The 143,820-nt window shown below is 40.1% G+C and overlaps 6 protein-coding genes, 2 non-coding genes and 1 pseudogene across 12 annotated transcripts; 2 read left to right on the top strand and 7 right to left on the bottom strand.

Annotated features, from left to right (window-relative positions):
* The first annotated feature begins 20,746 nt into the window (after positions 1–20,746).
* Positions 20,747–27,690, top strand: LOC102238131 (short coiled-coil protein B). Of its 2 annotated transcripts, none has more exons than XM_023333952.1 (4): positions 20,747–21,018; positions 25,006–25,077; positions 25,160–25,240; positions 25,720–27,690. In XM_023333952.1, the coding sequence occupies exons 1-4, from the start codon at positions 20,973–20,975 to the stop codon at positions 25,860–25,862; spliced, it is 342 nt and encodes a 113-aa protein (XP_023189720.1). In that variant the 5' UTR covers positions 20,747–20,972; the 3' UTR covers positions 25,863–27,690. The 2 variants fall into 2 exon arrangements, with proteins under 2 accessions (XP_023189720.1, XP_005803076.1); XM_005803019.2 differs by lacking the exon at positions 20,747–21,018 and adding an exon at positions 23,118–23,219.
* Positions 27,691–27,704: 14 nt separating this feature from the next.
* On the bottom strand, positions 27,705–37,630 carry LOC102238396 (calnexin-like). Of its 2 annotated transcripts, none has more exons than XM_023333951.1 (15): positions 37,429–37,630; positions 34,389–34,649; positions 34,230–34,303; positions 34,063–34,121; positions 33,779–33,920; positions 33,597–33,678; positions 32,650–32,842; positions 32,366–32,555; positions 31,357–31,470; positions 31,118–31,274; positions 30,828–31,043; positions 30,627–30,743; positions 30,416–30,548; positions 30,186–30,331; positions 27,705–28,911 (listed from the first exon to the last, which is right to left on the bottom strand). In XM_023333951.1, the coding sequence occupies exons 2-15, from the start codon at positions 34,647–34,649 to the stop codon at positions 28,840–28,842; spliced, it is 1,956 nt and encodes a 651-aa protein (XP_023189719.1). In that variant the 5' UTR covers positions 37,429–37,630; the 3' UTR covers positions 27,705–28,839. The 2 variants fall into 2 exon arrangements, with proteins under 2 accessions (XP_023189719.1, XP_005803077.1); XM_005803020.3 differs by having other exon boundaries at positions 27,705–28,914; positions 37,429–37,629.
* A 513-nt stretch (positions 37,631–38,143) lies between these two features.
* exosc9 (exosome component 9) lies at positions 38,144–44,194 on the top strand. The gene is made up of 12 exons (XM_005803066.3): positions 38,144–38,369; positions 39,163–39,257; positions 39,838–39,957; positions 40,120–40,222; positions 41,183–41,320; positions 41,403–41,485; positions 42,006–42,138; positions 42,463–42,551; positions 43,316–43,462; positions 43,559–43,737; positions 43,846–43,927; positions 44,024–44,194. Exons 1-12 carry the CDS (start codon positions 38,304–38,306, stop codon positions 44,085–44,087), a joined length of 1,299 nt encoding a protein of 432 aa, XP_005803123.2. The 5' UTR covers positions 38,144–38,303; the 3' UTR covers positions 44,088–44,194.
* Positions 44,195–44,381: 187 nt separating this feature from the next.
* On the bottom strand, positions 44,382–44,453 carry trnaq-cug. Its single transcript has one exon. It is a non-coding gene; the product is annotated as a tRNA-Gln (tRNA).
* Positions 44,454–44,743: 290 nt separating this feature from the next.
* trnai-aau lies at positions 44,744–44,817 on the bottom strand. Its single transcript has one exon. It is a non-coding gene; the product is annotated as a tRNA-Ile (tRNA).
* A 2,033-nt stretch (positions 44,818–46,850) lies between these two features.
* On the bottom strand, positions 46,851–61,062 carry LOC102228116 (high-affinity choline transporter 1-like). 3 transcript variants are annotated; one of them, XM_023333054.1, is made up of 10 exons: positions 60,944–61,062; positions 59,816–59,904; positions 56,725–56,952; positions 55,911–56,024; positions 55,594–55,749; positions 54,564–54,712; positions 54,073–54,216; positions 51,373–51,526; positions 49,183–49,400; positions 46,851–49,051 (listed from the first exon to the last, which is right to left on the bottom strand). In XM_023333054.1, exons 3-10 carry the CDS (start codon positions 56,906–56,908, stop codon positions 48,488–48,490), a joined length of 1,683 nt encoding a protein of 560 aa, XP_023188822.1. In that variant the 5' UTR covers positions 56,909–56,952; positions 59,816–59,904; positions 60,944–61,062; the 3' UTR covers positions 46,851–48,487. The 3 variants fall into 3 exon arrangements, with proteins under 3 accessions (XP_023188822.1, XP_014325733.1, XP_023188821.1); XM_014470247.2 differs by lacking the exon at positions 59,816–59,904 and having other exon boundaries at positions 56,725–56,932; XM_023333053.1 differs by lacking the exon at positions 59,816–59,904 and having other exon boundaries at positions 60,944–61,061.
* A 3,204-nt stretch (positions 61,063–64,266) lies between these two features.
* LOC102228369 (multidrug and toxin extrusion protein 1-like) lies at positions 64,267–76,936 on the bottom strand. The gene is made up of 16 exons (XM_005803068.2): positions 76,678–76,936; positions 74,281–74,382; positions 73,509–73,577; positions 72,774–72,922; positions 71,601–71,643; positions 71,364–71,408; positions 71,171–71,268; positions 70,984–71,081; positions 70,216–70,397; positions 69,978–70,086; positions 69,779–69,854; positions 69,350–69,419; positions 69,125–69,257; positions 68,943–69,037; positions 67,221–67,284; positions 64,267–65,744 (listed from the first exon to the last, which is right to left on the bottom strand). The coding sequence occupies exons 1-16, from the start codon at positions 76,852–76,854 to the stop codon at positions 65,521–65,523; spliced, it is 1,734 nt and encodes a 577-aa protein (XP_005803125.1). The 5' UTR covers positions 76,855–76,936; the 3' UTR covers positions 64,267–65,520.
* A 4,788-nt stretch (positions 76,937–81,724) lies between these two features.
* On the bottom strand, positions 81,725–86,481 carry LOC102228629 (annotated as a pseudogene).
* Positions 86,482–87,354: 873 nt separating this feature from the next.
* LOC102228893 (FERM and PDZ domain-containing protein 1-like) lies at positions 87,355–125,515 on the bottom strand. The gene is made up of 16 exons (XM_023333057.1): positions 125,223–125,515; positions 115,151–115,264; positions 108,430–108,552; positions 107,191–107,354; positions 102,309–102,411; positions 102,146–102,191; positions 100,817–100,921; positions 98,833–98,928; positions 98,506–98,631; positions 98,299–98,418; positions 97,601–97,737; positions 96,230–96,449; positions 95,902–96,084; positions 95,356–95,497; positions 93,230–94,495; positions 87,355–92,653 (listed from the first exon to the last, which is right to left on the bottom strand). Exons 3-16 carry the CDS (start codon positions 108,546–108,548, stop codon positions 89,286–89,288), a joined length of 6,195 nt encoding a protein of 2,064 aa, XP_023188825.1. The 5' UTR covers positions 108,549–108,552; positions 115,151–115,264; positions 125,223–125,515; the 3' UTR covers positions 87,355–89,285.
* Positions 125,516–143,820: the final 18,305 nt, after the last annotated feature.

Here is a 143,820-nt window from a genome sequence, read left to right as displayed (position 1 = left end):
TGTACATGTAAATTTTATTACACTGTTTTTGAATTATTTACGATTGATTATTGATTTGTATGTCGCATATCCCTGCTTAAGCTTGCTTAATAAATTTATACTATAAAATTCTAAAGAGGTTGGTGGACATTGGAATTAATAGAGTCATTTAATCTTCGTTCAGTTCTTTTAATTAAGGTAAAACTAATGTACATGATTCCAGTAAATAGGAGGCTTCATAATTTCCTTTGGTGAGAATAAATAATGACCCTGGGACTTACATCTAAGTCACTAAACATAATCTAGCCGGTTCCAAGTGCAAGTTATGATTTAGAAAGTGGGCTACCGTTAACAGAAGTGGTTATTGGAATTATGCAGCTGTGAGGGCTACTCAGCTGATTGTTTCTTAACTGTAAAGGGTCATAACTTCTGGATTGGAGGTAGTTAGAGCTAGACGAATCACTTTCGCCACCAGTTTAAATAGATTATCTCTTATAGAGTACTTTTAGGGTAATACCCAGGTCTCAGAGATTTTCCGGACCTGTTAGACAGAGAACTGGTCAGTAGGCAGCCCTGGGTAGTAGTGAGGAGTGGGCGGGGCTGACTATTGCAGGATAACCTTCATGGCGCCCAACGTGGGGCGGCGCACAACTGAGTAGGCGGGCCCCAAAGATACCAAGTCAGTAAAAACAGATGTGAGACTCTGAATAGCTCACTTGGGTTACTAACTCTTGGGGAAAAGAGTTAGTGGTGACTGATAAGGCCATCAGTCACAACCCTCGCAGTAACTGTATAGCATACAGGTGAGGGAAAGCTTCTACTGAGGATAGAATGACCAGATCCAGACAGTGAAGCCAGTAGCCAACACAGCCTGGACCCATCCCTACTCGAAAGCGCAAAGAGAGGCTTTGGGGGATAGGCGACTCGAAGACAAAGACAACTATGAGCGAAGAAGAAGGAGGGGAACTGGATCCCCTGCAAAAGCCAGCAATGGGACAAGGGGCAAGCGACACCAGCCGGGACTGGAGGAGTCATCAATCCCGTCTTTCCCAATCCACTATAACACGACTTCCTACAAAGTTAATATTACTCGGTGATGGATTGGAATCCTGGACTGAAATAAATAAGAAGATGTTCTTTGGATCTCACTACGCCACCGGTAAAGACATGGCTCAGGAATTAATGGAGATCCTAGTGAGGAATCACATATACTACTGCACCCAGCTCAACCATGGCCACCGCCTGGGGGTCGTCAGATGCCCGGTGAAGGTTGCTAAGAAGGCGGAGGTTGGGGAGTGGCTGGAATGGTTCGCTAGACTCCTTGAAAGATGGACAGATGGTAAGCTGCGGACTGTCTACAGCCCCTCCGAAAAGTATGACAGCATAGTAAAAACAGCTACACTGGCAGCGGGCATCGACGGAATCCTGGTGAACCCTCTCGTTAGAGGAGTGCGCCAATATAAAGAGTATACTGAGGTCATGCAGAGACTTTCAACCTACAAAGAAGGCAAGGAAAAGGAGCAAGCCCTCGAAGAGGCAGAGTCGGAGGTGGCTGAGGCCCCATCCCGACTGCCCAGCAGAACCACGACACCGACTCGCCAGCAGAAGCAACCTCCGAGGGATCTGATAGACCTGACGGGCGGTAGCGACGACAACGGCGGCGGTGACAGCAGCGACGACAACGATGGAGGTCCCTCAGCTCCACCGGGTCCATCGCGGAACGAGGACATCCCACCTGCACCGGCCAATGAGGAAGACCCCGAGGGACCACTCGTCGGCGGTTTCACCGAGGAGCAACTGGAGCAAGAGGCCAGGGACTGGTCCCCTCGACAAAGTCAGGGGCCCGGGTTTCATCCCCGAGTCCACAGCACGGAGAGGAGGCATCTACTACCACCTTCGAAGACCCCAGCGGCCAGCAGTTCCGACGAGGACGAGGAGGAATCGGACGAGGAGCAGCGGGGCCCCGGTCGCCCTAAGAAGAAGACTCAGAAATCGGACACCTGGAGGATGGCCCGAGAATTAGCCGAACTACCACCGGGGGCCAGCAACGTTAGGCTGCAGACCGGCCTCCGGGTTTATCAGGTTATTGGAAGAATATGGGATCTTGAAGGTGACGGACTGATTGTGTTCACCAATGACAAATACAAGATCCACAATCGAAAGTTCAGACACAGCCTTGAGGACCAAGCAGGGCAAAATTACAAAATGGATTCAAAATTGCTAGAAGCCACCTGTAGCCCAAAAACAAGGGGAGAAGTAGTCTTGATGAACGGCTATAGTCTCCCTTATGGGGCTGTAGTCCTAGTCCCGATTGACGTCTACCGAAAAGGAGAGAGTTTGGAGGAATATCGGAAGAAGATGTGGCATGGACTCGAGCGGGGCCTGACGGCGGCCAGCAACGAATGCATGAGAAGAGTGATAGTGAGTGTACAGGGACTGAGATCGCCAGATCTGCCAAGGGACACCGCCAGATCAATCGCGGAGAACGGAGTGGTGAATATAGCCAAGACCAACAGTCATTTCTTTGTGTTCAAAGAAGTGGTGGTGGTGGTTGACCCCCGTCTACATCGACTCCGCACTGAGCAAGGGGTGAAATTGGCAGCTGAGATGGAGGAGCAATGCCGCATTAGCCATCCATCGCAAGAAATCAAGAGATATCCCTTAAAAATTCCCCAAAGTGAGGTTTCAAACACCACCCAGATAGGTAAAGCCAAAGCCGTGCAGCCACCCAGGATAAAGATAAAGGAGGCACCTGTTGAACCAGGGTTCTCCGCAGCAAAGTACGTTAAGGAGTTCTCGTTTGAAGAGAGCCGCAGTGAACTGAAAAAACCCAAAGCGGGAAGAGTCAAGAATGAGCAGCCGACGGTCCCGGAAGAACAAGGACCGATGAAACCAGCCAAGATTCGACCGCTGAACTCCCCCAGGAGAGAACCTCTTCGACAACAGCAGTATGAGGACATCAGCGACTCGGAGGACGAAGAGGAGCAACCGGAGATCGAACATCCTGGAGAAGAAGAAGAGGAGAGCGATCACGGCAGCGTCTTCTCCGACCCAAGGCAACTACCGGCCGAGCATAAGACACTCCGAACAGGACAGCACCGGGGTAAGAAGAAAGAAATAGAGACCTTTGACATCGAAGGATCTTCTGAGAGACTGGCAAGAGACGTGACCTGGGGTCCCGTGCAGGCTAAGGACGGACGGTGTACGTATGTACCAGAGGTCGGCCAAACCGAGTACCAGATCCCGGCAGGATGGGCCAGCAGATTGGGAGACCGGGTGCGGCTCGAGGTGGAAGCGACAATCGGAGAATGGGCTAACATCCTGATGACACCATCCTGCTCCACTCTGACAGCACACTATTCCCTGACTACCAACTTCAGGAATGCATACATTGGAATTATGTATGATGTGATGCTGCGACGACTGAAGAAAGCCGCCTTCAAATACTCCAGGGAGGCTCGACAGAAGCTGGACGAAGTGTCGGCTGATGAAGAGGAACCTCAGGCGACGTCTTCGGAGCCAGGACCACAGATCCCAGTGAGACCACCAGGGGCGTTGGCTCAGCTACCTGCCGCTAATACGGGACAGGACGCTTACGCCGAGCTGAAGAATCTAAGGCTGGTGATTAGGAGTAAAAACGCAGACGAAAACAATGAGGAGTATCTAAAAGATGTTTGGCCAACTGTGTTGTCTACCACCAACCACGAGGGAGCCAAAAAGTTGTGGCTGACCAGCGTGACCTCGGACCCGATGGTTGGAACAGATTCAGCACAGAGCAACTATGAAAGGCTGGTGTTGGAGGACATGGATGATGAAGAGTCCCAGGTGAAGAGAGCCAGAGGACGGCTGGACAAGGGAAGCCGGTTGGAACCGCTTTGGCACACACTTAAGCAGACCGTTTCCCCTGCGAGATATGTGAAAGTACTGCGTGAGGTGACAAAAGGACGCAGAGGGGAGATCGTGTTCGTGAAGTTGCCAGTGAGAAGCACGACGGTCGCTCAGATGGATGTAGCGGTGCAGGGATTCGACCTGGAACAACAGTACTACGAGGACAAAAGGAAGAAGGAGGCTAGCCAACCGGCAAAGCCACCTGGAAGGGTTAACATCAGACAACCAGCCAACTTCCAGGGTAGACCGTTCCAGCAAGGAGCACCGCCATCCAACTTCCAGAGCAGACCGTTTCAACAAGGAGCACCGCCATCCAACTTCCGGAACCGGCCGTTCCAGCAGAAACCACCAGGACCACAAGGGAAACCGACCAGCCCTCCGGCTACATCAAACCAGCCAGGAAAAGGTCAGTTCCTGACGGATGAGGAGTATAGGAAATTGAGCCCAGAAGAGAGGACGGCCCTCCGTGAGTCCCGTAAAGCCGGGGCCGGAGGGTCACCAAAGTAATGGCGTCCAGGTCGCGGGTCGTTTTAGAAAATGCCTACTGGGAAGGGGACGAAATCTATGCTAAAGTGGAAGGAGTGCCCTACCTAGTGGACACCGGAGCGGAGGTGTCGATGACCCGCAAAGACCTAAAAACAGCAGGACACCTGAAGGTTCAGTTTGCCAATGGAAAAATAGAAGAAATGCCATATGGGACCTGGAAAGGAGTAGTGTGGGTGAAAGGTCCCTACAATCTCCTCACAGTAAAAGACTTAGACGAACTCAGTAAAAAGAAAGGCACACATCGCCGACTGGAGCGAAGGCTGACAAGCTTGAAAGCAAGATTGGTGAAAGTCGGCCCAACACAAACAGGATCAGAGAAGCAAGACTGGTACAAACCGGTCGACATACCAACGGTGACAGAACAGAAACTTGAAGAGAGTGACTTCTCCCCGGCTGGGAAAGAGGAGCTACGTGAAATCATCGCTACAGCACAGGTAGCACGGTTCAAAAATGATTGTGGAGATTTGGGCCCAAAGTTTGTTCATCACATCGAAGGTGGGGTTCATCCACCTGTTCGGCAGTACCCGCTGAACCCAGGAGCAGTCGAGGAGATGGACAAAATCGTGAAGGAACTGGGCGCCCTAGAGATCATCAGAGAGGAGCTCAACCCGATCACCAACAGCCCCATCCAGGCGGTGAAGAAACCTGAATCGGCTGGAGGGGGTTGGAGGCCAGTTATCAACTTCAAGGCCCTGAATCGAAGAACAATAGCAAACCGAGCCAGTTTGATCAATCCACAAGGAGCGTTGAAAACTCTTCGAGTCAAAAAGTTCAAGTCCTGCATCGACCTAGCCAATGGATTTTTCTCTCTACGCCTCGCTAGACAGTCGCAAGGTAAAACTGCATTCACTCACAAAGGCAAAAGCTATGTGTGGCAAAGGTTACCCCAGGGGTACAAGAACTCCCCAAATGTGTTCCAGTCAGCAGTGATGGAAGTACTGGGGGACGTAGGTGCTACTGTGTACATTGATGATGTTTTTATTGCTGATGACACAGAGGAAGAACACCTAGAGAGACTACGAAAAGTGGTTGAAAATCTCACCAAGGCAGGTTTGAAGCTAAACCTCAAGAAATGTCAATTTGGACAGTTCCAAGTGAATTATCTGGGTTTCCAAGTCACTTCGGACTTGGGACTCTCGGATGGGTACAGAGAAAAGCTGACGAACATTCAACCACCACAGTCAGAAAATGACTTGCAGAAAATATTGGGACTGTGCAACTATGTCAGAGACCATGTACCCAACTATCAGAAATATGCCAAACCTTTGTACCACTGCCTGAGGAAAAGTGAGGATGACGAGAAAGACGGAAAAAGACCCTGGGTTTGGACAGCAGCAAATCAACAGAACCTAGAGGAACTGAGAAGGGCCGTTCAAGCAGCTGTGAGATTGGAACCAAGGAGTTTGTCAGAAAGACTGGTGGCAGAGATCAGCTGCGAGAATGACGATGCCATGATCAAAGTGAGTAACGAAAATGGAGGCTTAGTTACCCTGTGGAGTTACACCCTAACTTCTGTTGAAAAGAAATACCCGCAGGAAGAGAAAGAGCTAGCGGTGTTAGCCCGCTATTGGGGTGTGCTGAAAGATTTAGCACAAGGACAACCAGTCAAAGTCATCACACAAAGCCAAGTTCACAAGTACCTAAGAAAAGGAACTGTGGAAAGTACTAAAGCAACCAATACTCGGTGGGGAAGATGGGAGGACATCTTGCTGGACCCGGAGCTTGAAATTGGGCCAGCACAACCTACCAGTAAGAAAAAACCACAAGAAACACTTGAGAAGCCAGGACAACCGGAATGGACAATCTACACCGATGGATCCAGAAAGGGGTCCGACCAGTCGGCATACTGGGGATTTATTCTGAAGCAGGACGGCAAAGAGAAATGCCGCCAGAAAGGAAAGGCCCCGGGTAGTGCTCAAGCCGGAGAAGTGACGGCAGTACTGGAAGGATTGCTGGAGCTGGTGAAAAGGAAAATCAAAAGTGCCAGGTTAGTAACCGACAGTTACTACTGCGCTCAGGCTCTCAGAGAGGACTTGGCCATTTGGGAAGAAAATGGTTTCGAGACAGCAAAGGGCAAGCCAGTGGCACACAAAGATTTGTGGAAAAAGATTGCTGAGCTGAAGCTGCAGTTGGAAATAGAAGTGCAGCACCAAAGAGCACACACGCATGAGGGAGCTCATTGGCGTGGGAATGATGAAGTGGACTGTTATGTCCAACAAAGGAAGATCGTCTTTGTCGGTACCGAGAAGTGGGACAGAACTCCCAAAGGACGGGAGGTCCCAGAAGAATACGTGGTTGAGGTCGTGCGGAGCGTGCATGAGGCCCTTGGACATGCAGGCGTGCGACCTACCCGTAAGGAACTGGAGGAGCAAGACCTTTGGATCCCAGTGAAACAAGTCCAACGCGTGCTAAGGGACTGTGAAGTGTGTGGTCAATACAACGCAGGTCGCCGAGGGCAGCGGATGGATGGGTTGTCCATCAAAAGCACGGTCCCCTGGGGCTCAGTCTGCATGGATGTTGCAGGACCCATGGGGATAACAGGAAGGAGAGGTGAGAAGTACCTCTTAGTGCTGGTGGATTCCATGTCGGGGTTTGTAACTACAAAAGCAGCCAGGAAAGCAAACGGCAATAGCGTTGTCGGCATGCTGGAACAAGTATGCAGTGCCCTGGGAATCCCGAAAGAGCTGCGCACGGACAATGGGACTCATTTCCGTAATTCGCAGGTTGACCAGTGGTGTCAGAAGTATGGAGTAATGCGAGTTTACTCGCCACCCTACACCCCACAAGCTAACGGAGTGGTGGAACGAGCCATAGGGTTAGTGAAGAGCTGGATAGCTAAAAATGCTAACACCAACAGTTGGAGCACCCAAGCGGTGGAAATAGGGCAGGCCCTGAACGACAGAAGCAGAGCCGAAAGACCCGCCCCTGCGATGGAACTCAACCAACGGCCGTTCACCACGAAGGAAGTGGGGCGGGGCTCCAGCGACAAAAAGGAGAAGCTGACGCCCAGAGTGCCATTCCGAGAGGGACAGCGCGTGTGGGTCAAAGCAAGAGAACAACCTGTACATGCAGCAGTAAAACCCAAGTTTGAGACAACTGACATCGTCAAGAGAGTACTGGATAGGAACACAGTATTGCTGGAAAGAAAAGGGATCCAAGGAGTCGAGCAGCTCAAGCCGGTTCCTGACTAAAGCGAAACAGAAGCCGGTGAAATGGCCAGTGAATCATGTACCATTCCACCCTATCTCGGACTGGCCACCGTGAAAGGGGTGGTTGTAATTAGAAGAACCCCTTCAGGGATTTGGGCAGGACGAGCCCTGAAGAAATTGGATTGGGCCAAAAATGGAGTCCTGTCGGAGGACAGAGAGATGCTGGTTTGGAGGAAAGCTAAAAGCGGCTGCCCGGTTTGTTTAGCCGACCACCATCTTCCCATTATCTGGGAAGGACCGGGCCGTGAGAAGCCAAGACACCAGGAGGCTACCGCAGAGATGCTACAACACCTTCGCGTCTCCCCAGTCACGGTATTGAACAACACAGTCTGTGGGAACTGCCGAGTGGGTTACCTGCCCCGACTTAAGTTGGAAACCCAATGGGGGTGGCTCCAGGAAAAACCAAGAACTTGTTATTGCACGTGGGACGGAGATGAGCTACACCACTGCCCTGTGTGCGAGGAACAGCTGAAGAGTGGAGAGGTAACACTGACAGGCGAAGCTGAAGGGTGGCAAGTGACAAGATTTTACAGCTCGCTGCGATATTACAGAACCTATGGGCAAGTGCAGCCGAACTATGGGAGCTCCATACCGATAATATTACCAGGACCTTCCGCCCCTCCGAACACTCCAGAGGAACTGGACCCATGGGTGTGGAAGAGGGAAGAAGGGCCCCATGATGTCCTGTGGGATTCTGTTCAAGCCGCCTGGCCATATGACGCTGCTAGAGCATCCCTGTCATTTCCACCATTGACTGCCAACCACTCTCCTGTGGTCTTCCGGGTACATCGGCCTCATGCATACCAACCATCAGCTGAGGAGCTAAGTGCACTCCCGGATGACGCCCGAGAGCAAGCTGTTAACGGTGGGTGGACCGGCCCCTGGGAACTAACCACCTGGGCACATCTAATTTTGGAGGTCATCAATGACTGCACGATACCCATAGTGGATCTGCCGGATGTACCAAGAGAAGATGGGGTGCGCAGCTCGGATATGTATTACTACACCACAGAGGTGGAAGGATGGGGCAGCAATGCGGTGAGACCAAAAGAGAAGTCTTGCCTGTACTGGGTGACAGCGGAATCCCAGTTTCGGGATGGAGTTTTGCAACACCCGGGAGGCGTGGCTCACAGGGCGAGTACGCCCTCTGATCCTAGCACCTCCTGTCATGTCCAGCTGTCAGTGCGCATGATCACCGTCCCCTATAAAGGGATCTACTCAGTCGGAGCAGCCATCAAAGTGGTACCAGACGAGCAGACTCACGCCACCGTGTCCAGTACGGAGCCGGAGCCTCCCAAGAAGAAATCCAAAACTCACGCCTGGCAGAAGCTCGCCTCAGCATTTCCATGGAGAAAGACAAACCAAGACTGATGGACGCACCGGAAGGAGGAAAACGAGTCGTCGAGTCTGCAGGTCAGCAAAAAACCAAAAAACGAAAGGGGAGACAGTGTTTTGTGACTAGATTGTTCAAAGTGGGGGTTGGAGTCTCATCGGGACTATCAGACAGAGGCCCGTTTTTAAAACTCCCTACCACCTCCATTCTACTAGATATGCCAAGAGAAGATTTCACTGTTTCCAATCCGCTCACTGAGGCCTATTTTCTTAAGTATCTCATATATCTCCGACCCACCAATTTCCAAAACGTAAAAGAGGTGGGGGAAAGTGAAGAATACACGACGCCCCCTGCCATGAAGCCACATTTATTTATCCCTACCGCACCGCCCGCTTGGAAAGGAAGAGGATCCGACAACACGGTTAATGTTGCATCAATCTCCCCTATGTGCCCAAGATCTCTACCATGGACTTTTAATACAGTGTACCTCAGGGTACAGGGGATCGAACTACGGATTAGGTGGGGTCCCCATTATCTTGAACCACTGCAAGGACTGTATTGTGAAATTTCACTTAATGACATGATGATTTGGACCACTTCACCAAGTATGGCGAAAACCATAGTAAGGAGGGAAATAAATCCTGAATGTTATATATTTAATAACACCAAGCTTCCATTAAAATTGGAAATAGACAGGGTCTACCCCAATCCACCACACCAGAGGATTTTTACTCCGTCAACCTGGGGGTACCGCACTAGACTAACTCTGCATGGACAATCATTGTACACCTACGTCTCAGTACCTGCCCCAATAGGGTACAAACACGAATCCTGGCAAGACCAGGCGCTGAAAAATGGAACCGCCCCAGGCCCATTCCCTAGGCCGGACTACTGGAGGGTGTTCCACTGGAAGTGGGTGTGGAGGGGGTTGGAGCCTGATTTACCCTACCCCTCTCCCATATATACAGCCCTACAGCAGAGAAGGGCCACCAGACGGGTTGGAAAGAACCCTGCCAACCAAGGCCACCTCAACTCTTTGAGAAAAATCTGTACAGCGCCTGATACAGCGGATCCCAGAGAAGCACTAATCTGGCCAGGATGGATGCTATCGGCATGAGGCGCCGACCTACAGACCCGGAGTTGCTGGATGTTACATCGGAATCAGACAGCTCTACTGACACCGACGACGACTCGGAAATCTCTAACGAACCCTTGCTACGGAAAACGACTACGATAACCAGAAAAACCCTATGCCTGAAAGGGCTGCTAACGCTTCTTGCCCTGCTGTTTGCTGCTGCTGTTCTTGCTACTATCTTCTACTTCATCGGAGTTGGACCGTGGTATCTTACGCATACAAGGGTCACCTATGGACATTCTAAGTACGCTAACTTCAATTGTTGGAATACAAGCACTACGGCTATTTTTGTACCATGGAACAACGACACATCTGTCCAGAACCGAACCGGGCTGTTCGCCAAAGACAACGGGAAAAAGTACGTGGAGCGCCGAGCCTTCGGATTGAACGACTCCACTCTGGACGACCTTCTGAATCGCACCTGGGAGATCTACAACTATGACTTCCTCGAAACTGGAGTGCTCTGCTGGATACGGGTTCTGCGACACAAAGAACGACGGACCGTCAGATGCAACTGGATTCACCCGGACCGAGGTATGCCAGAATGGCATTGCAACATGGCTTGTCGATCGCTGCTATTGATGCCAAGTCAAGGGTACTGGGATACCGAAGTAGTATACCCAGCCCCACACAGGTCCTCAGGCTGTCGGGCCTGGCTTCCACGAGGGGAGTTTTGGGGAGACATCCACCTGAACTGCAGAAAGGATGACATCATCCCAACAGCACCAACGGGCAACTGGACCTATCGAAATGCCTCCCGAGGTAATCTTCCAGTCAATACAACGATGCTGCCTACATCAGCCAATTTGACCAACATGACGGCTTTCCTGATCAGACAAGGACCTAGACGGTTTATGTATGATGAGGAGCAAAAGCACTGTTATAGACACCACTTTAGTTGGTTAAATCCTTGCCTCTGGAATAAGTTTGTGCAATGTGCAGGACGGAATTATATAGTTACAGCCATAGAAGAATACTGGGCTGATTTGTGGCACTCTACACGCACAATCCGTACAGAAGTTGAAACCTGGCTGAATAACTCATTCCCATGGACATACATAGCCAAAGACCAGACGTTCTTTATGGGAGACTTCCCGGAGGGAACGGTTCGCTCTCATACTGGTTTGGAGGAGCTACACATTGCCAATTTGCGTACACAACCCCTTCCAACTCCTGATGACCTTCTGAAAGCTCCTAAAAACGACTTTGCAAAAATTGACAAATGTGTCGCCAAAAGAATTTTTGAGAGCCTTAATGACACCTGTTGGAGGAAAACCCACTCATCGCCACGTTGTGACCTCTGGCAAACTGGGAACGCTATTCACTCCACCTGGAGGTACAACTGCCCTGACCCTGAAAAAGCACCTACTGCCAAATGGGCTTTGCGAGCCTGGTACGAGGATTACACTCGAAATTGGGACTACGAGTGGTGGGGACTCCAACAAGATGAGTTTGAAGCTTGGGTAACACCATGCCTCACGGAATCAACAAACTACTGGGTCAAGTACCAGTACATCGCCACGACTTATTCAAAAGATCGCATGATTTGGCCTGGAGTTTTTTGGAGACCTGACAGTTATGTCAACCCGAGACCTTGGCGCATGACCTGTAGAAACACAACAAGACGGGTCCTCGAATGCACAATCAGTTTGGCCAGAAGACCCTGCCAAACCGTCCGAGGTTGGGAAAGCTACTGCAAGGAACATTATGCAGATGAGTATGACACTCACTCTTCTGAGGTTACTTGGCGGAAAATCAATGGCACATGGCGGAGGGCCATAGTAAGTGGACGGACATGCACCGATGCAATCCTAGGATATCATCTCCAGAAGCGCAAGAGCATTCTTGGACTACCCGTTCCGTTCATTCCAAATCCCCTTATAGCCATCGCCGAAGGACATGCTTTTCGGAAAAGTCTGTGTGAAGGGAACATCGACTCAGGGTTTGACTGGGTAGGACCCAACCTGTTGTATTCCAATCTCACCTGCTCCACCACTATGGAGCATTGGCAGCAATGTGGAGAAGGCTCTAATAAACATGACTGTTTCTGGTATGAGACTATGGGGGCAACTTTGGTGGCCGTCGCCACCGAGGTTGTGGAAGAAATTGCTCATGTGGTGGAAGAAGGCCTCAACATTGTTGAACAGTGGCTGCTAGACGCTTTGAGCGTGCTATGGCCATATCTTTTAGGTCTCCTGGGCGTCGCCGTAGCCATACTCATCGGCAAAATCGTCTTGGAGGCGTGGCTGAAAGCACTTTGTCGTTGCAAAAAGAGGAACTACCAGCCCCTCCCCCCTAAGGAGGAGCCTACTTCTGCATAAGAGAGAGCTGCCGTGTGCCTGCGAGCCATTCAACCTTCATCGCAGCTGCCGACAGGACCTGATCCAGAGCGACCATCATCTCACATCATGGAAAACAACTCTTCGACCAACTCATCAAATCCCAACTCACTTTTTGCACCGATTCAAGTGAGTACCATTGAGCACTTAGGGATTACCCTGGCCTGGTTCGTCTTCTGCCACACCGGTCCTTGGCCCAAGGGACATCCTATGAGGATCTTCGTCGCGCTACAAGGATATGCCAAGCTTATCCTCCGTCCAATCATTCTCCACAGATGGGGGTTGGCTTCGTCCCTCTTCGCCTGTTACCTGATGGGCCGTACTCGCATCAATTGGCGCAGGGGCGTTGTGGTCTGCCTGTGGCTCATCACCGATACCGCAGCCCTGATACTGGAATTGGTCCTGGGGGGCGCACAAGCTACACGAACCGCCCCATTTAAGATTCTCACAGCCACTCTAGAAGGGCTTTTCGCAGTATCTATCCTCATCTACTTAGCGCGCCAGGCCTTGGCTATCAAGGGTCGAGGACGGCGAATTTGGATGCAAAAGTGGGTAATTCTGGCTCTTTGGGCAACGGTTTGGGGGATCCTGGTGGTCCTCTACTGGCTTCATGAGACCTCGGACCTCGCCATTGTTGTCTGGCTGATGACCTACGCGGCAATATTCCATGATTCAGCTCATGTCTATGATCGAGGTGAACCAGCACCAGATCATGACATTTCGGCTCCTGTGATTAATTCACCTTGGCTCGCAAAACAAGCTGGCACACGGGCTTAAAACCAGCCTACTCTCTCAGCTTTCGCTTTAGCATTTTCGTCATTGTAAGTACATGTAGTTAATCAATAACCACTGATCATGAAGTTACCTGGGTTACTGTTTCTCCTCAGGCATCAACCTGCTGTGTGGGATGTGGGATCACCGCAGAATCCTACGGATTCATTTGGGTGGCATCGTCCGCCCGCTGGTGTCACAAATGCGTGAGCAGCCATTTTAATGATGTAACGGCAATCCTCTGCGCCACAGGGCTGGAGGATTTGCCCTACATAGCGGATTCCACATCTAGATCCCTGGAACGGGTGCACAAAATCGTGTGGACCTCTGCATTTGGCCTAGCCGACGACGACTTCCCAGCATCTCCATTGTATACGGGGCTACGGCTGCCCGTAATTCATAAGTTGTGGGAACACCAACTTACTCGGCAATGCCTCCCAACTTTACATCTGTTGGATGGCCGAATTGTGGCGGTGGGCGACTATCTTCCACCTACACGTCCCGTGTCTCCAGATTTGTTTATCGACGTCGGATGCCAAGCCCGCAGTGCGACTAACGAGAGAGGTACCCAAACTGAGAACCTCAGCTCATCTCCCCAAGCATGCCAGACTGAGGACATCCTTTCCCCTTCATCTCCATCACCAAGTGATATGGATTTCCAGGATCTGCTGGCAGAGTTGGACGGCTACTGCAACCATCCATCAACGATGCCAGACTTCGGCATGGATTTGCCTTCGCCTCTGCCGCCTCCGCTGGAACGTTCCACCCTTTCCGTCTCAGGTGACTCTACACTTAACAACGATTTGGGTGCAGAACTCTGGCTTTCTCCGCCATCCAATCTGTCGGAGTATGCGGTTGTGGATTCCTGGACACCTTCATTGTCTCCGGTTACCTGCTATGAGCGGGACATCCTCACTATCACTTGTGATGATGGACTTGATCTCTTTTGACTTTGGACTCTGTGTTTTCTGCGACGCACCGTCCGATCTCATGGAGGGGGTGTCAAGAAAACTGGCATAGGGTGTGAGATCTTTCCGGGTGCATGCAGAAAAGGTGCATAGAGGCCTGAGAGAAAATAAGTAACCTTGTAGTTTGATTAAAAGCTAATTAAATTGAATATGAAGGAATAGTAAAATGAATACAAGTAATCACATAATAACCTTCTGAAATGTATTATCTGAAATGTGATCTGTAATGATTTCTGTAATGAATTAACTGTGGAAAGATTATGGTTGATGAATTATAATAAGTAAGAGATGTGACTGATTGTTAACTAAGGATCAAACTTGTGATAATGTGAAGTTGTAATCATTTGAAATTAATTCAAACAGGTTTAACAACAGATTTAATGTGTTTAATGAGCTATAATATATAATAGTGGGTTATAGAAAAAGAGAGGAATACAGCACAGTCCTGAAACAGGAAATGTCGCAAGCAGTTCTGAACAGATGGTCAGAGCGCACAGGATGGTTGGAGTGTTGAGTTTGGCTGAAGCAACGGAGAAAGGGGAAGTACGGGACTTTCCACTATGGTCAGCAGAAATAGATTGGGCAATGTGAGGACTTTTTCATGAGATACAGCAGATGTGGAGAAAGTCACGTAGGCCAAACCTCCCCATACACACACATGGTGGAGAGATGCATAAAAAGGGGCTGAAAAGAGGAACCAGCCGTTCCCAGTCCGACGGCGCAGAAGGAGAGACAACTTGCTGAAGCAGATTGAGCCACGGACCGCACTTCAGAACCACGGGGGAGCTCGGACTTCACACCGCCAAGAAAGGACTGGGTTCCATCGCCCCATCCCTGGTTCTTCATTCGATCGTCGGTCTCGTCTCAGCCCAGCAATTACAAACTCTGCAACAAGACTTGGAGGAAGGACAAAGCCCCCTCAGGGATGAGGAACTGGGTTTTGCAAAAGGATTCGGACCCGTTCTGCTTTGTTTCTTTTCTAAAGAGGGTTTTTTCCACACAAGGCAAAGACCTCAACCAAGGATGCTAGAAATTCCTGTTGCCAAAGATCCACCATCGTCTGGGTATGAGCTGAATCTGCTCATTGAAATTCCATCTCAGAACTTGCGACTTTAGTCAGGGAAAAGAGGACAGGGTAGTATGATTGTACATGTAAATTTTATTACACTGTTTTTGAATTATTTACGATTGATTATTGATTTGTATGTCGCATATCCCTGCTTAAGCTTGCTTAATAAATTTATACTATAAAATTCTAAAGAGGTTGGTGGACATTGGAATTAATAGAGTCATTTAATCTTCGTTCAGTTCTTTTAATTAAGGTAAAACTAATGTACATGATTCCAGTAAATAGGAGGCTTCATAATTTCCTTTGGTGAGAATAAATAATGACCCTGGGACTTACATCTAAGTCACTAAACATAATCTAGCCGGTTCCAAGTGCAAGTTATGATTTAGAAAGTGGGCTACCGTTAACAGAAGTGGTTATTGGAATTATGCAGCTGTGAGGGCTACTCAGCTGATTGTTTCTTAACTGTAAAGGGTCATAACTTCTGGATTGGAGGTAGTTAGAGCTAGACGAATCACTTTCGCCACCAGTTTAAATAGATTATCTCTTATAGAGTACTTTTAGGGTAATACCCAGGTCTCAGAGATTTTCCGGACCTGTTAGACAGAGAACTGGTCAGTAGGCAGCCCTGGGTAGTAGTGAGGAGTGGGCGGGGCTGACTATTGCAGGATAACCTTCAATATCCATGTGTCCAAATGTGTTAGCAAAACATACTATATGTAAAGGTCTCCTTTTTGCATATATGAAGCCAGTAGCAGACGCCAGCTTACAATGGCTTTACACTTGTTAAGAAATAACAACAAGAAAATACCTAAGTAAAGGAGCTTTTTGTCATGAACTGATAAAGAATGACTGCAGATAAATTTAAACTGATTTGACCCCTAAAAAGAGAAAGAGTCTTGACTTTGGTTCTGAAATGAAAACCATTCCCAGCTGTAAAACACAGAAAAGGTTATTTCAGGATTAACCGCCTGCTCTAATAAAGACTGAACTAAATTCCCCCTAAGGTTTCCACATTTAAATAATTGGGGTTTCAGACATAAGTGCTGATGTGCAACAATGTGACAGACTAACTTCTGAATTTAGAATTTAATATATGTTTTTGACTTCTTGACAGCAGCAAGACGTGTCCTCGCAGGTCAGCTGGAGAAACAGACTGACTGATGTCAACAATACGACCACACACTGACTCACTCATCAGTCACAGAAAATCCTTTAATAGCTGTTATTCCACGTTTTCTTGTCATGTCATTATTACACAAGGCAAAGAGAACAATTAAGTAGGGCTGTTGTTTCTGCAAAAACAGAAAAACAAAAAGTGGCTCTTTCATTATCAAGACCTCTTTACTTGAGAGGGAATCTTAGTTGCAGCGGCTGTGATTACGATGCGTGAGAAAGGTTTCTTACAGTTCCTCTCGATATTAATGAAAATCCTGTTGCCGTGTTATAAGACAATGATGGAAACATTCTTATGTGGATTTAGCTCAATGTGGAGAAAAAGCAAAATGAAGAAGACTGAAAACATCCCCACAAAGTTTGAATGGAGGGGCAAAAGTTTGTAACGTTGACATATACACAGTACATACACTCACATTAGAACCAGATATTTATATTCACTCAATAAGGTGAGTCATGGCCCCTTTTTTTCCCCCATTTGACATGAAATAAATTTTTCCTATTTTCCTATCCCACAAAGGATATCCTACAAAAAACGTACTTAACATGTTGATTCAACATTCTCATGCATTTCTGTATTTTAATTTATTAAACAGATGAATGTAGCGCCTTCAGGCATTAAAATCATTGAAGAACCAGACTTAAAGAGGTCCACATTTCTGTGATATTTTGGCTGACTTCGTCTGAAAGACTCTTTCAATCATCAAAAACCTTTTCTTAGACGGATTTGTTTTTAGGAACAAAACTTTATTAGAGCAGATTGACAACTGCATTTAAACTCAGACAGGCTATCCATCGACTGATTAAAAGCTTTAGATGGAAGCTCCTAAAAAATATGCCCATTTCTTGGCACCTCCCACCCAGTCATGACTTGTTGATGGCAAAGAGGCTTTCCATCCAGTAAGAGAGTCATCTCTTAAAAAATCTAGAGGGCTATAGGTCAAAAAGGAAGGAGATCCAAATAAATACAATTTATGCAGAGTCATATAATCAGTTGGGCTGTTTATGAAGACACTGGTAGATCCACAACCCAAATTAAAACCCTTACTGGATGTAGCCCCAAACCATAGAGTATCTGTAAGAAAGAAATCATCTTTAACGGCCACAAACATCCTCATTTCAACTTTGCAAGGGAACACCAAAGATGGGACACTTTCGTGCCAGAAAGAAAAACATTTATGAAAGATTGTGCCCTCGTTTTTAAACCACTGCTGGCTATGTTGAGATGTTGCAACTTGCAACTACCGAGAGATGCTGCTGTTTACTGAAAATATTTATGGAAGAACAGCAAGGCAGATTTCCAAAAAAGCCAGTTTAGACTATGGAAGCCCTCCATGAAGCCATCTTCACCTCACGAAGCACCAACCTACAGGAAACACCTCTGGCATGTCAACAAGCATTTTTGAAGTGATCAGAAAGATCAGCGGAGCTTCGTCACTACATTATCTATGTTTTTTACATGTTTCACTTATTAATGCATATATATATATATATATATATATATATATATATATATATATATATATATATATATATATATATATATATATATATATAATTTTTTTTTTTTTTTTACTTATTGCCATCAACATTCAGTCAGCTGATGAACAGTCTGTCTGAGTTTAAATGCTGTTTTCAGTACATTACCCACACTGTTTGTTTTGGCTGCTGCTCCTGTTTCTTCTGTTTGCATTTTAAAGCTCAGCTTGAGATCTGCTTACAAGCCAAAGACATGCAACGTCTTTTTTTACCTAATGATTGTGACCAGAAGTATCTTGTATTCAGATTAAATCTAGCTGAGGTTCTGGGGTAAGCCTTAAAAATAAGACAACTGTAATTCACTTAGAAGATGGCCAAAGGTGCTGTAGATGAAACAATAATCTATGTTTACAACATGTTGATTGCCCTTTCATAATGGCCTGGAAATCTGCATTTTGTGTGTGTTGTTCTCTTCAAAATTACAATAATTGTTAGGATTAACTTGATTACTTCCACCACCTCTGTTTCAGCCATTTCTTAACCTACCAGGAATGAACTGGCTGCCCTGTTTAGATGCTCCAGGTCAAAGGTTAAACTGCATGAACTGAACACACTTACAGTATGATACAGTAAACAAGATAAGCAGGAACTAGACTGCAGCAGTCGTTGCACTAAACCAAACAATGTGTGATATACAGTATATTTGCCTTTTTCCTCACTATTACAGTGCACTGGATATGTGAGGTGGGATTAATTGACAACTTGACCAACTTTTAAGCCATAAATAAAACACATTAATTGTTAAACATTAATAGAATACTTTTACTTCCAAACAGTTTACGACTTTTATTCTTCTCTTCCAGTTGACATTGCACAATATTGGAACAAGTATGAAGAAGTTAACTTGACCTGCCCATCTAGATGGGTTGGTCAAAGTTCTCTCCTCTGTTTGGAGAGCTTAGTTTGATGCTGTGGTGGACAGTCGGTGGAACAGGTGAGACTGGCGAGTCGGAAGCACTGCTCTGTGATTTCAGAAAGCGGGAAGAGACTGTGTGTTTTCAGGAGCCAGTTTGTGTGTGTTTTACCTGAGAGTAAATGAGAGTGAGCTAAGTCTGAAGCAGGAACAGAGGAAAGAGTCAGGAAGAGGAGGGGGAAAATGGAGGGTAAATACACTCTGCCGTGTTTACTGGCAGCCTGCAAACCCTGAAGTGGGTGGATGGATGCGATGGATGGATGGATGGATGGATGGATGGATGGATGGATGGATGGATGGATGGATGGATGGATGGATGGATGGATGGATGGATGGATGGATGGATGGATGGATAGACATACAGACAGACAGACAGACAAACAGACAAATAGACAGATAGATAGACTGACCTGTGACAAGACGCCAGGACAGAAGAAATCTATAACTGACCAAAGACTTTTTCATAAATTGCATTTGGTCTTTCCGGTTTGTCCCACAGGTTGCTTTTTGTTTTTGTTTTTCTCTTGTTTTTCAACTGGCTTGTTGGTTGGATGGTGCAGCCAGTGTGTTCTTCTCCTTGTGTGTCTGTTTTGTCTGATTATTGATGGGTGGCATCATCCAGATCTTTGTGAAGAGGGAGCCAAGGAGAAGAGATTGTTCGTTCCCTTTCTGTCTCCACTCCCCTGTGATAGTCCACAGACCAGATGCCCACTTTGGCATCGACTCGCTGCCAGCGTTATGTTAGGCGCGGGGGGGCGTACAAACACACATGCACGTGCAGACACATTAGCGCACTGAGAGCAGAAGAGGCTGTAAAAGAGCACTCGTCCATCTGCCCGTCTCCGCTGCAGAGAGAGCACATCAGCATGTTTGTGTCTCCTGCAGGATGCTCAGTGTTGAGCGTGAGTTTGTGTCTGGAAATCTGTTTGCTGTGATGAAGCCTTGCTGAAATGCAAATAAAAGGCTTCCTCTGGTTTTTAGCACATCAACTCTGATGATGTTTAGACATCTTGGTTGCAACTCTTCCCTCAGTATTGAGTTAAAAACCCAAAAGGCATAATAGACGAATAAAAAAATCTCACTTAAGACGTACTCACGTAAGGTTAACAAGGAACTATTTCTAAGAAAAGAAACAACAATAAACATTCCCAGTTCTGATTTTGGAAACATGTGTTTGTTTGCTTCGTTAGATATAAAAACCTGAGCAAACCAAAGCATGAACTTGTTGGATCCGCCCATGAAGGACCAAACATCTTTTTTTTCCCCATTTTGTTGCTCTTAAATGTTTCAGACTATCAAATAAATTGTAGCACCAGAGAAAGATAGTCTGACTAAAATCAAAACACAGTTTTAAATGACAAAAAAACCCCAGCTATCTGGGTGATCTGGATCATGTTTGTCCTTAACTGACTTTTTAAAATTTTATTTTAAATAGTTACTTTTCAAATTAATCAGCCTGCGTCTGGTACAGATGTTTGTACATGAGGGATTGTTGTGAATCCTCTCTCCAGATTGATCTCAGCTGAAACACGATGGAGTTTGTCTCTCTCCTGCAATATTCAGAGTTAACCAGCAGGGCAGATGTTGCTCCCACAGACCAACTGCAGCCATCTACTGCTCTACTCCTTAGTGTTCAGCTTAAATAAGCTTAAACAAAGCTAAACACCGGTAGGTAACCCTTCCCACCCCATCCTGTGAGCTGCAGACTGTTTACAAGTCAGTCACTAAAAGCACTCTTAATGTCAAGTTTAAGTGCACGTTTATGAGTGTGTTTCACATGAGCCTTCTGGAGTTTAATCTTTGACCCTTGGTATTTTTCCTGTAGATCGTCTCTTGTAGTGCTTCAGGTGTTGCCATGACAGCAGTGTAACCTGAGCTGCCAGTCAGGTAGGACAGGTAACCAAGCTCGTGCGGACGATTCGAGTAGCAGGTGCGTGAGCAGGCAGGACAAAAGTGAAAGAAAACAGGAGGAAAGAGGGAGCTAGAAACCTGGAAATACTGGCGGTAATGAAGGATTGTGACATAAAAAAACAAAACTACAAAAAAAAAACAACTATCCAAGCTGGAGGACGACAAAGAGACTCAGGCCCTCGAGGCCAACGTGGACATGGATGATGGGACGTTTACGACCATCTCTCTGGCAGACGACTCAGGTACAGAAGTTGTTTTTAACCTTTAAAGATCTCTTAAAGAGACCAGATCCTTCCTCTGGAACCGGTTTCAAATTCAGCTAGAATTTGTTTGTTTTTTGCATAGGAAATTCACAGTGAGTGATTCACGAGTGTGACATAACTGTCCACATTTGAATAAACTAACAATTGTCCTACAGTCAGCTCACTACACACCTGATAGACGGGACAAAGGGCCATGAGGCAGATGGTGTGGCTGTGTGGGTGTGCTCTGACAGGAACAGGACGAATGCGTAGCTCTTAACAATACTTCATCCAGTTAAACTTTCTCATCTAAAAACTCTCTCCACTTCTAAATATCAGATCACACCACAAATTTGAGCTGAAAATTAATAAATGTGACTGTGTTAAAAATAGGCACTTTGACCCATATAGGCATTTGTCTTACTATTGGACACCTAATGAGACTAAAACTTGCCAGAATCATTTTTTAAGAGTTGCTTTGTACGGTTCTGCTTGATTCACAACATTTGACTTAAATGAGAAAATATCAGAGGAAGCACTTGAGGACGACACGTGAAACACTCATTAATATTAATCACTCATTAGTAATGAGGCAAACAGTGTTGACGTAAAGAAACATATTTTCAGTTCTGATTTAAATGAGAGCAGTTTCTGCATAACTCTGGTTTTCAGGGAGTTTGTTCTAGAGCTAAAGAGGATTAACAACTAAAAACGTCTTCAATTTGTTTCGTTCTGGTCCTGGGAACACTGGGTACACAGGTCTCTGTGACCTGAGGGGTCACCAATTGTTTGAATTTGACCTGCAACTTAAAAATGGATTTTAACCCCAAACCACTTAGTGCTTCATAGATCAAACCAAGAATTGTCACATATATGATGATGATGATAATTTATTTCAGACAGACATATCACCAACAAACATAATAATAATAAAGACTTTCATGTTTCTAAGTGTAAATACAATACCTTACTATCAAATTTACATAGTCAAATACATGTAAACAGACCACTTATTCGGTGACTGCAAGTCTGAAAAGGAGTATGATGAAGTTCAACTTATATAATCATATCTACAGTACGTCATAAGATATATAAGTTCAACTTATATATCTTTTGACAAACAAGGTTCCAGTGCGAAATGAGATTTAGAAATGCTGTAATGTTATCCATTTTGCTACAGTTGGTCAGGACTCCTATGGCAGCAAGAGCAGAATTAGTTTCATAAATCTGGTTAATAATTTGTGTTACCATTATAATGAACTTTACTGCTCAACACACAAATCCACATATCTTACAATGTATAACTGTATACAATTAGTATGCCATTTAGACTAAAATAAATAGGTTTTCTGACCATATGAAATGTATTACTAAGCAGTACTGTTCAATGGCAGTCTGCACAATATTCATATCTCAAATGACAGATTGGAGAGCAGTTATTGTTGGACAACAATCCAAGTGTTATGAACTTAATTGAACAATGTCTCATGACAGCAGAAGCTCACATTGGGTGTAATGATATTACCCAAAATGGTAAAGAAGGCCACCTTATGGAAGCACTTTGAGAAAGAGAGGAAAGAAGAAAAAAATGCATATACTACAACTGATTTTGTCATTGCTATTGTTTACCATTATATCGCCCTCCCCAGATGTTCTAATATTGTACAGCCCTAATTGTATACCACGTCTTTATTAGGCTACTAACTAATTTGATCAAAGATGGTAAAGTTCTCTTTGATTTTTATTTTCTTAAGAGAGGATAAAAAATGTTTTAATCAACAATTTTTGACAAAAAAAAAAACATACAAGTGAAATGTTTCTTTCAGTAACGCAGAGAGAGAACGAGCGAGCCAACAGAAGAAATAATACTTCTGGAATAAAAGGCATCAGATAAATGCCTCAATCGTCCTGCCATACAACTGTTGCCTCACTTATTCCAGTAGCTCTACCTACAGGCCGCAGCCAGGGGCTGCTCTACTCATTGCTTGAGATTTGATGGTTTACCTACAGTATTTCTGTGAGCTGCTAGTATTGCGCCCCCTTTCGGTAGATGTTGTTACACACATGGTTCAGTTTTTTTTTTTTTGTTTTTTTTAAAGATATCAGCTGTCGTCATCTTCCTCATCATCAACTGGGTACAGTAACATCATAGAGTAATTCGGCTAAGCGTAAAGGTGGTTCTTTTTTTTGTTTTACTGTAGGTAAGTAAATGTCATTTCTGTTTCCTACAGCGATGAGGAGAGAACTCTTACCTGGCTGTTTAAATTGGATTATATGAAGCTAAAAGTAGTCACCAGCAGTAAATAACTCAAAACCAGTTCGGAGGCTTGCTTCTAACACCCAATGTTCAAATTATTGATCAGAGAGTCTCTTCCAAATGCGAGTCTGGAAACGCGGTTTATGTTCCGCGGCTCTCGCGTCACATTTTTACTCTGCATTTGATGCTGGATGTGGTTAGCATGGCTAGTCGCTAAGCTAATTAGCTTAAAAGCTAACTTACAGAACCCCATGATCGGACAGGCTCTTTAGCTGTGGCTCGGTTAGCCTAAAATTATGACGCTTTTAGGTTTCGTGGTGTCTAGTTGCTGTTCTTAAATGTAGCTATTTGTCACAAATGATCAACTGTACATACACAATCCTGGTTCATTAAATCGTGACTTCAGTGGTGAAATGAATCGTGCTCGCAGAAAGCAGACAGGGATTCACCATTGACATCCAGGGCGCGGTGTCTTCACCCATCACCACTCGCCCAGAGCCACCTGAACTCTGGTTTTCTGAGCTCTCATAGCAGTTTTAGTACCTATTATAATTTCGAATTTAATCCTTTCCTTGTTATTATCCAACTTTTCTAATACAAAATGTCCGGTCGCAATCTCTTTATTCATTTACATTCATTGGAAAAAAATGTGTTTACTACCTTTTTCATATGTTTTGTTTCTGGAGAGACATTTTTCAAAGCAGTCTGAATCTTAAATTTCTTAACTTTTTGAAGGTCTTTAAGTGAACTTCTTTGCTACATCTTTATTCCAGTCTCTGTATCCAATCATATGAATTATTATTAATTATTACAGTTCAGATTACTATTTGGTGGAATCGTCCTTTAGCCATTTCCCGAATCAGAAACCAACTTCAGCTTCGTATATTATAATCAGGTTTTTATTGAAATACCTGAATGCACAGATTCCGCCATGGCAAAACTTAATAAACAAAGGCAATAACAAAATGATGGGTTGCATAAAACCCAGGAATTTAAGGTAGTTTTTTTTTCCAGTATGACTGTATGTGGACACACAAAGCCATTGAAATACTAATTTGGAATCAGGTTGTTGTACAGATGTGAGACAAATCGTTCCAGATTCTGTGATTTTTAAATTGATACCAAACATGGGGGGGAAATGTTCCTCCCAGACAAATATTATCCATATTTTCCTTCTTCAGCTAACCTTCAACCGACAACCAATTTTTATCTAAGTTTTGCTTGAGAATTATCTGGTTGCTTTTGTCATCATTGGTATTTTGCACTAAACCAAGTGAGTAAAGGGGAAAAAATTGTGAAATCGCTTAAAGATTCAGTTTGAAATTACTTCTTTGCTTAATTGCCTGTTCATGTTTGGACAAAATACTGGCTCATCACCAGCAATTTTATGCCTATGTGACTCAATGGTTGGCATTGAGGGGATTAAGCAATAAGTAACATTCAAATGAATGAAAAATCAATGAAAGCCCATTTATACTGGATGAAAGACCTTAAGGAAATTAAGGAAATTTTGTACAAGACTTTAAATGATCCAGTTCTTTTTATCGCTTTCCTCTGTTATATTACCGCAATGTGTTTTATATTTTCCTCATGTAAAGCACTTTTAATGTCCTTTTTGCTGAAATGTGCTATACAAATAAATTTGGTAATAGTTTTAAAAGAAGTTCAAACCGTCCCGTTTAGTCAGCAGCTTGTTGGAAACCATTCTGATCTCTGCCTTTCTTCCTTAGCCGACAGAGGACCTGCAGCCCTGTATACTCAACAGCAAGACGAGCTTTTCATCATGAACTGCGACATAGATGGTACATCTTATGCCAGTTTTGTTAGATAGAATTGTTATATTTACTGTACGTTTAATTGTAACACTATAAATTTGTGTTTCAGGAGACCTGGAGAACCAGGTTGAGATGGAGGAGAAGACAAGGTTGATAAACCAGGTTTTGGAGCTGCAGCACACACTGGAAGGTAGACGAAAGCTTCCACTCTACTTTTTAATGACAGGAAGTTTTACCTATCCCAGATGGGAACTCGTCACATTTGTTAAGAGATGCTACAAAGCCCTAACCAACCAGAACACTATAAAATAAACTTTTCGCTGTTGGATATGAGTATACTCAATCTAACAAACCAGCATAAAGGGGAGGTTAGTTCAGTGCACAGCTTAGAGGTAACGCTGGAGGAGTTACCATGTTGTTCACAGAACAGCTGGATGAGATTAAATTCCACATATGTGAACTGGATTTATCGATTAGCTTTTACTTCTTTGTATTTTCCTTCCATTTCAATTGTTCTCCTTGGTTAGTCTATCATATACAATACATTAATTTGTTGCGACAAAAGTGAAAAAGATTAAGGTATGAATAGTTTTCAGAAACTTGTTGCAAGATCTCCGGGGTGTCAGTGTAACATCCGAACAGACTTTAAGTCTGATTATCATGTTTCAGATCTGTCGGCTCGAGTCGACGCGGTCAAAGAGGAGAACCTGAAGTTGAAGTCGGAGAATCAGGTCCTCGGTCAGTACATCGAGAACCTCATGTCGGCCTCCAGCGTCTTCCAGACCACCGACACCAAGAGCAAGCGGAAGTGAGGCGGAGTCGAGCAGAAGGTGGCACAGAGCGGAGGGGGTTGGAGATCCCCGTAACCATTTACCTGAGTCAGAACTAAACAAATGTAAATATGAAAATAACGTCTGTAAAATACTTTTCTTTTGTGTTTATTTTTTGGGACATGTTATTGTGCCTCAATTTAAAACATAATGTTCTAAAATGAGTTTAACATCAACCTTGTTACCGTGAACCTTATTATCAGCGTTAAATTAATTTATTTTTGTATATTCTGTTGTTGGACAGCTGGATCTGGTATTTCAGTTGGTCTTGTATCTCATGATGCTCAACTGTTTTCCTCTACTTGCAGTTCATTTGCTGACCAGTGTTATGCAGAATGAAAAATGTGTAATAATGGCATGTTTAAGCAATATCTTAAGTATTAACATATCTAAAGAAATGTCCCTATATTTAGCAGTAAACTGGATAGAGCTGAGGAAGTTTGCAGAGCGTCAATAAGGAAAGCACAGAGGCTAAAAGCTACACCATCAATTATGTTTTCATTGCAACTAAAATCTTTGTTTAGGTATTCAAGATGGAAATGCAACCGAGATTTGGTTCCTTGATCCTCTAATAGTGATGGAGGGAACATAACAGGTCAAGTAACACGATGACGAGGGAAGAAAGAGATACTTTCAGAGCAGCAGCAAGACGGGCTGAGAGTGGTATTGATCCGATCGGTTTGGCCTGGGATGTAGGAGACGGGCGTTAAAACGCATCTTCAGTGCGCAGCGGCAGACAGGGCGTGTCCAAGCTATCCGCCGCCTCAAAGGAAAGGGGAGTCGAAAAGATTAATGTGAATGAAAACTGGATTTTGATGCCGCTTCAAAATTGTGTGTGAACACGGTGCTGTACAAAAGCAGCTTCTATCACATTTTAATGTATTTTAATAGGATTGTATGTGATAGACCAAAGTAGAGGACAACGGCCATTATTTATTGGAAGGAAATAAATATCGAGAATCCTGGTCTGTTGCGAGAAAGAAGCTTTAGTTTTACTTTCATGATTGGTTCCATGAGATCATCCTGGTTAACAGTGATGTGCAGAGACGTTTTGGCAGGGAAGGTGCTCACATGGAGCTGTAGTGAGAGATTTTAATATAGGCAAAGATACAAATATATGGGGGCTTGGTAATGTAGGCTTTTAAATCCAGAAAATGCTACCTTGGGCTTTACACTAAGGAAATCAAAACGACTATTTCAGAAGGGCACTTTGTTTGGTTCAGAGGAAGAAGGGCAGGTGTTCTAGCACCACCTAGTGTCTATTTGTGCACGTTTGACTTGCATTTGTATTTAGTCCTTCTTTGAGTCAATGCTTAGGATTTTGGAGCATGCCTGTCCACAACTTTGCACATCTAGAGCCTTTTTGCCCATATTACAAAATAGCTCAAACTCAGATGGGATGGAGTGCGTCTGTGATCGCCGGGTTTTAAAGGCATTAGAGTTAAGGGGGTGAAGACATGCCATGTTTTTCAGATGTGTAACATTTTGTAAACCATGTACTGTTTTTGTTTCATGTCTGACTTTGTCAGTTTATCAAGCCAAATGCTGATTAAATGCATTCAGGTTTGTAAAAGTCAAAGTTCAAAAGGCTGTGTTGTGGCTTTTCAAGGTTACTTTTTATACTTTAAGCAGTTATGTGTCATGCTGGCATGCTAATTTCCTCCTTTTTACACACTAGCTAGTCATGTCTTGTGTCCACATTTGCCTTTAAATGTTTTTTTTTGTTTAATAAAATCTCACAGTTAGCACTCCAAGTCTTATCACCTGCACAGACCTACTACAGTAAAATAAAAATATTTCCCAAAACGAACGCAATGCATCAGATTTGTTTTTGTATTAAATAGTTTTATTTCCAAGAGCAAATGTACAAGTTGCAAACAAATGTAAACGGGTTAAGTGCCAACATGTGGCTGGAGGGTGAACTACAAAAGCTTTAGACGACAATAAAAAAAAAAAAAAAACAAAGATCGATGTGTCTCCCAGATCTAATCCCCAGCTCAAAGAGGAAAGCACTGCTGCGGTTTTTTTAATTTTTATTTTATTTCCTGCCAAGGCAAAGAAATAATGCTACTTTAGCTGCAAGCATTGACTGTCAGTTTTCTATTTTCAATTTAAATATTTCACAGACCTCTGCTCACAGTAAGCACATCAGTGGCACATATTTGTGGAAAGTTGCCTCAAGCCTTAAAACACTTTAATATTAAAACCTTTATTCATACTGGTGAGAAACAGTCAAGTCGAAACCAATAAATAGAACAGCGGAGGAAATTTTCAACTCAACACAAAAAAAAATAAAGTAACAGATGCTCATTACAAACTACCGTAACTAAAATGTAGACTAGCAATGCATTTTATCTGGAATCTTTTAACTAAGTTGAGATGTATCTTAACCTTCGCTCTCAGCTCAGTTTCGAACATTTTTAAAACAAGAACTTCAAAGTTTTCCCCTCAAATCAAGGATTTACGTGAATAACCTCAGAGAGGGCCCCTCCGATATGCGGTAAAAAAAAAAAAGTGATCAGCTGTGTTGGAGCTCTGCTGCTTTCATAAACTGATGGTTTATGAAGAGAAAAAGTGAAAAACAGAGGTGGAAGATGCCGACTTTTTGACGACTTCTGGAATAGAATAAGATTGTGGGGGTGAGGGGGGGAAGAAAAAAAAAAAAGATTAATGGAAGCTAGAAGTGGCGGCGGAAGTAACGCGTAACCTCCGGGAAGCTCATTCGGCTGAGCGGACGGGAGGAAGGAGAGGCGCGGGACGGGGTGCGTGGGTCTGTGAGGCTGCAAACCTGGGCAGAGTGGGGCGGGTGGAGCTGAGACACAGATGGGGCAGCCAGGTGACTGCAGGCTACCGTTGGGGTTGGAGGAAACGCCGTGCTGCTCCACTCAGAGAGGAAGGAGCAGCTACAACAGAGAAGACCCCTTTCAGAGAGGAAGAGACAGCAGACGTTGGGCTCGCCTCAGTCTTTCCGTACCCTCCTCTTTCTGACAGCTTGTTTGTGGCTCTCTCCAGCGACGTCACCTCCATCTTTCTGCTGAATGATTTGACAAAAGAGAAGCTGCAGTTGACAAATGAGTCACTTTCAGTTAACCCAGTTGAAACCGAAGGGCGAGTTTTGTCTTCACCGTGGATCATCCACAAGTAATTACACTTTTCTGTCCTTATTGGTCAAGCTGTAATAGGAGTGCTGAAACTGCAAGGCTCACATGTTTGCAGGGCTGAAATGCTTGATTGGATTTAAATAGTCGTCAACTGATTTAGAAATCGATTCACTGTTAACTGGAGCACAGACTCAAAAAAAGGCCATTTACTAATAAAAAAAATACATATTCAGAGAAGCTATTAACCAGAAATACATTAAAGATAAGAACACCTGCCTGTACATGTTTTCCCCAGATTCACTAAAGGAATGCTATACAATTGCATTTCAAGCACTAAAATGCTTACTTTCTTATTTTAAAAAAAAAATTAAATTATTTATTTGCATCTCCTAATGTATTTTTATTATTGTGTAAAAAATGCTTATGTGGTTAAATGACAAATCTGTAGAATGTGTCAATCTGTAAATCCAATTAATCCTCAGAATAATCAGTTTCTAAAATAATCGTTGGTTGCACCGTTAGGCGTGTGTCACATTAACGTTTGTCTAAATTGGGGTTCTGTGGGGTAGTTAAGCAATATCCTACCTGCAGACCAAATAATCTCAGCTTGGAGAATCGGAGGAGTATCAACGAAGAGAAAGCAAGAGTGTTACAATGTTAGGCAGCTGTCTGGTATTATGAATGCATGGCACTTGAATTATAATGTGCAACTAAATACTGATCCTGGCTGCCTTATGTGATTGTGATATTGATGACAGATATTGCAATTAGGACTGTGATTCAGTATTGTACAGTTCCTGTTAAAAACTATAAGAAAGCCATAAAAGTTTTAAAATGACAATAATTTAATATCAGAACCCGACCCCAGTAAACAGCTGCTAAAACCTTAACTGTTCCAAGACAAATTTTAAAACAACTCCGACTCAAAACCTGTTGAAAATCTCAAAACTAAAAATCTGACACCTCATCAGTCTTGCATCCTCTCCGGAGGATTAGCTACTGACTGCTCGGCAAAACTCCTCTTGAATCCTCACTTAATGCCAGATATTCATGTTAGCTAGCATGTGTTCGTCTTCTGTACATTCTGGAGACTATATGAAACATCAGATCGTCATATCAACAAGTTGTTTTGGTGGGGAAATATTTCCAGCCTCCATGTTTACGGAAAGATTTACCACAAACAAACAGAACACGAGACTCTCACCTCATCTTCTAATGTTCTTTCTGGAGTTTTGATTTCCTCCGATTCTTCTTCTTCCTCTTCCTCCTCCATCTCTTCTTCTTCATTATCAGCCCCCACTTGATTGTCTCCCTGTCCGTTATTCTCCTGGCTCTCCCCTTCGTCTTGTGCTTTAAAAAGAAAAGCAGCGGTGATGATGAGGGTGAAGGATAACACCGCAGCGAAGTTGAAACACCAACAGATAATTGTCACACCTGCTGCTGGTTCTCCAGCTCCAGCTTCCTTCTCTTCCTCATCTGCTTCTCCTCCCTCTTCCTCCTCTTCTTCCTCTTCTATGTGAGACTGCGGTTGATCGACCCGTCTGTACACGTAGTCGTCTACTGGTTTCTGGAAATGAAAACAGCCGAGTCAAGTAGGACCTACGAGATGGATTCATGTTGGTAAAGATCAGGAGATTCTTGCCACCTTCGGCCAGCAGAAGAGCACCACCAGTCCGACGGGCAGACCGACTGTCAGGATGTAGATTATCCAAAGCCAGGGTCTCTCCTCCGCTGCCATCAGCAGCTGAGAAAATATCCCCGGCTGTCAGGATTAAAAACAAGAGACCAGAGATGAGCCTCGCAGAAACAGGACAGTACACGATCGGCCCAATCGTCCTCCACTGACCTCGTTGGCGCTGGCCACCAGTTTCTTCAGCCCCCAGCTGTCTGAGGCCCAGCGGTCAGCCACCTCCTTGTGAGACGTGATGATGAAGTTGTCGAAGTAAATGTCTGAGGTCATGGACCACAGCTCCAGGCCCAAAGCCTTAAACGGAGTCATCCTGAACGGCTGCAGGTCCTCAAAATATTCTGGGTTCATCATTTTGCGCGGCTTCCAGACTCCCTGCAGAGCGGACGAGGTTTCATGACAGGAACGTCACAAAAATACGGACAGCTTATGAGAAGAGTTCCCGTTACCTGATAGTTGGGGTTGTCAATCAGAGGGGCTTTCCACTTGCCCTTATACTGAGGGTTGTTGATCATTGGCCGCTTCCACTCGCCACAGCCAGGAGCCGTCTCACAGGATGGGTTAGGAACCTGCGGGGCCTCCCACTCCCCGTCCATCTCCTCGTCCCTGCCCCCAAACAGCAGTCAGACAAACATCAGTCTGCTTTATCAAAAACACATTGTTGGTGCCGGTCAGTTCAAGGACCCACCAGTCCTCTGGTTTCTCTGCATTTGGGTCGGAAACGAACTCTGGCTCGTCATCCAGCCATCCTTCTGGCTTCAAGGCGTCAGGATCCTCAATCTTTGCAGGAGCATCCTCGTCCCTGGAAGACAAAGAGAAATGCAATTACAGATTTCATTTGAGGCTCAGAACGTCCGGAGTGTTTTAAAGACCTTTAATAATCACCGCTTTATAGATGATGTGTAGAAAGGTTTATGGATGAATAATTTCTCTAGCTTGTTGAAGAAAGAACTGTCTGGGTTCCAGAAATGTTTACCTCTAGTCATAAAAACTTCTTGTCCTCTGGGCTCTTTTACTTTGACTCTTGTTTTTATGTTAGATGACAAGGTCCAACTTCTTATCTCTTAAGACTTTTACATGAATATTTCATTAGCTGGTCCTGGAGGTCTGGTGACCAGGATCTGATGGCTGAACACCGTACAAGGCTGGACACGAAATGTGTTTTCATTAATAGCCTCAACTATTCCCACCAAGTTTGAGAACCGTGGATTCTGTTTTCAAACAAGAAAAACGATTTATGAAAAAAATACGTTCCTTAACTTTTTGTATGTAGTGTTGGTTGACTTATTTTTAAAAATGTGTCTAAGCACTTTTTTGATTTATGTCTGAAAGATTTTATATGAATCTACTTTTATTTCTTTTTCTCTCTTAGTTTTTTAAAGATCTTCAACTTTGATCATGTGACATAATTTGATCTGCTGCAAAAGGGTTCAACGACATTCGAGAAACAAAAAGGAATCCAAGTGTTTCTCAGATGTTAATGTAAAATTCTAAAAGGCATGCGACGGTCTGTCAAGGAACCGTTTTAATATTTGTGTCATTTTTAATAAATTAACACAATTTGTACTCTGGATGTAGTTGTGTGGTTGTGTATTGCATCAAGTTTTTATAACAGTATTTGAGTTAAAAATGTTAAACGTGGCCAGAACATTTGGTGAAACTTCTGCCTGTTCATATTAGAGACAAAACTTAATCACCAGTCATCAGGCTTCACAGCCTCGGGGTCAGGGATCTTGGCCCTCTCGTCCCAGTCGTCCGGCTTGGAGTCATTTGGATCGTCGATCTCCTTTGGCGGGTTGACAGGAGGCACCATGTCGTACAGCAGGTTGCCACGGCTCACGCTCGACTGATCGATGAACATCTCGTAGCTGTTGTCTGGGTTCAGGACTGAAAGCAGACAAAAGTAAGGAGTGCACACACGCACACAAAAAATCCCCACAGGATCAAAAAATTAAATGCAGCTCGTCAATCAGCCACACACCCAGAGTGTAGAGGTGAGTCTTCTTGTCGGTGTAGAACTTCTTCAGGTCCACGTCGGCCCTCTTGGCGTGTTTCTCCTCCATGTCTTTGTTCAGGGGGTTTTTGTGGCGGAAGATGAAGTGCAGTTTGTAGTCTTCTCCGCATTTGTCAGGGCCAAACATGATGGTGTAAGGTGTACGGTCATGGAACTGTTCCTGCATGCGTAAACAAGAAGGAAATCAATATGATCAATAACTTTACTGATTTGGCAACATTTCACTGAAACCACAAAATCACCAGTTAGGTCGATGCTACTTGCTCCCTTTTGTCCTGACAAAAAAAACAAACAAAACAAAACCAAAAAAAAAGTAAATGGAGACGGTTGTGTCGTCACTTGCTACTTAATGTTACTGCAGATTGTTGCAAAATATAAGTCTGAAACTTCATATAAAGAACATTTCCTAGAACTTAATAATTGCACCAATTAGAAAAAAAACATCAGCAAAGATCTTGCATCAGTTGCAGCACATTATTCTGCTAATTTAACAATGCAAGTAATCTTCTGCGGGAGACAACTAACAACCCAGCAGCTGCCCAACATCCTACAGACAGTTAGCAACACAAGGGTTAAAATTCATGAGAAAACAATTAGAAGAAGGCAGAAAAAGCATGGCATGGTTAGACAGATGCAAAAAGTTTTTTTTTTTATGAATAAAATGACATCTTAAAGTTGCATACAAACAAATGTTTCACACTAATATTTTCTGGCCAGATGAGACCAAAGCTCCTACTAAAAAACCAAAAGGTGGAAACAGACACGGTCTGACTCTGTGGAAATATTGAAATCTTGGGTGGCCATTATGTTAAGAAATATATCCAATATGAACTGCAAGCCAGAACAGATAGAAAATGAAAATTTCTAAAACAGTAATACATAAACTTTAAGGAATATAAAACACAAATACCAACCAGACTGAGGCTGCCAGAGTCAGACAGCAGCTTGATGTACGCTCCACCACAGTCAATACCATCTTGGAAATTCACCTCATACCTGCAATAAAAAAAAACAACAACAAAAAAAAAAAAACTCAACTCTGACATTTATGTTTTTATTTTATTAGAACTTGCATCTTGTTCTCATGTGAACTCACTGGACAACAAGAGGTTCATCCTGGAAGACAAAGGGTTTGTCCAGCATGGCTGCTATGGCGTGGTGTTTGGCCCGGGACTTGAGCACCAGGCCTTGGTCTCCGGGAACCTTGTTCTCCTTTAGCGGCTCCACCATCCACTTTCCTGCAGACAGACAGGAGAGGACAAATAAAATTTAGTCAGAAATAAGAATGGCTTAGACTGATCTAAATGTCTGAAGGGCTTTGAGAGTCTGTGGTGTATAAAAATAAAACACAGTAGGATTAGCAGATAAAAGGCTACAAACCATCATATTTGGCGATTTCATCATCTGCATCCTCCTTTGTTGTTTTTGATGGCTGCCATCTGCCCAGATCAACATCCAAAAAATCTTTCAGGTATGGAAAACCGTACAGGTCCCAGCTAACAGTGAGGGCTGATATAACCAGAATTTTCATTAACTCCTAATTTTACCTGTCCAGTGACCCATCGTCAAAGGTTTCTGCAAAGTATACATCTCCGGTGGGAACAGGAGTCTTGTATGTTACCTGGGATTAATGGATTATAATGTTATAATTTAAGATCAAAGGTTTAAAATCCAGTTATGCACTTATAGTTGGATCTGTTCCCGACCTGGAAGGTGACATTGGCGTCATTTTCAGACGTTTCATCTCCATCTTTGTCCTCATCAAACTGCTCTTCATCCGTCACCATCGCCTCCTCCTCTTCGTCATCGTCCGCCATCAGAACCTGCATTTCCTCCTCGTCGAGGCGCATGTCGCCATCGCCGTCCAGAACGTCCGCCTCAGAAGGCTCGTCGCTGGACGCCATGGCCGCCACGGCCAGCGAGGACAGGAACAGCAGCCGCCACACCCAGCCTCCACCTAGTTTCATCTGAGGCGGACAGGAGGAGAGAAGAATGGTCGAAGGGGAGAGAGGAGAGGAAAGATTACGGTGAACGAAGAGCGACAGGCAAAGGTCGGACACTTTTCCCATAGTAAATTTCTAACACTTTTCAAGCATTTTCAATTTTTTAAAGAATTACACCTTGGAGTTGAAAACAATACAAATGAACTAAAAAAAAAAAGACATTTTCAACTCAATATTATGATGTTATATAGTATATTACTGTTATTAATAATGTCTTCCACGTCGTACGACACTGCCAAGATAAACTAAAATATAACAAAATTGTATGTTTTGAAATGTTTCTTTCACACACACCCTATACATCTGACTGGTCCAAAAACAAAACACTAATAAACAAAAAAGAATCCTTCAATTTTGATAACATACAATGATTCTTTATTTCAATTAAACAGATCAATAAGTCATTGAGCCATTGGGAATAATAAATATTCAAAAATAAAATAAAATAAAAAATGGTCTCGCTAGGCTTTCTGGCATTTAGCAAGTGGTGATAATTTGGTAATTCTAAGTAACCTAAAACAACAAAAGTTTAGTCTGACATAACAGTGAGAAAAAAAAGTGTCTTCCTTTTTATTAGGTGTATGAAAATATCTGGTTTCAAATGTCAGTAACGTTTTCCAAATTTAGGCTTTGAATCAAATGTTAGATTGCACCTTAATACAAAACTGGACAGTTTGAATATCAAGAACTTTCAAGGACTTTATTAAGCTCTTTCCAAACCTTGAAAACAAGTATTATGTAATTCAATCGCTTTCAAGGATTTCAAGCACCTGTACGAACCCTGAACAGGGAGAACAAAGGGGCTGGAGATGTGGAATGATGAATGACAGATTTTATTTATGGAGAGCTGTTCATGTCATGTCGGTGATAAAAATAGAGAACACAAGCACATAAAATGATGGAAGAGTGAGTGGATGAGATACAGAGGTGAAGTCTCACATCTTTATAATGCACCTTAATTATTACTTTGAAAGATCCATACAAGAGTCAACACTTCTGTACAAAGCTGACCAAAAGCTAAAGAAGGAAACTCTCTAAGAAACAATAAAAATTCTGCGGCCAACTGCAGTTTACCTCATCTAGGCTTCTGGTTTCATGACTGTATAACTGCAGAGCTGCATGCATTGAAACACAATCAGAAAAATCTGCTCAATATTGCCTCAGAGAGACCTATAATAGCATATCAGTAGCTTCATCTGGATCAGCTCAGCCTGGCTCTGTTTTGTGGTGGAGCAGGAAATTAAAATCCTCACTGTAGATGCAGGCAAAGCACCATGCTTCCCCTGATATACCATATTTTTCATGTGATGCTTATCTGTTTTTTCCACAAATGAGGAGCCTGTTGGGAACTCACCTCCATCGGCTCAGTTTGCACCAAGAATAACTACAGAGGATGTTCATAAAAACCATAAGACATATAAGGAAATCCAAGATTAAGACTGGATTTTATTAGACTAGAATGTAGGTGAATAGGGAATAAACTAAAAATATATATATACATAACTGTAAAATTAAACTTGAGTTCAGGATAAACTGAAGAAAAATGAGAGTTGGAAAAGACGTGATGATTTAGGTCTTGGTATCTTCCTGACATGTAGAGATCAACCAATATGACAAGCAGTTCTTAACTTTTAATTATTAAATTGGGGATACACTCATTATATTCTCTTTTCTATTCACAAATTATTTCTTCTCATGGCAAATTCAGTTTTTTTCTTTTAGGTTTTCAAACTACATTTTTGTGCATATTGGCAAACTAAGGCTTTACTGTATTTACATTAAAATGTGTAATAGCTTTTTATCTCAAACAGAAAGACAACATTTATTCTCATTGTAGCCAAAAACACAAACAAATGCGCAATCTTGCTATACTCCTATTATTACTCTCTGAAAAGCAGGACAACTTTTTTGTTCTTTTCTTTTGTACAAGTTTGAGGTTTTATAGTGAAGCAGAAAGTGGCTTAAACAGAAAAAAACAAATGGGAAACGGCTGTACTGGAAATCTGACCAAAAACAGTCAACAGCTGAAAAGAAGTTTGAAAGTCTAGAGAAAACGTAAAAACTACAAGACAAAATATAAAGTCAAGGGAGATGATTTAAGACTTTTGTTTAGGCCTAAATTCGAAATATCATGCATAAAAGCTGCACTGATTTAATTTAGGTTATCAATTTAATCAGATGATCTACAGGTGTGTTAACCTAATGGAGTACACAAAAACACATGCTGATTTTACTTTACTAGAACAATCCAAACATCTGTCCAGCGTCGCTGATGATAAACAGTCGTCCATTTTTATTCGTACGTTATAAACCGCCTTGCAGATCTCTTTAACAGTTACAGCACCACTGGCAGCGATAAAACACAGACAAACAGAACGTGGCTGTGGAGCCAACATGGCGGCCACAGAGGACCGCAGTGGCCCAAACGGTTTTAGGATGAGCGGCTGTGTCCGCAGCACCTGCTCCGTCGCCTGATGCTAACAGCGCGGAGCGCCGCTCACAGACAGCAGACCTTAGCAAAACATGGGCTTAGCAGATCAAACTAATGAGCTCAGACAGGCAGCACCACAATCAAACACGCGCTGGCGTTCAATAAGAAAGCTGCGACATTTTAATTAGAAGCAACACGGGTTTGTTTTTGCAGTAAAAAAAAAAATAAAAAATGAATGAATAGTAACTACTAGCTGGCTAACTTAGCATTAATGTCGCATTATAAGGGATGTAGACACTCATTCAGACTTACCTTATGAGGTGTTGTAGCCGCAGAGGAAAAAATCTTTGAAGTCCGCCTCTCCGTGTCAGAATCTTGCGCTGTTATCCTGCTTCAGGTTTTGGCGAGGAACAGTTACCGGGGAAAGAAGATATCTGAGGGAGCGTGAGTGACAGCTTGGTCCGAATAACGGCGATGCCAGGCTAACTGAAGTGATGCGTTCATGGACAAGCGAAAACAGCGCCTGTTGATAGTAAGCGCGGCAAAGCTAAATTATTATCACACCAAAAGAGCAAAAAGCTCGGTGTTTTGTAGCATTTTTTTTTTTGCTACATTTTTTTTTCTGTGGACGTACACAGCCTTGGTCTATCCCTTGAATTTAGATGCTTCTTTTATGTGTAATGATTTAGTAAGCGTTAAGTTACATAAATAAAATCCTCTGGAAAACTGTAAGGTCAGGGTCCGTACAAACATGTGAATATGAATAGAATAAAATAAGCTTACTTGGTGTCTTTAGTTTTTAATCTACGCTTTATCTTGATTATATTTTCTCCCAAAAATAAAAACCTTTTGCCCTGCATTTCGAGAGAAGACTATTATAGAGCTTGGACGTCCCACATTTCCTGCTTACATTGAAAGCAGCATATGTCGTAAAATGAAATCAGCTTTATTTGGGATTTGGGTTAGTGAATGTGGGCTGTGTTCGGCTCAGTAGCTGACTCAATTGGAAGTGCTACACTAACGCCAATGATCAAACGTTTAGTTCAGTTGATATATTTTGTGTTTAGTCTGTCGAGCTTTAGTGCCGTAAATCGTTCTTTCTCGCGCATGCTCGCAACGTGTAAACACAGACTCCGCATGGTTTCCTGAGAAGTGATATAAAAGAATATACTAGAGAAACCGTCAGCATGAAGGACACACCGATGTCCAACTGTGAGCGGGACTTCATACTGAAGGCCATCGAGGAGAAAAAGGTGTTTATTGTAATCCTTTTATTTCGTCTAAAGCTAGAAAACAGTATGAACGCAATTGTCGCCATCATTTTCCAATTAACACAGGAATCAAATTGGAAAACATCCAGATTGTTGTATAATTTCCTCACATGTTTTATGAAGAAGTGAGGAGGACACATACGTGCATTTACTTGGGTGGTTTGTGAGAATGGCTGAATAGGTAATTTCTGTTTTTTACTTATCTCAAAAAGTAACGTAGTTATTAATTATTAGTTGTGGAAATAGTACAAAAAAAATACCCTAACCAGAATATAATTTTTCAGGAAGAGTAGGCAGTGTGTGCTCTTAGTGTTTTCTGAAGATAGAATGGTGTCGGGAGTTGTTTTTTTCTTATCACTAAAACAAACATCGAAACTATCCGTGCATATAGTTTTGATTTCTATTTTGATTTCTATATTGATTTCTATATTGATTGCTATTTGTATATCCTTAAGTCCCCTTGTCGAGAAATTCCCTTTCATATTTGTCTCGCTTACTAAATATGATATTTTAGGAAGGTGAGAAGACATACAGCAGGAGTAAACTGTTCAGAGCCAAAAAGAGGCATTTATTTGGTTCTGGATTGAAGGTTAAATATACCAGCACAATAGTGTTTGGTGTATCATTTATTGTAACAATGCATCTTGACAGTAAACCTCATACTGCCTGGAACAGTATGTCAGTGGTATTTTGGTAAGAAAAATACCCGCCACCCAGAATAGATACCAGTGCTTTAACACGTACAATTTAATCTTCCTGCCGTCTCTTCCTCTAGCGCCTGGATGGGCGACAGACGTATGATTACAGGAAAATAAAAATCACTTTTGGGACTGACTATGGATGCTGCTTTGTGGATCTGGGACAAACCAGGTGAGTGTGTGGTCAGCACTAGAACTAGGAACCAAAGCAAACCAGTTTGAGCTCAGGAAAATGCGTAGGCCCGATACTAACATGTGATCTGTTTGGTCCAGACTTTCCCACTATCTTTGGTGCCAATCCATCATGGTGGACTGCAGCTGGCAAAAGCAAAAATACAATCCAAATTGTCTAAATTTGAAAAATAATCTTGTAAGATTCAGGATGTCTATTACTGTATCAATTTCAGCTTGATTCCTTTTGCTCTTGTTGGAAACTATGGTTATCTTCTATTTACAATCAATAGTAAATAGAAGATGTTTTCTCTTATACTTTTTTTTGTAAACTACAGCTTAAATAATCTTTTCAATATTTTCTTCAAGTTTAATATTCCCCCTTTTGCCAGTGCAACTGGAAATTGTTTCCTTTATATGGTTCTGTGTTTCCGTTACAAAGAAGATTAAGTTTCTGCCTCTAGATGTGCCAAGCTGGTAGAGACACACCCCAGCAGACTTTCAGCTACAATTTCAGTAAAAGGTGGTTTTACACACTATTGACTTGGTTTGTGATTGAGTTATGTGTCTCTGCTTCTCAGGGTCATGGCCCAGGTGTCATGTGAACTGGTGGTGCCAAAGGAAAATCGTCCGAACGAAGGAATCATGTTCTTCAACCTGGAGCTGTCGCCGATGGCCTCCCCGGCTTTTGAGCAGGGAAGGTGAGGCCAGCCCAAGGATTCGGTTTATTCTGCAAACGGATCCGGCTCCCGGCGTAGCTTTCCATCCCCTCTTGTTTACCCTCTGCGTTCCATTACGCCTTAACGAGTTTAGTCGGCCTGTTGGAGCAGAAAATCATTTGTGGGATTTTGTCCTCCCTGCAGACAGTCGGAGCTGTCAGTGAAGCTGAACAGACAGCTGGAGAGATGCCTGAGGAACTCCAAGTGCATTGATACAGAGTCCCTGTGTGTGGTGTCTGGAGAAAAGGTGACGCACACGGCGAGACACACACTTCCTAAGCTGAAATACAACACTCGCAGTTAAACCGCTCACATCCCAGCTGAGGAGGCAGGGACAGCATTTTTAAAATTTATTTTGGTGAAACTTCATACATTTTAGGCTCCAGACTATTTCATGTTTATTTTTAGAGAACCTTACTAGTTTGAGGCTATTTTCATATTCACCTCGCTCAGTTCTCAGTTGACAGCCCAGTTGTTGACATCCTCGATAAAAATGTACTAAAAACCAACTGGAACTATTTCCAGAGACCGGAACAGACCGAGACGCAGGTGGGCATCATCTTCTCCTAAAGACAGGTTCCCCAACTTGTATGAAAACAGAACACCATGAACTCTTTGAAGTTTTGTGAGATTTACATAAACATTTAGAGAGACGACCCAGCACTGGAGATCGTGCAAAGAGGTACAAGTGCAACTGTGTGAAATGTTAAAGCAGACATTAAATGAGTCTTCTTTAAACTTTACCTTCTGAATGGCGATATTCAAGTTTACCCACATGGTGACACTGTCTCCATTGTGTGTTTTTTGAAACCTTGACAGCACTGATGACCACGGTTGGGTCTCAAGGCCTCGTGTGCTACGTATTTTAGATGTCACTCTGTGCCAACACACCTGAGTCAAACAATTGGTTTATTACAAGGACACATCTAAAACCTGCCTGCAGGACACCGACGCTTACAGACTGACGTTGGACACGCTGACTTTTGAGCGCCTTGTCCTCCACAACATGTGACTCTGTATGCTTTGTATGTGTTCCCTTCACAATAAGACCTTGGCTTTTATTCTGAAGGGAGCTTAAAAGGTCCAGTTGTACGCAGTCACAGACCACCTGGCCGGGCGGAGCTGTTAAAATGTTTGACCCGAGCCCCAACACAGGGCCTATGAAACAACTAGATAGAGCCTTGTATTGTGTGTGACCATGATTCAGGTGTGGCAGATCAGAGTAGACGTCCACACGCTGAATAACGACGGGAACCTGATGGATGCCGCCAGCGTGGCCGCCATCGGCGCTCTGTGCCACTTCAGACGACCCGACGTCAGCATCCAGGGAGAGGAGGTCACGGTGGTGAGTCAGCCGGGTCCAACAAGGAGAGGCTTTATAGTCAGATGTCTTCATCACAGCATTTTTTTTTTTTTTCTGTCTGCAGTATAGTCCAGAGGAGAGAGACCCCATTCCTCTGAGTATCTACCACATGCCCATCAGCGTCAGCTTCGCCTTCTTCCAGCAGGGGTGAGGACTCGCTTTTGTGTCTGTTTCTGTATTTAGAATACCAGAAATAAATCCATACATAAATCCAGATGTTAGCTTGCTTCTTCAGAGAGATGCGCCAAAATACTGATTTGGACTATTTAATAACAATCAAATTTACTATGGATTTGAAGTTTACGTCAACAGTTTTTATGTTTCAAAAAAGGCATTTTTCTTTAGTCTATTGAATTATGTGGTAATTTTTTTTTTGTATGGCAAATTCATTTCTAAGTAACGTAAATTTAGAATAGAATCTGTTAAACTTTGTTGAAATTTGAATAGTAGAATAGAACAGACATATATTTTGGTGTTGTTCTCCAGCTGGAAATGATTCTCATCATTCTCCATCTATATTTAATTTTTAGTGATTTTCACAGATTGCTGCTGAAGCGACTATTATTGATCTGTAATAACTGATCTTTCTGAGGGTGTCGCCGCTTTATTACATAACAAATAGAAATCAAATTGGAGTCCCGCCATGTGAATGCTGTCCTCTCTGCAGAACCTTCCTGCTGGTTGACCCGTGTGAGCGGGAGGAGCGAGTGATGGACGGCCTTCTGATGATCGCCATGAACAAACACAGAGAGATCTGCTCCATTCAGTCCAGCGGGGGCATCATGCTACTGAAAGAGCAGGCGAGCAGACTAGAACGCTTCTTCCAGCGTTCTAGTCTGGAAGAAGACTAGAACTTCTTCCAGACTAGAACTTCTTCCAGACACAAAGTTCCAGAACTTTGTGTCTGGAAGACACAAAGTTCAGTCTTCCAGTCTGAACTTTTGTCGTTTACTTTTAATGCTTTGAAGGGTTCGCACAGTGCTCATCCAACCAGTTTCATTCAGGATTGTTAAAAAGGCCATCAAATTAAGTAGAAAGTCTGTGATTATTTCTTTATCATGGTCCTGTGTTTGCATTGATTTTCCATGTTATTTTAATCCATTTTTTTCCCTCTGTTGCTGAAGGTGATGAGATGCAGTAAAATAGCCAGCGTCAAGGTGTCTGAGATCACAGAGCTCATCAACAAAGCTCTGCTAAACGACAAGACTGCCAGGTGAGCTGTTGGGTTGTGATGTATTTAGTTTGAGAGATGTGGACTCCAGTCAGGTGTTGGAACAAATTATTAGATTTTCTTTTGGTTTCAAGGGGTTGCTCTGAATGCTACTTAAACATTTCTTTAAGCTAACATTAAATTCCAGCCAGCTCATAGTAACTTCTCACAATTCACAGACACAACAAAGAAAAATGAAATAGAATTTCATTTCTACAAAGCAATCTAAAAGAAATTAATTTAACCGGGTAAAGCATGTTGCCTGAAAACTTTAAATAGAGGCAACACATAACGTCCTCTTGGCACTTAAAACAATTATTTAAAGCTAATATAGTGACTAACATATTGCTATTTTTTTTTTCCTTTTTGCTAGCAAATTAAATAATGACTCAAATGGTCACATGAGCAAATAGTTGCAGATTCCTCCTTAGATAATTACCAAAAAGATTTGTTTGCTAGATTTACAGTATTAAAGTTACTTGGTAATATTGAATGATTTCCTCTGTTTGTTATGTGTGGGCATGCAGTCACTATGCTGTGAGTATGATCTGGATCAAATAATTTAGAAATTCTTTCAAATGTTTGTTTATTAGTTTGTTATTACTTTGCATATTTTGTCAAATGATCTTGACTTTGGATTTGACTTGAGACAAAAGGTGGAAAGACCTGAAACTTACATGTGATTTGCAAAACGGTGACTTGGTCCCAGCTCTGGAAAATCCTTGGAGGTAATTGTATCAGTGTGTTGTGTTTTTGTAATTCCCCAGGAAAGCAGGTGGGAGGTGTGGTTTTGCGGAGTCCATGCCACAGGAGCGAATCACAGCTCTGAAAACGGACCAGACAGCCGTGGAGATGACCGATGTCAGTGAAACAGCCAGTAGCATTGTCCAGACAGCCGTAGCCCCACCTCAAACGTATCCTGAACTGATCTTAAATAAGAACAAAGGAAGACTGAGAGTCATATATATATTTATATTTTTTTAGTTAGCCTCTTTAACCCCATTCATCAGGGTGCCATCCCCATCGGTGCCAGTCCCAGGGGTCGGACAGGTAGGGGAGGGTCTGCGCAACACCTGGGGCCTAGAAGAAGAAGAGGAGGAGGAGGAGGAGGAGAGCTGTGGAGGGGACAGTGTGGAGGAAGTGACAAAGATGGATGTGGAACTGCATCAAGAAGACAAGAGCAGAACAGGTTTGCTTATTATTGTGCGAAAGTCATAAAAAAATTGTTTATAAAATACTTACATTTTTTGTCACAAGTAAATGTTTCAGATCATGTAATAGATTTTTTTTTTTTTAGTGGATGTTGTGGAGATATTAGATAGTGATGAAGAGGAGGAGGAAGTGGTCATCCTTTATCCCGAGGCAACAAAAAAACCTAAGTAAGTGCACTTGATCTTCCTTGTTAGAGCTGAGAAAGTAAACAAATTGTTTCTGATGCTGGTTTCACTTTCTTTCTTTTTTTTTTTTTTTTTTAGAAATACAGGGTCCAGTTCTGGCCAGAAGGGGGCAGGAGCATCCAGGAAACAGAAGAAAAAATGATTCGTATTGCAATTGATCTGACAGCATCGAAAAATAAAAAAAAGTAGAATGACATCGAAATGCAATGAAAATTTAACATTGCGCTAATAAATATATTTTTTACATAATTTGCGCTATGACCAAGGCTTCATCAATCATACATATAAATCAAACATTTATAATTTTTTTTTCATTGTCGGGTTTATAAAAAACATGTGGACAGAGTACCAGCATTATTTACAAGTGCATACATAAATGAGATGTATACACTCGTACAGATCATATACACTCGTATAGGGGACGTAAGAAAAAGACAGGTTCCACCGAGATTTGAACTCGGATCGCTGGATTCAGAGTCCAGAGTGCTAACCATTACACCATGGAACCCGCACTGGAAATTGGCATCACCCATAGGTATTTGACCGAGCAACATTACAACTAGTTCTGTTTTTTTATTTAACATGTTTATCTTTTACTTTCTGCTCAATGTCTAGCAACCGGATAATCTGTCACCACGTTTTTTTAGTTAGGATCTGAGTAGTCCTGGAGTAATAGTTTTATAATCCTAGCAAAATATTGTTCTTTAATACGATATAGTGTCGTCTTCTGCCGACTAGTTTATCATTAAATGATTAGGTTAATGACTAAAATGAAAAACATAATAATAATAAAAAAACTGGCCCGTACGGGGATCGAACCCGCGACCTTGGCGTTATTAGCACCACGCTCTAACCAACTGAGCTAACCGGCCACGGAAGTCTGGCACATCAGGTCTCTTTATATCTCTTACCATGTGTACATGCTGAGATAATTTGTTAAGAAGTTGAGAATAGAATAGAATAGAATAGAATAGAATAGAATAGAATAGAATAGAATAGAATAGAATTACTTTATTCATCCCAGCAGGGAAATTATTTTGCAGTTACAGCAGCATAGAGACAAGACACACAACAACCACCACTGAGTAGCAATTGTAGGCAAAATAAAAATAAAATATAACATGCTGTCAATATAAAAAGCAGCTTAGAGCAGTCCTTGCAAAGATTCAAAAAATGCAGATACAGTATGTATATGTAAATATATGTACAGCAAGTGTGCCACAGTGCAGTTGTGCAAAATTGGACTGATTAGTGCAGAACAATGATTTAGCTTTTATTGTACAGTGAGATGGCATGTGGCAGGAAGAATTTCCTGTATCTGTCCCTACGACAGCGGAGCTGGAGCAGCCTATGTGAGAAGGTGCTCTGCTGTCTGTCCACTATGTGGTGGAGATGGTGCTGTTTATTGTCCAGTCTGAGGTTTAGCTTGTCATGGGAGAACAACCCTAGTCATATAGTAAAAACTGTACAGGAGACCTTCAGATGAAAGCATTTTCATGTTACAATAGTTACAGATTCAACACCTTCAAGTCTAAATGAATTTGAGCCACTGTATGTTGCAAAAGACAAAGGGGTAGAGACATGTCACAAGAGTCTTGGGAATGAAACTACAGCTAAAAGTGATTCTGCAAAGTATTTACTCAGTGAACACAAATACTTGCCACACCTTTTAGATTTTTATTTGCAAAAATTTAAACCACACATCTTTTGCCCTTGACTTCACAAATGTCTCCTGCTTTGTGTTAATATCACATCAGTACTCAATGGTGTGCATTTGTTAAGTGTTTGCTTGCTAAAGTTTCTAGTATTTCCTCCAGGCATCATTGCCAGATATATCCCAGATAACTAGGAACTGCCACTAAGTAATGATGCTTACTGTGGTAGTAGGTATAACTTCAGTGTGATTCAAAGATTACTATATGTTTTGCTTTCTTCCTCTGACTATCTCATAAGATACAGTGATATCATATATGATCTTTTTCCCCACCAGGCTCCATGTGCAGCTCCATGAGCAGAAAAGTACCAGACAAAGCAAAGTCTCTTCTGTCTTCATGTCTACCATCTATGGGCTGACAACGATAGGTTCCCTCTTGATTTATTAAATGGTAGAGGTGGAGATTAAGCTCTCTATGTGACCAGTGTTGCACAACAGTGTAGCTGTTCCATCCTTCTCAGCAAACATAATGCACACTTAACCTGTCTCTACAAAGTTAAGGGGCTGGATTTACAAAGCTAGTTTTATTTTAAGTCACGAGGGTTCCTTCATTAACCGGAAGTGCGATTTAGCTTTCATCCGATTTATTACTTGGGAACAAAATCTTGGAAAAATCTTAGATGGAAATGCAAAGATGATACCAATGCTAACTTCAGTTTTAGAAAGTATTTGCAGTCTGGTGTCAAGTGACTCAATAGGGAACTCGCTGCACTGTTGGGTTCAGCTGCTTCCAAATCCTCTGAGGTTTTCTTGATGCCGCTGAGAGAAATCAGTAGAAATACTGATTCTGAAATTTACGACTTTCTCCTATCATCTAGCTTAACGATAGTTATGAGATATAATTCAACTTAGCAGCCTTTTTAGACCCCTAACAACAGCCAGTGCCATTGGCATGTGGTGACAGCGGAGAAAGGTCAGCTTATAAATTCATCCAATCTTTGGAGTTTGAATGAAATGTTCAAGTTATTAGGATATTGGTGAAATTATAAAGCCAAATGCCTTAAGGTTTAATACATTGATACACTGACCATGTTCAACAGCCCATTTCCTCCAGCTGACATGGCCGTCTTCTGGTGCTGGGACATAATTCAAATATAACTCCTTGAAAGCTTTCACACCAGATACAACAACAAGAAAAATATTAAAAAATCGTAGATTATTGGGCTCTGGTACAAATACGGACCTTCCTTCTTAAGCAGCAGAACATTTTTATTTAAGAAATGCAAGAAAGTGCAAAAGTAAAAAATTTTTTTTACAAAGAACACATGTGAAGAATCATACAGATATAAAAACATTGATGAAACTGTTTTTTTCATCCAGGTATTTGGCTCACATCTTATTAATGATACAGGTACTTTACAGTGCAGATATTTTGTCTCATATCCAGAATTTCACAGTTTGGTAGCTGTTTTTCTCTTTCTACCCCACAGAGGCAAAATGAAATGTTATTGTTTCTAAAAGCACTGAAAATGTTCACATGTATGACTAAACATGATTTTTTTTTTTTCTAATGTCAAAGAGGTCTAAGAGAGAGAAGAAAATCACCAACAAGATATCACATAAACTAATAATTGGAATGCTAATGTACCTGAATAATGCTAAGTGACTAGCCAATTAGGGCTAAGATTGTTTAAGCAAACCTACAGTAAATACTGTGTAATTACAAAACACCGTCTTTACTCTCTTCATTTGTGCTTTCAAGCTCGGGTTTCTACGCAGCTGTTTGAATAACAGAGTCGTGTGAAAGTGTATTTGCCTCTTATGTATTTCTTCTGTTTGTATTTTGTCAAACATAAATATTTACAAATATCAAACAAAATGAAACATCGGGCTAAGTTATCCTCAGTAAAACCAAAACAAAAAAAAGTTTTCATTAAGCACATCGAATATTGTTGCATCCGATCCAACATGGTTAAAATATTATCTAAAAGAAAAACACAAAGGCTTGTCTCACATTTCACATGATCCTTGCAACCAGAAAAATATAGTCAGCTATGTTACATGTGTGGTAAACTAAGCATTTTGTAAAGTGAACATCATAACAGTCAAACACGGTGGTGGTGGTGTGATGGTCAGAGGCAGCTTTAGTTCTTCGGGATCTGGATAACTAGCTTCAATTGTTGAAACAATGAATTCGTTTCTCAAGCAGAAGATTGTGAAGACTTTCAGTTTGTGACATTAAGCTCAAGCGCACTTGGTTATACGGAAGGCCAGCAACGCAAACATTAAATCCATCAAATCCACATCTGAATGAGTCAAACTACCCAGAGTAACTGTTTTGGAGTGGCATAGTTAAAGCCTGGACATAAATCGCTTCAACGTGATGTGGCATGCAGGCTGTCATGCTCAAAAAACCTCCGATGTGGCTAAACTGAAACAAGTGGACAGAGAACAGTGGGCCAAATTCCTCCACTGAGAAGTAATGGACTCCGGTTATCACGTTCAAGGGTGGCGCAAATAGTTATTAGGTTTAGAGTTTGGTTTCAATAGCTTTTCTTACTCACAAATGAAATCATCTGAAAACTGTTTTTTGCATTCACTCAGAATATCTTTGTTTGATATGAAAAACCATATAATTATCCAAAACGTTTAAGAATGGCAGAACAGAAGATATCTGAGGAACACAGTATTATAAACACAAGCTGTTCCAGGTTTAGAGAGCAAAACATTCTCTAAACATTTTGCTCTCTAAAATGTTTAGAGAGCAAACATTTTAAATTAATGCTATTGCAAAATAAATTGGAAAATAGCTAGAACAGAGGGCCTCAGTTTCAGTTGACAATAGGCGAAAACTATGAACATAACTTCACATACAGAATGAACAACATTTATATTTCAGTTTGCGACAATGGCTGTAAAGCCACTCCATGGCTGTTCTCATCACTTTCATCATCATTTCCTGCTTCGTCTTTCAGGTTTTGCGCAACACCGTCCTCTGGTGGTTCAGTGACAATACGTCTAACTTTGAAAACGTCCCATTTTTCAGGCAGCAAGCTGTGGTTAAACATGACCACAGCCAACCAAGAAAAAATCAATATGGTTACCAAGGTGCACAGCATGGACACTGTCCTAACAGGAGACTTCTGGACATAGATGCCGTCTTCAAGAGTGCAACCTGGAAGGTGAAGAACAACAGGAATGCCCAAAGTGTTTTCTCCCAACAAAATCCTCACAGTCACCCCCACAATGTAACCCACGGTGGCGCCATAACCATTGGTCACTCTGAGGAAAAGGACAGAAACCAAATGGGGGAACAAGAGGGTATAGGAAACGTCTGCTCCAAGAATCCAGAGGAGCAGGGTGCTGTTGGTGCAGAACGTTATTGATGTTCCAACAAGACCCACAACTACCACTGATGCCCGAATCACCCACTGCATTTCATTGTCTGAGGCCTGGGAACAAAAAGCCATAGAAGAGAAGATGCTTGGTTATTTATGTGAACAGCCATCCTGTCTATTTGGGATTGGTTAATTTGTTTGGTTTGGTTTTAAGGCTGCCGGGGTTGAACCTTCAATCTTCTTACCTGTGTACGGAAGATGTTTTTGTAGATGTTTGCGGAGAAAACAGAAGTTGCAGATAACAGAGCCGAGTCTGTGGAAGACATGACGGCAGCGGCCACGGCTCCAATTCCAATGATGGATATGTAGGACGGAGTGAGGTACTGCAGCGTGAGAGGCAGGACGAAACTGTGCTCCCCGCGGAGGTAAGGAGGCGGAGAGCCGTACTGAGTCAAGTTCCAGTCTGGACGGGAGAAATTCACAACATTAACATTGTGCTTTATTTTATAATTAATGCTTTTTTTTACATTTTGTTGTGCTTTTTTGCACAATGACAATAAAGGAATTCTGATTTTGATTTATTTTACTCATGCAGAAATGTTACAGCCCTGGTCCAAGTTCTGAATTTTGAAGTAGCTACTCAAAGCATCATCGTGATGTTTTAGTAAACCCTGAAATTTCTGAATTTGATTGATATGAACAGATTCTGAGCTACAAATGTTAAAAAAATCTTCTGTCACCAGCTCTCACATTGTCTGTGCGTTATTAGAGCCACAAATTCAGGATTTTAAGCGACAGACATAAACAAAAAGTGGTTCAAAAATTGTAAAGTGGTAAAAGAAGTAACCATGGATTTTCAATTTTTGTAGATGATAAGTTGAGTCTTCCACAAATCTTCAACTACTTTTAATGTGATCCCCAGATATGATCCACCCAATGCTTTCAGAAGCCACCAAATTTGGAAGTAAAGTACACCTCTGAGTATTTTAACCTGAGTATCTGCAGCTGTTCTGTGATTTGTTGGAAAATGTCAGTGAACAAACAGCTTCAAGGAGACCAACCACAGCAGATAGGTTAGTGGTGAAGTTGTGAAAGACGTTCTGGTCACATCAGATCAGATGTACCACAGAACCTTAACGCCATCCCCATGGCGAAACATGGTGGTAGTAACATCATGCTGCAGAGATGCTTTTCATCAAAGAAGCTGGCTAGGTTTGGTTAAAAGAAAAACTGTGCAACAGTTAAGTCCAAAATCATTCAAACTCCTGGCATATTTAGATTCAAAGTAACTTTTCATTTGACCAACATGTTTCTTCCAACATCAAACCAAAGTCTTGACTTTAATCTGATAGAGGGTGATGAAGATTAGAGTGATGACTTGCAACATCAAGGGTTTAGTGGTCAGCATCAAAGATAAATGATCAAGATATCAGTGGAAACTTGCAAAAAGCTGCTCACCAGTTTGTAGAAGAGTTTGAGCGATGCTATGGTAATAAAGCTTTTCTATTGATCTCTGAGTGGAGCTATAAATCATTTTTAACACTTTCTGTGTTTTCTTCTTCCTACAGAAAAGTAGTGCGCTTATCACTTTGTTCTTTGTTATGTAAGGATATGTTTTCTCTTGTAATACTGGTTACTTGTTTGTTTTTAAAAACCTGTTTGAAATCTACTCGACTGGCCTACCACAGACTTAAATCCAACTGAGAATCTGTGGCAAGATAAACTCAACTGATCTGGTTCTATAAAGTATGTGAAGTATTAACTTGGGAGGACATACACCGCACTTTCCAGAATTTTGGTTGTCCAAAAAATTCAAACCATCTACCGTTTTCCTTCCATTTCACAATCAGGTATTACTTTGTCTTGATCTGTCTCAAAAGACGCCTAATCAAATAATAAAATGTGTGGTTATGACATGACAAAGTGTGAAATTACCAAAGTCTATCAATATTTTTTGCAGGCAATGTATGACTCTACATGGCTCTACATGGACACACCAAACAAGAAACTGACCTTTAGCAGCAGTGGAATAACACAAATGCAGTATGTCTTATCTTCCTGCTGCTTATTTGAATATTACCTGCACTCCTCTCTATCTGGAGTAGCATGTGTTATACTCATATGGAGACTATTCACAAACATTTATTTATTTTAGGTTGTGTTTGTAAAAACATAGCAAAATCTGGGATTATTTCAAACCTACAACATACGACTTTTACTCAGAGTCGTTATAAGTTACTCTATCAGTAAGACTATGTTACTCAGTAGCTCGCGGTTGCATCTTGCTGAAGTGTGGCATTTATTCAATGTGTGGTTTAAAAGTTATACAAATGGATGTCAGAGAAAGGCAATATGGCTCTGAGGTATCATTCATTGTGAAAGGCTGACCAGCATTTACTAGTTAATGTGTACTTTGTCTTTAGCGTAGTTCTTACCTGTGGAGGCAGCCACAGCCCCCACCAGAGCAGGAGGGATTCCTAGAATGGCAATCAGGAATGCTGCTACAAAGCAGGTTAACTGGGCTGTGCTTGATGAAGATGCCGACAGCGTCCTCTGGTGGAAGCATTGGAATGAAAGACTACCAAGTCCCTGAAAACAAGTGGCAAAGAAAGTAAATTCTACACACAAAAAGCAAGGGCAGCAAAAATTGAAGAGGAAAATCCACATGCAAAAATACTGGATCAGCTCAGAACAGTGTCGTATTGTAAAGAACCCAATAAATCGCCAAAGATTATTTTTTTATGAAAAGGAATCATGCTGAAAAGCCATTGGACAATAGAGCTACAGACTAAACCCACCCCAAATTCAGTGGTTCAAAAATAAACTTCAGCCCTCTATGGTTGGCAGATTATCAATGTAACCTAAAAACTCCATCTGAGTTTTTAGGTTACTCAAAACTAAAAACTCAGATCCTGCAGATGTAAAAGCAAATGTCTGCCCACATCTGCTTTTATGGCCTGCAGTGTTTAGACAGGCCTCGTGTAGCAAACTACGTCTCCCAACTTACTGGGTGAAGTCAGTTTGGATCAACACTGTTACTTCCACTGTGTGTCTTCTTATACAAATCTAATCAAAACAAACAGCACTATTGTATTTTGTTACTCCTGTCCTATCATTTTAATTACCTCTGGCGGCAACAACTCATACTCTGCAGTCATGCTTATCATTTTTATCACACAGTGAATATATTTAACCAGGTTTTCCAATTTAAAGGCATTCTACAGTCACATTAATGATTATCTGTCCTACAACTGCAGGAAGTGTGACGTGCTCAAGTAACAATAAAATTAAATTCATCCAACAGATGCCGACCTGAATGGATCTGATCCATGTAGCACTAGTTGTAAGTTTCAATCAGAAAATTAAGCTTGTCCTCATTTTTGAATCAAAATACACGCTCTTTATACCTCTTTTGACTAAACTCAACAAAGAACATGCTGTTAATTGAACAGTTTAAAATCCAAAAAGCAATGCAATTAATGAACAATTAGTAATAAATAAAAAAAAACATTTTTCTGTATTTCACCCATGCACGGTCATTTTGGTCACTATCTGACTGATTAGTACCCTTATGATTCAAAATAATGTCAAGTGATGCTGAAAAGATATGTTGGCCAGAATCCTTCCATATTGATATGAAAGTCTGATGTGATAAAACAGAAGATTATTGTTGAGATGCTAATCAGATATAAAGAAAATTAATTGAAATGGGATTTTCTTCTAACTCAGAAGAATAGCCAAGGGCAAATTTTTCTGATAGTGTGTCATGGCAGTAAATTTCCAGCAATAAATAAAGTGCTATACAGGCAAGAGCTTGCATGTAAAATGTTACAGAGGATTTGCCAAAGTCTCAAAAAGCCATTAAAGAAAGATGTTTCAAGACCAGAAAATAAGCTGAGAAGATAATAATTTTTCTACACTTAATATAGAAGATATGTGAATGTGAGATAGTTTTTTACAGTCACATACAGAAATAAGAATAGATTATTTTTCCCCAAAAGAACAGCTTTCAACTAAGTTGTAAAAGACGCTATTGGTCTGGCCGTCCTAAATGACAACAGGAAACATTGGAGCTTTAGCTGTTTTGAATAACTTACAAACGTTTAGTAAAACAAAAAGTTTTACAAAAAGTTAAGGTGCTGATCTTTTTGACTTTTGCTACTTTAATGCTCTTTTTGTGGTTTGCAATTATTTTTTTTCTTACATTTTTGCTTTAAAGATTTATACTGTCATATCTGTAAAATCAACTTGTCTGACACGCTGAAAGCTTATTCAGTAAAACAAAATAATATGCAAGAGATCAAAAGCACCGCAGGTCTCACATGTCTTAGAAAAACTAAGTGATTATGATTTAGCGACTCCTTACCAATTATCTGAAATGTTTGACAGCTGCTGGTGCTTCAAAAGGTGGAAATTAGGTTTAGCTTCACTCTTTTCACATAGGCTCTGGTTGTTTTATTAGAGTTTCTTTATGTTAATAAATTAATTTATAATTTTAAATCTATTTTTGTGTTCACTCAAGTTATCTTTGTCTGGTATTAAAATTAGTTTGCTGATGTTAAACACAAAGGTGTTACAAAAAAGCCAAATCAAAAAATACGTAAGATGAACAAATTTATTTTCACAGCACATAAACTGTACAGTGTCAGTTATAGGATTAAGATAACCTAATATATCAATATCTTTATTTTTCCAGTCCTAAAACCTAGGGCTTTTGGAGATGTTTCATCTTAAAACAATATATAAGATATAATCTTAATGGTTTTAAATCAAGATGACATTATTGTGCTTATTTGAGAGAAGAACTGCTCTGATGTGGACTCAGTTTGGTGTAAGAGCTGTTGCAAACTAGATACTAAGATTTCTCTTCAAAAGTATTTCAGTGTAAATGACGTCGATGCAACTATCTCAAGAAACACTGGGCTCTAGAAGTGAGGGCGGAGGCGGAGTTCAGCGTCTCACTGCAACACCAAAATCAACTGCATGATTGTTTTAGCCAAGCTAAAAAGAGCTGTAAGCCCGCCTCATTGTTTTGTTTAGCACACTTTTCGAAATTGTGTCAATTGATGAAATAAAAGGCATATGTGTTTTATTAGGCCCAGTGTTAAAGAGGTAAAATATACTGACCAGCTTACCAGCATTAACCAGTCATCGATCCACTTCCAGACTCTATCTTTGTCCAGACTTCCAACCCATGGCTCTTGAATTGTGTGGTTGAAAGCCGTCTCAGCAATGTTAACAGATGTTTTGTTCAGTAGAAGAAAGGGTACACACAGCCACTGTACACAGACCAACACACACAATGAGCTCATCAGACTGCAGGCATCAGATGAGAGCAGCAGGAAAAAACATGAGCCATACCGATGACATAAGACTTCATAACCTGGATATGTTTGTGAAATTCTCCAAACTTTTAGCACTCAGACAATTGTGAGTACCAACTCTTACAGTGGAGAACTATAAAGGAATTGTTACTAATACTATAGCAGCGTTAGATGACTAATTAGGATCAAAATAGCTTTGAAATGATTTAAAACTCATTAAATGTGGAAGTAGAAGCAGAAGTAGATTGTCAGATACTGTACTGTAAGTGTTGGTGTTTGTAGCAAAGGACCCTCCTACTTACCAGACTGAAGAATGTGAGGGCGAGCTGGATGATGTCAGTGTAGGCTACTGAATAAAGACCTCCCAACAGAGTGTAGACGATAGCCACCGCTGCTGAGATCCACACAGAGTAGCCAAAGTGTAAGTCCAGTATCACGCTCATAGTCGCTCCTGTTATAGAAACACATAAGTTAGAGAAACAAACCCCTCGACTTGCATCCAGTCAAAAAAGTTTTATTGTTTTTATTTCCTTGCCTAACCAATAGAGCACCTTGCAGAAGTATTCATACCACTTGGAGTTTCAAGATTTGAAAACTTGTTTCCATTAGTGAATGTTTCAGTTTCTATACGCTGTCCAATATCAATATTGCTATTCAGTTTAATAACCAATATTTTGATTATATTATGTAAACAAAGTCTATACCCTTTCAACACATTGAAAAAATTACGACACCACTAGCATTGCATCACCTTCCTAAAACAATAGCCTGTAATTGTTTCCCAAACGATGAATTTTGCCAAAAGATGACCAAAAAAAAAGTGGTGACTTTTTCAGAAGACTTCTGAAAGTCACCACTTTTTTTTTCAGAAGTCTTCTTTTCAGAAGAAGACTTCTGAAAAAGTCAGAGGTGCTGACTTATTTCCAAAATTATTTTTGGTAAACAATGACTTTTTAAAAATTGTTTTACTATTTTAAGAAGGTGGTGAATGCTTCTATAACATTCCTTATTCCTGTGCTGCAACACTTTTACATGACAAACAAAACCGAAATGGCCAATTCCCTCCCCTCCTGAAACACATACACAAACTCCAACAGGATGGAAATAAGCATTATGCGTTACGAGACCGATATCGATATTCTTAAAGTTTAACATTAGCTGATAGTGATGCTAACACTGATATATCAAGCATCCGGAGTTTCCAGATGTGGAAGGTGTTACTGACACGCCCCAAAACATTTTCAGCCTCAGATTCAACATGTAGTTTCAACATGGGAAAGTGAGAAAATAGTTCAAAGGGTGACAATACATTTTAAGGAGCTGTTTACTCACCCAGTCCTAACAGAGTGCAGGAGACCCAGAGCACATCCACCAATATGCATGGCAGCACGAGAGCCCCACTCAGCACTCTGCCGTACTTTTCCTGGAAAGGGTCCATCATGGTGACATATTTCTTTTCCCTCATTGGCTTGGCAAAGAAAAGACCACCTAATGCAGGGGTTGAAATATCACCCACTGTCCATTGTATTCATTCAGTAATGGCTACATAAAATGTTTAATAGAAAGGTTTGGATTGGCCCAAACTGCATAGACACATACAGTATGTTTGACTTTAAGATTATCATCTCCTCTTGCCTCTGCGGTCTTACCTATAATGAAGGAAACTGAGTATTGAATCGGCATCAGAGCCCAAATCAAGCCCATTTTGGGAGTGTACACAGCTTCAGCAACACCCAGGATAAAACCTCCTCCAACCCACGTGGCTGCACAAGCACAAGTACAAATTAGTTGGAGTCTGTGCAAACTTAAAAAAACAAACATGGATTTTTCTGCAACAATATTATCCTTTAAAGGCTAGTTTACACATTGTGGGTGCATGCACTGGAGTTACATTCTAAAGACAAATCCATGAATCTGCAAATATTTAACCACTAATATGATGGGATCCACTGTGTAGATTTTTTAAATTTTGCTTTACTCATTTTTTTTTCTAAATGATGGAGAAATACTAAAACAAATAGAGCCAGGGGTAAATCAGGATTTGGCTACAGGTTCAATCTGCCCACTTCGAGATTCACCTGTATCTCTCATATCTCTGAGAGTTGTATAACTTTCTGAGTTAAAAATGACTCAGAAAAATGTTGACAATGTTTGTGTTTTTAAATTTTATAAACAGTTAGGACATCTGCGCACTAAACATTCACACTGATTCAAATAAAGTGCTTGTGTAGTTAAATGAAGTGCATAAAGTAAAACAGTGCAGATATATTCAGGTCTTTTCATGATGTTTCAGTTTCAGTTTTAACTTGTTTCTTTCTGTGGCTTGATTCTGTCCTGACCAGGTCAGCGGCTTTAGAATTTTCCTTCAGTATATTCTGTTTTGTCTTTTCAGCTGCTGTTCATTTATATGTCACTTTCAGCACGCTAGCATATTTGTAATATGTGTTTCACAGAATCCCCCACCTGTCATGGTGAATATTCCAACCACCAGGCTGATATTCCTGTCTCCAAGCAGCACCACCTCAGTCCTGTCTCCACTGCTCTTCCTCTCGGCTCTCCTGGACTTTCGGGCGGCCCAAACTCCCGTGCCCAGGATCAGGATGTAGAACAGCACCACCGCAACCACACCGGGGATGTTAAGAGCCATGGTGGTCTGCTGTCATAGATCACACTGACAGGTGGATGGGATGGCTGGGTAACAAAATACAAATGATGCACACAGTGCAAAAGCGTGCTAGAACAAAGGTAAAAACAGATAGGAAGTAAAAATATGTGTGTTGGAATGATATTTGCTGGCATCCTTTGAACTTGAAAAGCGAAAGGCAAAGTTCACCTGTGTAATTCCAGAAAGAACTTTTCAGAGAATTTCAGAAAACCACATAGAATTGATTGTTTTTGGTTAGTAAATATTAACGAAAAAAGAGAGAAAGATTCAGCATTTCGCACAGCAAGTTAGAAACTGTTGTTGGTTCGTATTTATTTTTATGAATTGATGTTGACTATTTACACATTATTCCATTACAACAGTCAAGTCAAAAAGACTATCAAGTCTGGATAGTTTGGATAGATGAGGGGCTACAAAGACTATCAAGTCTTTTTGACGCGATAGTTTTCAAACACTCAAAAAATGCAAAAATGTAAAAACTGTCAATTACTGCTGATTTAGGATGGCTTTCAAACCAATAAAACAGTTTAAGTAAAAAGGGAACCTGAAGTCAATAGTTTATGTCAATGTCAACAGGGAGGTGATAATGAAGAAGGAAGGATTTCTATCCAAGTGAAAAAACACACAAAGTCTTAACTCACATTTACTAACCTCTTTCAAAAAAAAATTTTTTTTCTTGTTACTCTTTCAAAGAAAGAATAACATTTTGATCAAAGAGTAACATGTTGACAGTTTAGTTGCGTCACCGGTTTTACAAAAGTATCAACAAATCTCTGACAGGGAAAAAGATGTACATGTAGCTAAAATCCCACATACACAACCATGATTGACAGTGGTAAGACACTCCTCCTGGCTCTGATTGGTTGTTTCTGATCAATGGAGTATGGCAGTTGGCCAACAAAATTAAACTGACAAAAAAGCTTTTATTTGTAGAAATATACCCTATTATTTGTTATGAGATGAGTATTTTTGGCACTTTCTGTGATGTCTTTATATTTAGAGTCTTTCTTATTTTTAACTAATCCTTTAACTTGCTAATGTAATGAATATAAATCTAATAGGATTAGACTGACAGTGATTATCGTTTTTTGATGTTTTTCATAAAAGGACTGAATGAAGAAATCGTTAACAATGTGACTTTTTTTCCCTCTCTTGCTCTCGGTGAAGGTGGACGCTTTTTTCTTCTGCTCCCTCCCTGCCCATGCCTGCCCTGTTTTTGTCCTGTCTTCTTCTATATTCTTGGAGCCTTTCTTTACACATCCCCCAAATCTACAAATTATGGGTTTGGTCAACCGTTCTATCATTACAATTGACCAAATCTTCTCGACGAGAAGGCTGGGCACAGGAGAGCCCTCTTGCCCTGCAGGGACACACCTGGCGGGATACACCCTGGATTTATTCATGATAACAGGATTTCTGCTGTTTGGAGCTTGCGGGTACCTGGCTTATCGACAAATCTCTGACGGACTTGGCCGAACTAGCGAACACTCAGGCTGTTGGTATGGACAGAGACGCAAGCTGGATGCGAGTCTTGCTTGTGACTCGCAGCCCAGCTGAGGACTCCAAAAGTCACTAATGGAATGGAATCAATCTTGGAGAAGTTGCTAGTTTCGGTTCAGTGGAACGACCAAACTAATTTGGATGATTGGGAACTGAGATGTATCAGAGAGACTTTAGGGAAGATTAAAATTTATAATCTACCTGACCTAAGACATTTTGTATCTGAATTGGCTTTCCCCGTGTTGCCTTGAAAGGGCTGCATATTTCCAATCTTCTTGAAGATATGTAAACATAACCTCACCCCCTTCTGTTATCCATGCAGCTGTGGAGCTGAGCACTCCCAAGGACATTCCTTGATAACAACATCTTGTCGGACTTCTGCCGGGAGGCTGAGCAACGTGGTTTCATGGCCCTGTGATGTCACCGCCTTCACTCCTGTCTTTGTTTTGCTTTGTGTTTTGTCTGAATGTTGCCATGTACCGTTTTTCTTCCGGCGAGTGACTAAGGGTCATTGCGCGTAACAGAAACCCTGTAAATTCTAGACACTAACGGGTACCATAGAATTGCACAAAAATCCGTGAGGGACGACGGAGTCCCAGCTCGAAATTCCATGAAAGAGGTGTTTGGAGCCGTGTGCCAGAAGCCCATTAAAATGCTGTCTACATCGTTTTAAACTGTGTGATTGTGAGAGTGAGTGGGAATCTCTTCATCTCTGTAGATGCAGAGATTCCTATTCTTCCAACCCAGAAAAGGAATTAGACCAGAGGATACTTACTCATACTAGTCTACCAATCCTGAATAGGAGTATCTAGTTTTTTACTTTGGATCAACATTATTAGCTTTTTCTTCTTTTGCTCTTTCTTTTGGTTTGTTATTTTGTTGTATTTCCTTTTAAATCCTGTAAAGCACTTTGTATTGTCTTTTTGCTGAAAATGTTCTACCTAAATAAAATTACCTTTACCTTTTACCTTTACTTGACAACATAGCCCCTAGCTTTGTTCCCACAAAACTGAGAACCACAATGTTTGACATATCCACTGCAAATGGAGACAGCAAGTAAAACAAAAACATAATTTTAATGGATGGTCACAGAAAAAGTTACAAACTCACTGTGCTAGTAAGACAGATTTTGTTGTTTTGTTAGAGCATTTTCCATGTAGACGATAGGAAGAGTTTTCTCTATCCAACTACAAATGGGGCTTAAAATACTATAAAAAATGTGTTTTGGATGTACTTGTCTTTGTCCAAACATATTAAAATTTTAGATGTTTTCATGTTAGTAGTGCGCCAATTGCAGCTTTCTGGCTGATTGGCGAACTTTAAAAAGCCTGACCAGCCAATTCTGATTTTTTTTTAGCAACTTTCACAGACTAAAATTGAAAATCTGACCTTATTTTTGTGAATTCATCAGGCTCACTCAGATGCAAAAATGATGTAAGTGCAGTGGTCCAAGAGAAGGTTCAATAATAGGAACAGCTCTGTGGAAAGAACAAGGAGTCGACTTAGATCTCCCCAGGTCTAAGCTCCGCCCAATGGATGAACTTTAGAAAAGCTGGATTCACATACAGCTTTCCTTAAAAGTTCTTCAGGTTTCACTTCAAAGATTTTAAAAGTCCTTCCTCCACCCACTAGAATAGGAGAAGAACAGTTCACGAGTGTGTGTCTCTTGCAGGTTGGCTCCAAAGACAAGGCTTTGGGATTCAGGTCCTGGGGTCAGGTTTTAGAGTGAGGTAGTGGGGTCAGTGCTTCTCTGATCAGCTCTGAGTTTTATTGCAGGTGAGGGTGTTTTGATAGTGACATCTATGCTTTCTGTGAATTCACACACTTGCAGCTTAGAAGGAAGAGACATGATGGACAGTCTGGAAAGATTCCATCATATTTGTCCTGGGGGATAGCAGAAAGTTGTGAAACCTGTAAAAGTTCAAAGACTTAAATGCGCAGTAGTGTGTCTGCGCAGCTGCTGCTCTTATGGAAAATTCCATACCAGTTGCATCGCTAACTGACAACTGAACGTTACTGCTGCTGTCCGCTGACTCCTTCCTCCACTTTGCTGCCCAACGCTGCTGCTGCTGTTGGTGGTGACACGTGAAGCGTCCCTATGAAACCCAGCTCCTTCTGTTGACATTACTGTTTAACCCACTGTAAAGTGAAAGCAAGAGAAAAGTCTGTCTGTAAAGTCAGCTTTAACCAGTATCAGAGTCGGACTCTCGGGAGCGCGAAAAAGCGGGTAGATTCCGGGTGCGCGCCCGCTTCTGATGTTGTGACAAGAAGCGTCAGCTGGTTAGAGACGGAGACGTCGGGAGCGCGCGCTGACAGTGAAAGTGCTGCTTCGGTTGTTTAGTAGTAAGTAAGCGAGGTGGATGGTGCGTTTAAAATAACGTCCGTACATCGATGTTTGCAGATTTGTTAGCTATTTAGAGATGACAAATAAAACTCTTTGTGGGCTGAGACGCGCAGAAGTGGTGTAGGAACAAGAGAAAAAAAACATCAACAAAATGAGGAAAGTTGCAAACTTACTTTAAGATGGCATGAGACAGGAGATGAAATTCTGCAGAAGTCCCCCGTGTTGCTGAATGCCCCATTGCTAAATGCATTTTTAATTCAGCTTATAACATCTGGACCGTGTTCAGAAAACACGCCCATTGGTTGCGATATTTTACAGACTCGTTGAGGAACTGCATTTGCGTTAGTGTGGAAAATTTTCGTCTCCTATCAGTTCTCATAAATGGAGGGTTCTGTTGAAACATGTTTGAAATATATTGTTGGATACTTCATGGACTGCAAGAAAGTCCATGAAGACTTTCTTGCAGTCCCCTAAAGAAAAATAGGGGCAACATTTCTGTGGATTATTCATTGTTGCAGTGAAGACAGCTAATTGTGACCTTTAGACGTTTAACCGAGCAGTTCAAATTGTTCATCACGACATGACGCTGAGGATGCAAAATATATGGAAAAATAAGTCAGTTTGTTAGAATGAAAGGCAGTGGAAAACTTTGCACTCTCATGCCCCCTGTTATGGTCAACAATAATGCGCAAAAAGCCCTGGACCACACCCCATTTTTTAGTTAACGTCCCAAGTGTCCGACTTCCTTGTGAATTGTTCTTGATCTATTGTTCAAGATACCTAGAGGTCTTACAAAAATTCTAAAGCTATTTTTGCGCAATTATGGTTGCTTTTACTGCCTCTTTCAATCTGCTCCCTGACACTCTTAAGAAATATCCCATTGCTTATTAAGCTATCTAACATTTTCATTCATTCAGCTCTAAAGAGGTTAATCAGATTTGTAGCTCTTAATAGTAAATTAGCAGATAACTAACTTTTAGCCTATTGTGATACAAGGTGGTCAAAAAAAAGATTTGTTTCCTCCTATTTCTGTAGTTAAACAGTTAGAGCTGTTGACGACACATTACCCTTTAATAAAACAGAATGTCAACTACAATTGTCAAGTCTTGCCTGTCTGGACTGTGATAAATGTTAGCTGATAAGAACCATGCATTAAGTTTTTGTCGAAAGATATTTGGTGACATGAGTTTAAAATGCAGCATAAAAAATGATCAAATAAGTGACAGCTGAGTTAATTGGTCACATTAAATTTAGGTTTCTGTGCGTGTGCATGTTTGTTCCTCCTGTGTGTCTCTGTGTTATCAGGTGGGGATAGCTTGGTGAATTGTCCAGGGTGTACCTAGCCTCTGACCACAGGATCAACCATATAAATGGATATTGTGTTATCTAGGGTTTGCTATAAACCCAAATCAGAAATGTGCTTTTTAATTATATATAGTAAATCCTATTTTTTTGTGTCATTCACCAACATTATTGCATATTCTTCTATCAGATTTAGATTTAACCCTGGGTTATGCTGGGCTTTGGATTTTTCTTATCTTAGAATATTCTACAATCTAACTCACTTTTCTCACAAACCTCTGAGATCCTCAAAGAACGCCCCCCTGGATTTATACTGAGATTACATTACACAAGTTGACAATATTTACAGACAGAGTGACTCTGGAGGTAGTGGACTTTTTTAGTACAGTGAAAGGGACTAAAAACAAATGCGTGCCATGCTTTCCAAATTTGCCATGCATCCTTGTTTTTCGCAATTATGCACTTAACATTTAGTGGGTTTAAATCACAAAAATAGACAACAAACGAATTTCCCATTTTGATTTAGGAGGCAATGAGCAGAAGTGCATCTTTGAGTTTTTTTCTTAGTAGGACGATGTCCTAACATGTGAAAGTTGAATAAATTTGACAATGATCAAATCACAGAAGCTTCTGAAACTTCTTAGGGAGAAGATATCCATTTGCAAAGCCACAGTGCTCTCTACTGGACACAAACTGATACAGCATGTAAGGCCTTGCACTTCAAATTTTAGTTGTACAGAAGTTGGTCTGATTTAGTTTGGTCTTTCCTAAACAGCCTTTTACAACCAGGTTTGGTTTATGGTTACTTTAGGAAAACCTTTGGTAAATACCCAACTATATAGAGCAATATAAACAAAAACCAAACAAACAACAACGCAAACCACAAATCAATACTTTTCCTTCCAGACCATTATCAACAGTAGTTTCAAAAGGCAATTATATGTCTATGATGACAACATTAAAACAGATAAGTGCATATAGAATGGTATTCAAACTGTTTTATGAGTCAAAAGGAAATGTGTTTTTAAAAAAATCACAAACTATATGTTAAAGTAATTACAGTAAAATTTAAGCAATCTAATCTAGAACTAAAAAAAAGGTTAAAATTCTGCCAGCCCAGTCATTATCCACACTGAAGTGGTTTAAAGAAGTCTTTAAAATGAAAATGTAATCTGTTGCTGTCAGAGGTTCCAAAGGCAAAGACAAGTCAAGGCACGAGGCTTTCAAGCTGAAGAATTCTTAGAAATGAAAATACACTTCAGCTGTGAAAATCGCTGAAAAATTCAAACCTCAGAAACTGTGACTGGAATCAAAGAAGAAAATAACGATAAAGATAAACAGAAGCTGGAGCGGTAGATGTAGTGGAGCAGTTGCCTTATTAAGGCAAAAATGAAAAATATCCTGTTTTAAAATCGATGATCACTGTTATATTGTCCTAGGGTGAAAAATGTGGACGTTCACCCTAACCTGGATATATGATCCATGATTAGCTTCTTGAAAATCTGATCTGACTTTAATAACAGCGTCAGTGGAGAACAGGATTGTATTTCTTTTCAGGCATGTGGAGACATTTTTCTATGATTAGTCTGTGTTTTTCAAGGTGTGGCCATTGGAAGAATTGTTTGTAGGAAAGAATGTCAAATGTAGGATCTTATTAGAAAATGTGCTTTCCTCTGCTTTAGCCCAGACAAACTTAATTGCAGTTATAGATTTTTATGAAAATGGTTAAAATATTTGGCTCTTAATATGGGCATAGAATCACAAACGCTGTTTACTTGATGTAAAAAAGACAACTATCAAAAACTTTAGAATAAAGGTGTTGCGTTTCAAAAAACGCATTGAACAGTTATTTTATATGCACATATATGAATATATTTACCCCTAGGTATACAGTAACTGAGCATACCACATGACACTTTACTGGCTGCAGCTGTCCACAGTTAAGGTGTAATGTCTTGCATTTGGTTAATGACTGACCATCTGACTTTTACGTACTTATAGATATTTGTACTTTAAAGCAGAACTTTGGGGGCCAAACAGGTTCATCTGGTTACCAAAGAAGCCAAGAAACAGACGCCACTGTGTTTTGATTTTTTAGTTAATGCAGTGTCTCTTCAACTTGCACTATGGAAAAGTATGAACAGTTATTAAAAAGCCAGATTTTCGTAAACTCAAAAACAAGACAATAAAAAAATCACTTCAAACTTTTTCCACTTTTAATGTGTCATTTATCTTGTACAGTTCAGCTAAAAAAAAGAGAAACAATTCCTTTGGTACAAATAATATAAAATGTTTGCAATAACTGATGAACAAGTCTCCACATTGTTAAGCTAATACTTTGTTGAGAAATCTTTACTTGAATTTCAGCATTCAGTTTTCTTGGGTGCACACCTAATATCAGTGATAGTGAATTTTAATAATTCAAAATAAAGTCTTTTGCTTTAGTTGAAGCCATAATTTCTAGAAAGGTTATACAAGATTACCTACTCTAGAAAGATACCAGTCAGGAGAAGGGTACAAAATAATTTGACATTGTATTAATAACATAACAATTGCACAGTGAAGACATCATAATTCTCTCTCACTCTCTAAAAAATATAAAAACTATACTTTTGTCAGTTAAGGCACTCTTTATGTTAGGTTTACAGTTCATCAAGTCATATTTATGTTACACACTTTATTCCCACCTTTGGTTGTATTTTATGCACTCAATCTTCAACATGATATAGATGCGCTCTATGCTGGTTCTATAAATGCCTTACAGCCTGTGTGGTGTGTGATAATTAAAACTTATCAAAGCTGCTACTCATAAACCTGGTTTCAACTGGGCAGTGAGGATGTACTACCCTATTTAACTTTTAAGTGTGCTAAATTATTTCACATTCTTTAAATGCACAGTTGCTTTGCTACTTGTGCAATATGCAAAGCATAGCAATTTTTAACTTTTAAGTGATTTTGGTATGACAGCAATACTGACGACAGTCCACCAAATCTTTAACACGTTCCAGAATAAGTAAACTACAATCCAGGGCATCAACCTCATAAACGTCAGCAGCATTAAGCTCTCTCATCTTCCATACCACTTAATTTAAAAAAACAATTTTAGAACAAATTTATAAAATTAAAAATACACAATAAAATCAAGTACATGTTGGAGACTTATCATTCATTAGTGTTAAAGACCAGCTTTTACTGAAACAGTTTATGCTAAAATGCTCACTCCAGCATTTTAGTGAGGAAGTGTGAGTAAAACGGCAAACACTTATCTGATGTTTCTAAAATAAGTTTGGCTTGGTTTGGCCTCACTTACATTTGTTCAGCATGTGACTGAGATGTTCACAAGAGAAAGTGAGGCCATTTTAACCAAAATAAGATGCAGCCAAACTTTGTCCCATCAGACCCCCAACACTCATGAATTTGACCGCCACCTTGACACCATCAGGAGGGATCACTTCAGCATTTTAGTGAGGAAGTGTGAGGCCACAATTCCTGCAGCGAGGATGATGAACATGACTAGCACCGCCAGCCCTCGCCATAAAACCAGCTGAGTCCCCGACAGGACGTCCCCCACTGTGGTGGTGGGTTTACTCTGCTCTGAAGGATGGGTCTCCTGGTACACATGGTCCTCCTCATCACGAGATGCTGCAACACCAACCTGGCTCTGGTTGCAGGCTGAAATTTAGATTTAGTTTTTAGGTTTAGAGATTTTATACTAGGACACAAGTTCAAAGAAATAAGTTTGAAATCACTTATCAAATGTGCTAGTTTGATCGTTTTATGGGCTCAATTCTCTTCTTTGACAATTTACACCACCTACATGTTGAAACTTTGTCCCTTTCTTATTATGTTTTACCTGTAAAAAAAACCCCGTGAACTTGATCCTTTCTGTATTAGTAAATCTGTCTTTGTAATCAAACGTTTCCATAAGACAGAAATAGTAATAAAATTTTTCAAATCTCAAATTTATTCTCTCATATATGTTTGGACCAGTTGAAATAAAAAATGATGACTCTAAATCAAATCAAAATAGCTATGAGAGATCTCCTGCTAGTCGATACTGTCTGTCAGAGTGATAATCACTTTTCCCTACATAGAAACCTAGCTTAACTTGTCAGTTGTCAAAGTAGCTACAAAATGATTCCTTGATGGATTATAACTGGGTCAACATTGCTGAATATTATGCATGAAACCACCAAAACTAGAAAGGTGGAATATTGCATAGGTGAAGAAATGACCAGATTATTTTGTTTATGTTTTCTAAGTTAGTAAAGAAAATTCTAGAATGTCCCTGAAAATATTTACATATTTGTAAAAATGTGCAAATGGGAAGAGCAATAATGTGAAAATTATCCACCATGTGCCTAACAATCTTTTCAGAAGGGAAGGAGAAGTTTGTGTGCGGCTTGGTAATTGTGGCTTAAGTGTAAAAGCACTTCGGGTGATAGAGTATCACTAGAAAAGTGCTACATAGATACCGTTTGATTTACTTAAAATGTGTAAGCATACAATTTAGGTCAAAATTTTGGATTAAATAAATGTAAAGGGTTTATTTAATCCCCAGCATTTAGGGTACACGAACTACAGTCAATTTACTAAAAACAGCGCAGCTTTTATTTCAGCAGGTCAAACTACAAAATAAATCAGGATTACGCACGTTTGCGATTTCCCAACTGAATACATTTGAATAAACTATGTTTAAAAATTTCCATTTATAATGAATTTCACTGAGAGAGGTGGCGCTCTGCCAGGAAGTTGGGTTTAACAATGTAACAGATGGGATAACGAACAAGTTCGACAGCCAATGCTTGCGTAACATCTGAAAAACTTTACCACATTCAGTGCGGTTCAACCATATGTTACTAACATCTTCCTGAAAACTTATATGCAGCTGAATGTAATTTCTGCTTGAAGTGTCTTTTAGCAGCGGAAATTCCACGCGCAGATCACATAAATCCAGACAGGAAAAGTGCAAAAACTAGCCCTTCCTATTGACATTGTAAGTATAAACATTATTATTTCCATGTTATTTTTGCTCAAAGGACAGTCCAACAAAAAAACAGCACCACACATCACTTATACAAGTTCTCGAACTTGTATAAGTTCTCAAACTTATACAAGTGATAATAAGATTTGTGTTTTCCAACTCACCTGAATTTTCCATCTTGGTCATATCTTTTTCTTCTTTGCTCGGCACTCCTGCCCTCACAAGAGCCTGAGCAAAGACATGGAGCTTTAGTTAAAAGTGTGGATCGTATTTTTAAATCATTTTCTTATCAATATTTTTATGCTGCAAGCTTTGCACACATCTGTGCAGGTTAATCCTTTAAGAGTTGCTCTCTCTCTCTAACGCACCCTAACAGCTGATCAATACTGCATCTTGATAGAATGTGGATGGTATTTTGAGGATCTGAAAGAGCATTTCTACGGTGCCCTTCCTATGCATGATGTAATGCAAGACTTCACAGGCAGTTTGGAGGATGTACAGACGTCTGTGGAGTTGTTGTGGTACTTCATTATTGTCAGCATTTCCTGGGGTGACATTGACTGGCATGGGTCTGATGATGAAATCAGAGAGGAATGATCATCCTCCTCTTGGTCCAATAACAAAACATTTCACAGAGCTGATAAGACGAACATACCGCAATGTTCATGCCACGACAATAACAACAAATATATTCTGCTCCATGCTCAGACTTGTTATAGCAGTTAACTGCATGTGACGAAGGGCGTTGTACATGTAGTCTAGTGTCTAGGAAACTTAGTAGCCTGGTGAAAACCACTCCTTTGCACTACGGTTTGCTTTGTACAGAGGGTCTGGGCTCCCGCCTAACTAGAAACAATTACTTCCTGGAGACGTGGGTTCTGTTAAAATTTGAAATGTTACCCAATTGCTAACGTTGGACTGTGATTTGTTTTGATGAGTCAGTTTGACATTATGAAGCTTAACAGAAATTGCCTGCATTATAAACAACAACCCTTCTTTGCTAAGAGAGAAGTACTGAGCCGAACGAGACAGCTGTTAATGTTAAACAATATTCAGTATTTGGAATCTAGGAAGCCTAGACGTGTGGCCAACACAGACTGAACAGCTTCTTCAGTTTCCTCCGCTGCCATTGCTAAAACTACAGGCAGATCATGATTGTAAAACCGTGCAAAAAAATCAACATCATTGTTCACAACTTTTCCTTCTGTTTGCTGATTGGCCCGTTATGAAATCTAATGGAGGTCATCCAAGTCAATGGGAGAAAGCCCAGACTGTGCAATTAGCGACAAATGAATCGAACGGAATAATGCAGGAAGGCAAAGACCAGGTTAGTAACCGAGGGAAGCTATGAAACTTTTAAGCCTATAGTTTCATTGTAAAATGCTCTTTATCTTGTGAACTACCATCTTTATTTAAGAGAAGCACTGGTCTTCAGTGATGAGTAGTGCAGAGGACAAAGAAGATCAGAGGAAGCGTGGTGGAAAGCGTAAAAAACAGCTCAAAGAGGCAACACAATTCCTCAGAGCCTTGCTGTGATCATCTCACAGCGATGCGCAAAAAATACATATATTTTGGATTTTGTGTGCATTTTTCCTTCTCACTCCTTTTACCATCATGTGCAGACAGCGCCATGAGACAAGTTTCATTTATTGCATAGGTAGCCAATTTCTGCAGCTCTGTATTACATGACAGAGGTGGAGTTTTGAATGGAAGCAGCTGTTTAACTTCACCATGATTTCCTTCCCGATTCTCCAAATTGAGATTACTCCAGCTGCCAACTGCTGTGGGTAATATACAATTGATTACTCTCTAGAGAAGATAGAATCAAACCCATTTCGTTATCTAATTATATGGCTGCAGATTAATTGGGTAAATCTTTTAATCACCTCTTTTACAGCCTTCTCCCAGTTAAGCTTGGACACATATATGAGGAAGAAAATCGACTGCATCAACACACAGACTGTAAGTCCCGTCCACAGGCCTATTAAGGAGAGAAGACAACAGAGTTTGCGCTGAGCTGAAGGTTAACGGTTCATTTCAATACAACACACAGCGACTGATTTCCTACCTATAATCCCCATCTTGGCTGCAAACATCAGGGAAACGCCAATGGGGAAACCGATGAAGTAGTAGCCCACCAGGTTACACAGAGCACCAATCAGCTGCTTACCGGCTCCTCTGAGGACACCTCCAGTAACACCCTTCCAGGAGGACGTGGTGATTTGGTCAAGTCACATTTTTCACATGCAAATACTACTGTAGTTTGAAATTCTGCAGTGAAGCTATCACCTACTGCGACAGCATCACACAGATGTGTGAAGCAAAAGATGATCATGACGTCAGAAACTCTCAACAAAATATCTCTACAGGAAGAAAAAACAAACAAACAAGCATACGGTATATGAGTTTATATGTAAAAAAACATGTCAAAAAAGCAGAAAATCTGATAAACAGACTCAGATAAAAAGGAGCAAAATCTTTTGGACAGTGAAACACAATGTTTTGTGTAGTAAAGGAAACACTTAAAAGTTACAAAACATCAACAAGGTGAATAGAACCCAAAAAGATGAGTTGAATAATTATTTTAGCTCTGTTAAATTTGGCATCACCAACAACAAATTTGACATTTAGCATGGAGTGTACTGACTTCTGTAAATCTTTAAGCAGTCAGGCAAGTGGAATGGGATGCAGGCTAACAGTGTTATCTGATAGCTTCACTTACTGATCTGAGGTGAAAATGTACCCAATGATGTCTTTGCAGGCACCAAGAATTGCTCCGACAACACATGCGATTATGACTGAAAAACATCAAATAAGCGAAAGACAACTCTGAATATTTAGAAATCTGGTTGAGTGTTTAGTGCTTGTTTTACACACTGTATGTAACAGAGGTGAGTGAAATTTGCATGCATTGTTCTTACATGCACAGACTATGGGGACTTTGCAGGACAGCTTGGCCTGTTCAATGTTCCCTGCACCAAGAGCATTTCCAACACGAACACTAGCAGCAGCAGCGAATCCTAAAGGAAACTGTTGGAAGAAGAAGATGTGCACTTCAATTTCAAAAAGAAAAAAAAAGTGTTTCAGCTATGTTTTAATTTACTGTGAAACTGAAATGAGAGAAACTCCAGAACGAGGGAACAGTCTTGGAGGAGTTACCATGTAAGCAATAATCGCCAGCTCGTATATGACGGAGTTTGCTCCCAGCTCGACTTCACTGATCACTCCGGCCAGGAATCCTCCCACTTCGAAGATCCACCACTCCAGACAGAGCATCAGCATGCTGGGGATGGCCAGCTGGATGAACGATCCCCACTCCTGGAGGCAGTCCAGCGACCAACCTGAGGGTCAAAACCTTTCATTTATTTGTTTGAAAAACAAACTAATCAATGGATTATCAGGGCCTTGGAAAATGTTTTTAAACTTCAGCATTTTCACATTTTGTCAGATTACAAACACAATCCTCAACATGACCAAAGAAGATATCTTCTTAGGTCATGTTGTAGGTCTTGTAGAGGGAATATAATACATAGGTTTCAAAAATGTTTCTACATAAAATTTTGAAAAGTGTGGCATGTATTTGTACCCAGTTCCCTCTACATTTACCCCGCTGAAGATAATCCTACGTATCCAGTAGTGTTCAAAAGTCACATAATTGGTTACATCTCATTATAAACACAACTATGTATTAGTTCTGCACATCAAGTGTTTCTTGTTTCTTGTAGGGTGGCTATAGGAAAACCACTGTTGAAAGAAATTATACATTTTTTTATTTTTATACTTTTTATCTATAGAACACTGCAAACATGTAAAAGAGGATCCTGTCAGACAAGGCCAAAAATAAACTTTTAGTCTACAAAAAACAAAAACAAAAACAAAAAAACCCTGCCTTTTTATTGTCCCCAAATACAGCAGTAATAAACTGACCTCCCCATGTAGCCTTATGGAGACCCTTCAGGCAAATGTAAGCAAACAAGATCACAGCCAGCACATACTGGGAGATAGCATTAGCTACTGCAGACCCACTGGAAGGTAAAACATAAAAAAGATATTAGGATCATAAAGAAGCCCATTCAAGTATAATAAAACTAATGGAAGCTTTTCAAAAACGTACGCAACACCCATATTCAGAGGATACAGGAACACATAGTTGATTATTGCGTTCAGGACATTTCCGATTGCTCCAGTTATAACTTGAGGCCATATAATTCCCTGTAAACATCACAACGTATTCTTAGAGTTACTTTTATTAAACAGACTCTGATTTTAATAACGTTGTTAGGACTGTGTGCTTCAGTAAACCGTACCTGGTTTTGGAGGTACCTTCCCTGCAGCTGGTACATGAAGGCAGCCTGAAGAAAATAACACAGTGCTGCATTAAAGCTTCTTTGACATGTAAAAAGAACAACGCTAAGATTACTGACTAAGCAACTGGACAACTTCCCTGCAACAGATGAAGCTTTAGTAATTGTGACTCAAGAACAGGTAAGGTATTTTAAGTTTCAGAAACAAACTTGTTAAATGAACTGAGTACTGAAACTCACTGGTAAAGCAGGCATGAATATGTTCACATACATCTGCGAGAGTCTTCAAGTGGGAAAAAAAAGAGAGCAGAAGAGTGACCGTGACAAATATGCAAAACAAGTCAACATTTGTAGATAAAAACATCAGACAGGTACAGCTCAACAAATTGAAATATTGTTTTAAAAAAAACACAACTTTTTTCAATAATTCAGTTAAAACAGTAAGACTCATATATTATGAGCTTTCATTAATAACAGAGAGATTTATTTTTATTCATTATTTCTGATTATTTGGGGAATAAAACACAAAATATTTAGTTTCTTAGAAATTGAAACATATTTGTGTTTCAAATCAGGATTTGAAACACAAAAGTGCTGTGGTGCGGCATGCGTAATAATGGAGAATACCGGTTGCCTTGACATCTTTACTGCAGACAGCCACTGGCCCCTTCCACAATAATGGTAAGCAGCAACAAAAGATTGTTGCTAGAGAAGCTCACTGTTCACAAATGGCTGTATGCAATAAATTTACAGGAAGAAAATTTTTTTCTAAGAAAAAAGTGTGATGGAAAATCTGCTTACTTCCTTTCCAGAAAAAAAGGTAGCGTTTCAATACAACTATATGTGCATTTTCTGGACTGGCAACCTGTCCATAAAATGATTCTCGTTCATTGTTTTGTTTTTTTTTGTGGAGATCTATTATTTTTGTGGGACTCCCATAATCTACATATTTTGGCATCTTGTACCAATGTTTTATTAGATTTCCTCCTGTTGCAAGACTTTAATTTCCATTCCTCATCAAAAAATTAAGTGACAAGATTGAGTATCGGTTTGTTTTGCTGCATGTAATAGATTGCAAATAGTAGCTGTAGATTTTGTATAAAAATTATATAAACATATTTGCATGTTTTGTGATTAAATATTTGCTAGAAAACAAAAATAAAAGATGGAATACATTTTTTTTTAAATAACCACAATATTTAATCATTTGAGTGGCTTTGACAGTTAGGGTTTTTCAAGAGGTCAGAAGCAAAAGGTTTGGGAACCGCAGACCTTTTCTGTTAAAGAAGAGATTCTGCAAACTTTGCAAGGTAGAGGTAATGAATAAACAGAAATGGTAACGCTGAAAAAGAACAATTGCTGATTAAAGGGATTCATTATGTGACCCTGCATGTGGTGCTGCAGAGAGCTAACCTGGCAACCTGTGGACTCTGCTTGACAGCCAGCAGGAGGGGCTCAGTGTTGATGAGGACGGCCCAGCAGGGGAAACAGGCCAGCAGCAGAATCAGAACCCCCCTCTGGAGAATCACACCCACACGCTTCAGGTTACCGCTCCCGTAGGTCTGCGCGAAACAGGCAGACAGACGTTCAGCTAAAACACCACGACTGCTGCAACAAGAAAAGGTGTGAGAGATCCCATCCATTTTCTGTTCACCCTTGTCCCTAATGGGGTCGGGAGGGTTGCTGGTGCCCATCTCCAGCTACGTTCCAGAGGCGGGGTACACCCTGGACAGGTCGCCAGTCAACACAGAGACAGACAGGACAAACAACCATTCACACACACACACTCACACCTAGGGAGAATTTAGAGAAACCAATTAACCTGACAGTCATGTTTTTGGACTGTGGGAGGAAGCCGGAGTACCCGGAGAGAACCCACGCATGCACAGGGAGAACATGCAAACTCCATGCAGAAAGACCCTGGCCGGGAATCGAACCCAGGATCTTCTTGCTGCAAGGCAACAGTGCTACCAACTGCGCCACTGTGCAGCCCTGTGGGAGATCCCGGAAAGCTAATTTGATCCAAACGCTCACCGCTGAGCTGTTTCAAAGCGGATCCCAGGAAAACCTGGGAACCCAGCTGCAACTGCTGGGACTGACTCGGTTACGTAAATAAAGTGAAAGAACAACCTCTGCTCAGAACAGTACCTGTGATATGAGCGTATCGCAGGTTAACGACAAACCAGTGCCAATGGAAATACCGGCGACGTTAACCACCTGCAGAAATACAAAAAGATACAGAATGCAAGGTAGAGAAAACACAATACAGTGAACCCTCGTTTATCGTGGGGGTTGCGTTCCGAAAAGAACCCGTGATACCTTTATTTATTTTTTTTACAATTATTATACTGCATAATTAAATACTCTACATTGAAACCAAAAAACAAAACCTGTTTTCATACCCAAGCATTTTTTTAAACAAATATAACGCTTTTTTTTTTTTTTTTTTTTTACAAATAACTACAGTAAAATAATCATTTTAAGAACAGTAGGACAAATTGTGACTCGCGTATTTCACTGTTCCTGTGACGCTGCATCCTGACTCCGCTCTCTAGTGTCTTTTTCTTCTGAAGTCTGTGGTGCAGGTGTGTTTTTTCGAGAGAAGAACATAGTTATAGTTGGGGTTTTTTTCTTCTGGGCAAAAAACATTTACCAAAATTTGCCAAGCTGTATTACGTCTATTTAAATACCGTAACGTTATTGGCACACAGGTCGAGAAGAAGCGCGGAGACTATTTAGCCAATCAGGACGCAGAATACACGGTGAAAAAAAACTGCACAAAAAAAAAAAAAAAAAAAAAATCCGCGAAGCAGCGAGGCCGTGAAAGGTGAACCGCGTTATAGCGAGGGTTCACTGTATCAAATACAAGGTTGGATGAACCAAAACAAAAAGAAACCAGGATTCCAGAAAGTCTCCTTACCGCAATCGACAACGAAACCCCGGCTAGTTCAGTTTTTCCCAGGTGGCCGCAGAACACCATGCTGACAAAACTGATCATAAAGATCATCAGCTGGGAGATTACCTGAAATATATAAATACATATTTATATATAACCGGAGCTTGTGCATGTCAGACACATGAAATGAATGAAAATGAAGAAATATCTCAAAAGTCGTGAAAATCTCAACAGATTTTGTTAAATGTTGAAATGTCTGTAGGTCACTATAGGTCACTTTAAACGTAAACAAAACATGTAGAGAATTGGTTGCACACATTCATGTCAGGTTAAATTTGCACATTTTCCATTTGTCTTTAATCTTCAATTTTAGATGTTAGAAATTATGATTACACACAACTTAACTTTTGTTGCAATATGTACAGAGTTCACCTGAAATAAAATATCCTGAATAATCTTCAGTCTCTTCCATGTCATACCACATGTTGCAAGGCTTATCCCTTTGCATGAGGGACAGCCCAGTCTTTTCCCTTGGACTGCTTTCGACTTACAATCTACATTATACGTATGCAATTTTTATAAATATGATTTAAGATTCGTCCTGAATGCAGTAGCTGAGCAGAATGCTCTTCTGTATCATCTGGAAACAGAAACACGTTCAATGCACAACAATCTGTTGCTGTCTTAGAAATGGATAATTTCTTGTAAGGCAAAACTTAAAAAGAAAAAGAAAAGAAAATAAATCATAATTTCAATTACAATTCCATTGCAATGGAGGGAGTCAAGCTAAAATCAGGGAATCAAGCTAAAATCCAAGTTTAAACAACAGCCAGGTTGGCAGCAGCTTAAACAGTCAACATGGTACATGGCAAGAGTCTTGGCAAAGTATTTCTTCTCTCAGAACTGTTTCACTTATTGTGAATTCACCATCGCAAAGTGGTAGATTATGAAATTCAAGCAAGACTTTACTGGGTTTTCAAACCATTCACACACATAAAATGTGGCACTACATGTCTGGCTTGGAGAACTGGAAGTAATAAGAAACCCAGTTTTAACTTTGTAAAGTTTGGGGGTGTCTTAGTCAGGGGAGAAAAAAAATCTGTCTTTCCGATGGAAATGTACAAGATATGTAAGATAGAATACTAACACGCCACACCTCTGAACTTCTTCCTCAAAAATGGTTAATATCATGTTATTGGTATGCTTCTGCCATCTAGAGGACACCAAAAACATGTGCAAAAAGTTTCTTTGGTCACATCATGACTGTGATTACATTTTTGGTCCATGTGCAAAATGTGGAAAACTAACATACGTAGCTCACTATTACTGCAGAGAAGCACAGTGGTGTCAGCATCATGCTGTGGGTATGAGCGTTTTAAATAGAAATGGAGAGTGTGATTCTGATGGTATATGAATGGGAAATAGAATAGAATAGAATAGAGTTATCTATCCTTTATTTTCCTTCAGGTATGTCAGCATTAAAGTCACAGGCAAGTAGAAGTGACAGATACACTTGAAAATAATAATAATGAAAAGTAAGAAAATAAGAGACTGCAATGAGGTCAAATGTACATAGTAAGGAAAACTATGCATTTATAAAAAAATAGCAAGCGCAAATTTGAATAAATATTGAACTGAGTTAAATATTTTGATAAATTATAAACTGTGCATTTGTTTATATTTATAAAACAGAAAAACAGTCTATTTAAGGGGCTATCCTGGAAAAAAAACAGTTAAAAGATGCAAAAGACATAAGACAGAGTTCTGAAGAACAACATAAACGTACCAGAGCTGATGCAAAAAGTTAGAGCAATGCATATTCATTTGGTACAAGGACATAAGTCCACAATAAGTGGCAACAATGGAAAATTGCTGCTCACAGATGCTCTAAATATAATTTAACTGAACTAAACCTCTAAAACCCTGCTAGAGACATAGTGTAAAAGATCAGACATTCTAGATTTTTATTTGTACATAGTTGTACTCTAATTTATGTTGATGTACATACCACGGTCTCTTTTACAATCCAAAGAGTATTTTTTATCCTCTCGCTAGCGAAATAAAACTTGTGTGGAGTGACAAATATTTAATGAACTTTTGAGAGACATAAATTTAAACTTCTATTATTATTATTATTTTTTTGTCATTTTTGAAGATCCACAATTTCATTTATATTTTTAAGCTTTTTCTAATAAAGAAAAAAACATGAAACCGTTGTAAAAAGAAAAGGTTGAACTGAAATATTTTAAAGAACCTAACATTTTAACATGTCCTGTTATGGCAGCTTAAATAATAAACAGAGTTGTTGAAACATGTGCAAAACTAACAACGCTAATATTGTGATTTATGGCGTTAGACAAAAGTGATACAGTCAACTATACAGCCAACCAATCACTGAACGAATACCGCACTGAGTCTTACCACCGGTCCCGCCAGTTTGAACAGCTGTGCCAGCTCATTTCGGTACTTTTGCGGAACAAAGTCCCGTATTCTCTTCAGGCAGAAGCCGCAGCCTTCAGCGGGGTCTGCTTCAGCTGCTTTCAGGTCCACCTTCACTCCCTCGGTGTGTGTGGCCGCTGCTTTGCCCGGACCGTCCATAGCTGACTTGCTCCCAGCCAAGGTTGTGACTCTGGACTGACTCCTGTCCTGCGGGTGTCGGTGGTCAGACAGCAGCCCTGGAAACGTGAGCGGGATGTTTTACCAGAGGAAGGCCGCGGGAGGGGCCGGAGCTGTGCTGTGAGTGGACGACTGTCCGCAGAGCCAGCCACCCCCTGCTGCTGTCATGGTGGGTTCAAGTGCGCACGAGAGGGTCAAGTTAACGGGTAATTAAAATACCAAATATCTAAAGCTCACAAAATAACATATTTAAAAACCTAACCCTCAAATCATGTCCCCTCTCTCTCTCTCGCTGTATATATATTTGTATACTTATATTTGAAGTCCAGACCTTTTACACCTATTGAAACATTGATAGTGAGCCACTATCTTACAGCCTTTACATTTATATTGAATCATGAACACTTAAGCATGTCCACAAAGGGCACATCTTCTGAATTCAATTTACAAATGATGTATTCCAAAGGGAAATTAAGATTTAACAAGTACTTAAATTGCCAATTCACAAGACTAGTAACAATGCATTATTGAAAATTTTTGTTTTGTTTAAAAATTAGCTTAAATGGTAGAAATGAAACTGGGAAAGCCAACTTAACTTTTTTTTAAGTTCAAGACTATTGTAATTGTGCAGACACTGCTAGAATATCAATGTTTTGTGGCTTCTTTGAAATGATGTAGGTCAGAATTATTATTTTGAGCAATGCTAATCAAAGCCTTTTTATTTTTTAACTAGATGCTTCGACAGCCAGCGGAAGACAGCCTCTTTTCACAGTTCTCTGCAATTCAAAAGAGGCTATCCTAGAAAAATCCTAGTGGCAATATAGCCACTCCAGCTGCCGCTGTCCGGAGCTAAGTCAGCAGTTGGGAAATAAAATGTCTGCAAAAGGCCTGTACACATTTGTAAAGCTAAACAGACAAAACATATGGTCATGCTTGGAAATAAATAATCAAGAAAGTGATCCTGAAAGCCATGTGGACACAGAGTTTGACTCAGGCACCACTGCTGGTGTTCCATCGAAGGCGCTGACATCTCCCTGCGAAAGATTCATGATTCATGCCAGGAACCCTTCGTGCACAGATTTCAAAAGAGTTGTGTGAGGGTAGGATGGAACCAGCTGTATGGAGGTCAGCAAAGGCATCAGATTTTATGGATATTGGAGATCCCGAGCCAAGCCACCTTCCAAACCTGGCAACCTTACGAAAAGCCAAACGGGAGAGAAAAGATTTGGAGTTAGGCGACAAAGACCCCATTCTATCTTTGCAGCTATTAAAGTATAGCACACCTAACAGTGGCAGTATAAGAGATATTGGTCTGGATACATTCTTCTGTCACTATTGGAGTCAAACTCAGATACATGTTTATAAGGCACTGACCAAAAAATGTCCCTCAGTAGTTTGCTTTGATGCAACTGGTTCAGTTGTCAGAAAACTGGCACGACCAAATGGTACAGCTGGCCACATCCTATATCAAGGTGGTACAAGTGGTACAAATGCTATCAGAAAGGCATTATATTAATGCAATTACAACATGGCTGACAGAATGGCTTCATGCAGGCGCAGCTGTACCAAAGGAATCTGTGAGTGACTTTTCCCTGGCTATTCTTGGTGCTTTGGTGAAGGCCTTCACTCCTCTTTCTAACCTGAAGTCATTTATTGATGAATGCTTCGGTGTGCTACTTGGGAACCAGTCCGCAAAACTTTCTCCCTGTTACATCAGGGTTGATGTTGCCCACTGCATAAAGATAGTCTGCCAGTGGGAGTACCTGAAAAACAAGTCACATCGTGTCAAAGACTTCTTTGTCAGGGGAATAGCAAAGCTTCTTCAATCACAAAGCTTGGACCATGCAAAGCAGCTAATGCATGCCATCACTGTCGTGGCTCTCAGTGAGGCAGAAGGTGATGACAGTTCTGGAACCCCTCTTAAATCAAGCGTTTACCGCGGCTACACCCTAAAACACTGCTCTTCACAATACTGCCACCTAAACAAAGGACATTTCTGTCCTTCTGGCATGGCTCAGCTTGACACTTCAGTAGAAAAAGGACTCTTCCTTCCACAGTCTCCCTGCCTCCAACCACTGCAGAATGAATCAGAATGTCCATCTGAATTCAAAACAGGAGCCACCACCTCAGGAAATGTTCTCTGCCCAGGAACCGTTACTCACGGCTACAGCATTGGAGAAATAGCATGGATTGACACTGACCTTCCATATCCAACTGAATTTGCCTTGAGTGAATTTCCCTCCATTACCGTTCTCCAAGGAAAAACATTAACTTTCACAGCAGTCGTCACTTTCCGGGGAAGCTTGACCAAAGATGGCCTGGGACATTATACTGCATACTGCTGGAGAACTCCATCTGTGTGGGAGCTTTATGATGACCTGGCAAATGTCATGAAGACACTGTCTGAAAAGAAGAAATACTACCACATGCAGTGCTATACACAGGAGGTCTGTGGGGGAAAAAAATTGAGGGAGAAAGTTTGAAGACCAGACCAAAGGCAAATAGCTTCATGCCATGTTTACACAACCCTGACCAGAATTTATTCTTTTCCTTTTTGCAAGTTCTTATATGGCAAAGCATTCCATATTTTGACTTTCAACAGTTGGGTAAATGTTGTGATATCTCTTTCTGCCCAAATCTCAAATGAAAGCAGTTTTCCATTCAAGACAGGAGAAATTAATTTCCAATCATCAAGACACTGTTTGTTGTAGTTTCAATTGTTAAAGTTCATTGTTCAAATCAACACCATTTCTTATTTGACTGTAAAATTATATTGGATTTTCAAAACAGTCACTTTCATGGTTCATTACTTCTCAATTAGGATAGAAACCCTTTGCCTCACAGTACAGATATTTGGGTGTCAATAGCAAACCAGAAGGCACATGTGTGCAAGTTCATACATCACAAAAAAAAAACTTACTAGAAATATTGTCCTACTATAACTGTATTGATTATGCCATGACTTCTTGACATAATCAATACTCTGGATTTGTATTCTCATTATTATATTTCACTATGCTCTCTTAAATAAACTTATTGGGGGAGAGTCTTTCAACCTCCTCATTATATCGATATAGCATTATATCTATCATTTTAAACATGGTCAAAGCTTTAGTCTAATTTATCTACTGCATTTTCCTCTTTAAGAAAATAAAATGTCTTTTTCCCCTGTCTTGGACAGCTTACACACTTTGTTGTAAAGCAGGAGTAAGACAAGATCAATATTTGATTTCCTTTCAGCCAATTTTTCAGTCTGCCTGTAATGGGCAACTTTGACTGTCCTCAAACAGTTTCAGCCTTTTTCACATCAGCCATCTGGATTTTGAATGAGAAAACGAATCACACAAGTAAAGACCAATTGAAATGTAAACAAAAATATTTATACCGTATTTCTGCTTCTGAATGTTCTAGACATTATACTGACTCATATAAGGGTGAATACATGCGCACAGAAACTTTTGTTGAAAAAGCACAAATAGTTTTTCTTTCATCTCTCAAAGTGCTTCTTTGTATTCACGTAGTCCAGATAAAACATATTGAGGTTTGGGATTTGAAATGTCACAAAATCTGAACTAGTACAACAGGATTTCATTATTTTGTAAGGCACTTCTCTTTATGTCCCAGTCTTACTGTTTTAAAGTCCTCCTTCAATCTTTAAGGTTTTATTAGTGATAAAAACAAACGGAACAGAACCAGCTGCACCAAGAACCGGATTCACACCATCACCTGTAGGAAAAATCATCAAAACAGAGTGACTATCATATTGCTGCTGATGACTCCAACCACAAGAATGACGATCATGATCAAAAGTGTCAGTCCATGTCGTAAGACCAGCTGTTTAACTGGGAGCACGTCCCCCACTGTGGAGGTGGCGAACTCTCTCCGGCCTGGACTCTGGACGACACCCTCTTCTTCGTTGGTACCTCTGGTCGGAGTAAAGCCAACTTGGATCTGGCTCTGACTTGACTAAATGTTTAACAAGTAATTAAGCTTTTGAGAATCAAATCAGATATATTTTTAATGAATAAATGTGGACAGTAATAACTGTATGTTCCAACCTAATTGTTCCAGATTAAATGTTTTTTTTTCTTCCATGAGCTGAACTCCTGCTCTGACTTGAGCCTGATCAGACAGAGGAAAAAGTAATGAAATACATTAGTCAATAACATGTTTTTCCTTCAATAAAAATACAATAAAATTAGTAATTCAGTTTCCAACCTCTGCTGAAGCCTTTTTCCAATCAAGTTTTAAATGTTTTAAATGAGATGAAGAAAAATGCCTCTAGTGAAATGGCAATTGTAAGTCTGGTCCACAGTCCTGTTGTAGTTGGGGATAAAGTAGATTTCATGATGCACCAAGTAAGGAAAAGTTAGACCACTTCATGCTTTCCTCTGCTGACAAACTTTAAGGACATGCTGGTCTCATTATCCACCAGAACTTGGCACCTGCTCCACACTCAAAAGAACCAAGACCTGCTTTAATAACAACCAAGCTATGCTGTGACTGATTGGGAGTCGGAGGAAGAAAAGAGTGACCAGAGCCAAAAATGTAGGTGAACTGAAAGCTGCAATCAGTCATTTAAGGAGCCCCAACCAATTATTACGTGCAAAAGCTGTACAGTTCATGGACGTACTGTGAAGTTGTCTGACTTTCTTTAAAATGAAAATGTCCTTTTCTTGGTTTTATGTAACAATGTAATTTTCTGACAAGCATAATTTTTGTTTGTCATCAGCTCTAAGCCCAAACCATAATTACAAATCAGAGGAAATATATATTCCTCTGATTGTTATGAGTAGTTTTAGGTTTTGAATTCAACTTTATTAGATAAATAAACTTTCTTGCGCTAATGACTTTACATTTGTTTTTTTATCTCACTAGTAATTCCCATGTTTGCGCCTATGGGAAACCCTATAAAGTAGGAGCTCACTATATTGAAAATGGCACCAACCAGTTGTTTCCCAGCTCCTCTGAGAACTCCTGCAGCTACACCCTAAAAGTAACAAATGCACGTCTGATTATAATTTGTGTGCCGAAACCTGCAGTCTCAGATTTTGGTGTTTGACTGAATGAAAGTCGTTCTCACCGCAGTCGCTTCGCTGACATGCATGAAGCTGAATATAAGCATTACATCTGCAACCCTCTGAATTATGTCCCTAAAAAAGAACACAGGAATAGACTCCTTTAGACTGTAAATCATTACCAGCAGGAAACATTAAACAGTACAGGGAGATGATTCACTTTTTTAGTGAGGTAACAACAAGGTAAATGATATCAGGTTGTCTTCAGTAGCTGGAACTGACTTTAGATGAAAAGCGCTGATTTTGGCGCTGATGGGTTAACATTTTACCACTAATACACCAAACTTAGTTCATAATATTATATTATTAAGCTACCAATATTAAAAACAATTTAAACTAGTCTTTTTCTTCAACATTTTTTTTTTATTCAGCAACTCTGTTACCAGAGCTTTTAAACATAACTGAAGCTCATTAAACAGTTACAGCTTAATGTCCAAGAGTCTGCATATTAGTTAATTTATGACTGTCTGCTGTCTGAATACAAAGAAATCCTGTTGTGACACATGCAACAAGCTGCAATCAAAGGTCCTTACCTGGGTTTTAGGAATCAGTTACTGAGTTTGGGGTTTAACTTGCTGGTCTGAGGTGAAAATGAATCCATTGACATTTCGATGCTGACACAAACTCCAACAAAGCACGCAAACAATGACGGTGCAAAACACGCAAAACGGAATGTCAATAAAAGAGAACAAAATGAGGTAGTTAATCAGTTTCCACTTAAAAGCTGCAAAAATAAATGACTGCCTGATGATGTATTTTTTCCTTCTTTAAAATGTTTCTTTAATATCTATGATTTATATTATGGAAATATAAATCATAGAACTTTAACATTTCAATAAAAATAAAACTGGGTTGATGAAATAGATCATAACATTATATGTTATGAAATATTTTCCAATATGATATAACCTGAAGAAAACACCCCAGATTTCTCCAAGCGTGCCACATTGCAATAGAATCAGAAATCTGTGGGGACCAATGATTCTAGCTCAGATTTATTGAGCTAGAATCAGGGACACAGAACTCGTTGTCAGAGCTTTTGTATTTAATCCTATGGCTTATGCATATACCAAATATTATAGCAATGCTTAAAGACAAAGCAATTCTCTCTGTACTGCTCCAGTTTTCTGAATTAAACACCTAACATCATGTATGAGCACATATGCTGTGGAATGGGTCTTACATGCACAGATGATTGGGACTTTACACGACAGCTTAGCCTGCTTTATGTCTCCAGCACCAAGAGCATTCCCGACCCGGACAGGAGCAGCAACAGAAAATTAAAGAAGGCACTGGGAAAAATCAACACAAAAGAGCAGAGAATGTCACGTATATTTTTTAAGCGGAGATACTAATGCCTGCAGTTGTGCCAAACGGTCCCCTCACAACAGAAAAAGACTGCTATTCTGTATGCAGGATCTCAAGGACTGTTTAAGAGAACACTGAGACAATTGTGTGAATGGAAATGTCCATGGCAGAAGCCGTCCTAATTCCAGTTATATTTTTAATAACCAGAATTAGCCTGGGGATCTAATAAAACACATTTCAGACATTGTGCAGCGAGCATCAATGTGTGTGATCTATAGATACATTACCATGTAAGCCACAATGCACAGCTGGTATGCAATAGACTGAGCCCCCAGTTCAACCTCACTGATCACACCAGCCAGGAATCCTCCTACTTCAAAAATCCACGACAGGCAGATCATGAACATGCTAGGAATGGCCAGCTTTATGAAGAGACTCCACTCCTGCAGGCAGTCGAGTGACCAACCTGTGAGGCCACATGATTCCCTGACATTTAAAGCACAGAATTATATGTTTAATTTTAAACAGGCCTAAATGTATGTATATTTTTACATTCTATGTAAAGAGCTTTACTCTGAGAGACACACCTGGTTTCGTAAGTTCTTCCCTTCCAGCTGGTACATAAAAGCAGCCTGAAGATCATGACAAAAAAAGAAGAAAAACTTCAGGTTTATTGAATCAATCAAGCTGTCTATTTTCCCTTTTTAAAATTTGTGAGGATCCGAGTAGTTTTGACCAGGAGATGGCATTTTCTAAATTTTTTGTGAAAAGGTAATTTTAGTGACTCATCAAACTCACTGGAAGAGCTAATTAAATGTCTGCTCTGAAAGCAAAGTGGAAGTGATGTGAAATTCCTTGTCTGTGTGCAAAAACTTGGCCAATAAAGCTGACTCTGACCAGCATCGGTTTAAATTTCTTATATACAAAAATCTAAATTGTATGATGTGCATTTGTTCTCAGCTGTCTTTACTCCATTGTACTTCCATGAAATTTCAAAATGTGAAAAGGTCTAAGAGAAATGAGATGCACTTGCTAAACTGGATTTGAAAGAGACCTGGCAACCTGTGGACTCTGCTTGACAGCCAGCAGGAGGGGCTCAGTGTTGATGAGGACGGCCCAGCAGGGGAAACAGGCCAGCAGCAGAATCAGAACCCCCCTCTGGAGAATGACACCCACACGCTTCAGGTTACCGCTCCAATAGGTCTCCATGTAACAGAGCAAACAAACAGATTTGATACACCTGATGCAAATCTTTTACTATTTAGCTGTTTGCTGAATAACTGTAGATAAGGATTATCCACCTGAGATATGAGGGTATCGCAAGATGCAGACAAACCCGTGCCGACAGAAATACCGGTGACGCTCACCATCTGCATGGGCGACAGCAAAAAAGAACTCAAGAATCAACTCAACTCCAAGAGAACAACCTGGGAATGCATCACGTTTGCCCAATTATGTTCACCGCAGCTGCCAGTAATACTGCTGCTAGCTCCATCTTCCCCAGGTGACAGTAGAACTCCAGGCTGAGGATGCTGATCAGGAAGACCATCAGCTGGGAAATGACCTGAAAACACAACGTCGTTTTTAGGGAAAATGAAACAAGCCTTTTGTTACAAAGGCATTTTAAAACATTATTTTAAAAGACCCATAAACACAGAAAGTGTCCTTTAGGATATGATTCATAATATTTTATCAAGATATTGTGAGCTGAACCCTCTGCCCCCAGACCTAGGTCTGTCGCAGTAAGTAATAAATCACACGATAAACTAAAACAAACTCAATAATTTTCATTTGTATGCTGAATCGTTTTTCTCTCATTACCAAAACCTGTTCAGTCTGATGCACTGGTCTCATCTAGCCCTTGTTAAGGACAATTGTATTTACAGAGACTTCATAATTCATTTTATTTGTTGTTTCTGTTTCTGGAACAATTTATCATCCAGCTAAATTTGTTATTGTGACAGGTATAACTTCAATCTCCGTAAAGCCAAAAGGAACAAATGTCTGTGCATGAAGTAAAACTGTCCAATCAGCAGCATGTAAAAGCTCTAAGAAGGTGTCCTTCTATCTGAATTTTTAACACTTTTTTTTTTTATTAAATATGTGTTTTAGAATGGTATTTATTTATTGAAAAATGTATTACAGTCTGACTTGGCCATACGTGTAGAAAGTGATATTTTCTGAGATTCAATATTTATATCTTTTTGAGATTGTATGACATTTTATGAATCTAATATCAAACTCAAATCATTGTTTTTGTCTCCTATCCAAAAAAAATGGATAGGAGATTGGTTTCTCCAATTCTTTTACTAAAGAAAAGAATTGGAGAAACCTGTGATTGGTTCAGAGCGATAATATGTTTTCTGGATGATGTGGATCAGCTGTGTGTTGCCTCCCAGCCTTAGCCTAGGCTCCATAACATCCTTCAGAAGGTAGCATGTAGAAAAATAATTGATCAACTGTAAAATTCTGGTTAAAAAAAAAGCAAGTTAATTTTTTTAAATTATAAGTTAAAGAAAAAAATATACTGTATTTTAACAATGGACTTTTTTTTGTTGTTGTAATTTTTAGGTTTTACTGCTTAGGGCTTTTTATGTGCTTATGGTAAATTCAACATAGACTAAACATTTTAGTTCTTAAAACAAGATTGAATTTTTTTAAATGAATACTTCTATTTTAATTGTATTAATAAAACAACAACAACAACAACAACAACAACAAAAAACAGGAAGAAATTATTTTTTGCAACCCTTCCTGTTTCCGGCCGAATCCAAGGCAGCTTTACTCTTCCTGTTTCTATCAAATACTTAACTACCTTCCCCTCGGTCCGTGAGACTGGGGTTGCCTCCTCTTTACCACAGGTCCTGCCAGTTTAAGGAGTTGCAGCAGCTCATGTCGGGAGTCCGCAGCAGTATTCAGCGTTGGTCTCAACAAAAGAAGCGTCAGTCGGGCGTCTGGTATCCTCTGAACTATCCATGACCAGATATGTTGCGCCTTTATACACAGGACTCCAGAAACGGTCTCCTCCTATTTAGTTAAATGTTGCTTGTTGCTGCTGAAATTATCTGGAGCTTTTTTGATGTAAAGCAGCTTGTGCGTCTCCTCGCGCTAAAAAAGGATATGATGTTTATGACAACACTGCAAAAAACCCCGTCAGCCTTCCCTTTGGTACTGCAACTAATTAGTACAATGGAACTGGGCTATTTTATATCCAGACCACCATTTGCTTTCATTAAAAAAAAAATCACTTTATGTGGCACCTGTGCAACTGCCCCTTTAAATACGCTGACATCAGCAAATCACAAGCTCTAAGGACAAAGACAGTCCACGTGATACAACATGAATCAAATTACGTGCGAAAACTAAATTGGAATACTGTAAAAAAAAAAAAAAAAATGTTTGTTTTAGGAACTTCATTACTAAATTAAACACATTAAGATTAAACAGAGATGGATGTTTGAAAGCCTGTTAATTATTATTAAATGAAATTTAAATTTAGAATATTTCATCAGACCAAAAAAAAAAAAAATCACGTTTATTACAAAAAATATGTGCTTAAAGAACATTATGATTAGTACCTGCTTTTATTTTCAAAAGTAAGTCTAATCTCTCTGAATCAACATCAAAACCCATATTCAAATTTGATAATCTGCTTTTTTCATGTTCTGGACATTTTGCATTTCTATGAATATCAACTTTACTTAAAGTTCAAAGAGGGGCATGGGGTGTAAAAAGAGCTGTAGAGATCTGTAAATATTCCCTCGGTTAAATTTCCAGGGTGGTGTTAACAAGCTTATTTTTGGGGTGTGATAATCTAGAAGTTGTAAATTCATGAGCTCTACCTTATGTTTTCACATTACTAGAGAAACTATATTAGCTTTTACTTTGTGGATATTAATTTAATAATTGCTAAGTAATGCAAACCCTCCTTGTCAAAACAGAACTAAATAAAACAAACACATTGTTGATTTTTAACAATTAAAACTTCTAATGGGATTTAATAAAAACCACAAAACTGTCTTGAGTGCTGACCTCAAGAACATTAAAGAGCTCATTCAAAAATGCAATTTCTTAAAATAATTTTTAATGGTGGAAGTTCAGCATTACAAAGCAAGAAGCAGAGATCACCATTCAGTCATTCACAGATTAAATCCCTGATTAAACAATGTATTCTATATGAGCATGCTTTGTGAGGACAGATGAACACCTTTAGGCGTCGGACAGCTTCACTTTGTGGCCATAATAAAAAGAGAGTTGGTTCTTTTTCCGAGGCAAAGTAGAAATGAAGTTCAGTAAAATATATTATTCTGCAACCAAATGCAACAAAACAGCACATGTCAGTAAGTAAAGCCTTGGTTGTTTTTATGATAAATAGAAACACTGCTTGGCATAAATGGTGTTCCCAGCACTGAAGTGGTAGAAGTACTCCTAATTAATATTTCTCCAGTGCACATGCAAGTCTCGTGTAATTCAAGGCGTTCAATTTTAAGAAACATTCCAAGTGAAAATGCTTATCAAGGTTAATAAACTTTAGGTAATACAGGGTAGTACAAGGTTTTGTGCTAGATGTAATTGGAATTTAATGAATTCTGATGACTGGATCTCAAAATAGACTGAACTGATGTGAAGTTTTCAGTGAACTGCCCACAAAACATACAAAAAGCTGAGAAAAGCTCAATCAGTCAATAATCGTCCCTGCTACCTGGGGTTATGCTCAGTTTGGGATATCTGTGGCCAGATTCTGCTGTGACTGAATTCTTGCTCGTTGCCGTCAACCGCAGTAAGAAAGCACTTGGTGTAAAGGACAGGTAAATACGAATAGGTGTTTCTGACTGTGTGCCGAGCTCAAACACAGTTGTGCAGGTTTTCATTGTCTTGAAAACGAGGTATGCAACTCATGACTCTTAAAATCCACACAACTATAAACAAAAATAAATATATATATATTATTAACAATATTTGGAGAAATGTGTTTGGAAGTTAGTGTTTGTACCAAGAAAAATAAATGTCCATCCATATGCATAGGAAGGTTCAGTCTTAACTACAGGTGAAAAAAGAAGAAGTTGGATAAACAAAGATAAATGGTGTTCATTGTATTTAACTTTTCATAAATAAAACCAAAGGTTCGTGCAAATTTGCACCTAACTGAATGCAGCTCATTCAAACTGATCATGTAATGCACATACGCCGGCATTCCTCTGCTATGTATAAAAAATCAGCAACTTCCGGTTTGATTCCTCGAATCACATAACTTTAGGTTTTGTAAACAGTAACATTCAAAAAAGATCCTCCCAGGTGGACGGGGTTATGTAGATATACATCACAGTACAGCACCTTGCAAAAGTATTTGCTCTTCTCTAACTTTTTCCACACTTCCTATAACTCCAAACTTAACATTTATTTTATCAAGACTTTAAGTGATACACCACCATAAAGTAAAGCTATGCATGCTCTTTTGTGTTGGTCTATCACAAAAATCCTAAAGGGCAAAAAAGAAGTTTGCAATCGGGTGTGGCAAAATTGTAAAAAAAATACTTTTGCAAGGCACTGCATGCAAGAATAAGTAAACCAGATCTCAGAGGATCACCAAGTTATATTAATGTAGAAAGCTGAGTAAACTAAAGGCCTGCGAATGAGTAAATCAAAACCGTTTACTGTGTGTGATGGGACTTACACACGTTGTTTCTCCTGCTAACAAAGCAGTCTGTAAACATTTCTCCTTCCACTGACATTCTACGCTTCCTCAGACACACAGTAGCAAACCTTTCAATAAATAAGTAGATAAATAATACACTTGCTAGATAAAGAATACATTCAAGTATATCAGTTCCTAAATATTACAAATCCACCATTTGTGGACAGCAAAACTTGTGCAGCATAAAGAAAGTCATCACATGCACCTCTACACATGATCACTGTTAACTGCATCAAACTTGGCTCTGTCATGTTGATTGTTGAGTGTTCCAGCTGATAAAGTCTAGAGCAGCTCTTGGGCTGGACAATGACACCAAATCTGAGGTTGTTCTCTCACAGTGCAGTGAGGGTACGAAACAGCTGGGTGAGGCAGAAGACGGAGGCGGTAAGTGCTGTGCACTGTTTGGCTAGCAGCTTGGTGCTCAGGTCTTGACAACTACGTTTGCTGCTGGCTCGCTCCGCCGCCAAGCAGAAGTCCCTGAATGAGCGGGCAACATCTGCCAGGCCTGCGACTGCCTCTGTGTTTCTTCGATCGCACCTTTCGCAACCAGAGAACCAGAGGCAGACGGTGGCCAGCTCCACCAAGGTTCGAAAACTGTCAGCTAAAAACTGGAGCATTTCCTCTGGGCTCTGGCCAGTCCCTGCTACCTTCTGGCAACTAGACATGAGCCGCCGTGCTTCTAACTGGAGAACCCGTTTGTTCTCTGTGAAGTGTGCCGGGCATGTGTCCCTTGAATGACGACCTCCAAGCCCTGCCACAGAACGATCAGAGCCACCACTACCTTCCAAAATTGATAGAAGCTTATCAACATCTCTGCGAAGAACTTGGAAGCCTTTGGGAGGTTCTGGGTAGTGCTGCTGACCCAGATGAGTGAGAGTGTCCTTGTGGGTTTCAGACAAGTAGGATTCCGAGGTGTCTGAGTGGGGTGAGAGAAGAGGGCTGAGCTCAGAGGTGGAGGAGGAGAAAAGGATGGTTTGAGGAAATGATGGGGAGAGGGTGGAGGAGGCAGAGATAAAGGAGGGAACAGGAGGAGATGTAATCAGATGAAGACCTGCTCTGGAAGTTTGAGAAATGCCACTGTTCTGAGAGCGGCAGGAGAACTCATAGACTGTGAGCTCATCATCAAAGCTGTCTTCTCCACTGAAGCAGTCTGTATATGATGTTGGACAGCCACAGGCATCCAGGGGCACCTGGATCCCCTCTGCTACTGACTCACACCCAGATGCAAGTATAGAACTGCAACCAAACTCAGACTTCAGGGGTGTAGTGGCAACAAGGTCAGCTGGAGTACTTGTCTGAGACAAATCCTCACAGATGGTGAACACTCTGCAACCGGCAGAAGATACTTTTGACGGGTCTGAAGTCTGCTCCAAGGGACTACAAAGACCCATCAAAGGTCTGTCACTGCTTGTCCTTGCTTTTTGAGATTGACCATGAAAAGCAAGTTGTGGTCCATTCAGATTCTGGGTGGTCACCACTATTGGAGACTGATTGCTCCCTTTGTAACCTGGGATGTCTTCCTGTAGACTGTTGACTTTTATGTTTAGTTCTGGGGCATCTGTTACAGGTCCAGGAATGTTGGTGTTAAGCCCAGAAGTATTTCTTTGAAATAGGCTTGTTATAGATGCAGGAGGCTCTGTTATGGGTCCTGGTGTGTTGTCATTAGGTCTGGAACAAAGAGTTTGATGATGCTGTTTGGGCTCAGTCTGTACAGGCAGCTGACAACTAACTTCTTTTTTCTCAGACGCCAAAGGAGATCTCTTTGCTGCTGTTGTTTCTACAAAAAACTCCCCATCCAATTCAGATCCAGTCAGCGTTGCATCGGAATCATCTGATTCAACTGAGTCAGGTGCTATGCATGTCTCTAAGTCAAGGGTTTGTGTGATGTTGGGAACGTTGTCGGTGGTACATGCATTGTCACTACTAGCTTCCCCAGCTGGACTCGGCGCAGAACTCCCAACCCCTGCTTGAGTTAGATTTTCTTGGGAGCGTGATAGATAAAGGGGCAAGTTTTGAATCTTCCCCCTTAGCGTTGAGGCAGATAAGCGGCCCATGATGCTCGGTGAACACGTCTGTAAGATAAAACGAGATGGGGGCGGAAGCTCTTTGGAGAGATCATTCAGTGTGGCAGCTTTTGCCATCACAATGCCAGGACTTCCTAAACTCTCTGCAGGTCCACTACTCATCAAGGTGGAGTCACTTTTTGGTTTTGGTGTAACTGTGTTTTTCAGTGCAGTTCCTGAGTTAAGAGAGGACATGATGCTTGTTGCAGCTCCCAGTTTTGCCCTTATTGACTTTATAGCGAGAATGTGATCAGCATTGACAGAATGGTCCCTATTTTGGAGTTCAAGGTTTAAAAGAAGCTGAGCTCTGATGTGTGTTTCATCTGTAGTTCCCTGGGTTAAATAATTACCAAGGCAACTGTTTGCACTTACAGTCCTGTCTTTCGGTTTCTTACTCGAAGTGTAACTTAGGGAATTACTAGCATCTGCATCATCTTCATCGTCAAAAACGTTGTCTGAATTAGAGCTTTCTGTAGATTCATGAATGAGTTCTTCATCATTAACACTTATTAAAGCCTGTTTTAATAATTTAGCAGAGCCACAGTGGTTATTACTCTGTTCTTTGGGAGCTACAGCAGTAGGATTAATTGATGTTGGTATGTTTTTGGAGATTTCTGCCTCTTTTATCAAAAGCTCTGTTTCTGGTTTAAGTGCAGGAGGTGTTTGAGGGAGAAGCGGTGATGGTGGAGGAGGAGGTGGTGAAATCAGTGAAAGGAAATTCTTATCAACATGTTTGTTTATATGTGCAGTGACCAACCTTTCATTCACTTCTGTAAAACTATTAGGCATTATGATTGCACCCTGTGGTATTTCAGCACCCACAAGGGGTCTCTTTAAACTGGATGATAAGTCAAACACAGTCTCTTTCTTTTCTTCTTTCCCGTGCTCCTCAACTGTATCGGGCAAAAATGTATGACTAGTAAGTGGTCCATTTCCTGTCAAACCTACTGGATTTTCCTTCTCTGCTTCTTCTGTTTTCTCACCAATCTCTTCCTGATCTTCCCCTTCCTCCTTTCCGTCACCTCTCCGATCTGCGCTCTCTTTTCCATCTGGATCAACCCGGCAGCGGACGACGGTGATAGTAGGAGGAACCACCTTTACCAAATCTGTGACTGATTTTGATTCCATTGCATCTGGTTCCATCTCCATTTCCTGCTTCCTGGTTCTGGAGGGGGAGCTTAGATTCCTATTCTTTTCAGAAGCAGACAGAAATCCTGGGTCATGTGAGCAAAGCTTTGACAGGATGGGTTTGGACTCGAGCTGAGCTGGCTCTCCTTCAGAATGAGTGAGTGAGGAGGTGGTAGGGCTGGGATTTTGGGTTTGCCCCGAGGGTTCTGGATCTAAAGTAAATGTTGGATTATCATTTGGGCCTGTCGAAATGTTTTTAAGAAACCTGTAAGAGTTTAAATTGGACTCCGATTCGATATCAGTTTCTGGATACGTAACTCTCGAGGTGTAATCAGTTTCCATGAAAGAGCGTCGCTTTCTCGACTTCTTCCGGAGGAGAAATGTTGAGTCATTGCTTTCTCTTTCCTCTTGGTCTTCCCGTTTGTCCATTTCTGTGTCCGTTACAGAGACTCTGATATCACTAAGGCTGAGAATGCTCACGGTGTCCAGCTTCATTTCTGTTTGACTGCCTGCAAGAAGCAAAACAAATACAAAGGGGATGAAAAACATTTCTTGCATGTTTCGAAAAATACTCATGTGCTTTCTGTGTAAAAGCAACACAATATTTACACGAGTTTCTCTTTGCTTAAGCTGTTCACGAAGCTGAGTTTTTCAAGTTTAATTTACAATTATCATGACTTCCTATAAGAAAACGTTTATGCAAGTATAGGTCAGTGACATTGGGACAGTCTTTTCCAAAGCTTCATCTGTCTGCCTATATTTTCAAATCTGCTGTGGTATAAGAAGCTGGAAGGCACCACTTGAGAGAGAAACATTGAGAAAATGAATTTATATCCCAATGGAAATTTCAACAAATTAGACATTTAAGTTCATGTCACTCTTTTCTTGAAACTTATCCTCACTTGCCATTGAAGGTGTTAGTATTTTTAGCAACTAGTCTTCATTTGTGATTAAATGTGTGCAAGAAAAAATTGTGTTGTTAGTCATTACTCAATCAATTTGTGTACTAAATTCTACAGCCACCAGATGGCAGCAAAGATATTGGAAGAATGTTCTAAACAGCTTTTTGGCCAAAGATAAATCACCTCTTGGGACGGCACCTGACGTGGGATCTTCAGGTGAGGTGAAGCGATCTCTTGCATCAAAAAACTCCTCATCTGAGCTGCTGTCCCCGAATCCAGGGGGCGGCTGGAGGATGGGAATTAGCTCAGATCCACCAGCCTTCGCTTCATCCTTATGGATGATAGGATCCTGAGGGCCTGGAAGGCTGCGAGCGCTGTCAGGGGTGATGTTGGAGCATAGGTTGTAGTAGCAGCGAGCATCGCTTTGGTCAAAGTTAAAAACAAAGTCTTTGTGGGAAGACGGGGATGACGGAGAAGTGGAGAGAGGATGCTCTCCAACACTTCCACCTTCATCTGCCTTTCTCAGTGTCACACTTATATTGCTCTGTAACTTTCCCTTCCGCCTCAGCTCGTCATCTTCGACATCATCATCCTCGCTAGCCTCAGGAGGACTCGGCAGGAGATCTGCGAGACGGGAGAGCTCAGCGAAACACAGCGAGCTGTCTGCTGAGCAGAGTTCACCTGAACGTTTTTGACCTTTGGGGCTGAGGGATGGGGAGGACAGAAGTTTGGGATCAGCTCCATCACCAGATCTCCTGCTGTCTCCTCTTTCTCCTGATTCTCCGGCACAGCTAACAACTGTGAGGTGAATGAGGGGATGAGAGTGAGGTGGTGGAGGAGCGAGGAGGTGAGGCTGAACATGTCCGTCAGAGTGGAGGTGAAGCTGAAAAGGGGAGTGAACGCAGACATGAGCTTGTGAGAGAGCTTGAGTCTGGACAGAAGAGGAGGTGCACGAAATTAAATCGTCTTCCTCCAGAGCATCAAGAGAGTCACTGGAGGGACTGGTGAGGACACGAGAGTCAGTGTGACATGAGTCTGATGCTTCTGATACAGACGGCTGCTCTACCTCTCCAGTTCCAGGGCTTACTGGCCCTATATGACCCCCTGAATCATTGCCCGTTATTTGAATCTGTATTTTTGCACCAGGCCTCTTTCTGTTCAATGTGTTCTCATTCTTTCCCTCTTTACCGTTTCCTAATGAAGCAGACGCTCTTGGAGTATCAAGATATTTTTCTTGTTTTGGTTTTTTATTCTCCACAGGTGCGTCTCCCTTCTCTTTGCAGTCTTTGCTTCTCATCCGGTCCCTGTCCTTCCTCTTTCGTCCTTCAGAGTCTGACAGGGATCTAACACGAGTGCGGGGTTTGTCATCTTGAGACATCAAGCTGTACAACGGCTCCATATCCAAGTCTGAAGAGTCCTCTGAGTCACTTGCACATCTTGACACATAACCTGTAAACCCATATTAAAGCAATAGTCAGTCACAACATGTGACACAAGTTTTGTTTTTGACATTCAATGCAACAACAGAGCAGAATCTACTGCCTGTCACAAACACTCTTACACTTTAGCTTTTTCACAGTACAATCACCACCTTTATTGTATTTTATTGAAATTTTGTGTGTCTGACCAACAAAAAACTGTGAATATTGTGAGGTGGAAATAAAAAGACACTATTTTCATTTTCTACACAACTACAAATTTGAAAAGTTTATCACTTTTATTATTATGCACCTCAATAACTACAAAATCAAAATCTCCAGCAGAAGTCATACAATGAGTGAACACAGTAACTATTTATAATTTAACCACAGTATAAACATACTGATTCTGTTTCTTGTTTCCCACTTCAGAAACATAAACTTCTCTGTTGAATTAGCACATTAAAACCCGATAAACAGATCAAAGTCTATGATAAAATGTGAAATAGTTCATGCAGTACGAACATTTCCATTTGCCTGCATTTGTTTTCTACAACATACAAGATAAAACCGGAAGATAAACAGTTTGCATGTCAAAATCATAAATAGTTCATTAATTGGATGACTTCTTTTTGTCAGCAATTTTGATTTTGGATTTATTGAGGTGTACAATACTAGAGGTGATAAATACCAACATGGCACCAACTTCTCAGGTATGTAGTTGATTGCTTTTATAATCAGCAGCAGTACTTTTCTAAGCTGTCAAAAGAAATTTAAATGTTTAAATGTCAGACACCGTCAGATTGTCTAACTTGAGCAAATGTGAACTTTAAATGAAAACACAAAGAATTAAGAAATTAAATCTTGTTAAATTGTTTTTTGCTTATGTACCTTCTTCAGCAGAAACTCTGTGTTTCTTGTCATCTATCCAGGGGAAAACGTTGAGGTTAGGGTCAATAAACACACGGCAGTAGCCTGCTATAAGGCAAGATATATCTTTTGCTGCACCAGCCTCCAATAGTAATGTGATGGGCTATGAGAAAGAAAATCAAAACAGGGATTAGATTCAAAAAAGCTCCTCTTTCTCACTCGATAAACTGAGATTATGAATCTTCTTATAAACTTAAATTGTAAGTTTGAGCTACTGATGTTACTGTCACTACTTTCTTTGTGGGAAACCATTCATTTAATGCATTAAATTAAATGCATTAAATTGAATACAATTAATTAAGGCTATCTGGTGTCCTGTACGTAATGTCACCAGTCTTATTGTTTACGGCGGCTCTTGTCTTTTGTTTCTTCCAAGCCTTTTTTCTGTCTCAATTACAAAGACAGAAAAAGCTACAGGCCTGAAGACAACTGAATAAAAATGTAACCCCAGCCCTTTAAGCATGCCCATCATGAGCAAGTTGGTGCGTTAATCCTCTAGGGACTTGCCTTGATGTCCTGCAGGTATATCTTGACGAGGCTGACTTTGTCTGATTCCGGTAGCAGCTCGACGCGAGTGATGCTGTTGAACTCTGTAAGGGTCGTCATGATACTCAGCTTGTGGTTGACCACCTGACTCACCCCATAGCGCGCGCCAACCAGCAGGCTCACCATTGACTCCCTGTCTTGAAGCTAGAAGCCCAATGGAGATCAGAAAGAGAAAAGAAAAGAGCACAGCTAAGGAAATGTTATTTTTAAAAAAATACGAAGGAATTTTAAAAATCTTGCTGGTCTATATCAGCTTTCTTCCTTTTTTTTTTAGATGAAAAAAGCCTACCATCAAGGTGGCACCAAAGGACTTTCCCCCGAAGGACTTCAGATCACTCAGCTCCTCTAGATAGTTGATCCGTGCTTGATCTACTGACAGGCTCTTTTGCTTGGGATCATGCTGGGACTGGGTTTTCTTCATGTGAAAGCCGATTGCCTTCCTCAGATCTTTTTCTCGCATGTTCCTCAGTAAGGTGGACGACACAAAATTTTCTATGCCCCAAGTCTTCCTGGAGCAAACAGAAAAAACAACTTCACATTTGCTTTCATTAGAAAGTAACTGTACGGTACAAACATCCAGTATCGCTATCAATGACATGAATAGATTTTCAAAAGTGTTATTGTCCCCTGGGACAGAAACTGTAATGTTTTCCCAAATAAAATCCAGTATAACCAAATGCTAACTCAATTAATATATTTGGGAAAATTAATAACAGACAATTATGCATCCAAAGTAATTTTTAAACAAAAGTGGCAACACACTCTTTTTGCAGTTTGCCACAATCCAACCAGGGCGCTGCAAACGTGGAAGAAAGTAATCTTGTCAGATGACACCAAAACTGAACTATTTGATCTGAATGCAAAAAAACAATGCTCTACATTGCCATGAATACACTTTGTGGTGGCAGCATCATGCAATGTGGAAGCTTTTATTAAAGAGAGATAAAAAGCCACACTTTGTGTTGGTTTATCACAATAAAAATATTTAAGTTTGTGGTTGTAAAAATGATCAAAAGATATAAATTTGTCTACTGGATTACAGCTTTCAGCTTAAATTGAAAATAAACTCAAATCAAACTGTAATCAAGAGTGCTTCAGTACTCCAGATATAAAACAAGACCTGAGATTGTTTGCAAGACCAAAATATGATCCTGATTCTCTGTCAGGAACTGACATCTCTACATTCAAATCAATCTGAGTTTGGATTCTTCTTCCACATTTGCCATATAATAAAACAAAATACCAAACACTGTCAGAGCACAGAGCAGCTCCTTTCTGCATTCCTCACCTTTCATGCTTACACTTTTCAATCGATTTCATTCTTGATGCTGATGTCAGAAAAGGATGTACCTTTCAGAACATCCTCCTGTGCTAAAACCTGAATGATGGTTCTGAGCAGATAAAAGCATCTGCTGAATGAGTAAATGTATTCTGAGATACCCTTAAGTAGCAGTAAGATTAAATTTTATTGGGGATCATTAATTTTATTCTGCTAGGCAGCTTTGTGTCTTATAAACATAAATACATAAAACTGCGGAAGCTTGTTTGCATATCTACTGAAGAGGAAATATCATAAATAGCTTAAGGTTGCATCATATTTATCAAAAAATGTGTTTTTGATTCTCTGTTGCACTTTAATAAATCACACAAAAAGGCTTACGTGATCATCTTCAGGTTGGCTTTGGGGGACAGTCCGCAGCTCACCAGCCTCTCCTGAATGTGCAGCGCAGCAAGTCTTAAGGCGGTATTACACCGCATTTCAATGGCGTAGCGTTCCTGGAGCACATCGTTCACCCCCTTAAAAATGGAACGACACAAATGATGAAAATTTGATTTGGCAAATTAATTTGGAATTTTTTAAAGCAATGTTATTAGTGTATGTTTTTGCATCTGCTTTTCAATTTTATGTATCTTATAAAATTATAAAAAACGGTACAGGGTAGGTTGTATTTTTTCTGAAGAAGCTGAGATTTTATTCCACATCAAACGGAAATCTGTCAACTAAGTTAATTATTGCGCTTCAGAAAATATCACACCTACTCACTAATTCAATAGGTCCTTCAGCAATCTTTCTGTAGAAAGAAGGAGTAATTATTTTACTAATCTTATGGGCATAACTGAATTTGTAGAATTTATGTTTGCATCTGAAATGAGTTCCATGATTTCATCAGAATTAACATATTAGTTTAGTTATGTTTAGTTTAGTGCTACTTTACATATTACATTTCATTACATAGCTATCTGAATAGTAATCACTTCCAAAAAAATATAGACATTAACAAAAACACACACACACACACGCCCCCTCACCCCTACACACATATCCTCAGGTATCATTTATTTCCCTAGGAGCTGTACCTGAAGGTAAAGATACTCAAAGGCAGTGGGATCCTCCTGCAGCAGCGTCTTGAAATCTTTGGGCATGAAACAAACACGGAACAAACACCTGTAGTTATGGACTTCCTTCTTCTGGACCACCTGAGGACATGCAAACATACATCATGTCAGACATGTATTTGCACAAGCAGATGAAAGCGTAAATGTTCTCCCAAAGTGTGTTAATACCTGATGTATCCTCTCCTCTTCATGTAGCAGCAGCAGCTTGCTGCTGTTGTGCTGCTGTTCGAGCACCAAGGAAAAGTGTTCAATTCGGTTCAGTGAAAGTTTTTCCTTTAGTGTCATCACAATATCCTACAGTGGAAAAACAAAAGGCCATCTTGAGAGAAAAATAATATTTACTTAGATGTTGTTCTAACAAGTTTTTCTTTGAAGTTGCCGATTATTTTCACAAAAATCCCTCTGTGCACCAGTCCTACATGTGGATACAATGAATCACAGTCGTAACCATCTTGTCTCAGGCTATAAAATCGTCGACAGTCATATCAAAAATACCTTGACAGTTGTGCTGGTCTCAAACTTGAAAGCCTTAGTCTGCCCGTTCTCCAGATACACCTTCAAAACGTTGGGCAGGAAGAGTAGCGAGTTCCCCTGTAAACAAACAGGAACATCAGAGATCAGCGAAAGCGTTTGACAAAAAGGTTGAACAGGGTCAGGACATGCTAGCATGAAGAAATATAAAGTAAAAAAGTATCTGCAAATCCTAGACCTTTTATCAACATTACAATTATTAACCTTAATGTAATTTATTATGTTTCTGCTGTATGTGACAGATCAACACAAAGTGATTTATAAAGTGGAAGAAAAATTGTGCGTGGTATTGTACACTTTTTGCATATAAAAATCTGTGTGGCATGCATTAGGTCTGGACTTAAAGCATAATATTGCCAGCTACATATTTTACATGAGAACTGCTCATTTCGGGTGATATGCAGTGTTAGTTGTTTTGTCACAGTTCTGTGGTAAGTTTTGCATAAAGTTCAGCTTTTCACATTTAGAGGTCATAGCAAATATGACCTCTAAATGCCTTGTGTCAAACTGCAAGCCAGGCCAGAAAACAGGCCTGGCTTTCATCTTGGTGCTCTTCCATGAAGACATGATTAAGATTAAGAACACCAACTAGCCGAATTGTCAATAGATTCTCCCAGCTGAGCTCTGGATTTCTGCAGATCTTCCAGAGTTACGACGAACCTCTTTGCTCCTTCCCTGAATTATTCTCTCCTTACTAACCTGTTAGTTTCAAATGTTTTCACAGCCTCTGACAGGTTTTCTTCAAGTACTGCCCTGAACTTCCTTACAATCAGCTTCCCTGTTGTGACTAAAGGAAATGAACCCCGCTGCATAATTGTACCAATAATTCAACATAGACATTGTGTTTTCAAAGCTCATACGGGAAAAATGAAGAAACAAGCTATGAATACTTTCATAACAAAATGTTGCGAGGCAAGATTAAACTGTTGCATTTTTGTAGCATGTTTATGATTTAGTTTAAATTTGGAAAGGTTCTTAAATCTGCATCATTAAAAACAAAATGTTGTTTACATGTCATGGTGTAATAAAACAATCAGAACATTTGCTCTTCTTTGGCTTTTCTTGCAAAGGATTTCTGTGCATTACACTGGCCTGTTTCTGTCTGCCCTGCTTGTTCTCTGCAGTGAGTCATCACTGTTCTCCTATGATTTTGGAAAGTGTTTTTCCTCCACTGACAATGTGATGTTATGAAACATTGATGCAGGCATGTTTTAAGTTCAAACGTAGAGCAGTCGAGTTTAGATCCCTCACATCTCCAGCTTCTTCTGCTCTGCTTTCTCTCTTCCTTCGTCTCCCCTGAATGTCCCTCTACTTTTTCCCTTCCAATCTAAACATGTCCTGTAATTGCAGAAATGAGGACTGAAGAGTGGTTTAGGTATCGATCCACATTTCCTCTGTCTTTACTAATGGACACTCCAGTTTCCGGCGTTTTCCTCCTGCAGCCGCTTTTAAATCCACAAGAAACATGGGAATTCAGCCCAGCAAGAATGAAGGAAATAGGAAAAAAAACTGCATACATGAAATAATACTGACATACAAATCAGCATCAAAAGCAATTTGTGAAGTAAAATCTGCACATTGTCTCTTTGCTTGGCACTGTTGAAGTTGGTCTCGTTTAAAAAGCAGATGAAAATCCTGAAGTGTTTATGAAGCTGTGTGTGGATCCCATGTGTCTGCATAACAAGTCTGTTTGGGATCGAGGGAGTTTCTTGTTTATAGTGACATTAACTCACGCGAACAAACTGTATGTCCAAAAATAAAGATTCCTGAGATTAATCAAGTTGATTGGAAGACAACAAAACTATAACTCTAAAAGTGAACAAAAGTCTATCAGATGACTATTTTTCTCTTTTGGCTGTATTACCCTGTATCTGATATACAGTATATCACACATGAAAAGAAGTTCTTGAGATTAATCCCCCTCATTCTTTTGTCTGAGGTAACTAACCTGAGACTGTCCATTGACCTCCACCTCCTCTGCAAAGTGGACTTTGACAGGGTTGGACCGGAGCTTGGCCCTCTTTTCAGGTGTGATGAATGACGACTTCGGGCCCTGGGATGAAAACACATTAATAAAACTTGATCTACAGAGATTTCTTAAATCTCGGTAACGATTTCTTGAAGGGAGAAGCAAGATATGAATCACTTGATAAGTGTTTCTGTCAGCAAAAACTCCACACGAGACTCTCTGCGCAGCAGCCATTTATTTACCATTATCTAATCAAATCAATCTTAATGCAAACACACACCTCAGTTTCACAGATGCAGAGTGAGATGCATGTTCAGGCAGTAAACAAATGAGCTGCGAAGACCTTCGTCCTTTTTCAAGGTAGATCTAGTTGTGGGGAAATTCCTGTGGGTTCCTACCATCATATCCAACACTGATAAAGTGGTGTGTGCTGGGTGAGTGGATTGTATGAGATACACCTCAAGCTCAGATGCAGAAAGAGCCTGATTAATGTTTCTGCTGACTGCAGCATTTCAGAATCCCATGTGAATAGAGACACTGAATTGCACAGGCTGTACTAGAAACACACTATGCTGGTTAATTTACTCAGTGCTACGAGACACAAAACTCTCCAGAATATTGATCCTCAGCTCTATTTTAAATCATGTTTGGGGGGTAAATATTGAAGACAAAAATTGTTCAGGAACCCAAGAGCTTTCAACAGCTGAGCAATTAATAAAATCTATTAAAAAAATTATAAACAAGTGGAGAAACAGAACATGTCAAACAACACAGTTACAGTTAACTAAGGCAGCTACATAGTGTCATTTTTATACAACGTATGACTACATTTGGCATCAATGTTGGTGAACTAAGAACTATTACTTGTTGTCTGGAAAGAACGGAGGAAGGAAGGAAGAAAAGAAGAAAGGAAGGAAGAATGTGGAAGCTTGCAGTATAAACCCTGTCTATGAAACTGTCAGAATGATAACACCTGCAAACACAAGAAAATGTTTTACAGTGAGTTCCACTAAACTGTGCAGTCAGAGTGTTTTATTCTCTCAGTCTGCCTCCTCCTGCAAAGATTTTTGTGTTCATTAATATTTTACACCCAAACACTAGGAATTGAGGGCAAGCTGCATTTTTTTCCGTCAGTGTAACATTTAGGGCCGATCTTTCTGCATGGTGATCACATGTTCTCCCTGTGCACGCGTGGATTCTCTCCAGGTACTCCACCTTTCTCCCAAAGTACAAAAACATGACTGGCAGGTTAATTGGTCCAACCAGTCCAACTTAATCCCCACATTCAATGGTTACCAGCAAACTCACATGCATGATTCTGAGGACAGTCATGGTCAGCGTGTCTCGACACTCCCTAAAAAACACAAAAGGTCTGGTTGTTATGGTCAAACCTGTTACAAACAGACTAAATACACTGAAAGCAACAACATTCAGACATTTGAGCCTGTGTTTTGTGTTTGCATGTGCAGACCTGATTATTTCAGCAGCTTGCTCCGGGGTCAGATCATCGACAGCCACGTTATTGATTTTCACAAGCTGGTCGCCAGGGACGAGCCGGCCATCTGCAGGACCACCTGGACACACAAAACGTCCTTGTGTCGTCATGCCTGAGGGGCTTTCAATTTGTCTGAGCTCACACGGCTCATGAGTGCTGATGACAGGCAGCAGCTTGTGTTCTAGTCATTTCCTTTCATCTGACTCCAATGCAATATTTTCCATCCTGCTCTCTAAAGAGCTCGCTGTCCCACAACAGGAATATTAGCAGTCAATTAATTGTGCTTCAGTGCTTTACTGTCGCCAAGAGAAATCTCCCATGCTGAAGTTTCGGTTCGGTTTTAATACCCGAGATGATTTTTAGATGTTTGTTGTAATTTATCAGCTAATTTAGTCTACACAAAGTTTCAAGTTGCAATAAAGACGAGGAGAAATCAGAATGGTAACTGAATGTTATGGCTTATAATCTCGCTCTGATTATTTCTATATTGATGTTCAACAATATTTAGATGTTTATCTTTAAGGGAACCCACTGATGATCATCTAGTCACAAATATTTTCTAACTTTTCTCATATCCAAAACTGAAGCATATAGTGTTTAGTGGTGGTGATGTTCTCTGCAGGAAGAGGGGTCCCTAACTTTATACTGCATAAGGCCCCACACCTGCAAGGCGAGCCAGAGTCACTGCACTGCGTATCTCTCTGCTGAATGCAAGAGACAAACAGAGATTTAGTTTATGGGGCATTAGTAGGGACAAGGCAACGGTAGTAGGGGTTCGTCCTGCTTGAACTGGGTTGCCAGTTCAAGCCCCCACTCTGCCCGTCTCTGTAGTGTCCTTGGGCAAGACACTTCAACCATCTTGCTTGCTGGTGGTGGTCAGAGGGCCCGGTGGTAGCGTCACTTCTGTCAATCTGTGAATGTGTGCATAAATGGGTGAATGGCTGAAAATAGTGTGAAGCGCTTTGGGGTCCTCTGAACTTGATAAAGCGATGTACAAGTACAGACTTTTCTGTTTTGACTGTTGAATTTTTGTTGAGTTTTTGACTGTTGAGTGCCAAAGTGGCTATTTATTTTTCTAGGCCAGGCTTTATGGGACACGTTTTTGTGATGTCCATTCTACACTGGACCTGTCTCGCTCATTCATGTGTTTACAGGTCCACACAACGAGCAGATCTACTTGACTGAAACGGAGGAAAAGCAAAGAAGGCATTTGATATTGCATAGTTTGAGGCGTTGTAGTGCTTCACAACAAGAGCGTGATTCGGGGTGAGCACAGTGGCTTCTTTATGAGCTAAACCACTGGCCCACTAACCCATCGACCCATCGGGGAAATCCCCACTAGTCCCAAGTGCCAGTTCACCCCTGGTTTTGGTTCTCCACAACACGTATTGATCTGCATGCCAACCAAAGAGCCTGACTTTGATCTATGCTAACAAAAGCACCTTCTTCCACATGTTTGCTGTGTCTCCTATGTGGCTTGAGTCAAAGCCTGACAGTGGGTTTTGTCTTGCCACTTCAAATCTTTGACAGCAGTTTTCCTATAAACAGATTGTTCAACAAAAGCTGTGCAGCTCTGCCAGATTTATTAATCTTTACTGCTTTTCTTTGTCCAGTCTCTGAGTTTAGCTGGACGGCTAAAACCTTTGCAGTTCTGCCTAAATCTACATTTTTCTTTATAGTGGACAGTACATTTGGCCATGAAATAATTAAAGCTTGCAGTGTTGTTTTACAACCTAACCCTGCTTCAAATTTCATCACAACTTTATCCTGACTTGTCTGCTGTGTTACTTCTTTGCGTGATGCTGTTTCTTCACTAAAATTATCCAATTTAATAAAAAGAGTTATATCGAAAATCTTCCGTGTGCATTAACACTTTTGCAAGGCACTGCTCTAAGAACGAAATTAATACTTTTCAAAACGGCAACAGGAATCTTTCCCTCCTTCCTCAAGACTCTCATCCACCCTCACATTTATTGCCTTTATGGCTGTTTTTAAAATGAACTGGCTGCTTAACTGATAGGTTTTCTGGCAGCTGTTAGAGTTGTGAATTGATTACAGATATTTCTCCTGGTTGCCACCTTGTTGGACATGTCTTTCTATCCTGTACTCAACCTGTTACACAGAGCATTATGCAGCAGGTTCAGTGAAACAAATGAACAAGCTGACATGTTGAATGTGCTTGACACTGTAGGAGCTCTCATTAGACAAGATGAAGGCTTAGAGATGCCAAAAACGGTTATCTGCCATCAAGCTGAATACATTAAGAAATGGTTTGAGTTTATATTATGTGAATAAGTAATTAAAGTGTTTTCAAAATATAAATCAAAGAAAATTATGTGGGTCTGTTTATGAACAAAATGCATACATGAATTGATCATCAGTATGAAGGCTTTCCTCCAGCCCCCATAGGTTTGTGCTTTGTCCACTTTGCCTTTCTTTAGCGTGTAATATCAGGTAGCTCTCAGACACGAGGCATCACTTGATATTTTCTTTAAAAACAATGTGGACAGCAGCCGGTGACACTGATAGGTCTGAAAATGTTTTTGAATAAAGGATTCACATTTCACTGTCAAGATGCTGCAGCACCTGCCAGATACAAAGAGACAGAGGGTAGTGAAACTGAGCCAAGACTCAGAGGGGCCACTAGTGGTGTGAGGACCAGTGTGTGTCCGTATGTGAGAGTGTGTGTCATGGGTAGAAACAGATGGTGACAGAACAAACTTGAGGCAGACATGAGAGTGAAAAGTTTCTGTAATGTGCCTCTGAACCTCAGAGGGATTCAGATCTGTGTTCCTCTGCACTTTCAGTTTCTCCGTAAAAACATTTCACAGTTCGGTACTAAAATGTTTTCTGTCATTAGGTTATTTGCCATGTTCTAGCATCTTTGTGGAAGGATGACTTACAGTATTTAGTCCCCTTTTAGTGATCCAGTTTGTTAGTTTGCAACATGCTAACTCCAGTTTTTAACTAGCTGTGACTGTGGCAAAAATACACAGAACCTTGCAAAAGTATTCATAACCTTCAAATTTTGTCATATTTTGGCACTTTACAACCACAAACTGTAGTGCATTTTAATAGTATTTTAGGAGATAAATACAACTCAAAATAGAGTATAAAAATCACGGTTAATAATTTGTCAGTTCTTGGTTTTCAACATATTTTACAAATGGAAATCTAAACAAAATGTAGCATGCATTTGTGTTTAGCACCTAATTACCTAATATTGAAAGACCACTACAGACGATGATTTTCAGACTTATATTGCATGCTGAGATTTCACATGAAGTCATATGGAGATACAGTTCTATTTTCTAAAGGAGAAAACATTTTTGCAGCTTCATTTTTTTCCTTTTGGGTCTGATTTAATCCTCATTAATATCAGCATTTTTCTTGGGTGCTGTCATCTTGAAACCCAACTGATGCCACCTATATTTCAAAGTGAATTTACTTCAACAAAGGACTGTTAGGATCTCATTGTATTAACCCTTTACCCACAAAGCCTCAAAATATGAATGAATATATGAATGCACATATGAAAGCTCAAAAAAGATTTTTCTTTTTTTACCTATAAAAACCAAAACCAATCAAATGTCAGTTTAAAACAAAATAAAGAGTTGGGTCTTACATGTTTTCAGATCTCTATCTGAAAAAAAAGAAAAAACTTTGAAAAAGTTTGTGCACTTTTCCTTACACTTCACCAATTTGCATTACTTGCATATGAAATGTCATCGAAAATACACTGAAGATTATGGTAGCACTGTTATTAAATGTAAAGTAATAATTACATGGTTAGTATGGTCACAAAAGCCGGTCAAACCAAATCTCCCTTACAGTATTTACAAACTCTGCTGCATTTACTCTTCTTCTGACACATGTCAGTGCTAAATAATTCAGTTAGGAGAAAGTGCTTGCACTGAGTTGAGGTGCTCAGGCATACCTTCGGCTGTATGTATCTACATTATCTCGCATCTTCACAACACCCACAAATGCACGCACAAACAGAAACAAAGACATTAGCGCTGTGCAGCACTTCCTTCTGTTAATGTAATTTTGTGTGCATCTCTGCAGCCTCAGCGTACAGCAGCAGCCCCAGCTGGAGGTTTTACTTTGTCAGTTTGTACCGACCAAAAGTCTGCAGAGGTCTGGCATAGGTTCACGCTTTAATCTGCTGGGAAGACATTTGTTATGCAAATTGCGAACCGTGTACTGGAGACTACAGTGAAAAAAGGCTGACAAATGCTTTCTTTTTAATACGACAATATTTGCCAAAAAATAACAAGAACTATTAATCAGTGTTTTGCAGCAGGGATCTTGGTTTACTGCAAAAATAAATCTACTTTATAATGGAAAGTTGATTATTTGGAAAATGTATAACAAGAATTTTGCAAATGTAGCAATTTATATATTTCTACAATCGAAAGCGCTTGAAACACAAAGAAAAGCCTTCTCAATATGAACATATCTCGTATAAGAAACCAAGTGTGGTTTTTCTTTTCTGTTCTTTCGGTATACCTGAGAGGGGTATAGATATAGGTGCTTTTTAACTTACAACCAAGAGTTAACTCATTACAGGGAACATTGTGCTGGGGCAGAAGGCACCGATTCAGCAAACTAAAATACTGCAGTTCCTTGTAGAAATTTACCCCGTGGCATAGGATGTTGTGACCTGCTGGAGAAAGTCAAACTACCACAACTAGTCTCAGATGAGCATGAATATGTAAAATATCTGACACAAACTAATGATGAACCATTTCTAAATACTGAAACTTTGTGATACTTCTATTAACAGCGATTACGTTTTGCACGCTATTTTCTGTCAAAATTATAACTAATGTTGCCTTTGAGGAAATTGTCCTACCTGTGGTGACTTCCTGCACCAGGATGGGGATCTGGCTGGAAAGCGTGAGGCCATGGGAGTTGAGGTCCGGGTCCTTTTGGATCTGAACATTGAATCGGAACGGGTAATTTCTCTGATCGGAGCTACCGGACTCTCCTGTTTTCCCATCCACTGCAACACGATCTCTGCAAAGCATCAGGAGGACGTCTTACCATGTCGTTGGAGGTTCTATGTGAAATTATTGTGATTTTGTTTTCCAAAACTTAAGTGAAACAAGAGTACAAGGATTTTAAAAATAAAATGACTAATGTTTGCAGCATTTCTTGTTCTAAAACTTGCAGAGGTCAAGCAGCATGAAGCAGGTTGTCTCTGCCGTGTGAGCAGCTATGCCTGTAAGGATTTGGTTTTTTCTGTGTATTCATTTAGGTTCCTGTGTCTATTGAGTCTCTCTGACTCAATAGACATGAGACTGTCCTGGCTACCCCTTGATTGTTCTCAGCTGTGTCTCGTTTCCCTGATTACTCTCTATGTATTTAATCCCACCTGTGGTCCTTGTCTAGTTGTCTTGTCAAGCTGTCTGGTCTTATGTCTGTTCTGCCGTCAGTTGTTTGTTGATACCAGTTGCTACCAGTATTTGGGCTGTTAGCCTTCTGCTCATTCTGTGCTGCCTGGACTTTGTATTTTTCACCATTAAATCATCGTTCTCACTCAACAACCTTGGTTCATCGCATCTTCCTCAACATCTCATACTGCAAATCATGACAACGCCTCCAATATCTGTTACCAATACAGATGTTAGTTTTTAAGTTCTGACAACAAGCACCCCTATTAACCTCATGGTCACAGTAATTACTGAAGTGATTTTCTGATTTTTGAGTTCTTAGACTAGAAGAAAGGATCCATATCATTCCATCTTAATTAAACTCAGAGCTTCCAAAGGCAGCTGTGTTGACTTCATTTTCTTTTTCAAATTTTATGAAGAAATTTTATCTTGAAAAGAACAGTCTTAGCTATTAAATTTTTACGTCTTTCAATATATTTCATTTAGACTTTTTTTCTCGGTCACATATTTCATTGCAAAACTCTAATTTGATTGATTTTGAAGTTGTTTTGATTTTGTTTGAGAACACCAAGGACAAAATTCAGATAATTCAAGGTCTTGATGTTAAACAGGTCGGTTTCCACATCAAAAGACAGTCAAGTCAGATAAATTTGATTATCTAACAACTGCATCTAAATCAAAACAAAGCAGAAGCCTACCTGCTCAGAGAGTGAGACCTGCTGCCCAAATCTCTGGACCGTCTCAGCCATCGTCCCACCACCTGTTCCACTCGGCTGGTTCTGCGGGACGGGGAGCGACTCCTGTCCTGAGACTCCATTTACCTGTCATTAAAGTAAAATGTATATATATCATTACAATATTTAAAAGAGATGTATTTTAATGCAACTTAAATTTAATTTAGAGCATAACAATGAACAGGGCAAGAAATCTATTTCCAATAGACCCTGCCCTATACGATACTACTATAGCATAAACAAATAGTAGTATTGGGTGTTTTGGCCCAACAAAAGGCACCGATGATGCACAAATCAGGTAAACAAAGTCCAGAAATGCTCTTTTCCACTGACAGCAATGTTAGTCCTGAATTAGCAAATGCGGGCTGTTAAACAGAATGGTTCTGTGATGAGAGTAAACATGCTTTGTGTCTGCAAAATGCACAATGTGGCACTTCCTGTGCTGAAGGGAAAAGATAACACCTCTGAATGGACAGGACAGAGAACTGCCAAAGATTTGACAAAGTTCATTTGCAGTTTCTGCAAATTGTTCTATAAAATGGACATGAGCTGAAAAAAAGTAGGATGTAACATTTATTGAAAGCAGAAATCCAACCTAAGTAGCTCACATATTTCAGACATTTCAGTTGCAATGCTTTTGTTTCCTACATGTGTAAGAAAGTCGAGAGTAAGAGCAGGGATGTTTGGCTAAGCTTCCAATGTTTTAACAACACCTATGGTGTAAGCACCACCATCCTAAAAAAACAGCACTAGACAGACATAAAACAATTTTAATACATTAAATACATTTTAAAAGCTAAAACTGAATAAATCTTCTTCTTTTGCTTTTTTCGATAATGCTGTCATATGAGCCGATATTGTTTGGTGAGGTTCAAAGATCCTTTGTGACATTTTTGGATTTTACGTGGGTAGAGGCCAACAATGACATCAGTTTTGGCACTGTGTAGCCTAATGGTCTCTTAGCCTGATTTATGAACCGCCTGATGCAATATTGCCCACAAGCTTCAATAGCAATCAATAAAAATAGTTCATCATTTTAAATAATGACTCACTTTCCATTAAATGAGTCCCTGTTGTGTCGCTGTGAAGCAAGTAGTTGTCACAAATGAGAACGTTGAAAGGCTGTGGTGGTTGGTGGGAAGGACATAATGGGCCATTTTGGTGTCTACAGGGTTTGGTTAATGGTGCATCGAGGAGCTGGGCAACATTTTAGACAGCGACATATCAGCTTACAAGAAAACATGCTTATTAAAGATGTACAGACTGTGATAACTGACTGGCCAGCTATTTTCACAGATGGGAATATTCTACATTTGTCTTCAACAGAAAATACTCAAAGTTATAAAAGGTTTTGCCATGACATCTCAATTAAGGTCTTCTGTTTTGTAATAAGTTATTTATACCTAACTTATCTTAACATTGTTAGTGTAAAGTTAGTTAGTTTTAGCCAACATAATGTTGTTACACTAAAAATGTTACATTGGCCAACAGTAGCTATGTTTCCATCCCATTGTCATGCAAATTTTGAGGGAGGATTTTAAATGTTGCAAAAAAGAAAATGTAAAAAAGTTTTGTTTCCATCTACTGGTTTGGAGCAAACCAAACCGCTATGCAAAACGTAATTTTACCATGTGTTACTGTTGGACAAGTTGTAATTCTTCTGTCACGTCAACTAATATTGACAATATTACACAAAGACCAGAGAAAGGACAGCAAAGCAACACTTCACCAATCATGTGAGGTCGATGATTCCTATGTTCGAACCTATTAGCCAAATGTGTTTCCATCTCCCCTTTCTATCTCTTTTTTTGTTTTTGGAAAAGCCAAAGTGAAAATGTTTTTGCAAAACTGAGGAAGATATTTCAAATTTAATTTTACTATTACCATCAACCTTTTCAAATGCCCATAAAAAGGTTGACGGAAACATGGCTAATGTTAGTGTAGCTGTTCCAGAATTCCTTTAGATCGAGTTTTGATGTGTCATTGTTTTCAAGATCTTTTAGCCCACTTCATGCAGCCTTACATGTTCTATTTAAGATTTCCTGATTATGCACAAACTGATTTAAACACCTTATACAATGTTGGTTTTAGGTTAGTAATTGAAAAAGAAAGCATAATTAAATTTTTTTCAAAGATCTGTGTTCTGTGGCCTACAGGCCAAGTAATGGCCGTTTCTTTCTCTTTACTGATGAACATCTGAAGCTTGTAGCCACATTCAGCCTAGGACTCTGTTTCCTGATACCCAAGATCCCTTTATCATCATCGTGACTCCACCAGGCTGTAGCTGAGAAACAGATTCTCTCACAGTGAATAATTAAAAATAGAATAATTAAATAGCAAAATAAATTACTGAAGCCATTATTTATTTAAAAACAACAACAATGAGCCATCCTTTTAAATTACATTTTAAACCAAAATACGAGGCAGATATGTGTACAGTGGTCAGACTTTAGAGATAGACAGAAAGAAAGACAAACAGGAAGGAAGGAACAATGGATGGATGGATGGAAAAGTCCAGATTTCAAATATGCTTAAATCAAATTCCAGACTTGTGCAGACTGAATTAACATAATAATTCATTGCTGACTAAACACTGAACACAAGAATAAAGAGATGAATGATGGGATGAATGAGAGTCAGCGGCAGTAATGCTATACTGAGAAACAGCATTGGGATCGATTAAATGAATGAGTGAATGATCTCAGCAGGTCTGATGTGTCCCTCAGTGAGCAGCTACAGGAAGGAATCTCCCTCCAGACAGAAGCTGAACATTAGCACCGTCCATTACAGGAATTAAATTGCTGACAGAAGAAAAGGGGAAGAAAAGCAGAGATAAAGAGCAAATAGGTGAGAAAAACAGCCAACTAAGGGAGGTGATGACAGACGACAAGTGTGATAAAAGTTGAGAAAGGCGGAGGCGTGTTGAGTGACGCAGGCAGACAGCAGTGTCTCCTGGGGGATCTTTGATAATCAGCACATTATCCATCCATCTGGCACATACCCCTCTCCTGATCCTCTCTGACGTTCCTTTCCTCATATTAGCCCTTTAATACTTCCTTTAACCCATCTCGTTCTTCATATTCACTTGCTGCAGCTCCTTTCAAGCACTTCCCATATTGCATTAACACAATGCAAAGTGTGACTTTTTTAGAGCCATGATATTCATGCTACATTACTACTAGATGGAAGGCTGCCAAAATCATAGATACAATCTCTTCAATTACACTCTTCCTCTGAGGTTACTTTCTACGAAATCAGATACTCAAGAACAGATTGATTTGAAGCCAAATGTCTGCACTTTTCAGTCAATAAAAATATTGGGACAAAGTGCTCCTTTACAACCTGCCCCCTTTATAAGCGCGTTTCGTTCCAGAATGGCTTTGATTGAGTACACAGATGAAGTCCAAGCCCAGCAAATCAAATCAGCCACAGCAGCGTTGCAGTTCCTGTTCTGCAACGGCAGCATTCACGATTAGGGATCAGAGAGGAAATGTCAGCTTATTCTCTGAACAGGTGTAATAATAGCATCGGAGGAAACCTTACACTTAATCCCTGACATTTTCAGAAGGATTCTTGTCGAATCAGGAAATAAATGCGAGATTAATCACTGCTTGGTAAAAATGTAGATATATCACAGCTATATTATTAGGTCTGCACACTCAACACATCCACTTCTAAATCAAGACCAGTGCTAGCCTAAACCTTGTTCAGATTGACAACAAAGCAAACCCTTTGCTGTGGCAGAACCAAGAACTTCACTTGTGACTGGTAGAACTATGGAGACAAATTGCCTTTTTGAATCTTGATTAATAATTAAGAGTTATGTTTAGTCCTTATTGAAAACAGAAGAATAAAAACACAGAGCTTCATCATAGGAAACAAACCAGATTACCATAGGAAAAAAAGCACAGTCTCTCTTATTCTCATGCCGTTTGTTTTATTACCACTCATCAAACAGCGGAGGTAGATCAGTGCATAAATAAAGCTTCAGTCACAATTGATGTTTGCATCTGAATTTATTGACATAGCTTGCATCTTTGTTCTTTTTATATTACTAGCTGGTGTCTGTAAATTCTGCCTGACTGAGCCTGTGTCTGTCTCTACAGTTAGCAGTGGTGCTTATAACGACCAATCAAAGGTCAGAATTCCCAAACATAAATGCATTTACAAATTAGGCTGGCAGCATTACAACATTGTTACAAACACATGGATGATACAGAGTGGAATCTGAATACAACAGAGTCACAAGAAAACAAGTAAGAGTAAAAAGTTAATAGTTGTTTAGCATCTTGGGAAATGTATTGTTTGTTTTTATTTTCCTGCGTGTAGGACCACATGATATAATTATAGCAGCATTGTTTTTTCTCTCTCTGTGTCTGAGCTAAATGAAACTGTACTTGTAGTGTTAATAATTATTTAAATTTTTTTTTCTTTGCTATTTTAGCTCCTTTTTCTCAAGAGGTCCTTTGTTGTTCAGGCTGCAGTTGTCAGGCTACAACTGCAGCCTGCAGGGCAGATTCAGAAATCAGTCTGAATCTGTCCTGCCTAAGTAAAGAAAACAAATAAATACAAAGTTTTCTACCCCTACCATCCAGTTGCATAACATTATTTTAACTTCTCTTTCCACCACTACGTGTGTAGCATTAGCTTGGGCCAACGGACGTGTTGTGGGTAAAGTAACAGCAGATAAAGCTTGAGTGGTTTCCTACTCCTGTAAAATATAGATTGATTATTTAAAGAAAATGGAGACTATTTTCAATACGTAATATAGAAAAAAAAACATATATTAAAACTTAGAAAAAAGAATGACCAGCCTTCTCACAGAGACAAATGTTCTACCATGTGCTTCTGTGTGGATAGTGTAACGTTTTGTTAAAGGGGGGAAAGTAAAAATCGGCATGTCTGGATCGTGATTGTAACACGTTGCAGCTGCAATCAGTTGAGTGTGTATGAGGCAATAAACAAAGCAAAAATGCTGTATATAATCTGAGTGAACTCAAGCTGCCTGTCTGTGATGTTATGTAGCAGGTTTCCAGTAGGGAGACTGATTAAGAAAGGTTTCCCAGTCCAGACAGGATAGATCCTAAAACTTCATTTATAAAAATCCTCTAAATGTACAACACTTCTGTTTGTTGGTGATCTATATTTGCTTTTCCCTTTAATAAAGCATTTGTTTAAAAAGGATGATTTTTAATACCTAATACGAATATTGCAGTGTGGAAGCAGAGCCTGCCATACAACTGCTGCAGGAAAGAGTCATCTCAGGGAGAAAGGTTGGCTTTTTGTTTATTGCTGAGACAGGAGCTGGGCAGTATAACAACTGCTGCAGAAAAAAACACACACACGCTCACAGTTGACTAATGGGGCTGCAGCAGCACTTGCAGTTTATTTTCCACTATAAACACTTCTTTGTGTACATCTAGAGTTACAATGAGATTAATATGTTCCTTTTGTCGTATAATCTCTTTATCTATATTTAATCACATAATTTTCAACTTTCAGACACTGCATAGATTTAAAAATACACAATTTAAGAACAAATGTGGTTGCAAAACATCAGAAGAAGCAATTAATGCAACTGGATGAAAAGTTACAGTTGGGAGATAACTTTGGTCGATGCTGGGTGAACAAGTGAATGAAATGTTTTCCAACCTCGAAGCTCAAAAAGAGACCTCAGAGTTGTTGTGTTTCAGGTGATTTCCGACACCAATCAATATACAGACTTGCAAAGACAAAGAAGAATTTAAGGGAATCGAATAACAAAATTAATCCGTTTTAAAAACACAATTTCCACCCAGTGTTCTATTTACATGTCACTAAAAGACATGAAGGATGAAGTTTAAAAGACAAAACAAGACTTTTCAACTGGGCTGCATGTTTGCACTGTTGCCTTGCAGCATAAGGTCTTGGATGACTATGAGTTTATATGTTCTCCCCATTAATGCATGAGTTTTTACCAGATGATATCATTTCATCTCATAGTCTAGAAATGTGCATGTAAGGTTAAGTGGGTTGACCTTAGGAGTGAATGTATGGGTTCATGTTTGTTTGTCCAGTCACATCAGTCAGCAGAGGTACCAACCCTAAAAGGAAAAATATGCCAACCAGCATGGGCTGCTCTACCGCTTTCTGTGATGCGTTCATGGGCCTACGAAAACATGGAAATGCTCTCTTGATTAACATATGCTCTAATGTGATTGATATGCTCCTCAGAGTTTTTGGCAGCAATGTGACTCCATAAAAGCTTGCCAACGCCGCCCCCTGCCTCTTGAAAAGTGGGCATAGGCGATGCATGGATAAGCTAACTTTCTACAGCTTGAAAAAGTGAAACATAGTGATAATCTAGTTTATTTATTTTGTGAATTCAACATCCTGGTATAGTGAGACACAGATTACGTCCAACTTTTGCATAACACACTGAGACATGCAAGGCGCAGGCAAATGGGATTAGAGAGTGTGTCTGGAGCCTGTGGCAGGGAGTTTGTGCGTCACTCCTGCTGAGCCAGATTAAACTGAGCTTCAGTCCAACCCTACAAGACAAACTGCAAAGCTGCAACTCAATCTCCCCGTTTGTCTCATTTTCACTTTTATCCCTCACTTTTCTGATCCTCTAATGTCATCACCTTTATTTTCTGTAAACGTACTCATCACATGTGCAAACAAATCTGCCTGAAATAGCAGTCACCTGCTCGCCACCCCCTCTCCCAGGGCTCCCTGAAGGCGCTGGTTGCAGTCACGCTCCACGTTCGGTTCGTCCATCATCTGGCAGAAGGGGACCCGGATGACGTATCTTCATCTCCTGGGGATATGCACAACATAATAAGGACAAGACAAGGGAGGCTTTAGACAAATGTGGAGTACTGTGGCAACACACAGTGCCTGCAAAAGTATCTACACCCATTTCACATGTTGTCATACACATAAACATCAATTTACGTTGCATAAATTGCATGTGACAAAGTAGTGCTTAATTGTGACATGTAAGGAAAAGGATTATGTTTTTTTCCAATTTTCTTTTACATGGATGGGTCTGAAAAGTAAGGATTGCATTGGTGTGACACTGAATAAATACAAATTTACCCAGCTCTCTTCAGATGTCACCTAATTAGTAATTTTGTGGAACTTAATCCAGCTGTCCTGAGAAGGTTAAAGAGGTTTGCTAAAGAACATTAGCGAGCTTAAATTTAAATCATATGGCATAACTCCAAAACTACTAACAGATGGGAATGACACCAAACTGACCGTCTTACCAAAAAACAAGTCATTATTCAGAGAAGCCTCCAAGAGGCCCATGCAACTCTACAAAAGCTGCAGTGTTTCACAGTTCCAGAGGGAGAGTCTGTCAACATATTTATTATTAGTTGTGCATGCAACTTATCTGGGCTTTACGGAAGAGTCGCAAGAAGAAAGCTACAGAGTAAAGAAAAACCATAAACTGTTTATTCTTAGTTTACAAAGGCCATGCAGGCGACACAGCAAAAATATGGCAAAAGTTGTTCCAATGAAACTTTGTCACCAATATGCAAAGATGTGAGAGAGAAAGCTACAACCCTGAGCACATTGTTTCTACAGTGAATCATGCTGGTGCCTGAATCGTGCTGAGGTGTTGCTGCTCTACAGCAAGTAAAGGGAAACCTTTGATGGGAAGCAGCATGCAGTCCAGTCCTGGAAGAAAACCTGCCAGGTGCCACAAAAACCTCGAATCACACAGCCAAAACCACAATAAAACGGTTAGATCAAAGTGTTTTGTTAGAATGGCCTAGTCAAAGTCTACACTTAGTACAATTTAGAATCTGTGGCAACACATGAAAGCTGATGTTTGAAGACATTCTCTGTCCAACTTGATGACATGATGAATTTGACAAGGTTGAATATAAAAAGTTACATGCAGGTGAACTCTGTGTTATTATCGCTATGATTATGATCTAGTTTTCTGTTCAAGAATAAAGGGGACAAACTAAATATGTGCCAAACATTTACATTTTTGTTTGGTAAACATTTTGAAATCCATCAGCTTCCTTTTACTTCACAACTATGTACTCCTTTTAGTTATAGTTTGTCAGTTAAAATCCCAATAAAACACTTTTTTATTCTAAGGTGACAGAATGTGAAAATATTAAAAGCAATGCAAATGTTTGCATTTATTTACATCTATTTAACATTCTAATCTTTTCTTCTGAAAGAGGTTGAAGGACAGGAAATGAATATTAAAAGCTCCACTGTTCAGCAAACAAAATTAAACAATTCAGTAATTTTCACAAGCATCAAAAGGAAACATTCAGTGTGAAAAAGTGCAGTAAATTAACAAGGCAACGATTAGAAGAAGGCCGCTTGAGAGGCAGAGTGCAAAATGATATTTCATAAACAAGCAGAAATGTGAAAAGGAAGACAACGCAGGAAAAAGTGGGGAGAAAAGTGAAGGATGGGGGAATAAAAGCGTCAAAAAATATAGTGGGACTCCATCACAGCGGGATCGGCCGGGCTGAGCTGTTTGTGGAGTCCCACTTCCCCCTGCTCTGCTCTAAACACCATCCATTATTAATGAGCCCCTTACAAAGCCCTGGGAAAAGAGATGCTGGGAACTCTTCTTTATCCTCTCTCTCCCTTCTCCGCCTTCATCCACTCAGTTACCCTCACCTCAGTACTCCTTTCTTTAAGAACTCATCTTACCTTCTTGTTCGAAGTTAATCATTTGATATATGTTCAGGCACTTGAGCTGCCAACAAGGCAGCTTTTTATTGTGTATATCAAACAGCTTAAATGCCTCAGAGATGGATAAATTCATCTGTTTCCTGAGAAATAAACAAACAGCATGAATCTCTTTCTGATGTACAGTAACAGATAAAAATAAGTTAAATAACTTTTCTTTTTTTTTTTTTGCTGCATTTGATGATGTGTGTGTAACATTGTGTTTTATGTCCGGAGTGAGAGTATCTTTTTATCATCCCGGTTAGCGGCTGGAGTTTGTGTGCGTTAGTCAGTGTGCTGCTCACATCAATAATGTATGCAGATAATGCAACCGCTTCGCTGTACCGACAACTAACAGGCATACCGATGCACACAGATGGAGACACGGAGGGGGAGAGAGAGAGGAGACACATGAGGCAGCAAAAAAATGGAAAGATGAGATGGGAAAATGTGAAGAATACTGTGCGTGATGAGAAAATGGTTTAAAGTCTACAATGTGAGGCAAATTATAATACAATTCAGATTTTACTTGGATTTCACCAAACTGAATTCGTTTTTTTTTTGTTTTGTTTTATCACATACCACATTTCCATATGATTGCAAGAGTCCCACACAAATGAACTCAAACAATATAAAAGTCACTCATGTGCAACAGAATGCAGCTGAAACCAAATATTTACACACATTGTGTATAAAAAGACACAAAGGCTTTGTGTCTAACATTAAACTATTTTCTGTTTTAGGTCAGTTAGGATGACCTAAATTATTTTAGGGAGGATTGTTGGGGTTCATGTCGACCCCACAGGATGGCGCCCTGGGCGGCTGCCCAAATCAGGAACCGCCACTGTTTATTCCACCATGTTGACCAGGCTTCACTTAGAAACGATAGTATATTCTAATATAACCTTTCTGGGAAAAATAAAGGACAGTAAAGAAAACATCTGAGCTTCACTATGGCCTTTTTACTGATTGATCAGATCCTTTAAGGGCTGGAAGATCACAGAACAAGATGAATGAAACCAGAATGAATGCAATGCAGTCATTAAAGTTACCAAAATGATGGAAATCAATTGTGATACCTCATTTCTTTAACAGGACCTGCCACCAACAGCAGTACATGAGATTAAAACAGGACGCCCTCTTTGGTGGAAGGGGATTTCTGCTTTTCAAATGGATTTGGTTGTGCATAACTCTTGAAATGAGGACAAACGCAGTGATAACACAGTGAGATGTAACTCACTGTTAGTAAGGAAACATTTGATTCGAATTTGTGTGACTAAATTGAAAAGACTTTAGTCGTATGTAAATTTGTAGGCGATATAAATATTTAAGCTTCGTGCCCTCCCGACCCCACTAGGGGACGGGAGGGTGTTAGAAAATGGATGGATGGATGGATGGATGGATGGATGGAAGTGGCAGTTTTATTTACTTTACTTATGTTGTACAAGTGGACAACAAAAGTCATCTCAGGGCACATGCCGCAAACAACACACAGGTCTACCCCTAACCTCTGACTGCACCTTGACTATGTTCATCTTTAGAGGTAGCAATCCGATTAGGAGATCACCTTTTAGACAGACATACAAGCACACAAACAAACACACATAATCCATGTCACCTAATGACATTTACTGGTGGAAGACTCCACTAAATACTGCCTCAGACAGCTCGCTGTCATCTGAAGATGTGAATGCATGCGTGTCCCTCAAGTTCCACATTTGAGGGAGAATCAACAAGAATCAGGAGAAAAACAGAACAATCTACAAAACTATGCCACAAAAACAGCATTTGTTGTTTTTTTTTACAGTTTTGAACAAAAAATATACAGAAAAAAAAAATTAGCTCTGGATTTCAGCTAGTGCTCATCTGCCAACCAAACACAGCAGAATACATAACGTCAACAAATATCTAATACTCTGTTTGTATCAGTATGTTTGTCCTAACCTTGCTGAAAGATATAGATTTTTTTAAAAACTAGTGCACAAAAACTGAGCTATTTATTTCACCAGATTGATTATTTTGGATATTTTGCCGACACTTGACCATCACATATGATTCAAAATGCTTGTACTGCTGTAACATTTTTACATTCATGCTATAACTACAGACTTCAAAGTGTTTTATTGGGGTTTTACTTGGTAAGGACATACTGTAGGACATACTGTAAATGTGAAATGAAAAGAAAGTGTATTTTTTTCCATTATGCAAACTATAAAAACTACTGTATGCTTCTGTATTCAGGCCCACTACCTGGTGGAAGTAATAATTGCTGCAAATATGTTTTGAAATGTTTTGGGGAATCAGCTCTTTACATCTAGAGACTGAAATTATTACTACTTGCTCAGTCAGGATAGACATAAACGTTCAAGTTTCTGGTTTACTCTAACATGTGAATATGTGTAGTCTGAGCTATTCCATTGTGCCTTCAGCTGTCTGCTGACTATTTAGTTTACTTAATCAAAATAATTTAGGAAAAAGATTGTGGGTTCAATTTAAAGGCCACATTCATATAGACTTGTAATCTGTAAAAATGTCTGCATATTCAGAAACATTATAAATCCATTATAAATTCAGTCACAGCCTATCCATTTTAGCAGTGCTGCAAACTGTTTTCTTATTTATTCAACTCTCAAATGGCTCTGTAAACTACTTCAAGTCATCATTCTAAAGGTTTTCCTAGCAAAAAACCCTCTGACTTTTCATGAATAATAGCTGTGTAGATTCACAAGCATGTAGGCAATTAGACTGGCTCTTTTAACTCAAGTCCATTAATGACGCTGATTTCTTTTTATAACGTCCCATTTGATCTTTCCAGCACTTAACTGTTCTTGGTTCGATACACACTGTGAACTGCATGTTTATTCTTGTATCAGCCTCACAGAGGCGAATGAAAGGTTCGTCTCCAGGCATGGTCACAAGTAGTCATATTCAATAAATTAGAATTATACATCCCAATATAGCCTGGCTGCCAGATTTGGAAATAACAAGCCTTTAAGAAGATATTAAACATGCTTTTCATTAAGCCCACATTTAAATTTTTAAACATAGATTTTTTTTAAGGCATCCCTAAAGGTAAAATTTCAAAACAAGGTTTTCTTCATGCAGTCATGTGAAAATAGATGCTCCTGTAAAAGTCTGTGTGTTCTAACATATTCAGCCATACAGATATTTAACAGCCATTTCAGCAGTTGGTGTGCACTAGACTGTTGCAGAGAGAGTGAAAACCATGGTGAGATCAAAAGAGTTGTCTGAGGATTGGAGCAGGTTATGAGCCTGGAAAGAGATTTAAAGAGGTCTTTAAAGAATATGAATTTATCCATTTCACTGTATGGAAACAAATCTACAAGTGAAGGACATCCAAAGCAACTGCAAATATGCCTACTAGGTCAGGTAATCCAACCTCAGCATCAGAATGCAGGCTGGCGTTAATTTGGAGTTTTGACCTCTGATTGGATGGAGGACTTGAACGGACCACCCAGGATTCACCTGAGGAGCCGGACTCAGTTTGCAGAGCCTGGTAATGCGGAGGGAACAGAATCTTGCTAATCCATATTAGCAAGATTAAGAATAGGTGATACACATTTGAACAGCACTTTATTTACCATAGGGAAACATGAAACAGAACGTTGTGACTTTTGTTATGAGCATAGAAACTATGAACCATGATATCTTAGACTGTTGCAAATACTCAGCCGAAAGGAAACATATTCTGGATCAAATAGCAACTTGTGTACCAAGCAATGTCTGTTTGAAGAGCATATTAGACTGGGGATCCAGTAAATGTGGGCGCAAATATTTTATGTGCTATCTCTGGGAAACTAGCTTTCCTCTGCAATTCCGCTCGAATATAATCTCACTTACAATAGTCTGGGCTTTCTCCTTCCCTTCATTCTCTCTGGTAGGTCTTCTACCAGTCACCGGACAGAAGAAGAAGTTGTGAATGATGACATCAATTTTCTGCGCTGTTTCTAGAATTGTAGTCCGTGAAGGACGTCATTCAGTCTGTATAGGCCATGCTTCCAAATACTGAATTAACATTAAGAGCCGCCTTGTTCGGATCACAGTGGAGGTTGGATGCTTGCAGCTTCGTAGCATCAAACTGGTGCATTACACGTCACAGGCAACCGTTAGCAATTGGGTAAAATTTAAAACATCAGCAGAATCCACTCCTCCAGGAAGCAATAGTTTCTCAATAGCCAAGAGCCCAGACCCTCTGTACAAAGCAAAGTGTAGCACAGGGGGCTGGTTTTTATCAGGCGAGTGGAAAACAGGATTAAGAAGTTATTAGATCTAGTACCTTGAGGTGGCGGTAATAAACCTATATGGATTTCATCTGCCATTAAACTCCACAGAAGAAGAAGACTGGGCCTCTCCTCCTCCTTGCTGATGACTGATTTGCACACCTGCATTGCCGCTCAGGTGTGTTTTCTTCTGTTTGCAGGATTGTGAAGAGGGTTAGAGGACTAGGCAAGTTCCTTTTCCTTAAAACCTAGGTAAGTTTGAGGATCCTACCCACGTAATATTTTTGGTGAGTTTTTTTTTGTTAGATAGGAATATCTGGGTTGGTCTTTCTTTGTTTTCACACAAAGAAAGACCCTGTTGTTTTATTTGTTTCTTAAATTTGGACAACCTAATAATCCCTTTCTCTGATACAAACTTTTGAGACAATAAATAAAAACTTGTTTCACATTTGCAGGGACTCTGCCAACTTATTTGTCCAAGTTTGTAATAGTCTGCCTATCTAAATACATGGTATGTATTTGCAGTAGCTGAAAGATAACTCCTCCATAGCTGTGATTTTTGTTTTTTGTTTCTAAACACAATACAAACTGTGTTTAGATCAAACACAGTTTGTACATATGTGTCAGAGTTCATAACAAAGACTCGCCTGAAAAAATTATATTAAAAAGAGGACTTCCAGTGATCACGCCATGTGTTTGGCAGATATGTCATTTGTTTTAACAAGTAACTGAACACTTTTTCCATATAACAGTGAATATTTTTATTAGGGTTTTACACAGCTAGGCTGTTCAGATTCCCTCTAATTCCAATTAATATCCTGATTTGTCCTACTGATGTAAGATCAGAAGTTTCCATTCAGTCACAAATGATGTATAGTTTGTTTTTAAACATTTATCAGTGAAAAGTACTTCAGGAACTATACTTGCTACTGTCAGAGAACCGTTTAATCAGGTACTGCAGACGGAAGTCAAACTTGGCTAAAAATGTTGACTTAATAAGAGATTAGGGTCAATCTAAAATCTTTTGGACCTCATTACAGAAGGTTCTCTTCAGACTCATTGTGTTTGTCTAACAAGCTGTGTGAAAGATCAGATATTACAATAAAATGTTGAAAAAGATTTCACAAAGTAAAGCTTTCAGATCTAATTTGTACAAACAAAGTTATAGGGCGATCTCAATACATTGCAGAACTGATCTGGGGAAGTTGTTGCTACTTTTAATGCACAGTCTAATGCTACGAGTCCCACAGCTTTTTAATACAGTAGCAGATATAAACTACACGCTGCCAAAAGACAGATAAAATATGCAAAAATGCCTTTTCATCATGTGTAAGCACAAGAACGCTTGTGCACAGAGAAACAAAGAGTCTGACGTCCACACATCCAGTTGTTTCTCAGTATTAAACTTGACAAATAAGAAGCATCAAAAATGTAGCCCAACCTAAAAATAACATCATAAATGAGTAAAGCCGAGCGGGGAGGGCCGTCAGAACGCAGCCATGCAGCCTCGCTCTTCTTCTGTTTCAGCTCTTGAGTGTCAGGACTCAGTTTTCATTAACATCCCTGCACAAAGCACAGGATGGTAATACCTCCTCTGAGGTTGGGACATACAGTCAGTGTATAGATGGAGTCGAGCTATTCATGCAGAGCACGAGATCACGTTTCTTATCATAACACAGTGGAAACAACACAGTGTATTCCAGCATGATGGAGCAGAAAATGTGATCATACGATGCATGTGCTTGTAGATGTGTGTGTGAGCACGCACAGTGATGCATTAGTAAAACGCATTTCACACAGAGTATGTACTATGAATCTGTTCATCAATTCTTTAGCAGTGGTTGCACACAGTGAAATGACTGGCTCGCTTGCTGCGAGAGCCGCCAGTGGTAGTCTGAGTGTCTTTGTATCTAATGACTGATGTACAGTAGATCTACCCTCATGACAACTTTTAGTGTTTTCCATACAGATAGATCAATTGGGCATAACATCAGGACCCTTGACTAGTGAATAACACTGATTAAGTTAGCATTGCGTTCTTACGATTGTTAGAAAATGGATAAATATATTGACGAGGGTCCAGTTGTGATCGCTAACAGGACAGGATGCTCACATGCCATTTGTTTATAGGCTTGTTTGCACCATTCTATGTTAAATCTAATAGAAATGGATGTTGAAATCCAGTTTAATTATTCCCTACTTTACTGTCCATTTTTTAATGATCTCCTTGCGAGTTGAATTGTGAGAGGAAAAGAATTTACTGATACACCCATGATGTTATATGATGCACAGCAGTTCCTCTGGCTAGTTTGATTTGATTAGATGATTATTGAGAAGTTAGCTGATTTGATCATGTTTTCTTTACATGGTAGGTGTGTTTTATCCCTTAAGACAAGCTGGGTATTGCCACCTCAGAAAGACAAAGTAGTGAGTGTTCTTGTTTTGCTAGAGTTGACAGGACTAAATAACAGCAGCTGTCTTTGGGGTGCATCCATGGGATTTTGTAGCATCACCTGCTTTTAAGGTTTCTTTGTGTCCTCGCTGGTTTAAGGTACATCAGAAACCTGGAGGAGCTACATGAGGACTAAAAGTAAGTTTTTATCTAGATTTGGTTAAGGAGTGAGTAGTTTTGCCCATTTGCTTTTGAGTGTCTAATTCTATAGGTGGGTGGATAAATTCAAAATATTGATAATATCGATATGAAGTCGGTGTCAGATACTAGTGAGGTGAAATACAACTTCAGTACTTTAGTTTCAAATTCTCTCTTGAAATTTGACTTTATTCTCATTTTGTAGTTTTTCAACTCCACCTCAAAAAATACATCTGTTTTCGGTGGATCTAAAATTATAATTTTTTCACTTTTATTTAGGAAAATGCACTCAAATGTGACTATATGATTAGACTGAATTGGCATAAATTGGTATCATTTAATTAGGACCCCATTAGGTACTGTATGTAAATTAATATGTATTGGAATATTATGTCAAGAAAAGTGTCTCAAGATATTTGTTGCACATATAAACTGAACTGAATAGTGTGATCGGTCAGAGTTCCTGAGTATAAAAAGTCAACATAGCACTTTTTGGTTACCCATCATTGCTTATTTGACTGAGGTAAGCAGGTGGCAGCTCTCACCTGCTCACCTAAAGCTGCACTGGCTCTCATGGAGGAGTAGGGGTAGGGAAACGTAAGATAATTTATTTATTAGCTCTGTATAAAAGGTTAATGGATGCTTTGTCATTTAATGCACATGTACATCTCACAATAAACACCTAATTATCACATTTGTGATACGCAGAACAACATCTACTGTTTATCCTTGCAGGTTGACTGGGAGGCTGGTGCCTGTCTCCAGTAGTCAATGGGCAGGAGGTGGGATATTTACCCTTTACAGGCTGGCTGTTCTTCACAGGGCAACACAGACACAAGCTCAAGCACGCAAACACAAGGACTATTGTTGATGTTTTTGGACTGTGGGAGAAGGCTGGAGTACTGGAGAGAACCCACGCATGTCAACTCCATACAGAGAGACTCCAGGATGGGACTCGAACCCAGGACCTTCTTGCTGCAAGGCAACATTGCCATCACCTGAACCACTGTGCAACCAGGCAAAACAACGGTGGAAGCTTATTGGGAACTTAAACGTAATCTTTTCTCTTAATTTTTATTCTCTCCCTATTTTTTTTTTTTTTTTGTCATTTCCCTTACGGAGATGCACTGACAGGAAAGCAACACAATTGCGATCAGTTATAATCTATTTTAGGCACTTTCTGTCTTGTGGTTAGTGGGTCTAGTTGGCTGTACAACAACAAGGGTTAAAGACCTTACCGAGTAGCGGCTGTTCCTGTCTTATAATCCTCTCCTGAGCGCAGGGCGGGCCGTCCCGACCGTCCCTAGTAACGGTGGAGAACTTGGAGAAGCGCCGCAAAAGAGCCGCACCTTCCTCAGACAGCAAAGAAGCCAGTTAATCCATATCACCTGGGGGTTTCAGAGCGCCACATCCTCCGGCAGAAATCAGAGGGACCGTTCGGTAGTCCATCCGTAGGTCCTGAAGCAGGTGATGCGAAGGGACGGGGTGAGGTGCTTAAGCATCGATAATCTTCTCAGTCAACAATCCCATCTTTCTCCGTCGCTCTCTCTCTCTCTCTGTCTCCTTCTCTCTCTCTCCTTTTCTCCCCCAAGTTCTCTCTCTCTCTCTCTCTGGCACTGTTCTCTCCATCTCTCTGTCAAACAAAACCCAGTTAAAGTTTGCATTAAAACGACACAAGCCGAAAACAAACGTTGGAGTCGGCGTTGAATATATAAGGTACATTCAAAGTCGAAGTTATAAATAGGCATACCGTTTAATATATAATTTTTAAACTGAGTTTAATGACGCAACCTGATTAGCTCACACGAAATAACATAATGGCACATTTCATTGACTGAAAATATGTATTTGTCGCCCCCTGCTGGCGATAGTTCTTCACTACTACGCACCGGAAGTTGTTTATTTCCGGATTCATTCAAGGCTAGAAGAAGTTAGTTGAACTCAAAATTATTCAAATCCCTGGCAGATTTGGATTTTAAAGCAATTTCTAATAAGATAATCAAAAATTTTAAGAAAGTATCAGACGTGAAAATGATTAATCTATTTGTATCTGCACTTTAATAAAAAGGCATATTGAATCTTATTTATTAAAAAGAAAACAAAAAAAACCCCACACTTTTAAACGATGGATGTCGGTCCATTTGTCAGCCAGTTAGGAAAGATCTTTGGTTCTGGCAATTGGCTCATCTTCAGTTCTGCCTCAGGCACCAGACGCTTTGCAGGTGAGCCAGTGTTTTGTTTTTGAACTTCTATGTTCATCAAGGATTATTGATAGAGAACACCATATTTAAGCATAAGGTTGGCTCTCGATTTACAGGATGATCTACACTGTAGACAGTTGTGACCATCTATGGTCACAAGCTTTGGGTAGAGACCCAAAGAAAAAGATGATGGACACCAGTGGCTGAAATGAGTTTCCTCCACAGGATGTCTGGGGTCTTCCTTAGAGAGGATGAGGAAGTCAGACATCCAGGAGGGACTCAGAGTAGAGCAGCTGCTTCTCAGCATTGAGAGGAGCCAGCTGAAGTGACTCGGTACATTCCATTGGGAGGAGACCCAGAGGAAGAACCACCAGGAGGGAATATGTTTCTGAACTGGCTTTGGAATGCCTTGGGATTCGCTCAGAGGCCCTAAGTGGCTGGGGAGAAAGAAGTCTGGGCCTCTCTGCCACAATTGCTGGGTTGGCAAGCCAACCCCAGATTATACAAAAGATATAGGTAGAAGTTTAGATTAAACCTAAGCGTGCCAGAGGTTTGAATGACTCTGTCCTGTGCAAATGCAATGCCATGCAATAGTAATAATGCCCTATGAAATCTTGTCACACTTGTGCTTTGGAGTCATTTTATATCTAAAGGTTTTGGAGACTAGTCTAAAGAGGTCTGACACACAAACAAAAGAAAATGGTTTGGCAGTGGATCGAGACAGCTATAAATTATTTGTACAAAGTCTTCAAGTAACTTGAAGAATGTCTGGTTTTCCAGTAAATTTGGCTTAATTATGTTTCTTTTTGAATGGCCCTTCTGTGGTTCTTTTCTTTTGTCCATTACATTCTTCTATCATCTGTTTTTTTCTCGTTTCTTTGTTTTAAAGTCCATGAAGCAGCCCAATTTATTTCTATCCATCCATCCATTTTCTGCACACCCTTGTCCCTTAGTGGGAGGTGCTGGTGCCTATCTCCAGCTAACGTGAGAGGCAGGTTCACCCCGGACAGGTCGCCAGTTTGTCGCAGGGCAACACAGAAGCAGACAGGTCACACAACCATGCACACACACACTCCCACCTAGGGATAATTTAGAGAGACCAATTCAAATAACTGTCATTTAATTTCTATTTAATCTTTTTTAATTTTGTTGCTAAGTAAAACTCACAAGTGTCGGTTTTCTAATGTATTTGTTAAAATTTTCTGAGCGTATAGAGTCAGCTTACCCTTCTGGCCGCAAGATGTCAGTGTTGTACAATTTCTCTTTCACTTTCTGTAATTTTACTTCTGTCTTGTCTAAATTTCTTCCACCAACACACAAACACAGCTTTCACAGGCAGCATTAAGATCTGTAAATCCTTTATGCAGTCTTCAATAATAATAATATCATAACCCCCCTTCCAGTCATTGCTTGATCGTCTTCTTTTTACAAAGCCCACAATCCAACTCAAGTCTGCTCTATTTTAACGGGGAGGAAACTCTTTTGTTGCTCTTGTCTCGACCCCCCCTGCTTTGAGGTTGGTTTGATCTCCATCCTTGGCCGTCAGATGGTGGACACAACTATTTTGGGTGGGTGCAAGGGGACTTTTTTGCCTTTTGAGTGTATACTGAGTCATAAGATTCAGCTCTGCTCTTCTACTAATAAGGGCAGGGAAGTTATGGCTAGAAAATCGTCTACACGATGGAACTTTGATTAAAAAAAATAAGCAAAGCAACCTTAATGAATGAATCTGAATCTTAGATCAGAGCCCAGAACAGAAGATTTATAACGATTAGTAAATACAAGTGAAGAGACCGAGGCCAAATGCTAGAGGTCTTTGGGTTTGGCTCAAATAAATAAGAATATCCTTTCCTTTGGTCATTTTTTCTGTAAACCTTAAAGAAGTTATGTCTTCAAGAATTTTAAAAGGAGATACATTTCTTCTCGAGACCAAAACTTTTAAAGCAGGTCCAACAAACAACTCCAATAACCACAGAACAGTGTACACACATTCTCGTCTTTTCTTCTTCCAGTTTCCCCTCTGTAAGGAGATGAAAAGATCTTTCATGTTGTTTCCTCTTGTTGCATTATTTATTACTGTGTGGCACTTTATTAGTTGGTTTCATCTCAGATTTTGCAGTCTGGTTTTGGGGAAGCCTTTGAAATGTGTTTCTGACTCCAAACAATCCTTTGCCTGCTTTCTCTCACTAGCTCCAGTCGCCTCCTCTCTTATGTGAATAAAAAAAAAAAAGAAAGAAGAAAAAGGATTTTCAAAGCGGATGAGCCACCCTCTGAAGCCAAAATCCATTCAGCACTGTCCTAAGGAACAGAGATGTTGTTCTTGTTTCACTGCTAACATGAAAGAAAAGAAGATCATCCTTTTTTTTGTCATTAGCCTTATTAGCATCATTATCCTAATATGGATGAACTTCAGATGACTGGCTTGGAGTCGTTTGTGTTGCCACTGAAGCAACATGCATGGTCTTTTACATACTACATCAGAAAATGCTTTACTGCCATTGGGGTATGTTTTCGACAGCTGATGTATTTCTGATACAACCACTAGATGGTGGAGCTACTCCTGATTACAAAAAGAGTGAAGGAAGGAGAAATATATTTATTGGAACATGTCACATAAATGTGGGCAAAGTTGGTGAGCCAAAACAAATGAAGGCAACAGATTTATCCTTGAAAATTAACAAATGAAAAGTTTGGAACCTTTAGAAATCTTAGGAAACACTATGAAACATATATATATTTATACACAAATAACTTCATTTGGTAAAATCCAAGCCTACTGGAAGTAAACACACATAAGAAAACCAAACACCGGTTTACAGCATCCACACCTCCAATGGGCTCCAAAGACCAAAGTCAGGTTAACAACTGCAGCCACATTTAATGAACTCACTCATTTATTTCAGTTTCTCTGTTTTTGAATTGCTTATGTTTCTATTGGTTTATATAAGATGTATGTTATGTTTTTGAGCGTTTGCCCATTGAGTTACCCATAAACTATGCAAAAAAAAGTCTTGTCTTTCAATTTGGCACTCCTAAATAAATTTCAGTTATTTTATGCATATTTATGTTACACAAAATCCAGTTAATAATCTGGCCAAAACTTACGGTTCACAGAATATCCCCTGCCTTTGTTCGAGCTATTTTGCAAAGATAAATGGGTGAATCCCCTATTTTCCTTCTAATCCATAATAATTATTACTTTGTGTTGGTCTTTTATGTAAAATGACTATGAATATATTGAAATTGTTTTGGGGAATATGAGAAGACATGAGAATATTCAATACTGTATGGCATTAAAGTTAAACGAGCGTATAGTTACGACCTCAGACTCTCACTAAACCCACAAGCATGTTGAACTTGTTAAAAATGCTCTGCCTTATAAAACACATTCATGTGAATAAGTCACTGGTGTAATATGCTGTGCATTGATTTATTGTTTTACAGTTGTAAACAATAATAATGGTTATGTTTTATGTTATGTTCATTATTGCTATACAGGCGACGTCTGTTAGAAAGACACCCAAATCAGATTTGGGACACAACCAAACAAAGAGCATATATCAGTACCTAATATATTATCAATACATTGTCACAAACAATTTACAAAAATAATGTTGTGTTTGATTATGATACTTCATATCATAAGGTTATCTATAAGCACTGGTCTATAGTTGAGAACTTTAGCCTCCTTGGCATTCATTTTATTTTGAATTTAGACTTCATAAACTTGTCTTTGCAATCACGTGAATAATTTCTCATCTGAAATTATTCACCCTCATAATCCTGCGCTAAAACAGTAGTTGCAGATGTGCAGTGTAGATTTCCAACAGTACAACAAACATTTCAAAGCGAAGCTTCATTAGGATAAAGATGAAAAGGATCCAGATGAAGATCTCATCGAAACCAAAGCCGTGTGTCTAATACAGAGAGCGATGAAGCTGTTTTCTCCCATCAGAGGGTTATCACAGTTAGAGAAGTGTGCTACTGTAAATTGTTATGAGGACAGACTGGATAAGAGCTCAGAGCACCAGCATGAGCCTGGTTCAAAGGGGCCATCACGTCGGGTGAGAGATGAGATGAAGGTAAAGGGAAAGAAGAGCTAATATATTTTGGATGGCATGAGAACGGCTGGTGGTGGGGGCTGAAACCTATGTAAACTTAATGGCTGGGCATTTCCCTCCCCTCCGTCTTTTTTTCCTCCACATGGTTCCTTGCATCTTTATCAGGAAGCTCAACCACTCAGCAGCTGATGGTGGATAAGCCCAGCAGGGCTGGTTTTGGTTTGAACTTGTCTTTTATTCATTCCATCTCTCACAGTACCCACACCTCCACCATGGCCCGGTTTCTCCTGGCAGACCTTAATCTCGCTCCCTAATCGGCTGCAGACGTGAGGCTTTGCCATTCTTCATGGGACGTGCCTGGGAAATGGCCAAGTTTCCCCAGTGGCCGTGGAGCTGGTTGGTGCAGTTGTGGTAGAGACGCTGTCACTTTCAGGGGAAGGATAGGCAACTTGCTGTTCGTGCTTTTCATACTCTGAGTTTGATAGGACAAGAAAAAGCAGCAGCACTGGGCAACGTTACGGCTGAAGGGAGTTTTTTTTGAAGTGGAGTCGTATGGGGTTTGCAAGAGAAGTCAGTATCTTATCTAGAGTAGATAATAGAGCAATCACAGTTTGGGGAAAAGCTGACCGGAGGGTCAGGTTTGCAGGGCCCACCTGCACCTTTTTACTTTTGCAAAAGTCAAACGTGTACATTTTTCTTTTTTTACTCAAAAATCTGTGTGGTATCGATTACTGCTGATCAGCTAAGTCCATCAGAAACTTTTGATTGTCTCTTTGCTTATTCTATGCTATAGCTATCCTCAATATTTTCTCAAGTCTGCTTTGCAAAGTATTTTTAATTCAATCAGACTGGATAGAAAATGTCTTACCACAGATTCCCAACTATATTTAGGTCTAATTCATGAGTTTTAGGATGCAATCGTCTCCTCAGCTCCACCAGAGTTACCATGGACCTCTTGGTTGTGTTTTTCTGAATAACTCTGTCTTTTGCCTATTTATTTATTTTTTTCTGCAGGTATTTCATACACATTGTCATTATTTTTAGATAACAGACTGTAAAGTGCTGAGAGAGATGTTCAAGGTTTGGGATTCTGTCGAGCATGAATACAATTAACACTTTTCAAATTTTCATTTGCACAAAACATTAGCTCCTATTATGTAAAATTCCAATAAAACTGATTAAAGTTTCTAAAATTTCTCAAAATGTGAAAAAGCTCTAGTTGTATGAATGCTTTTGCACGTTGCTGCCAATATTTTCATATCTTCTCAGAAAAAAGTTGTGTCATTGTCACATTTCTTGTCACTAGTTTTTGTTTGCAGTGGCTCAGTTAGACCAGGATAGTTGTGGGTCGCAGCTGGTTTTTGGTCATTGGACATTCAGCAGCCTGAGGTTTTGGGTTTGTTTGATTAGTCTTAATTGGTAGAAATCCAACCTGAATGAATTGTTCTCTACTTAACTGTTAGCTGGAATGCTCAGATGTTTTCCACAGTGAGTTTGGCTCTGACTGCTCTGAATTGTTCCATACAACACTTACATAAAAAAATAAAAAAAACAGTCAGCAGAATTAACAAACCTACAAAAACAGCTGGTCTTAGCTTCTGTAGCTTTTTATGAGGCAACAAGTGAGCAAAACCCTTTGATTCAATGTGAACAGGGTTCACCCTATTCCGAAACTAAGCAGAAAAAAAAACACACACACACATGCATAAATAACTCTGTCTTTTATGTTAGCCTTATAAAGCGGAATAAATAAGCACAATCCACTTCACTCAGGGTCTTTGTAGAGAGGAAGCAGCTGGAGATGGCACTGGGCCGCGTTATTGTTTGTCAGCAGCTCCCTGTTTGTACCACAGTGCCTTTTTGGCATCTCCTGTAGAAGCGACAGGACGTGTCAGCAGCACAAAAAACAGACTGCTGAGTAGGAAAAGTGTAGCGATGGTCTTTGCTGATTGTCACACCAAAGTTGGATTACTGCTTTGTCTTCCCATCAACCAAATGAAAACCAATTTAGCAGAGATAATTGTTGAAAAACTGAAATAGAGCTAACATTGACTTTTAGATGTAGGTGGAAAACATGTCGTCAATGTTTATTTAAAGTATAAATCCAAATCTCCTGGTCCTAGAGGCTAACGCTAATGATTACTCCAAGAGAGGCCAAAACACCAATCGAAAATAAAGATTTCTATAAATACTATTTTATAAGCCTCTAATATGTTGTCTTATAGCTGATGATTAAGTATACAGGAACTGATGACTGGAGATGTTAAGGCCTTTCTGTGTGAAACGCATACAGAAAAGAGAAAAGTATCTTTTCTGGTCAAAATAATTTACTAAATATAAAGTAAGTCAATACAAGAACAAAACAAATCGAATTCACAAATATGTAAGAAGGGATATACAAAGTGAGTGCGGGTAAAACAGCTGAGAAACCCCTCCTGTTTCTCTTTACATTTCTTCAGCATCTCATTAAAATGACAGTAACCTGTAGGAAGAGCAGGACAGAAGGTCCTAGTGTTTTTGAAAACCATAATTATTTAAAGCCTTGGGATACTGTGTTGTTGATAATGGCTCCTGTCGACCTTAAACAAAACTCTACAAACCTTTAAGGAACCATTTAGGAACATGAGCCTGAAAATTTACTGACACGTCTTCCGTACTTTCGGGGCCTTATGTATTTGTACAAAACTTCATTTCCTTACATTCTCCGTCAGTGTTTTCATGCTAATTCTTCCTCTGTCCTAGAAGTGGGTTTAAACGTTCACAAATCCAACTTTTTGGAATGAGCGTCCGGGTCCCTTTTGTCTAGGATTAGAAAGAGAGAAAGAGATGGATGGGGAGAGTGAGACGGATCGGTGCACGTACAGCACTACTCAGCACAAACTGGAAAGGATTAGTAGGAAAAACACAGCGTCTCACAAGGAATCAAAGTGTGTGTTATTTATTATTGGAAAAAAAAATTAAACGCATATCTCTTTTGAAGACATTTGATTAGCACTGTGTAGGCTACGTTTCCAAAAAATTGCACGGACTGTTGACTCGAAGAGTCCTAAAAGGTTTGCTTGGCTTTCCAGCCAGCTGGCTGGAGATGTAGGGAAATTGTAAAAGAGCCCAGTATTAATGATGCAGCCAAAACCGAGGGAGAGTTATGTTTTAGGTTAAAGTGTATAAAGGCTCAAAGGAAAATAAGGCATTCATTTGCGCATTAGCTTTTTTTCACAAATACAATAAAATGCTCTAGTCTACATCTATTTATCACCATGACCCTTTAGTTCTACTAACCAGGTTTCTTTGAACAGACTCAGATGTAGTGTCATATAAATCAGCTCTTGCAAACTATTAACGAAATACAATTGGCATATTTCAAGCATACTGTCTCCGGTCGCTGTCATCTGTTGTCAGAGGCACAAGTGCTACCTTGGTCAGTGTAAGCCCATTAATTCAGACAAAGAATTAGCTTACCAAATTGAACATCAATGGAGCAATAATCCTACACACTGCTTTGGTTTTCTGCCAAGTTTCGTAGCCAAAGTTTAACTGAACTTGAACCCTGAAAGTCATGCTCACAGGCATTACCACACTGACAGCAGGCCAGACTTGTAATGGTGCTAATTTTTACTAAAAAAACAAGAGACAGATATATATAAAAAAGGTTGATTTTGTTTCAAACTTATTTTATATGGTCTTCTATCTACTTTACATAAATCTTCAAGGTGAAAAAAATCAAGAAAATAAAAGTGTTCATTAGTTTGTTTCGCCGAGCATGATTGTTCAAATCCAATGCTGCCTTTTACTGCTCTAGGATATATTTCTTTACTTTGCAAGGGCTACGCTTTTTGGTTTTAAAGCAAAGGTGAAGGCAAATTCCTAGGTCCTATCAGGATAGAGAGGAACAGTTTTGTCAGGCAGGTGATGTGGCAAGACATGCAATGGACACAAAGCGGTCTCTGCACAACACGTGCGGACCTCATGTTTTATCAAACTTCTCTCTTTGATGCAAGCTTTAGAACATGGAGAAAAGAGAGCAAAGCTAACCAAAGACAGAAGCACTTTAGTTTTACTTCCCCTCTAAAAAGAAGTAAAACTTCTTTTTCTTACTTCTAAAAGTACAACATTTTTAGAAGTTTTTCAGCTTTTCCCTTAGAGGGGATAAGCTGAATTTATTTCTGCTTATCTTACAATCGAAATTAAAGAAAAACAAATGCACATTGAAAACCTTATCACTTGAACGTGTTGTGAATATTTCTCGAAATGTTTTTGTTAAATGTTGTGGTTAGTTGGTAATATGTATAACGTATTTAGTGTTGAACAATATTTTGTTGGAATTAGAGCGGTGACTCCTTTGGGGCATGTCTCTACCGTAGGAATTTTTGCCTGTTCTGCTTTGAAAAGTCGCTCAAGCTCAGTCTGACTGAATGGCGTTTCCACAGATTTTCAAGTGGACTGAAGTCTGAATGTCGCTCAAACACAGTCATGTACTTTAAATTTAAACCAGGTGTCACATTTTTCCACTTTACCATCGTACACGTAACTTTGTGTTAGTCAAAACACAAAATCCATGATACATTCAAGTTTGTGCTCATAACATGACTAGTCAAAGGAAAACAGCAGCAGGACTGGCTACTTTAAAAGAAGCTCCCTCACTGTCGATGACGGATGGAACATGTGCTTGAGATACACTCATTTCTTTGTTTCAATCTGTTCATTGCTGTTCGTTTGGAACAAGTGCCACAGTGACATGAGAACATGTTGAACAGGAAGTAGATGCTAATAGCTCCAAAGCTGTGGTTCAGAAGGACAGATGTTGCAACAATCAAGCAGGGGCATGAGGAAGTGGGTGACTGGGAGCACAATACCCAGAGTGGTCTGATAAACACTTTAGGTGGAGGAAAAACCAACCGTCTGTCGGATGTGCTTTTGAAGTCTGCTTGTATTGTTTTTTTCTTGGAGCCGTTTATTTGGCAGATAAAAGAGACAGGTACCTTTGTTGTTGGAGGCCACAGGAATGTAAGAAATGGAACTTCCATTTTGTGTCATTATATCCTTTTTCATATTGGTTCCCACTGCAGAAGACACGTACAGTATTTACAGGAAAGGCAAAGCTCCATTACCTGTCCGTTTTATGTTACCTCGAGGTAGTGTGGGTTAAAAAGACTAATAGCCTTTGATGAAATGGAGCAAAACTTAAACCCCAGAAACCAGTGGTCTTTGATCATTTAACCTGATCTTCTTATATTTAATAGCGAGACCCATAGAAGAAGCATGGGAACAGGCTGCAGGTTCTTTGATGATTTGCACTCAGGTCACGCACAGTGGGAAATGCCATTCTACCAATCACGAAACCAAAAGAGATTTGTGAGAGCTTTACAGCAAAACAAATAGAGTACCCCACTTTGTGCTGTTTTGGGAGATAGCCTTTTCTCCTCAATATAAAGAAACTAACAAACATTTTGTTGATATCAGTGATTTCCCCCACTTTTGTTATTCTTTTCCATCAATTGATATTTTAGCCAATTCCTGGTCTTTGGCTTGTAAATAAAAACTACCAAAAACCCATTTAGCTCTACATTTTATTGAGTTACTTACCACCGACCAAAACCTTTTTAAACTCAGGTTTGTATTAGAGCCAACTGACTTGTGTCACTGAGATGCCTCAAAACCAGCAGCTGACTTTGTCACATATCTAAAAACCGTAATTATGGGATTTAGGAAGGATCTGCAGGTAATTGACTTCTAAGTACAAACTATAAAAGAGAAAACTCAGAGTTCTTGTTCTGGACCCCTGATTTGACTAGACTAAGGTTACTGACACGACGGTTTCCTCTCCTCTCTTTTTCTGCCCCTTTTGAACCGTTCTCTGTAAATCAAAAAGAAAGTTGTGTGTAAAAATGACCTTGGATTCCTCTCAGGTCACTTTCAACTTCAGCATGTTGCCTAACAACATGCTGCCATGTGTGGCTGATTTGACATTGGCAGTACTCAGAAAAAGAGCAGACTAATAAATTGACCGGTGAGAGTAAGGAGGTGTATTTAAAACTATAACAGCTGCCTCCACCGCCTATTCCTGGATTCTGTAATGTTAGAAAATTGGGGAAGATTGTCAACATTAAAAAGCTACAGCATTAAGTTAAGGTAAAACAGTAAAAATGTCATGGGTTAAGTTGAAATAGACCCTGTTATAGCTTGAATACTTTTGTTGCCATTGGTTGAAAAACAAATGTGATATAAGTAACTGAAATAAAACGATTTGAATACTTTTATTTACTTTTATTCTGGCTCCTTTTTTTCATAAAAAACACCTTTTTTATTCCAACTTGTTAGCAGAGTTTTGTTGTCATGTGACAGAAGGGAAAGTTGTACCTGCATCACCCCAACATACTATTACATTTTCTGTATTACCATTATTTCCAAACCAAACCTTCGGTCACGTAGCAGGTGCCAGTGTTGCCAGTGTTGCCAGTTGGCCAGTATAAACAACTCTGCCTTTTCTCCCCAAACCTATTTAACGTCAGCTTTGGACTCTGATCTACATTGTAGTGGGAGCAAAGGAAGATAAATAACTTTTTTTTTTGTCTGAGTCCAAAGCAGACAAAAAGAATCTGTGGTTAAATTTAATGATGATGACTGTTTATCTTTTATTTGAGCTGAAAAATGGCAGCTGCTGTTTAAAGCGGTCTTTGATGTAACTTAGCCCTTTCTGCCTCATACCATTAAATTTAACACTGAGATCCAACTTGGCATAAAGCTTGTTTTCCTTTCTCTTTTCCCCCCCTGTTAGGTCTTTGTGCACTCTGTTTGATAAACTTCTACATGCTAGAGCTGCAGCCAAAGGTATTGGGCTATTTTTCAAAGCAGTATTTAATCCAAAACTTATCCTCAAGCAGCATTACACCACAAAGGTGACATAGACTGATTTTAATAGACCTGACTATCAGGTTATTGTAAGACTCACACTGTCAAAACTTGAGTGTGTTGATTTCAGTGGTTAGTTGAGGGTTGGATTGCTTTTTTTATAGTAGAGAATTAAAGAAAATGAGAGAAAACACAAATTGGGGATCAGAGTTTGTTCTTTTAATTAGTCCCCATGCTCACAAACCTCAAATGGCAAAAGTACTTCTCATACTACTAAGAAATGAATTATTTATGCTGGAATATTGCTTCCAATCTGATTGATGCCTGGTGACCAACTCCAGCAGTGACAGGCATGGCACACCCTGGACAAGTCGCCAGTTCAGGACAACACAGTGACACACAGGACAAACAACCATGAACACACACTCTTAACTAGGGCTCTTTGGACTGTGGGAGGAAAGCAGGATTTGGAGGGAGAACATGTAAACTCCATGCAGAAAGACTTCAGGTCAGGATTCAAACCAAAGACCTTCTTATTAGAAGGCAACAACACTACCGACTGTGCCACTGTGCAGCTCTTCTCTCCCAATCATGCAACAGCATTTTTCTTTTTATTACAGCTATGAATTTGCTTAATCATATCCAGTAAATTATCTGGACAAAACCCCTCATGAATTGTTAATGTTTTATGCTTTCATTTAAAGGTTCCATTTATTTTTTATTTTGAATAAGTCTGAACGTAAAAAATATACATTTTTCAAAGCTTTGCAATGTTCCGGTTTTTGTATACGACTATATTGGCAATAAACCAAATAACTTCTGTTCATATATCAGTGGTCCTTTGTAGTGATAAGTCAACTGACAAATATTACTACTTTTTAACTTAATGTTTTTTTAGCTTTTTTTTCACAATTTTTCAGTTTTTCCCTTTAAACTCAAGATTTACTTAAATTAAGTTTTCATTTGTATCTTCCAATTACATCACACATAGCGGCTCTCAAACGTCTGCACATCCCTGAAAAAAAAAAGCTATGCTCTTGTGGCGCAAACAATGAGATCAGTCAGAACATTTTTCTCCTTTAAAGTCACATTTACCCCAGAATATTTATTACATTATATAGTTTGAAGAACAATAACATCTGCACCTCTTTATATGAATACTTTGTTGAATCACATTTTAATTCAGGTTCTTAGAAACACATCTGCCATCAATAGTAGAAAAACTGTTTAGCCGTAAAAAAAAAAAAAAAAGAAAATCTCTGCTTTAATTGTTGGATTTTCTTGACATTTGCTTGTTTGCATCCTTTAGTTGATATTGTAGAGTTTGTAAAGGATTAAAATGATCTCAGGATTCATACTTTACCGGAGTGCACACTTATGCAACCAGGTTGTTGGAGATGTTTAAAAGTATTTCCTCTGTGACAAATTAGTTTGCTTTTTTAATGAATTTCAAAGGATAAGGGTCACTTTAAAGGTGGAAAAAGATCTGAAGGACTGATTTTCTTACTTTAATTAAACCTACCATTTTAACAGGGGTGTGGGTAGTTTGTATATTTATTATATCAGACAAATTTATCAATAAGAAAACATCGCAAGAGTTAGTCCACACCAAAAAATGCTAAACAGGCAATAAATACTTGCCTCGTTTGAGCTTGGTGGCCACCAGCCTGACCATAGTCGTAAAGTTTGATCTCTAAGTAAAAAATTATTTTAAGGTGCACATATAAAAACTAATAAAGTTAATTTCTTCTAGGTATCGTTTTCATTACATTCACAGAAACAGCATTAGTCCCGTGAACCAAACTGCATTAGGTTACATTTTAAGAATCAAATTTAGAAGTTACTTTGTGGTGTGAACACAGTGTGAAGTCGCTTTGCAAGTAGCCTCCATGTCAGAATGGGCTCTCTGACAAAGCGCCATTGTGGGACCTTTAAAGAGTCGCCCAACATTAAAGGGAGTTAGCGGTGGCAGGTGGTGCACTGGAAGAAGAAGATCTCCCTGTGGTCTCATTCAGGCCTGACAGAGAGAGAACTGAGACAGGTGGTCAAGCCCTTTAATGTTGGAAGGCTTTTAATCTGTGCATGTGGCTTCAAACCAGGCCAAAGTTTACACTGACCAAGAACTCTTTACTGGCAGAGCTGTGACGGAGTTTCTTCTGCCCCTGTTTCATGTGGTTTGAAGGACTTTATGAATGCTTTGGCGACTTTCTTCTCTAGTGACACATGGTAATGCTTTCTTTGTTTTGGAGCTTTTGTGCAGTTGAAGTGTTTGTACCATGTCCATGACAACTGGCAGCTTACTTAAAGTGTATTTGCTCCTGTTTGTTGTCAGGTATTCATTGGACTGGAGTCATTTTATGGCAAAAGATGTAATGATTGTATACATGTATTCTCAGAAACAAATTCAACAACAAGGTTAAATCCGAAGTAGGATATTTGAGCTCCAGCCTGAGCGACTAAATTGTGTTAAACAATCTTTTTGGGTCTCATTCGAGCCAGATGATTGGTTAACAAAAGTGGGCTTGCGTTGTGGAAACAAGCAGATGTATTTCGAGGAGCTTAACACACAACAGTATCACTTTGCATAGGGGCTGCTCCTTCTTTTCATTTCTGCTTGGTAGGTCACATCACTATCATAACTTAGCTTTTCTGTGTGTTAAGAGGGGGAAATGTCAGTATGATGGTTTCAGGGTCCCAGGAGCCACAAAGATCAGGGACACAAATTTGTTTTTAGTTCTGAGTTTTGGAGGCTTCACACCTGAACCTGAGGTAGCAAAGATTTTCAAAGTAATGTTCGCAAACTCATCACTTTGGGGCCTTGAGAAATTGGAAAGTTCAACTTTGGAAAACTGTTATTACAGTTTTAATTTAACAACGTCAAAGTGTTGTACTCAAAAATGATTGATTCAATCCAGTTTCACAGCAGTTTAAGCTAAAACGCTAAATTAAAGATTCAGACAATATTTTCCGTACAGGACGTTGCTAAGAAATAAAAACACCTCAGGAAGGCTTCACTTTTCCGATATTTTTGGTTTCCTTAGCTCTTTTTCACTTGTTTCTCCATCATCCATCCATTTTCTAACACCCTTGTCCCTAGTGGGGTTGGGAGGGGTGCTGGTGCCTATCTCCAGTAAACGTTTCGGGCGAGAGGCGGGGTCACCCTGGACAGGTCGCCAGTCTGTCACACAGAGACAGACAGGACAAACAACCATGCACACACACACCTAGGGAGAATTTAGAGAGACCAGTTAACCTAATAGTCATGTTTTTGGATTGTAGGAGGAACCCGGAGTACCCAGAGAGAACCCACGCATGCACAGTGAGAACATGCAGAAAAACCCCAGGCCGGGAATCGAACCCAGGACCTTCTTGCTGCAAGGCAACAGTGCTCTGCCACTGTGCAGCCTGTTTCTCCATCATAATGATCTCATAAGGGGCTTTTTAGCAGAACATGGCTGTCTGATATTGAATGGTTTTATGTGGAGTCACAGCACTTAGGCTTGCACAACTGGATGCCACTTCACATCACTCCAAATAATCCCTGAGGACTTTTATGGAGAAATCATTGCTTGTTGCTCAACCTCCCTCTCATTTCCACTCCTTATCTCCCCTTAATATCGCTCTCTCTCTCCCTCAAAGGTTTTCCCGCTCACCATCCCACATTCGTTTCCCAGTTCCAGTGAAACTAGTGATTAAGTGTTTTACCAGTTTACACACAAAAGGAACAAATTCGTAATGGAAGTAATGGTTCTAAAACAAATTTAACTGACGTGCCAGAGTGGGTGTTTTAATAGGGGCACAGAGCAAAAGATTACAAGAAAAAAATCAGGGTAATATTTCATTGTTTAATATATCAAATTAACATATAAAGTGAGCCAAAGAGTCACTTGTGGCTCTGGAGCTGCAGGTTACAGACCACTGATCTAGCAGATTATTGTGATCTGATCTCAACACAACTGAAGCTTTTTTAATGATTTTCAATTCACTGTGATTATAAAAGATTAAATAGGTCCAAGGAACCAATTAGTAACAGTTTCTGTGCTATAAGAAACCTTAAGACTATAAGAAATGCATGTAGTATTATCTTTTCAGTACAGGGCCCATAGGAGGAGCCAGGATTAGTTTCCAGGATTAGAGGCATTGGCCCCTAATGGCTCCTGTCTAGAACTGCACATACTGCTGTGTCAGTATTTATACCAAATGGCTTATTCAGTAATAAAGAAATTTTTATGATTTATCATTTAATGTATTCTGTATGAACTATAATTATAGAATATCACAAAAGATTTTTTAAAAATACTGATCTCTTGCTGTTGTAGTTTGTGAACTGAAAACATGATTAGTATGCACTTAAATGTGAATAAAAGCCCTATAAATATAAATACCTGAAAAATAAAAAATATATAAAAAAAACAATTGGAAAACTCAAACTAGAGTGACTTTGCTTTTTACCAAGTAAAAATATATTTTAGTGGGTACTAGGAGCATGCAGCTTGAATGAACAGCAGACATGTCTTTATGTGTCTTAGCACATGTGTGTCTTATGTGTTTCCTGTGTCTTCACTTCAGATACCAATGTTGAAAACAGCTAACATCGACTCTCCCCCACTTGGTAGTAGAATCCAGAGTCCTTGTCTTTGGGACTTGTTCATGCTACGCTATGGTGCATTCACTGGCTGGAAATATATAATGTTGGGTAATATTTTTTGTTGACTGTTTTTTGCTTGGCCTTAAGCCATGGGGGTTTGAGAAATACTGCATTTTTTGAAGTGAAGTTATGACCATGTGATCAACAATTACATTTTCCTGCAAACATTATCATGTATGCAGGAAAATACTTTATTTTTCCTAGATGTAGGATCACTTTTACCACTTTTACCTAAACAAAATAATCAAACTATATTCTATTTTATTCTATTCTATTCTAAACTTAAGCATTTCCGTTCACATGCAGCTGAAATGATCGACTCCTGATGTTTCCTTAAACTTGGTTTCTGTATCATCAGTGAGTCCCTGCACACCAATCAAAGAGCATTTCTTATTTTATATCATTTTCACCCATCTAAAATAGTTTTTTAACCTTTTACACTGGTGTGTTTTGGTGCCTTATTTTTTTAATCCAAAAATATTTTAATTTCTCAGTATTCATTTTCAAACTCGGTATTCATTTTTAAAACAGCAAGCTCTCAGATAACGCGTGTGTGATATGTCCAAGTAATCTCAAACAGCATTTTTTTTCTTCCCCCATTAGTTTAGAGTCGCTTCCAGATGTGTAAATTCTTTCTGAACATTTCACACACAGTAATTTGATCTGTTGTTTATGTAAGAATCATCAGAGGAGTTTAATAGTGCCACCAGTCAGTAAGATCTCAGGACATGTTAGAAACAGAGCAGCTTAACAGTGTGTCTCTTGATGCATCTCATTAAATCCCACCTCCCACAGACGTGCATACTCAAAGTCTAGATAGCATCTTCCCTGGACTTTTCAAAGTGCCATCTGCAGGGCTCAGCCTGGACCTGTGACATCACTTCCTCTCTCACATGGAGGCGTTTGTGGGAAATTGCACCACCATGACATCATGTAATGGTTCCAACATGCGGTGAGAAGAGTTGGACTGGACCAGCAACAGATGCTTTATAGCGAACTGAACTCTGCAGCGAAGTCAGTGGCTCTCTCCGGCGTTACCTCAGCCCCGGTCAGACTCAAAAGTTTTATTCTTTTACACGTTTCCAACTTTTCAAAAGTCCATCTCTACCTCCGCTTGTGAGATAAAACTACACATTAACACTGTTGATGGTGTCACGGTGACCTCTTCACCAATTTCCCCCGCTGTTGTTATCATGTTGCTCAATGTTTCGCCCCAGTAACTCATTATGACTCCTCAAACTCTTTCATATGCACGGATCTTCACACATCTTGTATCCATCATTTGTCCCTCCTACACACCGTACACTCCTCCGACGTTCTCACGTTAATCCTCCCTCACTTGCTTTCACTCTCCTGCAGGCCCCCCTTTTTTTCTTCCTCTGACATGGTACATCAGGAACCACTAAGCGTGCGCACGGGTTGCATTTGTATTGGCACCGGCTGAAGGTTCTAATGTTGCCACTTCAGATTAAGTGTACTGGATGACTGTGGAAAGCAGCTTCCTTCTCATGAGGCTGCAGTAAAAGATCAGAGGAGGTGGGAGGAGATGTCCACTAATCCATCTACTTCTGATCCGTGGAGTTTTGTTCCACTAACTCAAATCAGCAGTCAGGAGGGCTGACGTATAAAAGCTGTTTACTGTACACAACTTTCTTTTTGGGCTTAATCTGTGGATGGTCTCATTGCTCGATTTGATGTTGCAGCCCAGAAATAAGAGAATTGCGAGTTCTAATATTGCAACTTTTTTAGCTAATTGGAGCTGTTTTGGAGTGAAAATTTCTGCTCCTTGTACTTCACATTCTGTCAGAAAGGGTAATAGCTCTGCCATTCATAATGAACTTCAGAGAAAGCAACCCCTCCGCCCCCCAACCTCCCTCCAAATATGTAAGCCGATGTTTGTGTACGTGTGGGTGTGCGTAAGCTGCTGTGCAAATGGGGTGGCCTTTGATGTCGCGCTGCTCGGATCTTGTAGTAGTTCGCTGTTCCCAGGCTGGCTGAGTCTGTCCTTTTCTCTTTCAAGGGCAGAAACACAAAAAGAAAGAGGGAGAGAGAGAGAGATACAGAGGCAGGAAATAAA

Source organism: Xiphophorus maculatus, chromosome 5 (assembly GCF_002775205.1).
Source record: "Xiphophorus maculatus strain JP 163 A chromosome 5, X_maculatus-5.0-male, whole genome shotgun sequence".
In the NCBI taxonomy this organism is placed as follows: Eukaryota; Metazoa; Chordata; class Actinopteri; order Cyprinodontiformes; family Poeciliidae; genus Xiphophorus; species Xiphophorus maculatus.
This window is presented reverse-complemented; position numbering and strand designations above follow the sequence as displayed.

Coding starts and splice junctions, on each gene's coding strand:
- LOC102228369 (XM_005803068.2), bottom strand. CDS start 76,854: ATGGACGGTCCGGGCAAAGCAGCGGCCACACACACCGAGGGAGTGAAG. Junction 71,269..71,363: donor GAAGGTACCTCCAAAACCAG/GTACGGTTTACT, acceptor TGATGTTTACAG/GGAATTATATGGCCTCAAGT. Junction 70,087..70,215: donor TGGCGATTATTGCTTACATG/GTAACTCCTCCA, acceptor TTCTTCCAACAG/TTTCCTTTAGGATTCGCTGC.
- LOC102228116 (XM_023333054.1), bottom strand. CDS start 56,908: ATGGCTCTTAACATCCCCGGTGTGGTTGCGGTGGTGCTGTTCTACATC. Junction 54,217..54,563: donor CCCTCACATTCTTCAGTCTG/GTAAGTAGGAGG, acceptor GTCTGTGTACAG/TGGCTGTGTGTACCCTTTCT. Junction 51,527..54,072: donor TCGATGACTGGTTAATGCTG/GTAAGCTGGTCA, acceptor ACTTGTTTTCAG/GGACTTGGTAGTCTTTCATT.
- LOC102238131 (XM_023333952.1), top strand. CDS start 20,973: ATGGATGATGGGACGTTTACGACCATCTCTCTGGCAGACGACTCAG. Junction 21,019..25,005: donor CTCTCTGGCAGACGACTCAG/GTACAGAAGTTG, acceptor TTTCTTCCTTAG/CCGACAGAGGACCTGCAGCC. Junction 25,078..25,159: donor CATGAACTGCGACATAGATG/GTACATCTTATG, acceptor TTTGTGTTTCAG/GAGACCTGGAGAACCAGGTT.
- LOC102228893 (XM_023333057.1), bottom strand. CDS start 108,548: ATGGAGTCTCAGGACAGGAGTCGCTCCCCGTCCCGCAGAACCAGCCGA. Junction 107,355..108,429: donor AGGTCTCACTCTCTGAGCAG/GTAGGCTTCTGC, acceptor GATGCTTTGCAG/AGATCGTGTTGCAGTGGATG. Junction 98,419..98,505: donor AAGAGGAGAGGATACATCAG/GTATTAACACAC, acceptor GCATGTCCTCAG/GTGGTCCAGAAGAAGGAAGT.
- LOC102238396 (XM_005803020.3), bottom strand. CDS start 34,649: ATGAAACTAGGTGGAGGCTGGGTGTGGCGGCTGCTGTTCCTGTCCTCG. Junction 33,679..33,778: donor GATGAACCTCTTGTTGTCCA/GTGAGTTCACAT, acceptor TTTTTATTGCAG/GTATGAGGTGAATTTCCAAG. Junction 32,556..32,649: donor GACTCACCTCTACACTCTGG/GTGTGTGGCTGA, acceptor GTCTGCTTTCAG/TCCTGAACCCAGACAACAGC.
- exosc9 (XM_005803066.3), top strand. CDS start 38,304: ATGAAGGACACACCGATGTCCAACTGTGAGCGGGACTTCATACTGAAG. Junction 39,258..39,837: donor GTGGATCTGGGACAAACCAG/GTGAGTGTGTGG, acceptor TCTGCTTCTCAG/GGTCATGGCCCAGGTGTCAT. Junction 42,552..43,315: donor CTAAACGACAAGACTGCCAG/GTGAGCTGTTGG, acceptor GTAATTCCCCAG/GAAAGCAGGTGGGAGGTGTG.